Source organism: Symphalangus syndactylus, chromosome 20, assembly GCF_028878055.3.
Source record: "Symphalangus syndactylus isolate Jambi chromosome 20, NHGRI_mSymSyn1-v2.1_pri, whole genome shotgun sequence".
NCBI classification, from domain to species: domain Eukaryota; kingdom Metazoa; phylum Chordata; class Mammalia; order Primates; family Hylobatidae; genus Symphalangus; species Symphalangus syndactylus.
In genome coordinates, this window is record NC_072442.2 from 71,234,180 (window position 1) to 71,378,358 (window position 144,179).

Consider the following 144,179-nt stretch of genomic DNA (forward strand, 5'->3'; position numbering starts at 1 on the left):
AGTGGAAAAAGGAATATATTCAAATATAAACTACACAGAAGCATTCTGTGAAACTTCTTTCTGATCTGAGCATTCAGCTAACAGAGTTAAACCATACTTTTGATTGAGCAGTTTTGAAACACTCTCTCTGTAGAAAATGCAACTGGACATTCGTAGCGCTAAGTGGGTAATAGTGGAAAAAAGAATATGTTCAAATATAAACTACACAGAAGCATTGTATGAAACTTCTTTCTGTTCTGTGCATTCAACTAACAGAGTTGAACCTTACTTATAATTGAGCCTTTCTGAAAGACTCTTTCTGTAGAATCTGCAATTGGACATTCTGAGCGCTAAGAGGCCTATATTGGGAAAAATAATATCTTCAAATAAAAACTACACAGAAGCATTGTGTGAAACTTGTTTCTGATATGTTCATTAAGCTAACAGAGTTAAACCATACTTTTGATTGCGCAGTTCTGAACACTCTTTCTGTAGAAAATGCAAGTGGACATTCGGAGCGCTAAGAGGGTAATAGTGGAAAAAGGAATATATTCAAATATAAACTACACAGTAGCATTCTGTGAAAATTCTTTCTGTTCTGTGCATTCAACTAACAGAGTTGAACCTTACTTTTGATTAAGCCGTTCTGAAACACTCTTTCTGTAGAAACTGCAATTGGACATGCTAAGCGCTAAGAGGCCTACATTGGGAAAAGGAATATCTTCAAATAAAAACTACACAGATGTATTCTGTGAAACTTATTTCTGATCTGTAAATTCAGTTAACGGAGATAAAACATATTTTTGATTTAGCAGTTATGAAACTCTCTTTTTGTAGAAAATGCAAGTGGAGATTCGGAGCGCTAAGAGGGTAATAGTGGAAAAAGGAATGTCTTCAAATATAAACTACACAGAATCATTCGGTGAAAATTCTTTCTGATCTGTGCATTCAGCTAACAGAGTTAAACCATACTTTTGATTGAGCACATCTGAACACTCTTTCTGTAGAAAATGCAACTGGACATTTGGAGCGCTAAGAGCGTAGTAGTGGAAAAAGGAATATATTCAAATATAAACTACACAGAAGCATTCTGTGAAACTTCTTTCTGATCTGAGCATTCAGCTAACAGAGTTAAACCATACTTTTGATTGAGCAGTTTTGAAACACTCTGTCTGTAGAAAATGAAACTGGACATTCGTAGCGCTAAGTGGGTAATAGTGGAAAAAAGAATATGTTCAAATATAAACTACACAGAAGCATTGTATGAAACTTCTTTCTTTTCTGTGCATTCAAATAACAGAGTTGAACCTTACTTTTGATTGAGCCGTTCTGAAACACTCTTTCTGTAGAAACTGCAATTGGACATTCTGAGCGCTAGGAGGCCTATATTGGGAAAAAGAATGTCTACAAATAAAAACTACAGAGAAGAATTGTGTGAAACTTCTTTCTGTTCTGTTTGTTCAACTAAAAGAGTTGAACCTTAGTTTTGATTGAGCCGTTCTGAAACACTCTTTCTGTAGAAAATGCAAGTGGAGATTCGGAGCGCTAAGAGGGTAATAGTGGAAAAAGGAATGTCTCCAAATATAAACTACACAGAATCATTCTGTGAAACTTCTTTCTGATCTGTGCATTCAGCTAACAGAGTTAAATCATACTTTTGATTGAGCAGATCTGAACACTCTTTCTGTAGAAAATGCAACTGGACATTTGGAGCGCTAAGAGAGTACTAGTGGAAAAAGGAATATATTCAAATATAAACTAAACAGAAGCATTCTGTGAAACTTCTTTCTGATCTGAGCATTCAGCTAACAGAGTTAAACCATACTTTTGATTGAGCAGTTTTGAAACACTCTGTCTGTAGAAAATGCAACTGGACATTCGTAGCGCTAAGAGGGAAATAGTGGAAAAAAGAATATGTTCAAATATAAACTACACAGAAGCATTGTATGAAACATCTTTCTGTTCTGTGCATTCAACTAACAGAGTTGAACCTTACTTTTGATTGAGCCTTTCTGAAACACTCTTTCTGTAGAAACTGCAATTGGACATTCTGAGCGCTAAGAGGCCTCTATTGGGAAAAATAATATCTTCAAATAAAAACTACACAGAAGCATTGTGTGAAACGTGTTTCTGATATGTTCATTAAGCTAACAGAGTTAAACCATACTTTTGATTGCGCAGTTCTGAACACTCTTTCTGTAGAAAATGCAAGTGGACATTCGGAGCGCTAAGAGGGTAATAGTGGAAAAAGGAATATATTCAAATATAAACTACACAGTAGCATTCTGTGAAAATTCTTTCTGTTCTGTGCATTCAACTAACAGGGTTGAACCTTACTTTTGATTGAGCCGTTCTGAAACACTCTTTCTGTAGAAACTGCAATTGGACATGCTAAGCGCTAAGAGGCCTACATTGGGAAAAAGAATATCTTCAAATAAAAACTACACAGATGCATTCTGTGAAACTTATTTCTGATCTGTAAATTCAGTTAACAGAGATAAAACATATTTTTGATTGAGCAGCTATGAAACACTCTTTTTGTAGAAAATGCAAGTGGAGATTCGGAGCGCTAAGATGGTAATAGTGGAAAAAGGAATGTCTTCAGATATAAACTACACAGAATCATTCGGTGAAACTTCTTTCTGATCTGTGCATTCAGCTAACAGAGTTAAACCATACGTTTGATTGAGCAGATCTGAACACTCTTTGTGTAGAAAATGCAACTGGACATTTGGAGCGCTAAGAGCGTAGTAGTGGAAAAAGGAATATATTCAAATATAAACTACACAGAAGCATTCTGTGAAACTTCTTTCTGATCTGAGCATTCAGCTAACAGAGTTAAACCATACTTTTGATTGAGCAGTTTTGAAACACTCTGTCTGTAGAAAATGCAACTGGACATTCGTAGCGCTAAGTGGGTAATAGTGGAAAAAAGAATATGTTCAAATATAAACTACACAGAAGCATTGTATGAAACTTCTTTCTGTTCTGTGCATTCAACTAACAGAGTTGAACCTTACTTTTGATTGAGCCGTTCTGAAACACTCTTTCTGTAGAAACTGCAATTGGACATTCTGAGCGCTAAGAGGCCTATATTGGGAAAAAGAATGTCTACAAATAAAAACTACACAGAAGAATTGTGTGAAACTGCTTTCTGTTCTGTTTGTTCAACTAAAAGAGTTGAATCTTAGTTTTGATTGAGCCGTTCTGAAACACTCTTTCTGTAGAAAATGCAAGTGGAGATTCGGAGCGCTAAGAGGGTAATAGTGGAAAAAGGAATGTCTCCAAATATAAACTACACAGAATCATTCTGTGAAACTTCTTTCTGATCTGTGCATTCAGCTAACAGAGTTAAACCATACTTTTGATTGAGCAGATCTGAACACTCTTTCTGTAGAAAATGCAACTGGACATTTGGAGCGCTAAGAGAGTAGTAGTGGAAAAAGGAATATATTCAAATATAAACTACACAGAAGCATTCTGTGAAACTTCTTTCTGATCTGAGCATTCAGCTAACAGATTTAAACCATACTTTTGATTGAGCAGTTTTGAAACACTCTGTCTGTAGAAAATGCAACTGGACATTCGTAGCGCCAAGTGGGTAATAGTGGAAAAAAGAATATGTTCAAATGTAAACTACACAGAAGTATTGTATGAAATTTCTTTCTGTTCTGTGCATTCAACTAACAGAGTTGAACCTTAGTTTTGATTGAGCCTTTCTGAAACACTCTTTCTGTAGAAACTGCAATTGGACATTCTGAGCTCTAAGAGGACTATATTGTGAAAAATAATATGTTCAAATAAAAACTACACAGAAGCATTGTGTGAAACTTATTTCTGATATGTTCATTAAGCTAACAGAGTTAAACCATACTTTTGATTGCGCAGTTCTGAACACTCTTTCTGTAGAAAATGCAAGTGGACATTCGGAGCGCTAAGAGGTAATAGTGGAAAAAGGAATATATTCAAATATAAACTACACAGTAGCATTCTGTGAAAATTCTTTCTGTTCTGTGCATTCAACTAACAGAGTTGAACCTTACTTTTGATTGAGCCGTTCTGAAACATTCTTTCTGTAGAAACTACAATTGGACATGCTAAGCGCTAAGAGGCCTACATTGGGAAAAAAATACCTTCAAATAAAAACTACACAGATGCATTCTGTGAAACTTATTTCTGATCTGTAAATTCAGTTAACAGAGATAAAACATATTTTTGATTGAGCAGTTATGAAACACTCTTTCTGTAGAAAATGCAAGTGGAGATTCGGAGCGCTAAGAGGGTAATAGTGGAAAAAGGAATGTCTCCAAATATAAACTACACAGAATCACTCTGTGAAACTTCTTTCTGATCTGTGCATTCAGCTAACAGAGTTAAACCATACTTTTGATTGAGCAGATCTGAACACTCTTTCTGTAGAAAATGCAACTGGACATTTGGAGCGCTAAGAGAGTAGTAGTGGAAAAAGGAATATATTCAAATATAAACTACACAGAAGCATTCTGTGAAACTTCTTTCTGATCTGAGCATTCAGCTAACAGAATTAAACCATACTTTTGATTGAGCAGTTTTGAAACACTCTGTCTGTAGAAAATGCAACTGGACATTCGTAGCGCTAAGTGGGTAATAGTGGAAAAAAGAATATATTCAAATATAAACTACACAGAAGCATTGTATGAAACTTCTTTCTGTTCTGTGCATTCAACTAACAGGGTTGAACCTTACTTTTGATTGAGCCTTTCTGAAACACTCTTACTGTAGAAACTGCAATTGGACATTCTGAGCGCTAAGAGGCCTCTATTGGGAAAAATAATATCTTCAAATAAAAACTACACAGAAGAATTGTGTGAAACTTATTTCTGATATGTTCATTAAGCTAACAGAGTTAAACCATACTTTTGATTGCGTAGTTCTGAACACTCTTTCTGTAGAAAATGCAAGTGGACATTCGGAGCGCTAAGAGGGTAATAGTGGAAAAAGGAATATATTCAAATATAAACTACACAGTAGCATTCTGTGAAAATTCTTTCTGTTCTGTGCATTCAACTAACAGAGTTGAACCTTACTTTTAATTGAGCCGTTCTGAAACACTCTTTCTGTAGAAACTGCAATTGGACATGCTAAGCGCTAAGAGGCCTACATTGGGAAAAAGAATATCTTCAAATAAAAACTACACAGATGCATCCTGTGAAACTTATTTCTGATCTGTAAATTCAGTTAACAGAGATAAAACATATTTTTGATTGAGCAGTTATGAAACACTCTTTTTGTAGAAAATGCAAGTGGAGATTCGGAGCGCTAAGAGGGTAATAGTGGAAAAAGGAATGTCTTCAAATATAAACTACACAGAATCATTCGGTGAAACATCTTTCTGATCTGTGCATTCAGCTAACAGGGTTAAACCATACTTTTGATTGAGCAGATCTGAACACTCTTTCTTTAGAAAATGCAACTGGACATTTGGAGCGCTAAGAGCGTAGTAGTGGAAAAAGGAATATATTCAAATATAAACTACACAGAAGCATTCTGTGAAACTTCTTTCTGATCTGAGCATACAGCTAACAGAGTTAAACCATACTTTTGATTGAGCAGTTTTGAAACACTCTGTCTGTAGAAAATGCAACTGGACATTCGTAGCGCTAAGTGGGTAATAGTGGAATAAAGAATATGTTCAAATATAAACTACACAGAAGCATTGTATGAAACTTCTTTCTTTTCTGTGCATTCAAATAACAGAGTTGAACCTTACTTTTGATTGAGCCGTTCTGAAACACTCTTTCTGTAGAAACTGCAATTGGACATTCTGAGCGCTAGGAGGCCTATATTGGGAAAAAGAATGTCTACAAATAAAAACTACAGAGAAGAATTGTGTGAAACTTCTTTCTGTTCTGTTTGTTCAACTAAAAGAGTTGAACCTTAGTTTTGATTGAGCCGTTCTGAAACACTCTTTCTGTAGAAAATGCAAGTGGAGATTCGGAGCGCTAAGAGGGTAATAGTGGAAAAAGGAATGTCTCCAAATATAAACTACACAGAATCATTCTGTGAAACTTCTTTCTGATCTGTGCATTCAGCTAACAGAGTTAAATCATACTTTTGATTGAGCAGATCTGAACACTCTTTCTGTAGAAAATGCAACTGGACATTTGGAGCGCTAAGAGAGTACTAGTGGAAAAAGGAATATATTCAAATATAAACTAAACAGAAGCATTCTGTGAAACTTCTTTCTGATCTGAGCATTCAGCTAACAGAGTTAAACCATACTTTTGATTGAGCAGTTTTGAAACACTGTGTCTGTAGAAAATGCAACTGGACATTCGTAGCGCTAAGAGGGAAATAGTGGAAAAAAGAATATGTTCAAATATAAACTACACAGAAGCATTGTATGAAACATCTTTCTGTTCTGTGCATTCAACTAACAGAGTTGAACCTTACTTTTGATTGAGACTTTCTGAAACACTCTTTCTGTAGAAACTGCAATTGGACATTCTGAGCGCTAAGAGGCCTCTATTGGGAAAAATAATATCTTCAAATAAAAACTACACAGAAGCATTGTGTGAAACTTGTTTCTGATATGTTCATTAAGCTAACAGAGTTAAACCATACTTTTGATTGCGCAGTTCTGAACACTCTTTCTGTAGAAAATGCAAGTGGACATTCGGAGCGCTAAGAGGGTAATAGTGGAAAAAGGAATATATTCAAATATAAACTACACAGTAGCATTCTGTGAAAATTCTTTCTGTTCTGTGCATTCAACTAACAGAGTTGAACCTTACTTTTGATTGAGCCGTTCTGAAACACTCTTTCTGTAGAAACTGCAATTGGACATGCTAAGCGCTAAGAGGCCTACATTGGGAAAAAGAATATCTTCAAATAAAAACTACACAGATGCATTCTGTGAAACTTATTTCTGATCTGTAAATTCAGTTAACAGAGATAAAACATATTTTTGATTGAGCAGCTATGAAACACTCTTTTTGTAGAAAATGCAAGTGGAGATTCGGAGCGCTAAGAGGGTAATAGTGGAAAAAGGAATGTCTTCAAATATAAACTACACAGAATCATTCGGTGAAACTTCTTTCTGATCTGTGCATTCAGCTAACAGAGTTAAACCATACTTTCGATTGAGCAGATCTGAACACTCTTTGTGTAGAAAATGCAACTGGACATTTGGAGCGCTAAGAGCGTAGTAGTGGAAAAAGGAATATATTCAAATATAAACTACACAGAAGCATTCTGTGAAACTTCTTTCTGATCTGAGCATTCAGCTAACAGAGTTAAACCATACTTTTGATTGAGCAGTTTTGAAACACTCTGTCTGTAGAAAATGCAACTGGACATTCGTAGCGCTAAGTGGGTAATAGTGGAAAAAAGAATATATTCAAATATAAACTACACAGAAGCATTGTATGAAACATCTTTCTGTTCTGTGCATTCAACTAACAGAGTTGAACCTTACTTTTGATTGAGCCGTTCTGAAACACTCTTTCTGTAGAAACTGCAATTGGACATTCTGAGCGCTAAGAGGCCTATATTGGGAAAAAGAATGTCTACAAATAAAAACTACACAGAAGAATTGTGTGAAATTTCTTTCTGTTCTGTTTGTTCATTAAAAGAGTTGAACTTTAGTTTTGATTGAGCCGTTCTGAAACACTCTTTCTGTAGAAAATGCAAGTGGAGATTCGGAGCGCTAAGAGGGTAATAGTGGAAAAAGGAATGTCTCCAAATATAAACTACACAGAATCATTCTGTGAAACTTCTTTCTGATCTGTGCATTCAGCTAACAGAGTTAAACCATAGTTTTGATTGAGCAGATCTGAACACTCTTTCTGTAGAAAATGCAACTGGACATTTGGAGCGCTAAGAGAGTAGTAGTGGAAAAAGGAATATATTCAAATATAAACTACACAGAAGCATTCTGTGAAATTTCTTTCTGATCTGAGCATTCAGCTAACAGAGTTAAACCATAATTTTGATTGAGCAGTTTTGAAACACTCTGTCTGTAGAAAATGCAACTGGACATTCGTAGCGCTAAGTGGGTAATAGTGGAAAAAAGAATATGTTCAAATATAAACTACACAGAAGCATTGTATGAAACTTCTTTCGGTTCTGTGCATTCAACTAACAGAGTTGAACCTTACATTTGATTGAGCCGTTCTGAAACTCTCTTTCTGTAGAAACTGCAATTGGACATTCTGAGCGCTAAGAGGCCTATATTGGGAAAAAGAATGTCTACAAATAAAAACTACACAGAAGAATTGTGTGAAACTTCTTTCTGTTCTGTTTGTTCAACTAAAAGAGTTGAACCTTAGTTTTGATTGAGCCGTTCTGAAACACTCTTTCTGTAGGAAATGCAAGTGGAGATTCGGAGCGCTAAGAGGGTAATAGTGGAAAAAGGAATGTCTCCAAATATAAACTACACAGAATCATTCTGTGAAACTTCTTTCTGATCTGTGCATTCAGCTAACAGAGTTAAACCATACTTTTGATTGAGCAGATCTGAACACTCTTTCTGTAGAAAATGCAACTGGACATTTGGAGCGCTAAGAGAGTAGTAGTGGAAAAAGGAATATATTCAAATATAAACTACACAGAAGCATTCTGTGAAACTTCTTTCTGATCTGAGCATTCAGCTAAGAGAGTTAAACCATACTTTTGATTGAGCAGTTTTGAAACACTCTGTCTGTAGAAAATGCAACTGGACATTCGTAGCGCTAAGTGGGTAACAGTGGAAAAAAGAATATGTTCAAATATAAACTACACAGAAGCATTGTATGAAACTTCTTTCTGTTCTGTGCATTCAACTAACAGAGTTGAACCTTACATTTGATTGAGCCTTTCTGAAACACTCTTTCTGTAGAAACTGCAATTGGACATTCTGAGCGCTAAGAGGCCTCTATTGGGAAAAATAATATCTTCAAATAAAAACTACACAGAAGCATTGTGTGAAACTTATTTCTGATATGTTCATTAAGCTAACAGAGTTAAACCATACTTTTGATTGCGCAGTTCTGAACACTCTTTCTGTAGAAAATGCAAGTGGACATTCGGAGCGCTAAGAGGGTTATAGTGGAAAAAGGAATATATTCAAATATAAACTACACAGTAGCATTCTGTGAAAATTCTTTCTGTTCTGTGCATTCAACTAACAGAGTTGAGCCTTACTTTTAATTGAGCCGTTCTGAAACACTCTTTCTGTAGAAACTGCAATTGGACATGCTAAGCGCTAAGAGGCCTACATTGGGAAAAAGTATATCTTCAAATAAAAACTACACAGATGCATTCTGTGAAACTTATTTCTGATCTGTAAATTCAGTTAACAGAGATAAAACATATTTTTGATTGAGCAGTTATGAAACACTCTTTTTGTAGAAAATGCAAGTGGAGATTCGGAGCGCTAAGTGGGTAATAGTGGAAAAAGGAATGTCTTCAAATATAAACTACACAGAATCATTCGGTGAAACTTCTTTCTGATCTGTTCATTCAGCTAACAGAGTTAAACCATACTTTTGATTGAGCAGATCTGAACACTCTTTGTGTAGAAAATGCAACTGGACATTTGGAGCGCTGAGAGCGAAGTGGTGGAAAAAGGAATATATTCAAATATAAACTACACAGAAGCATTCTGTGAAACTTCTTTCTTATCTGAGCATTCAGCTAACAGAGTTAAACCATACTTTTGATTGAGCAGTTTTGAAACACTCTGTCTGTAGAAAATGCAACTGGACATTCGTAGTGCTAAGTGGGTAATAGTGGAAAAAAGAATATGTTCAAATATAAATTACACAGAAGCATTGTATGAAACTTCTTTCTGTTCTGTGCATTCAACTAACAGAGTTGAACCTTACTTTTGATTGAGCCGTTCTGAAACACTCTTTCTGTAGAAACTGCAATTGGACATTCTGAGCGCTAAGAGGCCTATATTGGGAAAAAGAATGTCTACAAATAAAAACTACACAGAAGAATTGTGTGAGACTTCTTTCTGTTCTGTTTGTTCATTAAAAGAGTTGAACTTTAGTTTTGATTGAGTCGTTCTGAAACACTCTTTCTGTAGAAAATGCAAGTGGAGATTCGGAGCGCTAAGAGGGTAATAGTGGAAAAAGGAATGTCTCCAAATATAAACTACACAGAATCATTCTGTGAAACTTCTTTCTGATCTGTGCATTCAGCTAACAGAGTTAAAACATACTTTTGATTGAGCACATCTGAACACTCTTTCTGTAGAAAATGCAACTGGACATTTGGAGCGCTAAGAGCGTAGTAGTGGAAAAAGGAATATATTCAAATATAAACTACACAGAAGCATTCTGTGAAACTTCTTTCTGATCTGAGCATTCAGCTAACAGATTTAAACCATACTTTTGATTGAGCATATTTGAAACACTCTGTCTGTAGAAAATGAAACTGGACATTCGTAGCGCTAAGTGGGTAATAGTGGAAAAAAGAATATGTTCAAATATAAACTACACAGAAGCATTGTATGAAACTTCTTTCTTTTCTGTGCTTTCAAATAACAGAGTTGAACCTTACTTTTGATTGAGCCGTTCTGAAACACTCTTTCTGTAGAAACTGCAATTGGACATTCTGAGCGCTAGGAGGCCTGTATTGGGAAAAAGAATGTCTACAAATAAAAACTACAGAGAAGAATTGTGTGAAACTTCTTTCTGTTCTGTTTGTTCAACTAAAAGAGTTGAACCTTAGTTTTGATTGAGCCGTTCTGAAACACTCTTTCTGTAGAAAATGCAAGTGGAGATTCGGAGCGCTAAGAGGGTAATAGTGGAAAAAGGAATGTCTCCAAATATAAACTACACAGAATCATTCTGTGAAACTTCTTTCTGATCTGTGCATTCAGCTAACAGAGTTAAACCATACTTTTGATTGAGCAGATCTGAACACTCTTTCTGTAGAAAATGCAACTGGACATATGGAGCGCTAAGAGAGTACTAGTGGAAAAAGGAATATATTCAAATATAAACTACACAGAAGCATTCTGTGAAACTTCTTTCTGATCTGAGCATTCAGCTAACAGAGTTAAACCATACTTTTGATTGAGCAGTTTTGAAACACTCTGTCTGTAGAAAATGCAACTGGACATTCGTAGCGCTAAGTGGGTAATAGTGGAAAAAAGAATATGTTCAAATATAAACTACACAGAAGCATTGTATGAAACTTCTTTCTGTTCTGTGCATTCAACTAACAGAGTTGAACCTTACTTTTGATTGAGCCGTTCTGAAACACTCTTTCTGTAGAAACTGCAATTGGACATTCTGAGAGCTAAGAGGCCTATATTGGGAAAAAGAATGTCTAAAAATAAAAACTACACAGAAGAATTGTGTGAAACTTCTTTCTGTTCTGTTTGTTCAACTAAAAGAGTTGAACCTTAGTTTTGATTGAGCCGTTCTGAAACACTCTTTATGGAGAAAAGGCAAGTGGAAATTCGGAGCGCTAAGAGGGTAATAGTGGAAAAAGGAATGTCTCCAAATATAAACTACACAGAATCATTCTGTGAAACTTCTTTCTGATCTGTGCATTCAGCTAACAGAGTTAAACCATACTTTTGATTGAGCAGATCTGAACACTCTTTCTGTAGAAAATGCAACTGGACATTTGGAGCGCTAAGAGAGTAGTAGTGGAAAAAGGAATATATTCAAATATAAACTACACAGAAGCATTCTGTGAAACTTCTTTCTGATCTGAGCATTCAGCTAACAGAGTTAAACCATACTTTTGATTGAGCAGTTTTGAAACACTCTCTCTGTAGAAAATGCAACTGGACATTCGTAGCGCTAAGTGGGTAATAGTGGAAAAAAGAATATGTTCAAATATAAACTACACAGAAGCATTGTATGAAACTTCTTTCTGTTCTGTGCATTCAACTAACAGAGTTGAACCTTACTTATAATTGAGCCTTTCTGAAAGACTCTTTCTGTAGAATCTGCAATTGGACATTCTGAGCGCTAAGAGGCCTATATTGGGAAAAATAATATCTTCAAATAAAAACTACACAGAAGCATTGTGTGAAACTTGTTTCTGATATGTTCATTAAGCTAACAGAGTTAAACCATACTTTTGATTGCGCAGTTCTGAACACTCTTTCTGTAGAAAATGCAAGTGGACATTCGGAGCGCTAAGAGGGTAATAGTGGAAAAAGGAATATATTCAAATATAAACTACACAGTAGCATTCTGTGAAAATTCTTTCTGTTCTGTGCATTCAACTAACAGAGTTGAACCTTACTTTTGATTAAGCCGTTCTGAAACACTCTTTCTGTAGAAACTGCAATTGGACATGCTAAGCGCTAAGAGGCCTACATTGGGAAAAGGAATATCTTCAAATAAAAACTACACAGATGTATTCTGTGAAACTTATTTCTGATCTGTAAATTCAGTTAACGGAGATAAAACATATTTTTGATTTAGCAGTTATGAAACTCTCTTTTTGTAGAAAATGCAAGTGGAGATTCGGAGCGCTAAGAGGGTAATAGTGGAAAAAGGAATGTCTTCAAATATAAACTACACAGAATCATTCGGTGAAAATTCTTTCTGATCTGTGCATTCAGCTAACAGAGTTAAACCATACTTTTGATTGAGCACATCTGAACACTCTTTCTGTAGAAAATGCAACTGGACATTTGGAGCGCTAAGAGCGTAGTAGTGGAAAAAGGAATATATTCAAATATAAACTACACAGAAGCATTCTGTGAAACTTCTTTCTGATCTGAGCATTCAGCTAACAGAGTTAAACCATACTTTTGATTGAGCAGTTTTGAAACACTCTGTCTGTAGAAAATGAAACTGGACATTCGTAGCGCTAAGTGGGTAATAGTGGAAAAAAGAATATGTTCAAATATAAACTACACAGAAGCATTGTATGAAACTTCTTTCTTTTCTGTGCATTCAAATAACAGAGTTGAACCTTACTTTTGATTGAGCCGTTCTGAAACACTCTTTCTGTAGAAACTGCAATTGGACATTCTGAGCGCTAGGAGGCCTATATTGGGAAAAAGAATGTCTACAAATAAAAACTACAGAGAAGAATTGTGTGAAACTTCTTTCTGTTCTGTTTGTTCAACTAAAAGAGTTGAACCTTAGTTTTGATTGAGCCGTTCTGAAACACTCTTTCTGTAGAAAATGCAAGTGGAGATTCGGAGCGCTAAGAGGGTAATAGTGGAAAAAGGAATGTCTCCAAATATAAACTACACAGAATCATTCTGTGAAACTTCTTTCTGATCTGTGCATTCAGCTAACAGAGTTAAATCATACTTTTGATTGAGCAGATCTGAACACTCTTTCTGTAGAAAATGCAACTGGACATTTGGAGCGCTAAGAGAGTACTAGTGGAAAAAGGAATATATTCAAATATAAACTAAACAGAAGCATTCTGTGAAACTTCTTTCTGATCTGAGCATTCAGCTAACAGAGTTAAACCATACTTTTGATTGAGCAGTTTTGAAACACTCTGTCTGTAGAAAATGCAACTGGACATTCGTAGCGCTAAGAGGGAAATAGTGGAAAAAAGAATATGTTCAAATATAAACTACACAGAAGCATTGTATGAAACATCTTTCTGTTCTGTGCATTCAACTAACAGAGTTGAACCTTACTTTTGATTGAGCCTTTCTGAAACACTCTTTCTGTAGAAACTGCAATTGGACATTCTGAGCGCTAAGAGGCCTCTATTGGGAAAAATAATATCTTCAAATAAAAACTACACAGAAGCATTGTGTGAAACTTGTTTCTGATATGTTCATTAAGCTAACAGAGTTAAACCATACTTTTGATTGCGCAGTTCTGAACACTCTTTCTGTAGAAAATGCAAGTGGACATTCGGAGCGCTAAGAGGGTAATAGTGGAAAAAGGAATATATTCAAATATAAACTACACAGTAGCATTCTGTGAAAATTCTTTCTGTTCTGTGCATTCAACTAACAGGGTTGAACCTTACTTTTGATTGAGCCGTTCTGAAACACTCTTTCTGTAGAAACTGCAATTGGACATGCTAAGCGCTAAGAGGCCTACATTGGGAAAAAGAATATCTTCAAATAAAAACTACACAGATGCATTCTGTGAAACTTATTTCTGATCTGTAAATTCAGTTAACAGAGATAAAACATATTTTTGATTGAGCAGCTATGAAACACTCTTTTTGTAGAAAATGCAAGTGGAGATTCGGAGCGCTAAGATGGTAATAGTGGAAAAAGGAATGTCTTCAGATATAAACTACACAGAATCATTCGGTGAAACTTCTTTCTGATCTGTGCATTCAGCTAACAGAGTTAAACCATACGTTTGATTGAGCAGATCTGAACACTCTTTGTGTAGAAAATGCAACTGGACATTTGGAGCGCTAAGAGCGTAGTAGTGGAAAAAGGAATATATTCAAATATAAACTACACAGAAGCATTCTGTGAAACTTCTTTCTGATCTGAGCATTCAGCTAACAGAGTTAAACCATACTTTTGATTGAGCAGTTTTGAAACACTCTGTCTGTAGAAAATGCAACTGGACATTCGTAGCGCTAAGTGGGTAATAGTGGAAAAAAGAATATGTTCAAATATAAACTACACAGAAGCATTGTATGAAACTTCTTTCTGTTCTGTGCATTCAACTAACAGAGTTGAACCTTACTTTTGATTGAGCCGTTCTGAAACACTCTTTCTGTAGAAACTGCAATTGGACATTCTGAGCGCTAAGAGGCCTATATTGGGAAAAAGAATGTCTACAAATAAAAACTACACAGAAGAATTGTGTGAAACTGCTTTCTGTTCTGTTTGTTCAACTAAAAGAGTTGAATCTTAGTTTTGATTGAGCCGTTCTGAAACAATCTTTCTGTAGAAAATGCAAGTGGAGATTCGGAGCGCTAAGAGGGTAATAGTGGAAAAAGGAATGTCTCCAAATATAAACTACACAGAATCATTCTGTGAAACTTCTTTCTGATCTGTGCATTCAGCTAACAGAGTTAAACCATACTTTTGATTGAGCAGATCTGAACACTCTTTCTGTAGAAAATGCAACTGGACATTTGGAGCGCTAAGAGAGTAGTAGTGGAAAAAGGAATATATTCAAATATAAACTACACAGAAGCATTCTGTGAAACTTCTTTCTGATCTGAGCATTCAGCTAACAGATTTAAACCATACTTTTGATTGAGCAGTTTTGAAACACTCTGTCTGTAGAAAATGCAACTGGACATTCGTAGCGCCAAGTGGGTAATAGTGGAAAAAAGAATATGTTCAAATGTAAACTACACAGAAGTATTGTATGAAATTTCTTTCTGTTCTGTGCATTCAACTAACAGAGTTGAACCTTAGTTTTGATTGAGCCTTTCTGAAACACTCTTTCTGTAGAAACTGCAATTGGACATTCTGAGCTCTAAGAGGACTATATTGTGAAAAAAAAAATGTTCAAATAAAAACTACACAGAAGCATTGTGTGAAACTTATTTCTGATATGTTCATTAAGCTAACAGAGTTAAACCATACTTTTGATTGCGCAGTTCTGAACACTCTTTCTGTAGAAAATGCAACTGGACATTTGGAGCGCTAAGAGCGTAGTAGTGGAAAAAGGAATATATTCAAATGTAAACTACACAGAAGCATTCTGTGAAACTTCTTTCTGATCTGAGCATTCAGCTAACAGAGTTAAACCATACTTTTGATTGAGCAGTTTTGAAACACTCTGTCTGTAGAAAATGCAACTGGACATTCGTAGCGCTAAGTGGGTAATAGTGGAAAAAAGAATATGTTCAAATATAAACTACACAGAAGCATTGTATGAAACATCTTTCTGTTCTGTGCATTCAACTAACAGAGTTGAACCTTACTTTTGATTGAGCCGTTCTGAAACACTCTTTCTGTAGAAACTGCAATTGGACATTCTGAGCGCTAAGAGGCCTATATTGGGAAAAAGAATGTCTACAAATAAAAACTACACAGAAGAATTGTGTGAAATTTCTTTCTGTTCTGTTTGTTCATTAAAAGAGTTGAACTTTAGTTTTGATTGAGCCGTTCTGAAACACTCTTTCTGTAGAAAATGCAAGTGGAGATTCGGAGCGCTAAGAGGGTAATAGTGGAAAAAGGAATGTCTCCAAATATAAACTACACAGAATCATTCTGTGAAACTTCTTTCTGATCTGTGCATTCAGCTAACAGAGTTAAACCATAGTTTTGATTGAGCAGATCTGAACACTCTTTCTGTAGAAAATGCAACTGGACATTTGGAGCGCTAAGAGAGTAGTAGTGGAAAAAGGAATATATTCAAATATAAACTACACAGAAGCATTCTGTGAAATTTCTTTCTGATCTGAGCATTCAGCTAACAGAGTTAAACCATAATTTTGATTGAGCAGTTTTGAAACACTCTGTCTGTAGAAAATGCAACTGGACATTCGTAGCGCTAAGTGGGTAATAGTGGAAAAAAGAATATGTTCAAATATAAACTACACAGAAGCATTGTATGAAACTTCTTTCGGTTCTGTGCATTCAACTAACAGAGTTGAACCTTACATTTGATTGAGCCGTTCTGAAACTCTCTTTCTGTAGAAACTGCAATTGGACATTCTGAGCGCTAAGAGGCCTATATTGGGAAAAAGAATGTCTACAAATAAAAACTACACAGAAGAATTGTGTGAAACTTCTTTCTGTTCTGTTTGTTCAACTAAAAGAGTTGAACCTTAGTTTTGATTGAGCCGTTCTGAAACACTCTTTCTGTAGGAAATGCAAGTGGAGATTCGGAGCGCTAAGAGGGTAATAGTGGAAAAAGGAATGTCTCCAAATATAAACTACACAGAATCATTCTGTGAAACTTCTTTCTGATCTGTGCATTCAGCTAACAGAGTTAAACCATACTTTTGATTGAGCAGATCTGAACACTCTTTCTGTAGAAAATGCAACTGGACATTTGGAGCGCTAAGAGAGTAGTAGTGGAAAAAGGAATATATTCAAATATAAACTACACAGAAGCATTCTGTGAAACTTCTTTCTGATCTGAGCATTCAGCTAAGAGAGTTAAACCATACTTTTGATTGAGCAGTTTTGAAACACTCTGTCTGTAGAAAATGCAACTGGACATTCGTAGCGCTAAGTGGGTAACAGTGGAAAAAAGAATATGTTCAAATATAAACTACACAGAAGCATTGTATGAAACTTCTTTCTGTTCTGTGCATTCAACTAACAGAGTTGAACCTTACATTTGATTGAGCCTTTCTGAAACACTCTTTCTGTAGAAACTGCAATTGGACATTCTGAGCGCTAAGAGGCCTATATTGGGAAAAATAATATCTTCAAATAAAAACTACACAGAAGCATTGTGTGAAACTTATTTCTGATATGTTCATTAAACTAACAGAGTTAAACCATACTTTTGATTGCGCAGTTCTGAACACTCTTTCTGTAGAAAATGCAAGTGGACATTCGGAGCGCTAAGAGGGTAATAGTGGAAAAAGGAATATATTCAAATATAAACTACACAGTAGCATTCTGTGAAAATTCTTTCTGTTCTGTGCATTCAACTAACAGAGTTGAACCTTACTTTTGATTGAGCCGTTCTGAAACATTCTTTCTGTAGAAACTGCAATTGGACATGCTAAGCGCTAAGAGGCCTACATTGGTTAAAAGAATATCTTCAAATAAAAACTACACAGATGCATTCTGTGAAACTTATTTCTGATCTGTAAATTCAGTTAACAGAGATAAAACATATTTTTGATTGAGCAGTTATGAAACACTCTTTTTGTAGAAAATGCAAGTGGAGATTCGGAGCGCCAAGAGGGTAATAGTGGAAAAAGGAATGTCTTCAAATATAAACTACACAGAATCATTCGGTGAAACTTCTTTCTGATCTGTGCATTCAGCTAACAGAGTTAAACCATACTTTTGATTGAGCAGATCTGAACACTCTTTCTGTAGAAAATGCAACTGGACATTTGGAGCGCTAAGAGCGTAGTACTGGAAAAAGGAATATATTCAAATATAAACTACACAGAAGCATTCTGTGAAACTTCTTTCTGATCTGAGCATTCAGCTAACAGAGTTAAACCATACATTTGATTGAGCAGTTTTGAAACACTCTGTCTGTAGAAAATGCAACTGGACATTCGTAGCGCTAAGTGGGTAATAGTGGAAAAAAGAATACGTTCAAATATAAACTACACAGAAGCATTGTATGAAACTTCTTTCTGTTCTGTGCATTCAACTAACAGAGTTGAACCTTACATTTGATTGAGCCGTTCTGAAACACTCTTTCTGTAGAAACTGCAATTGGACATTCTGAGCGCTAAGAGGCCTATATTGGGAAAAAGAATGTCTACAAATAAAAACTACACAGAAGAATTGTGTGAAACTTCTTTCTGTTCTGTTTGTTCAACTAAAAGAGTTGAACCTTAGTTTTGATTGAGCCGTTCTGAAACACTCTTTCTGTAGAAAATGCAAGTGGAGATTCGGAGCGCTAAGAGGGTAATAGTGGAAAAAGGAATGTCTCCAAATATAAACTACACAGAATCACTCTGTGAAACTTCTTTCTGATCTGTGCATTCAGCTAACAGAGTTCAACCATACTTTTGATTGAGCAGATCTGAACACTCTTTCTGTAGAAAATGCAACTGGACATTTGGAGCGCTAAGAGAGTAGTAGTGGAAAAAGGAATATATTCAAATATAAACTACACAGAAGCATTCTGTGAAACTTCTTTCTGATCTGAGCATTCAGCTAACTGAATTAAACCATACTTTTGATTGAGCAGTTTTGAAACACTCTGTCTGTAGAAAATGCAACTGGACATTCGTAGCGCTAAGTGGGTAATAGTGGAAAAAAGAATATGTTCAAATATAAACTACACAGAAGCATTGTATGAAACTTCTTTCTGTTCTGTGCATTCAACTAACAGAGTTGAACCTTACTTTTGATTGAGCCTTTCTGAAACACTCTTTCTGCAGAAACTGCAATTGGACATTCTGAGCGCTAAGAGGCCTCTATTGGGAAAAATAATATCTTCAAATAAAAACTACACAGAAGAATTGTGTGAAACTTATTTCTGATATGTTCATTAAGCTAACAGAGTTAAACCATACTTTTGATTGCGCAGTTCTGAACACTCTTTCTGTAGAAAATGCAAGTGGACATTCGGAGCGCTAAGAGGGTAATAGTGGAAAAAGGAATATATTCAAATATAAACTACACAGTAGCATTCTGTGAAAATTCTTTCTGTTCTGTGCATTCAACTAACAGATTTGAACCTTACTTTTAATTGAGCCGTTGTGAAACACTCTTTCTGTAGAAACTGCAATTGGACATGCTAAGCGCTAAGAGGCCTACATTGGGAAAAAGAATATCTTCAAATAAAAACTACACAGATGCATTCTGTGAAACATATTTCTGATCTGTAAATTCAGTTAACAGAGATAAAACATATTTTTGATTGAGCAGTTATGAAACACTCTTTTTGTAGAAAATGCAAGTGGAGATTCGGAGCGCTAAGGGGGTAATAGTGGAAAAAGGAATGTCTTCAAATACAAACTACACAGAATCATTCGGTGAAACTTCTTTCTGATCTGTGCATTCAGCTAACAGAGTTAAACCATACTTTTGATTGAGCAGATCTGAACACTCTTTGTGTAGAAAATGCAACTGGACATTTGGAGCGCTAAGAGCGTAGTAGTGGAAAAAGGAATATATTCAAATATAAACTACACAGAAGCATTCTGTGAAACTTCTTTCTGATCTGAGCATTCAGCTAACAGAGTTAAACCATACTTTTGATTGAGCAGTTTTGAAACACTCTGTCTGTAGAAAATGCAACTGGACATTCGTAGCGCTAAGTGGGTAATAGTGGAAAAAAGAATATGTTCAAATATAAACTACACAGAAGAATTGTATGAAACTTCTTTCTGTTCTGTGCATTCAACTAACAGAGTTGAACCTTACTTTTGATTGAGCCGTTCTGAAACATTCTTTCTGTAGAAACTGCAATTGGACATGCTAAGCGCTAAGAGGCCTACATTGGTTAAAAGAATATCTTCAAATAAAAACTACACAGATGCATTCTGTGAAACTTATTTCTGATCTGTAAATTCAGTTAACAGAGATAAAACATATTTTTGATTGAGCAGTTATGAAACACTCTTTTTGTAGAAAATGCAAGTGGAGATTCGGAGCGCCAAGAGGGTAATAGTGGAAAAAGGAATGTCTTCAAATATAAACTACACAGAATCATTCGGTGAAACTTCTTTCTGATCTGTGCATTCAGCTAACAGAGTTAAACCATACTTTTGATTGAGCAGATCTGAACACTCTTTCTGTAGAAAATGCAACTGGACATTTGGAGCGCTAAGAGCGTAGTACTGGAAAAAGGAATATATTCAAATATAAACTACACAGAAGCATTCTGTGAAACTTCTTTCTGATCTGAGCATTCAGCTAACAGAGTTAAACCATACATTTGATTGAGCAGTTTTGAAACACTCTGTCTGTAGAAAATGCAACTGGACATTCGTAGCGCTAAGTGGGTAATAGTGGAAAAAAGAATACGTTCAAATATAAACTACACAGAAGCATTGTATGAAACTTCTTTCTGTTCTGTGCATTCAACTAACAGAGTTGAACCTTACATTTGATTGAGCCGTTCTGAAACACTCTTTCTGTAGAAACTGCAATTGGACATTCTGAGCGCTAAGAGGCCTATATTGGGAAAAAGAATGTCTACAAATAAAAACTACACAGAAGAATTGTGTGAAACTTCTTTCTGTTCTGTTTGTTCAACTAAAAGAGTTGAACCTTAGTTTTGATTGAGCCGTTCTGAAACACTCTTTCTGTAGAAAATGCAAGTGGAGATTCGGAGCGCTAAGAGGGTAATAGTGGAAAAAGGAATGTCTCCAAATATAAACTACACAGAATCACTCTGTGAAACTTCTTTCTGATCTGTGCATTCAGCTAACAGAGTTCAACCATACTTTTGATTGAGCAGATCTGAACACTCTTTCTGTAGAAAATGCAACTGGACATTTGGAGCGCTAAGAGAGTAGTAGTGGAAAAAGGAATATATTCAAATATAAACTACACAGAAGCATTCTGTGAAACTTCTTTCTGATCTGAGCATTCAGCTAACTGAATTAAACCATACTTTTGATTGAGCAGTTTTGAAACACTCTGTCTGTAGAAAATGCAACTGGACATTCGTAGCGCTAAGTGGGTAATAGTGGAAAAAAGAATATGTTCAAATATAAACTACACAGAAGCATTGTATGAAACTTCTTTCTGTTCTGTGCATTCAACTAACAGAGTTGAACCTTACTTTTGATTGAGCCTTTCTGAAACACTCTTTCTGCAGAAACTGCAATTGGACATTCTGAGCGCTAAGAGGCCTCTATTGGGAAAAATAATATCTTCAAATAAAAACTACACAGAAGAATTGTGTGAAACTTATTTCTGATATGTTCATTAAGCTAACAGAGTTAAACCATACTTTTGATTGCGCAGTTCTGAACACTCTTTCTGTAGAAAATGCAAGTGGACATTCGGAGCGCTAAGAGGGTAATAGTGGAAAAAGGAATATATTCAAATATAAACTACACAGTAGCATTCTGTGAAAATTCTTTCTGTTCTGTGCATTCAACTAACAGATTTGAACCTTACTTTTAATTGAGCCGTTGTGAAACACTCTTTCTGTAGAAACTGCAATTGGACATGCTAAGCGCTAAGAGGCCTACATTGGGAAAAAGAATATCTTCAAATAAAAACTACACAGATGCATTCTGTGAAACATATTTCTGATCTGTAAATTCAGTTAACAGAGATAAAACATATTTTTGATTGAGCAGTTATGAAACACTCTTTTTGTAGAAAATGCAAGTGGAGATTCGGAGCGCTAAGGGGGTAATAGTGGAAAAAGGAATGTCTTCAAATACAAACTACACAGAATCATTCGGTGAAACTTCTTTCTGATCTGTGCATTCAGCTAACAGAGTTAAACCATACTTTTGATTGAGCAGATCTGAACACTCTTTGTGTAGAAAATGCAACTGGACATTTGGAGCGCTAAGAGCGTAGTAGTGGAAAAAGGAATATATTCAAATATAAACTACACAGAAGCATTCTGTGAAACTTCTTTCTGATCTGAGCATTCAGCTAACAGAGTTAAACCATACTTTTGATTGAGCAGTTTTGAAACACTCTGTCTGTAGAAAATGCAACTGGACATTCGTAGCGCTAAGTGGGTAATAGTGGAAAAAAGAATATGTTCAAATATAAACTACACAGAAGAATTGTATGAAACTTCTTTCTGTTCTGTGCATTCAACTAACAGAGTTGAACCTTACTTTTGATTGAGCCGTTCTGAAACACTCTTTCTGTAGAAACTGCAATTGGACATTCTGAGCGCTAAGAGGCCTATATTGGGAAAAAGAATGTCTACAAATAAAAACTACACAGAAGAATTGTGTGAAACTTCTTTCTGTTCTGTTTGTTCAACTAAAAGAGTTGAACTTTAGTTTTGATTGAGCCGTTCTGAAACACTCTTTCTGTAGAAAATGCAAGTGGAGATTCGGAGCGCTAAGAGGGTACTAGTGGAAAAAGGAATGTCTCCAAATATAAACTACACAGAATCATTCTGTGAAACTTCTTTCTGATCTGTGCATTCAGCTAACAGAGTTAAACCATACTTTTGATTGAGCAGATCTGAACACTCTTTCTGTAGAAAATGCAACTGGACATTTGGAGCGCTAAGAGCGTAGTAGTGGAAAAAGGAATATATTCAAATATAAACTACACAGAAGCATTCTGTGAAACTTCTTGCTGATCTGAGCATTCAGCTAACAGGGTTAAACCATACTTTTGATTGAGCAGTTTTGAAACACTCTGTCTGTAGAAAATGCAACTGGACATTCATAGCGCTAAGTGGGTAATAGTGGAAAAAAGAATATGTTCAAATATAAACTACACAGAAGCATTGTATGAAACTTCTCTCTGTTCTGTGCATTCAACTAACAGAGTTGAACCTTACTTTTGATTGAGCCGTTCTGAAACACTCTTTCTGTAGAAACTGCAATTGGACATTCTGAGCGCTAAGAGGCCTGTATTGGGAAAAAGAATGTCTACAAATAAAAACTACACAGAAGAATTGTGTGAAACTTCTTTCTGTTCTGTTGGTTCAACTAAAAGAGTTGAACCTTAGTTTTGATTGATCCGTTCTGAAACACTCTTTCTGTAGAAAATGCAAGTGGAGATTCGGAGCGCTAAGAGGGTAATAGTGGAAAAAGGAATGTCTCCAAATATAAACTACACAGAATCATTCTGTGAAACTTCTTTCTGATCTGTGCATTCAGCTAACAGAGTTAAACCATACTTTTGATTGAGCAGATCTGAACACGCTTTCTGTAGAAAATGCAACTGGACATCTGGAGCGCTAAGAGAGTAGTAGTGGAAAAAGGAATATATTCAAATATAAACTACACAGAAGCATTCTGTGAAACTTCTTTCTGATCTGAGCATTCAGCTAACAGAGTTAAACCATACTTTTGATTGAGCAGTTTTGAAACACTCTGTCTGTAGAAAATGCAACTGGACATTCGTAGCGCTAAGTGGGTAATAGTGGAAAAAAGAATATGTTCAAATATAAACTAAACAGAAGCATTGTATGAAAATTCTTTCTGTTCTGTGCATTCAACTAACAGAGTTGAACCTTACATTTGATTGAGCCTTTCTGAAACACTCTTTCTGTAGAAACTGCAATTGGACATTCTGAGCGCTAAGAGGCCTCTATTGGGAAAAATAATATCTTCAAATAAAAACTACACAGAAGCATTGTGTGAAACTAATTTCTGATATGTTCATTAAGCTAACAGAGTTAAACCATACTTTTGATTGCGCAGTTCTGAACACTCTTTCTGTAGAAAATGCAAGTGGACATTCGGAGCGCTAAGAGGGTAATAGTGGAAAAAGGAATATATTCAAATATAAACTACACAGTAGCATTCTGTGAAAATACTTTCTGTTCTGTGCATTCAACTAACAGGGTTGAACCTTACTTTTAATTGAGCCGTTGTGAAACACTCTTTCTGTAGAAACTGCAATTGGACATGCTAAGCGCTAAGAGGCCTACATTGGGAAAAAGAATATCTTCAAATAAAAACTACACAGATGCATTCTGTGAAACTTATTTCTGATCTGTAAATTCAGTTAACAGAGATAAAACATATTTTTGATTGAGCAGTTATGAAACACTCTTTTTGTAGAAAATGCAAGTGGAGATTCGGAGCGCTAAGTGGGTAATAGTGGAAAAAGGAATGTCTTCAAATATAAACTACACAGAATCATTCGGTGAAACTTCTTTCTGATCTGTGCATTCAGCTAACAGAGTTAAACCATACTTTTGATTGAGCAGATCTGAACACTCTTTGTGTAGAAAATGCAAAAGGACATTTGGAGCGCTAAGAGCGTAGTAGTGGAAAAAGGAATATATTCAAATATAAACTACACAGAAGCATTCTGTGAAACTTCTTTCTGATCTGAGCATTCAGCTAACAGAGTTAAACCATACTTTTGATTGAGCAGTTTTGAAACACTCTGTCTGAAGAAAATGCAACTGGACATTCGTAGCGCTAAGTGGGTAATAGTGGAAAAAAGAATATGTTCAAATATAAACTACACAGAAGCATTGTATGAAACTTCTTTCTGTTCTGTGCATTCAACTAACAGAGTTGAACCTTACTTTTGATTGAGCCGTTCTGAAACACTCTTTCTGTAGAAACTGCAATTGGACATTCTGAGCGCTAAGAGGCCTATATTGGGAAAAAGAATGTCTACAAATAAAAACTACACAGAAGAATTGTGTGAAACTTCTTTCTGTTCTGTTTGTTCAAATAAAAGATTTGAACTTTAGTTTTGATTGAGCCGTTCTGAAACACTCATTCTGTAGAAAATGCAAGTGGAGATTCAGAGCGCTAAGAAGGTAATAGTGGAAAAAGGAATGTCTCCAAATATAAACTACACAGAATCATTCTGTGAAACTTCTTTCTGATCTGTGCATTCAGCTAACAGAGTTAAACCATACTTTTGATTGAGCAGATCTGAACACTCTTTCTGTAGAAAATGCAACTGGACATTTAGAGCGCTAAGAGAGTAGTAGTGGAAAAAGGAATATATTCAAATATAAACTACAGAGAAGCATTCTGTGAAACTTCTTTCTGATCTGAGCATTCAGCTAACAGAGTTAAACCATACTTTTGATTGAGCAGTTTTGAAACACTCTGTCTGTAGAAAATGCAACTGGACATTCATAGCGCTAAGTGGGTAATAGTGGAAAAGAGAATATGTTCAAATATAAACTACACAGAAGCATTGTATGAAACTTCTTTCGGTTCTGTGCATTCAACTAACAGAGTTGAACCTTACTTTTGATTGAGACGTTCTGAAACTCTCTTTCTGTAGAAAGTGCAATTGCTCATTCTGAGTGCTAAGAGGCCTATATTGGGAAAAAGAATGTCTACAAATAAAAACTACACAGAAGAATTGTGTGAAACTTCTTTCTGTTCTGTTTGTTCAAATAAAAGAGTTGAACCTTAGTTTTGATTGAGCCGTTCTGAAACACTCTTTCTGTAGAAAATGCAAGTGGAGATTCGGAGCGCTAAGAGGGTAATAGTGGAAAAAGAAATGTCTCCAAATATAAACTACACAGAATCATCCTGTGAAACTTCTTTCTGATCTGTGCATTCAGCTAACAGAGTTAAACCATACTTTTGATTGAGCAGATCTGAACACTCTTTCTGTAGAAAATGCAACTGGACATTTGGAGCGCTAAGAGAGTAGTAGTGGAAAAAGGAATATATTCAAATATAAACTACACAGAAGCATTCTGTGAAACTTCTTTCTGATCTGAGCATGCAGCTAACAGAGTTAAACCATAATTTTGATTGAGCAGTTTTGAAACACTCTGTCTGTAGAAAATGCAACTGGACATTCGTAGGGCTAAGTGGGTAACAGTGGAAAAAAGAATATGTTCAAATATAAACTACACAGAAGCATTGTATGAAACTTCTTTCTGTTCTGTGCATTCAACTAACAGAGTTGAACCTTACTTTTGATTGAGCCTTTCTGAAACACTCTTTCTGTAGAAACTGCAATTGGACATTCTGAGCGCTAAGAGGACTCTATTGGGAAAAATAATATCTTCAAATAAAAACTACACAGAAGCATTGTGTGAAACTAATTTCTGATATGTTCATTAAGCTAACAGAGTTAAACCATACTTTTGATTGCGTAGTTCTGAACACTCTTTCTGTAGAAAATGCAAGGGGACATTCGGAGCGCTAAGAGGGTAATAGTGGAAAAAGGAATATATTCAAATATAAACTACACAGTAGCATTCTGTGAAAATTCTTTCTGTTCTGTGCATTCAACTAACAGAGTTGAACCTTACTTTTAATTGAGCCGTTCTGAAACACTCTTTCTGTAGAAACTGCAATTGGACATGCTAAGCGCTAAGAGGCCAACATTGGGAAAAAGAATATCTTCAAATAAAAACTACACAGATGCATTCTGTGAAACTTATTTCTGATCTGTAAATTCAGTTAACAGAGATAAAACATATTTTTGATTGAGCAGTTATGAAACACTCTTTTTGTAGAAAATGCAAGTGGAGATTCGGAGCTCTAAGAGGGTAATAGTGGAAAAATGAATGTCTTCAAATATAAACTACACAGAATCATTCGGTGAAACTTCTTTCTGATCTGTTCATTCAGCTAACAGAGTTAAACCATACTTTTGATTGAGCAGATCTGAACACTCTTTGTGTAGAAAATGCAACTGGACATTTGGAGCGCTAAGAGCGAAGTGGTGGAAAAAGGAATATATTCAAATATAAACTACACAGAAGCATTCTGTGAAACTTCTTTCTGATCTGAGCATTCAGCTAACAGAGTTAAACCATACTTTTGATTGAGCAGTTTTGAAACACTCTGTCTGTAGAAAAAGCAACTGGACATTCGTAGCGCTAAGTGGGTAATAGTGGAAAAAAGAATATGTTCAAATATAAACTACACAGAAGCATTGTATGAAACTTCTTTCTGTTCTGTGCATTCAACTAACAGAGTTGAACCTTACTTTTGATTGAGCCGTTCTGAAACACTCTTTCTGTAGAAACAGCAATTGGACATTCTGAGCGCTAAGAGGCCTATATTGGGAAAAAGAATGTCTACAAATAAAAACTACACAGAAGAATTTTGTGAAACTTCTTTCTGTTCTGTTTGTTCATTAAAAGAGTTGAACTTTAGTTTTGATTGAGCCGTTCTGAAACACTCTTTCTGTAGAAAATGCAAGTGGAGATTCGGAGCGCTAAGAGGGTAATAGTGGAAAAAGGAATGTCTCCAAATATAAACTACACAGAATCATTCTGTGAAACTTCTTTCTGATCTGTGCATTCAGCTAACAGAGTTAAACCATACTTTTGATTGAGCAGATCTGAACACTCTTTCTGTACAAAATGCAACTGGACATTTGGAGCGCTAAGAGAGTAGTAGTGGAAAAAGGAGTATATTCAAATATAAACTACACAGAAGCATTCTGTGAAACTTCTTTCTGATCTGAGCATTCAGGTAACAGAGTTAAACCATACTTTTGATTGAGCAGTTTTGAAACACGCTGTCTGTAGAAAATGCAACTGGACATTCGTAGCGCCAAGTGGGTAATAGTGGAAAAAAGAATATGTTCAAATGTAAACTACACAGAAGCATTGTATGAAATTTCTTTCTGTTCTGTGCATTCAACTAACAGAGTTGAACCTTAGTTTTGATTGAGCCTTTCTGAAACACTCTTTCTGTAGAAACTGCAATTGGACATTCTGAGCTCTAAGAGGACTATATTGTGAAAAATAATATGTTCAAATAAAAACTACACAGAAGCATTTTGTGAAACTTATTTCTGATATGTTCATTAAGCTAACAGAGTTAAACCATACTTTTGATTGCGCAGTTCTGAACACTCTTTCTGTAGAAAATGCAAGTGGACATTCGGAGCGCTAAGAGGTAATAGTGGAAAAAGGAATATATTCAAATATAAACTACACAGTAGCATTCTGTGAAAATTCTTTCTGTTCTGTGCATTCAACTAACAGAGTTGAACCTTACTTTTGATTGAGCCGTTCTGAAACATTCTTTCTGTAGAAACTACAATTGGACATGCTAAGCGCTAAGAGGCCTACATTGGGAAAAAAATATCTTCAAATAAAAACTACACAGATGCATTCTGTGAAACTTATTTCTGATCTGTAAATTCAGTTAACAGAGATAAAACATATTTTTGATTGAGCAGTTATGAAACACTCTTTTTGTAGAAAATGCAAGTGGAGATTCGGAGCGCTAAGAGGGTAATAGTGGAAAAAGGAATGTCTTCAAATATAAACTACACAGAATCATTCGGTGAAACTTCTTTCTGATCTGTGCATTCAGCTAACAGAGTTAAACCATACTTTTGATTGAGCAGATCTTAACACTCTTTCTGTAGAAAATGCAACTGGACATTTGGAGCGCTAAGAGCGTAGTACTGGAAAAAGGAATATATTCAAATATAAACTACACAGAAGCATTCTGTGAAACTTCTTTCTGATCTGAGCATTCAGCTAACAGAGTTAAACCATACTTTTGATTGAGCAGTTTTGAAACACTCTGTCTGTAGAAAATGCAACTGGACATTCGTAGCGCTAAGTGGGTAATAGTGGAAAAAAGAATATGTTCAAATATAAACTACACAGAAGCATTGTATGAAATTTCTTTCTGTTCTGTGCATTCAACTAACAGAGTTGAACCTTACTTTTGATTGAGCCGTTCTGAAACACTCTTTCTGTAGAAACTGCAATTGGACATTCTGAGCGCTAAGAGGCCTATATTGGGAAAAAGAATGTCTACAAATAAAAACTACACAGAAGAATTGTGTGAAACTTCTTTCTGTTCTGTTTGTTCAACTAAAAGAGTTGAACCTTAGTTTTGATTGAGCCGTTCTGAAACACTCTTTCTGTAGAAAATGCAAGTGGAGATTCGGAGCGCTAAGAGGGTAATAGTGGAAAAAGGAATGTCTCCAAATATAAACTACACAGAATCACTCTGTGAAACTTCTTTCTGATCTGTGCATTCAGCTAACAGAGTTAAACCATACTTTTGATTGAGCAGATCTGAACACTCTTTCTGTAGAAAATGCAACTGGACATTTGGAGCGCTAAGAGAGTAGTAGTGGAAAAAGGAATATATTCAAATATAAACTACACAGAAGCATTCTGTGAAACTTCTTTCTGATCTGAGCATTCAGCTAACAGAATTAAACCATACTTTTGATTGAGCAGTTTTGAAACACTCTGTCTGTAGAAAATGCAACTGGACATTCGTAGCGCTAAGTGGGTAATAGTGGAAAAAAGAATATGTTCAAATATAAACTACACAGAAGCATTGTATGAAACTTCTTTCTGTTCTGTGCATTCAACTAACAGGGTTGAACCTTACTTTTGATTGAGCCTTTCTGAAACACTCTTTCTGTAGAAACTGCAATTGGACATTCTGAGCGCTAAGAGGCCTCTATTGGGAAAAATAATATCTTCAAATAAAAACTACACAGAAGAATTGTGTGAAACTTATTTCTGATATGTTCATTAAGCTAACAGAGTTAAACCATACTTTTGATTGCGTAGTTCTGAACACTCTTTCTGTAGAAAATGCAAGTGGACATTCGGAGCGCTAAGAGGGTAATAGTGGAAAAAGGAATATATTCAAATATAAACTACACAGTAGCATTCTGTGAAAATTCTTTCTGTTCTGTGCATTCAACTAACAGAGTTGAACCTTACTTTTAATTGAGCCGTTCTGAAACACTCTTTCTGTAGAAACTGCAATTGGACATGCTAAGCGCTAAGAGGCCTACATTGGGAAAAAGAATATCTTCAAATAAAAACTACACAGATGCATCCTGTGAAACTTATTTCTGATCTGTAAATTCAGTTAACAGAGATAAAACATATTTTTGATTGAGCAGTTATGAAACACTCTTTTTGTAGAAAATGCAAGTGGAGATTCGGAGCGCTAAGAGGGTAATAGTGGAAAAAGGAATGTCTTCAAATATAAACTACACAGAATCATTCGGTGAAACTTCTTTCTGATATGTTCATTCAGCTAACAGAGTTAAACCACACTTTTGATTGAGCAGATCTGAACACTCTTTGTGTAGAAAATGCAACTGGACATTTGGAGCGCTAAGAGCGAAGTGGTGGAAAAAGGAATATATTCAAATATAAACTACACAGAAGCATTCTGTGAAACTTCTTTCTGATCTGAGCATTCAGCTAACAGAGTTAAACCATACTTTTGATTGAGCAGTTTTGAAACACTCTGTCTGTAGAAAAAGCAACTGGACATTCGTAGCGCTAAGTGGTAATAGTGGAAAAAAGAATATGTTCAAATATAAACTACACAGAAGCATTGTATGAAACTTCTTTCTGTTCTGTGCATTCAACTAACAGAGTTTAACCTTACTTTTGATTGAGCCGTTCTGAAACACTCTTTCTGTAGAAACTGCAATTGGACATTCTGAGCGCTAAGAGGCCTATATTGGGAAAAAGAATGTCTACAAATAAAAACTACACAGAAGAATTGTGTGAAACTTCTTTCTGTTCTGTTTGTTCATTAAAAGAGTTGAACTTTAGTTTTGATTGAGCCGTTCTGAAACACTCTTTCTGTAGAAAATGCAAGTGGAGATTCGGAGCGCTAAGAGGGTAATAGTGGAAAAAGGAATGTCTCCAAATATAAACTACACAGAATCATTCTGTGAAACTTCTTTCTGATCTGTGCATTCAGCTAACAGAGTTAAACCATACTTTTGATTGAGCAGATCTGAACACTCTTTCTGTAGAAAATGCAACTGGACATTTGGAGCGCTAAGAGAGTAGTAGTGGAAAAAGGAGTATATTCAAATATAAACTACACAGAAGCATTCTGTGAAACTTCTTTCTGATCTGAGCATTCAGCTAACAGAGTTAAACCATACTTTTGATTGAGCAGTTTTGAAACACGCTGTCTGTAGAAAATGCAACTGGACATTCGTAGCGCCAAGTGGGTAATAGTGGAAAAAAGAATATGTTCAAATGTAAACTACACAGAAGCATTGTATGAAATTTCTTTCTGTTCTGTGCATTCAACTAACAGAGTTGAACCTTAGTTTTGATTGAGCCTTTCTGAAACACTCTTTCTGTAGAAACTGCAATTGGACATTCTGAGCTCTAAGAGGACTATATTGGGAAAAATAATATCTTCAAATAAAAACTACACAGAAGCATTGTGTGAAACTTATTTCTGATATGTTCATTAAGCTAACAGAGTTAAACCATACTTTTGATTGCGCAGTTCTGTACACTCTTTCTGTAGAAAATGCAAGTGGACATTCGGAGCGCTAAGAGGGTAATAGTGGAAAAAGGAATATATTCAAATATAAACTACACAGTAGCATTCTGTGAAAATTCTTTCTGTTCTGTGCATTCAACTAACAGAGTTGAACCTTACTTTTGATTGAGCCGTTCTGAAACATTCTTTCTGTAGAAACTGCAATTGGACATGCTAAGCGCTAAGAGGCCAACATTGGGAAAAAGAATATCTTCAAATAAAAACTACACAGATGCATTCTGTGAAACTTATTTCTGATCTGTAAATTCAGTTAACAGAGATAAAACATATTTTTGATTGAGCAGTTATGAAACACTCTTTTTGTAGAAAATGCAAGTGGAGATTCGGAGCGCTAAGAGGGTAATAGTGGAAAAAGGAATGTCTTCAAATATAAACTACACAGAATCATTCGGTGAAACTTCTTTCTGATCTGTGCATTCAGCTAACAGAGTTAAAAAATACTTTTGATTGAGCAGATCTTAACACTCCTTCTGTAGAAAATGCAACTGGACATTCGTAGCGCTAAGTGGGTAATAGTGGAAAAAAGAATATGTTCAAATATAAACTACACAGAAGCATTGTATGAAATTTCTTTCTGTTCTGTGCATTCAACTAACAGAGTTGAACCTTACTTTTGATTGAGCCGTTCTGAAACACTCTTTCTGTAGAAACTGCAATTGGACATTCTGAGCCCTAAGAGGACTATATTGGGAAAAAGAATGTCTACAAATAAAAACTACACAGAAGAATTGTGTGAAACTTCTTTCTGTTCTGTTTGTTCAACTAAAAGAGTTGAACCTTAGTTTTGATTGAGCCGTTCTGAAACACTCTTTCTGTAGAAAATGCAAGTGGAGATTCGGAGCGCTAAGAGGGTAATAGTGGAAAAAGGAATGTCTCCAAATATAAACTACACAGAATCACTCTGTGAAACTTCTTTCTGATCTGTGCATTCAGCTAACAGAGTTAAACCATACTTTTGATTGAGCAGATCTGAACACTCTTTCTGTAGAAAATGCAACTGGACATTTGGAGCGCTAAGAGAGTAGTAGTGGAAAAAGGAATATATTCAAATATAAACTACACAGAAGCATTCTGTGAAACTTCTTTCTGATCTGAGCATTCAGCTAACAGAGTTAAACCATACTTTTGATTGAGCAGTTTTGAAACACTCTGTCTGTAGAAAATGCAACTGGACATTCGTAGCGCTAAGTGGGTAATAGTGGAAAAAAGAATATGTTCAAATATAAACTACACAGAAGCATTGTATGAAACTTCTTTCTGTTCTGTGCATTCAACTAACAGGGTTGAACCTTACTTTTCATTGAGCCTTTCTGAAACACTCTTTCTGTAGAAACTGCAATTGGACATTCTGAGCGCTAAGAGGCCTCTATTGGGAAAAATAATATCTTCAAATAAAAACTACACAGAAGAATTGTGTGAAACTTATTTCTGATATGTTCATTAAGCTAACAGAGTTAAACCATACTTTTGATTGCGCAGTTCTGAAAACTCTTTCTGTAGAAAATGCAAGTGGACATTCGGAGCGCTAAGAGGGTAATAGTGGAAAAAGGAATATATTCAAATATAAACTACACAGTAGCATTCTGTGAAAATTCTTTCTGTTCTGTGCATTCAACTAACAGAGTTGAACCTTACTTTTAATTGAGCCGTTGTGAAACACGCTTTCTGTAGAAACTGCAATTGGACATGCTAAGCGCTAAGAGGCCTACATTGGGAAAAAGAATATCTTCAAATAAAAACTACACAGATGCATTCTGTGAAACTTATTTCTGATCTGTAAATTCAGTTATCAGAGATAAAACATATTTTTGATTGAGCAGTTATGAAACAATCTTTTTGTAGAAAATGCAAGTGGAGATTCGGAGCGCTAAGAGGGTAATAGTGGAAAAAGGAATGTCTTCAAATATAAACTACACAGAATCATTCGGTGAAACATCTTTCTGATCTGTGCATTCAGCTAACAGGGTTAAACCATACTTTTGATTGAGCAGATCTGAACACTCTTTCTTTAGAAAATGCAACTGGACATTTGGAGCGCTAAGAGCGTAGTAGTGGAAAAAGGAATATATTCAAATATAAACTACACAGAAGCATTCTGTGAAACTTCTTTCTGATCTGAGCATACAGCTAACAGAGTTAAACCATACTTTTGATTGAGCAGTTTTGAAACACTCTGTCTGTAGAAAATGCAACTGGACATTCGTAGCGCTAAGTGGGTAATAGTGGAATAAAGAATATGTTCAAATATAAACTACACAGAAGCATTGTATGAAACTTCTTTCTTTTCTGTGCATTCAAATAACAGAGTTGAACCTTACTTTTGATTGAGCCGTTCTGAAACACTCTTTCTGTAGAAACTGCAATTGGACATTCTGAGCGCTAGGAGGCCTATATTGGGAAAAAGAATGTCTACAAATAAAAACTACAGAGAAGAATTGTGTGAAACTTCTTTCTGTTCTGTTTGTTCAACTAAAAGAGTTGAACCTTAGTTTTGATTGAGCCGTTCTGAAACACTCTTTCTGTAGAAAATGCAAGTGGATATTCGGAGCGCTAAGAGGGTAATAGTGGAAAAAGGAATGTCTCCAAATATAAACTACACAGAATCATTCTGTGAAACTTCTTTCTGATCTGTGCATTCAGCTAACAGAGTTAAACCATACATTTGATTGAGCAGATCTGAACACTCTTTCTGTAGAAAATGCAACTGGACATTTGGAGCACTAAGAGAGTACTAGTGGAAAAAGGAATATATTCAAATATAAACTACACAGAAGCATTCTGTGAAACTTCTTTCTGATCTGAGCATTCAGCTAACAGAGTTAAACCATACTTTTGATTGAGCAGTTTTGAAACCCTCTGTCTGTAGAAAATGCAACTGGACATTCGTAGCGCTAAGAGGGTAATAGTGGAAAAAAGAATATGTTCAAATATAAACTACACAGAAGCATTGTATGAAACTTTTTTCTGTTCTGTGCATTCAACTAACAGAGTTGAACCTTACTTTTGATTGAGCCTTTCTGAAACACTCTTTCTGTAGAAACTGCAATTGGACATTCTGAGCGGTAAGAGGCCTCTATTGGGAAAAATAATATCTTCAAATAAAAACTACACAGAAGCATTGTGTGAAACCTGTTTCTGATATGTTCATTAAGCTAACAGAGTTAAACCATACTTTTGATTGCGCAGTTCTGAACACTCTTTCTGTAGAAAATGCAAGTGGACATTCGGAGCGCTAAGAGGGTAATAGTGGAAAAAGGAATATATTCAAATATAAACTACACAGTAGCATTCTGTGAAAATTCTTTCTGTTCTGTGCATTCAACTAACAGAGTTGAACCTTACTTTTGATTGAGCCGTTCTGAAACACTCTTTCTGTAGAAACTGCAATTGGACATGCTAAGCGCTAAGAGGCCTACATTGGGAAAAGGAATATCTTCAAATAAAAACTACACAGATGCATTCTGTGAAACTTATTTCTGATCTGTAAATTCAGTTAACAGAGATAAAACATATTTTTGATTGAGCAGTTATGAAACTCTCTTTTTGTAGAAAATGCAAGTGGAGATTCGGAGCGCTAAGAGGGTAATAGTGGAAAAAGGAATGTCTTCAAATATAAACTACACAGAATCATTCGGTGAAACTTGTTTCTGATCTGTGCATTCAGCTAACAGAGTTAAACCATACTTTTGATTGAGCACATCTGAACACTCTTTCTGTAGAAAATGCAACTGGACATTTGGAGCGCTAAGAGCGTAGTAGTGGAAAAAGGAATATATTCAAATATAAACTACACAGAAGCATTCTGTGAAACTTCTTTCTGATCTGAGCATTCAGCTAACAGAGTTAAACCATACTTTTGATTGAGCAGTTTTGAAACACTCTGTCTGTAGAAAATGAGACTGGACATTCGTAGCGCTAAGTGGGTAATAGTGGAAAAAAGAATATGTTCAAATATAAACTACACAGAAGCATTGTATGAAACTCCTTTCTTTTCTTTGCATTCAAATAACAGAGTTGAACCTTACTTTTGATTGAGCCGTTCTGAAACACTCTTTCTGTAGAAAATGCAATTGGACATTCTGAGCGCTAGGAGGCCTATATTGGGAAAAAGAATGTCTACAAATAAAAACTACAGAGAAGAATTGTGTGAAACTTCTTTCTGTTCTGTTTGTTCAACTAAAAGAGTTGAACCTTAGTTTTGATTGAGCCGTTCTGAAACACTCTTTCTGTAGAAAATGCAAGTGGAGATTCGGAGCGCTAAGAGGGTAATAGTGGAAAAAGGAATGTCTCCAAATATAAACTACACAGAATCATTCTGTGAAACTTCTTTCTGATCTGTGCATTCAGCTAACAGAGTTAAACCATACTTTTGATTGAGCAGATCTGAACACTCTTTCTGTAGAAAATGCAACTGGACATATGGAGCGCTAAGAGAGTACTAGTGGTAAAAGTAATATATTCAAATATAAACTACAGAGAAGCATTCTGTGAAACTTCTTTCTGATCTGAGCATTCAGCTAACAGAGTTAAACCATACTTTTGATTGAGCAGTTTGAAACACTCTGTCTGTAGAAAATGCAACTGGACATTCGTAGCGCTAAGAGGGTAATAGTGGAAAAAAGAATATGTTCAAATATAAACTACACAGAAGCATTGTATGAAACTTCTTTCTGTTCTGTGCATTCAACTAACAGAGTTGAACCTTACTTTTGATTGAGCCTTTCTGAAACACTCTTTCTGTAGAAACTGCAATTGGACATTCTGAGCGCTAAGAGGCCTCTATTGAGAAAAATAATATCTTCAAATAAAAACTACACAGAAGCATTGTGTGAAATTTGTTTCTGATATGTTCATTAAGCTAACAGAGTTAAACCATACTTTTGATTGCGCAGTTCTGAACACTCTTTCTGTAGAAAATGCAAGTGGACATTCGGAGCGCTAAGAGGGTAATAGTGGAAAAAGGAATATATTCAAATATAAACTACACAGTAGCATTCTGTGAAAATTCTTTCTGTTCTGTGCATTCAACTAACAGAGTTGAACCTTACTTTTGATTGAGCCGTTCTGAAACACTCTTTCTGTAGAAACTGCAATTGGACATGCTAAGCGCTAAGAGGCCTACATAGGGAAAAGGAATATCTTCAAATAAAAACTACACAGACGCATTCTGTGAAACTTATTTCTGATCTGTAAATTCAGTTAACGGAGATAAAACATATTTTTAATTGAGCAGTTATGAAACTCTCTTTTTGTAGAAAATGCAAGTGGAGATTCGGAGCGCTAAGTGGGTAATAGTGGAAAAAGGAATGTCTTCAAATATAAACTACACAGAATCATTCGGTGAAACTTCTTTCTGATCTGTGCATTCAGCTAACAGAGTTAAACCATACTTTTGATTGAGCAGATCTGAACACTCTTTCTGTAGAAAATGCAACTGGACATTTGGAGCGCTAAGAGCGTAGTAGTGGAAAAAGGAATATATTCAAGTATAAACTACACAGAAGCATTCTGTGAAACTTCTTTCTGAACTGAGCATACAGCTAACAGAGTTAAACCATACTTTTGATTGAGCAGTTTTGAAACACTCTGTCTGTAGAAAATGCAACTGGACATTCGTAGCGCTAAGTGGGTAATAGTGGAAAAAGAATATGTTCAAATATAAACTACACAGAAGCATTGTATGAAACTTCTTTCTGTTCTGTGCATTCAACTAACAGAGTTGAACCTTACTTTTGATTGAGCCGTTCTGAAACACTCTTTCTGTAGAAACTGCAATTGGACATTCTGAGCGTTAAGAGGCCTATATTGGGAAAAAGAATGTCTACAAATAAAAACTACACAGAAGAATTGTGTGAAACTTCTTTCTGTTCTGTTTGTTCAACTAAATGAGTTGAACCTTAGTTTTGATTTAGCCGTTCTGAAACACTCTTTCTGTAGAAAATGCAAGTGGAGATTCGGAGCGCTAAGAGGGTAATAGTGGAAAAAGGAATGTCTCCAAATATAAACTACACAGAATCATTCTGTGAAACTTCTTTCTGATCTGTGCATTCAGCTAACAGAGTTAAACCATACTTTTGATTGAGCAGATCTGAACACTCTTTCTGTAGAAAATGCAACTGGACATTTGGAGCGCTAAGAGAGTAGTAGTGGAAAAAGGAATATATTCAAATATAAACTACACAGAAGCATTCTGTGAAACTTCTTTCTGATCTGAGCATTCAGCTAACAGAGTTAAACCATACTTTTGATTGAGCAGTTTTGAAACACTCTGTCTGTAGAAAATGCAACTGGACATTCGTAGCGCTAAGTGGGTAATAGTGGAAAAAAGAATATGTTCAAATATAAACTACACAGAAGCATTGTATGAAACTTCTTTCTGATCTGTGCATTCAGCTAACAGAGTTAAACCATAGTTTTGATTGAGCAGATCTGAACACTCTTTCTGTAGAAAATGCAACTGGACATTTGGAGCGCTAAGAGCGTAGTAGTGGAAAAAGGAATATATTCAAATATAAACTACACAGAAGCATTCTGTGAAACTTTTTTCTGATCTGAGCATTCAGCTAACAGATTTAAACCATACTTTTGATTGAGCATATTTGAAACACTCTGTCTGTAGAAAATGAAACTGGACATTCGTAGCGCTAAGTGGGTAATAGTGGAAAAAAGAATATGTTCAAATATAAACTACACAGAAGCATTGTATGAAACTTCTTTCTTTTCTGTGCATTCAAATAACAGAGTTGAACCTTACTTTTGATTGAGCCGTTCTGAAACACTCTTTCTGTAGAAACTGCAATTGGACATTCTGAGCGCTAGGAGGCCTATATTGGGAAAAAGAATGTCTACAAATAAAAACTACAGAGAAGAATTGTGTGAAACTGCTTTCTGTTCTGTTTGTTCAACTAAAAGAGTTGAACCTTAGTTTTGATTGAGCCGTTCTGAAACACTCTTTCTGTAGAAAATGCAAGTGGAGATTCGGAGCGCTAAGAGGGTAATAGTGGAAAAAGGAATGTCACCAAATATAAACTACACAGAATCATTCTGTGAAACTTCTTTCTGATCTGTGCATTCAGCTAACAGAGTTAAACCATACTTTTGATTGAGCAGATCTGAACACTCTTTCTGTAGAAAATGCAACTGGACATATGGAGCGCTAAGAGAGTACTAGTGGAAAAAGGAATATATTCAAATATAAACTACACAGAAGCATTCTGTGAAACTTCTTTCTGATCTGAGCATTCAGCTAACAGAGTTAAACCATACTTTTGATTGAGCAGTTTTGAAACACTCTGTCTGTAGAAAATGCAACTGGACATTCGTAGCGCTAAGTGGGTAATAGTGGAAAAAAGAATATGTTCAAATATAAACTACACAGAAGCATTGTATGAAACTTCTTTCTGTTCTGTGCATTCAACTAACAGATTTGAACCTTACTTTTGATTGAGCCGTTCTGAAACACTCTTTCTGTAGAAACTGCAATTGGACATTCTGAGAGCTAAGAGGCCTATATTGGGAAAAAGAATGTCTAAAAATAAAAACTACACAGAAGAATTGTGTGAAACTTCTTTCTGTTCTGTTTGTTCAACTAAAAGAGTTGAACCTTAGTTTTGATTGAGCCGTTCTGAAACACTCTTTCTGTAGAAAATGCAAGTGGAGATTCGGAGCGCTAAGAGGGTAATAGTGGAAAAAGGAATGTCTCCAAATATAAACTACACAGAATCATTCTGTGAAACTTCTTTCTGATCTGTGCATTCAGCTAACAGAGTTAAACCATACATTTGATTGAGCAGATCTGAACACTCTTTCTGTAGAAAATGCAACTGGACATTTGGAGCACTAAGAGAGTACTAGTGGAAAAAGGAATATATTCAAATATAAACTACACAGAAGCATTCTGTGAAACTTCTTTCTGATCTGAGCATTCAGCTAACAGAGTTAAACCATACTTTTGATTGAGCAGTTTTGAAACCCTCTGTCTGTAGGAAATGCAACTGGACATTCGTAGCGCTAAGAGGGTAATAGTGGAAAAAAGAATATGTTCAAATATAAACTACACAGAAGCATTGTATGAAACTTCTTTCTGTTCTGTGCATTCAACTAACAGAGTTGAACCTTACTTTTGATTGAGCCTTTCTGAAACACTCTTTCTGTAGAAACTGCAATTGGACATTCTGAGCGGTAAGAGGCCTCTATTGGGAAAAATAATATCTTCAAATAAAAACTACACAGAAGCATTGTGTGAAACCTGTTTCTGATATGTTCATTAAGCTAACAGAGTTAAACCATACTTTTGATTGCGCAGTTCTGAACACTCTTTCTGTAGAAAATGCAAGTGGACATTCGGAGCGCTAAGAGGGTAATAGTGGAAAAAGGAATATATTCAAATATAAACTACACAGTAGCATTCTGTGAAAATTCTTTCTGTTCTGTGCATTCAACTAACAGAGTTGAACCTTACTTTTGATTGAGCCGTTCTGAAACACTCTTTCTGTAGAAACTGCAATTGGACATGCTAAGCGCTAAGAGGCCTACATTGGGAAAAGGAATATCTTCAAATAAAAACTACACAGATGCATTCTGTGAAACTTATTTCTGATCTGTAAATTCAGTTAACAGAGATAAAACATATTTTTGATTGAGCAGTTATGAAACTCTCTTTTTGTAGAAAATGCAAGTGGAGATTCGGAGCGCTAAGAGGGTAATAGTGGAAAAAGGAATGTCTTCAATTATAAACTACACAGAATCATTCGGTGAAACTTGTTTCTGATCTGTGCATTCAGCTAACAGAGTTAAACCATACTTTTGATTGAGCACATCTGAACACTCTTTCTGTAGAAAATGCAACTGGACATTTGGAGCGCTAAGAGCGTAGTAGTGGAAAAAGGAATATATTCAAATATAAACTACACAGAAGCATTCTGTGAAACTTCTTTCTGATCTGAGCATTCAGCTAACAGAGTTAAACCATACTTTTGATTGAGCAGTTTTGAAACACTCTGTCTGTAGAAAATGAGACTGGACATTCGTAGCGCTAAGTGGGTAATAGTGGAAAAAAGAATATGTTCAAATATAAACTACACAGAAGCATTGTATGAAACTCCTTTCTTTTCTTTGCATTCAAATAACAGAGTTGAACCTTACTTTTGATTGAGCCGTTCTGAAACACTCTTTCTGTAGAAAATGCAATTGGACATTCTGAGCGCTAGGAGGCCTATATTGGGAAAAAGAATGTCTACAAATAAAAACTACAGAGAAGAATTGTGTGAAACTTCTTTCTGTTCTGTTTGTTCAACTAAAAGAGTTGAACCTTAGTTTTGATTGAGCCGTTCTGAAACACTCTTTCTGTAGAAAATGCAAGTGGAGATTCGGAGCGCTAAGAGGGTAATAGTGGAAAAAGGAATGTCTCCAAATATAAACTACACAGAATCATTCTGTGAAACTTCTTTCTGATCTGTGCATTCAGCTAACAGAGTTAAACCATACTTTTGATTGAGCAGATCTGAACACTCTTTCTGTAGAAAATGCAACTGGACATATGGAGCGCTAAGAGAGTACTAGTGGTAAAAGTAATATATTCAAATATAAACTACAGAGAAGCATTCTGTGAAACTTCTTTCTGATCTGAGCATTCAGCTAACAGAGTTAAACCATACTTTTGATTGAGCAGTTTTGAAACACTCTGTCTGTAGAAAATGCAACTGGACATTCGTAGCGCTAAGAGGGTAATAGTGGAAAAAAGAATATGTTCAAATATAAACTACACAGAAGCATTGTATGAAACTTCTTTCTGTTCTGTGCATTCAACTAACAGAGTTGAACCTTACTTTTGATTGAGCCTTTCTGAAACACTCTTTCTGTAGAAACTGCAATTGGACATTCTGAGCGCTAAGAGGCCTCTATTGAGAAAAATAATATCTTCAAATAAAAACTACACAGAAGCATTGTGTGAAACTTGTTTCTGATATGTTCATTAAGCTAACAGAGTTAAACCATACTTTTGATTGCGCAGTTCTGAACACTCTTTCTGTAGAAAATGCAAGTGGACATTCGGATTGCTAAGAGGGTAATAGTGGAAAAAGGAATATATTCAAATATAAACTACACAGTAGCATTCTGTGAAAATTCTTTCTGTTCTGTGCATTCAACTAACAGAGTTGAACCTTACTTTTGATTGAGCCGTTCTGAAACACTCTTTCTGTAGAAACTGCAATTGGACATGCTAAGCGCTAAGAGGCCTACATTGGGAAAAGGAATATCTTCAAATAAAAACTACACAGACGCATTCTGTGAAACTTATTTCTGATCTGTAAATTCAGTTAACGGAGATAAAACATATTTTTGATTGAGCAGTTATGAAACTCTCTTTTTGTAGAAAATGCAAGTGGAGATTCGGAGCGCTAAGAGGGTAATAGTGGAAAAAGGAATGTCTTCAAATATAAACTACACAGAATCATTCGGTGAAACTTCTTTCTGATCTGTGCATTCAGCTAACAGAGTTAAACCATACTTTTGATTGAGCAGATCTGAACACTCTTTCTGTAGAAAATGCAACTGGACATTTGGAGCGCTAAGAGCGTAGTAGTGGAAAAAGGAATATATTCAAATATAAACTACACAGAAGCATTCTGTGAAACTTCTTTCTGAACTGAGCATACAGCTAACAGAGTTAAACCATACTTTTGATTGAGCAGTTTTGAAACACTCTGTCTGTAGAAAATGCAACTGGACATTCGTAGCGCTAAGTGGGTAATAGTGGAAAAAGAATATGTTCAAATATAAACTACACAGAAGCATTGTATGAAACTTCTTTCTGTTCTGTGCATTCAACTAACAGAGTTGAACCTTACTTTTGATTGAGCCGTTCTGAAACACTCTTTCTGTAGAAACTGCAATTGGACATTCTGAGCGTTAAGAGGCCTATATTGGGAAAAAGAATGTCTACAAATAAAAACTACACAGAAGAATTGTGTGAAACTTCTTTCTGTTCTGTTTGTTCAACTAAATGAGTTGAACCTTAGTTTTGATTTAGCCGTTCTGAAACACTCTTTCTGTAGAAAATGCAAGTGGAGATTCGGAGCGCTAAGAGGGTAATAGTGGAAAAAGGAATGTCTCCAAATATAAACTACACAGAATCATTCTGTGAAACTTCTTTCTGATCTGTGCATTCAGCTAACAGAGTTAAACCATACTTTTGATTGAGCAGATCTGAACACTCTTTCTGTAGAAAATGCAACTGGACATTTGGAGCGCTAAGAGAGTAGTAGTGGAAAAAGGAATATATTCAAATATAAACTACACAGAAGCATTCTGTGAAACTTCTTTCTGATCTGAGCATTCAGCTAACAGAGTTAAACCATACTTTTGATTGAGCAGTTTTGAAACACTCTGTCTGTAGAAAATGCAACTGGACATTCGTAGCGCTAAGTGGGTAATAGTGGAAAAAAGAATATGTTCAAATATAAACTACACAGAAGCATTGTATGAAACTTCTTTCTGATCTGTGCATTCAGCTAACAGAGTTAAACCATAGTTTTGATTGAGCAGATCTGAACACTCTTTCTGTAGAAAATGCAACTGGACATTTGGAGCGCTAAGAGCGTAGTAGTGGAAAAAGGAATATATTCAAATATAAACTACACAGAAGCATTCTGTGAAACTTTTTTCTGATCTGAGCATTCAGCTAACAGATTTAAACCATACTTTTGATTGAGCATATTTGAAACACTCTGTCTGTAGAAAATGAAACTGGACATTCGTAGCGCTAAGTGGGTAATAGTGGAAAAAAGAATATGTTCAAATATAAACTACACAGAAGCATTGTATGAAACTTCTTTCTTTTCTGTGCATTCAAATAACAGAGTTGAACCTTACTTTTGATTGAGCCGTTCTGAAACACTCTTTCTGTAGAAACTGCAATTGGACATTCTGAGCGCTAGGAGGCCTATATTGGGAAAAAGAATGTCTACAAATAAAAACTACAGAGAAGAATTGTGTGAAACTTCTTTCTGTTCTGTTTGTTCAACTAAAAGAGTTGAACCTTAGTTTTGATTGAGCCGTTCTGAAACACTCTTTCTGTAGAAAATGCAAGTGGAGATTCGGAGCGCTAAGAGGGTAATAGTGGAAAAAGGAATGTCACCAAATATAAACTACACAGAATCATTCTGGGAAACTTCTTTCTGATCTGTGCATTCAGCTAACAGAGTTAAACCATACTTTTGATTGAGCAGATCTGAACACTCTTTCTGTAGAAAATGCAACTGGACATATGGAGCGCTAAGAGAGTACTAGTGGAAAAAGGAATATATTCAAATATAAACTACACAGAAGCATTCTGTGAAACTTCTTTCTGATCTGAGCATTCAGCTAACAGAGTTAAACCATACTTTTGATTGAGCAGTTTTGAAACACTCTGTCTGTAGAAAATGCAACTGGACATTCGTAGCGCTAAGTGGGTAATAGTGGAAAAAAGAATATGTTCAAATATAAACTACACAGAAGCATTGTATGAAACTTCTTTCTGTTCTGTGCATTCAACTAACAGAGTTGAACCTTACTTTTGATTGAGCCGTTCTGAAACACTCTTTCTGTAGAAACTGCAATTGGACATTCTGAGAGCTAAGAGGCCTATATTGGGAAAAAGAATGTCTAAAAATAAAAACTACACAGAAGAATTGTGTGAAACTTCTTTCTGTTCTGTTTGTTCAACTAAAAGAGTTGAACCTTAGTTTTGATTGAGCCGTTCTGAAACACTCTTTATGGAGAAAAGGCAAGTGGAGATTCGGAGCGCTAAGAGGGTAATAGTGGAAAAAGGAATGTCTCCAAATATAAACTACACAGAATCATTCTGTGAAACTTCTTTCTGATCTCTGCATTCAGCTAACAGAGTTAAACCATACTTTTGATTGAGCAGATCTGAACACTCTTTCTGTAGAAAATGCAACTGGACATTTGGAGCGCTAAGAGAGTAGTAGTGGAAAAAGGAATATATTCAAATATAAACTACACAGAAGCATTCTGTGAAACTTCTTTCTGATCTGAGCATTCAGCTAACAGAGTTAAACCATACTTTTGTTTGAGCAGTTTTGAAACACTCTCTCTGTAGAAAATGCAACTGGACATTCGTAGCGCTAAGTGGGTAATAGTGGAAAAAAGAATATGTTCAAATATAAACTACACAGAAGCATTGTATGAAACTTCTTTCTGTTCTGTGCATTCAACTAACAGAGTTGAACCTTACTTATAATTGAGCCTTTCTGAAAGACTCTTTCTGTAGAATCTGCAATTGGACATTCTGAGCGCTAAGAGGCCTATATTGGGAAAAATAATATCTTCAAATAAAAACTACACAGAAGCATTGTGTGAAACTTGTTTCTGATATGTTCATTAAGCTAACAGAGTTAAACCATAGTTTTGATTGCGCAGTTCTGAACACTCTTTCTGTAGAAAATGCAAGTGGACATTCGGAGCGCTAAGAGGGTAATAGTGGAAAAAGGAATATATTCAAATATAAACTACACAGTAGCATTCTGTGAAAATTCTTTCTGTTCTGTGCATTCAACTAACAGAGTTGAACCTTACTTTTGATTAAGCCGTTCTGAAACACTCTTTCTGTAGAAACTGCAATTGGACATGCTAAGCGCTAAGAGGCCTACATTGGGAAAAGGAATATCTTCAAATAAAAACTACACAGATGTATTCTGTGAAACTTATTTCTGATCTGTAAATTCAGTTAACGGAGATAAAACATATTTTTGATTTAGCAGTTATGAAACTCTCTTTTTGTAGAAAATGCAAGTGGAGATTCGGAGCGCTAAGAGGGTAATAGTGGAAAAAGGAATGTCTTCAAATATAAACTACACAGAATCATTCGGTGAAAATTCTTTCTGATCTGTGCATTCAGCTAACAGAGTTAAACCATACTTTTGATTGAGCACATCTGAACACTCTTTCTGTAGAAAATGCAACTGGACATTTGGAGCGCTAAGAGCGTAGTAGTGGAAAAAGGAATATATTCAAATATAAACTACACAGAAGCATTCTGTGAAACTTCTTTCTGATCTGAGCATTCAGCTAACAGAGTTAAACCATAATTTTGATAGAGCAGTTTTGAAACACTCTGTCTGTAGAAAATGAAACTGGACATTCGTAGCGCTAAGTGGGTAATAGTGGAAAAAAGAATATGTTCAAATATAAACTACACAGAAGCATTGTATGAAACTTCTTTCTTTTCTGTGCATTCAAATAACAGAGTTGAACCTTACTTTTGATTGAGCCGTTCTGAAACACTCTTTCTGTAGAAACTGCAATTGGACATTCTGAGCGCTAGGAGGCCTATATTGGGAAAAAGAATGTCTACAAATAAAAACTACAGAGAAGAATTGTGTGAAACTTCTTTCTGTTCTGTTTGTTCAACTAAAAGAGTTGAACCTTAGTTTTGATTGAGCCGTTCTGAAACACTCTTTCTGTAGAAAATGCAAGTGGAGATTCGGAGCGCTAAGAGGGTAATAGTGGAAAAAGGAATGTCTCCAAATATAAACTACACAGAATCATTCTGTGAAACTTCTTTCTGATCTGTGCATTCAGCTAACAGAGTTAAACCATACTTTTGATTGAGCAGATCTGAACACTCTTTCTGTAGAAAATGCAACTGGACATTTGGAGCGCTAAGAGCGTAGTAGTGGAAAAAGGAATATATTCAAATATAAACTACACAGAGGCATTCTGTGAAACTTCTTTCTGATCTGAGCATACAGCTAACAGAGTTAAACCATACTTTTGATTGAGCAGTTTTGAAACACTCTGTCTGTAGAAAATGCAACTGGACATTCGTAGCGCTAAGTGGGTAATAGTGGAAAAAGAATATGTTCAAATATAAACTACACAGAAGCATTGTATGAAACTTCTTTCTGTTCTGTGCATTCAACTAACAGAGTTGAACCTTACTTTTGATTGAGCCGTTCTGAAACACTCTTTCTGTAGAAACTGCAATTGGACATTCTGAGCGTTAAGAGGCCTATATTGGGAAAAAGAATGTCTACAAATAAAAACTACACAGAAGAATTGTGTGAAACTTCTTTCTGTTCTGTTTGTTCAACTAAATGAGTTGAACCTTAGTTTTGATTTAGCCGTTCTGAAACACTCTTTCTGTAGAAAATGCAAGTGGAGATTCGGAGCGCTAAGAGGGTAATAGTGGAAAAAGGAATGTCTCCAAATATAAACTACACAGAATCATTCTGTGAAACTTCTTTCTGATCTGTGCATTCAGCTAACAGAGTTAAACCATACTTTTGATTGAGCAGATCTGAACACTCTTTCTGTAGAAAATGCAACTGGACATTTGGAGCGCTAAGAGAGTAGTAGTGGAAAAAGGAATATATTCAAATATAAACTACACAGAAGCATTCTGTGAAACTTCTTTCTGATCTGAGCATTCAGCTAACAGAGTTAAACCATAATTTTGATTGAGCAGTTTTGAAACACTCTGTCTGTAGAAAATGCAACTGGACATTCGTAGCGCTAAGTGGGTAATAGTGGAAAAAAGAATATGTTCAAATATAAACTACACAGAAGCATTGTATGAAACTTCTTTCTGTTCTGTGCATTCAACTAACAGAGTTGAACCTTACTTTTGATTGAGCCTTTCTGAAACACTCTTTCTGTAGAAACTGCAATTGGATATTCTGAGCGCTAAGAGGCCTATATTGGGAAAAATAATACCTTCAAATAAAAACTACACAGAAGCATTGTGTGAAACTTATTTCTGATATGTTCATTAAGCTAACAGAGTTAAACCATACTTTTGATTGCGCAGTTCTGAACACTCTTTCTGTTGAAAATGCAAGTGGACATTCGGAGCGCTAAGAGGGTAATAGTGGAAAAAGGAATATATTCAAATATAAACTACACAGTAGAATTCTGTGAAAATTCTTTCTGTTCTGTGCATTCAACTAACAGAGTTGAACCTTACTTTTGATTGAGCCGGTCTGAAACACTCTTTCTGTAGAAACTGCAATTGGACATGCTAAGCGCTAAGAGGCCTACATTGGGAAAAAGAATATCTTCAAATAAAAACTACACAGATGCATTCTGTGAAACTTATTTCTGATCTGTAATTTCAGTTAACAGAGATAAAACATATTTTTGATTGAGCAGTTATGAAACACTCTTTTTGTAGAAAATGCAAGTGGAGATTCGGAGCGCTAAGTGGGTAATAGAGGAAAAAGTAATGTCTTCAAATATAAACTACACAGAATCATTCGGTGAAACTTCTTTCTGATCTGTGCATTCAGCTAAAAGAGTTAAACCATACTTTTGATTGAGCAGATCTGAACACTCTTTGTGTAGAAAATGCAACTGGACATTTGGAGCGCTAAGAGCGTAGTAGTGGAAAAAGGAATATATTCAAATATAAACTACACAGAAGCATTGTGTGAAACTTCTTTCTGATCTGAGCATACAGCTAACAGAGATAAACCATACTTTTGATTGAGCAGTTTTGAAACACTCTGTCTGTAGAAAATGCAACTGGACATTCGTAGCGCTAAGTGGGTAATAGTGGAAAAAACAATATGTTCAAATATAAACTACACAGAAGCATTGTATGAAACTTCTTTCTGTTCTGTGCATTCAACTAACAGAGTTGAACCTTACTTTTGATTGAGCCGTTCTGAAACACTCTTTCTGTAGAAACTGCAATTGGACATTCTGAGAGCTAAGAGGCCTATATTGGGAAAAAGAATGTCTAAAAATAAAAACTACACAGAAGAATTGTGTGAAACTTCTTTCTGTTCTGTTTGTTCAACTAAAAGAGTTGAACCTTAGTTTTGATTGAGCCGTTCTGAAACACTCTTTATGGAGAAAAGGCAAGTGGAGATTCGGAGCGCTAAGAGGGTAATAGTGGAAAAAGGAATGTCTCCAAATATAAACTACACAGAATCATTCTGTGAAACTTCTTTCTGATCTGTGCATTCAGCTAACAGAGTTAAACCATACTTTTGATTGAGCAGATCTGAACACTCTTTCTGTAGAAAATGCAACTGGACATTTGGAGCGCTAAGAGAGTAGTAGTGGAAAAAGGAATATATTCAAATATAAACTACACAGAAGCATTCTGTGAAACTTCTTTCTGATCTGAGCATTCAGCTAACAGAGTTAAACGATACTTTTGATTGAGCAGTTTTGAAACACTCTCTCTGTAGAAAATGCAACTGGACATTCGTAGCGCTAAGTGGGTAATAGTGGAAAAAAGAATATGTTCAAATATAAACTACACAGAAGCATTGTATGAAACTTCTTTCTGTTCTGTGCATTCAACTAACAGAGTTGAACCTTACTTATAATTGAGCCTTTCTGAAACACTCTTTCTGTAGAATCTGCAATTGGACATTCTGAGCTCTAAGAGGCCTATATTGGGAAAAATAATATCTTCAAATAAAAACTACACAGAAGCATTGTGTGAAACTTATTTCTGATATGTTCATTAAGCTAACAGAGTTAAACCATACTTTTGATTGCGCAGTTCTGAACACTCTTTCTGTAGAAAATGCAAGTGGACATTCGGAGCGCTAAGAGGGTAATAGTGGAAAAAGGAATATATTCAAATATAAACTACACAGTAGCATTCTGTGAAAATTCTTTCTGTTCTGTGCATTCAACTAACAGAGTTGAACCTTACTTTTGATTGAGCCGTTCTGAAACACTCTTTCTGTAGAAACTGCAATTGGACATGCTAAGCGCTAAGAGGCCTACATTTTGAAAAAGAATATCTTCAAATAAAAACTACACAGATGCATTCTGTGGAACTTATTTCTGATCTGTAAATTCATTTAATAGAGATAAAACATATTTTTGATTGAGCAGTTATGAAACACTCTTTTTGTAGAAAATGCAAGTGGAGATTCGGAGCGCTAAGTGGGTAATAGTGGAAAAAGGAATGTCTTCAAATATAAACTACACAGAATCATTCGGTGAAACTTCTTTCTGATCTGTGCATTCAGCTAACAGAGTTAAACCATAGTTTTGATTGAGCAGATCTGAACACTCTTTCTGTAGAAAATGCAACTGGACATTTGGAGCGCTAAGAGCGTAGTAGTGGAAAAAGGAATATATTCAAATATAAACTACACAGAAGCATTCTGTGAAACTTCTTTCTGATCTGAGCATTCAGCTAACAGATTTAAACCATACTTTTGATTGAGCAGTTTTGAAACACTCTGTCTGTAGAAAATGCAACTGGACATTCGTAGCGCTAAGTGGGTAGTAGTGGAAAAAAGAATATGTTGAAATATAAACGACACAGAAGCATTGTATGAAACTTCTTTCTGTTCTGTGCATTCAACTAACAGAGTTGAAACTTACTTTTGATTGAGCCGTTCTGAAACACTCTTTCTGTAGAAACTGCAATTGGACATTCTGAGCGCTAAGAGGCCTATATTGGGAAAAAGAATGTCTACAAATAAAAACTACACAGAAGAATTGTGTGAAACTTCTTTCTGTTCTGTTTGTTCAACTAAAAGAGTTGAACCTTAGTTTTGATTGAGCCATTCTGAAACACTCTTTCTGTAGAAAATGCAAGTGGAGATTCGGAGCGCTAAGAGGGTAATAGTGGAAAAAGGAATGTCTCCATATATAAACTACACAGAATCATTCTGTGAAACTTCTTTCTGATCTGTGCATTCAGCTAACAGAGTTAAACCATACTTTTGATTGAGCAGATCTGAACACTCTTTCTGTAGAAAATACAACTGGACATTTTGAGCGCTAAGAGAGTAGTAGTGGAAAAAGGAATATATTCAAATATAAACTACACAGAAGCATTCTGTGAAAATTCTTTCTGATCTGAGCATTCAGCTAACAGAGTTAAACCATACTTTTGATTGAGCAGTTTTGAAACACTCTGTCTGTAGAAACTGCAATTGGACATGCTAAGCGCTAAGAGGCCTACATTGGGAAAAGGAATATCTTCAAATAAAAACTACACAGATGCATTCTGTGAAACTTATTTCTGATCTGTAAATTCAGTTAACAGAGATAAAACATATTTTTGATTGAGCAGTTATGAAACTCTCTTTTTGTAGAAAATGCAAGTGGAGATTCGGAGCGCTAAGAGGGTAATAGTGGAAAAAGGAATGTCTTCAAATATAAACTACACAGAATCATTCGGTGAAACTTCTTTCTGATCTGTGCATTCAGCTAACAGAGTTAAACCATACTTTTGATTGAGCAGATCTGAACACTCTTTCTGTAGAAAATGCAACTGGACATTTGGAGCGCTAAGAGAGTAGTAGTGGAAAAAGGAATATATTCAAATATAAACTACACAGAAGCATTCTGTGAAACTTCTTTCTGATCTGAGCATTCAGCTAACAGAGTTAAACCATACTTTTGATTGAGCAGTTTTGAAACACTCTGTCTGTAGAAAATGCAACTGGACATTCGTAGCGCTAAGTGGGTAATAGTGGAAAAAAGAATATGTTCAAATATAAACTACACAGTAGAATTCTGTGAAAATTCTTTCTGTTCTGTGCATTCAACTAACAGAGTTGAACCTTACTTTTGATTGAGCCGTTCTGAAACACTCTTTCTGTAGAAACTGCAATTGGACATGCTAAGCGCTAAGAGGCCTACATTGGGAAAAAGAATATCTTCAAATAAAAACTACACAGATGCATTCTGTGAAACTTATTTCTGATCTGTAATTTCAGTTAACAGAGATAAAACACATTTTTGATTGAGCAGTTATGAAACACTCTTTTTGTAGAAAATGCAAGTGGAGATTCGGAGCGCTAAGAGGGTAATAGAGGAAAAAGTAATGTCTTCAAATATAAACTACACAGAATCATTCGGTGAAACTTCTTTCTGATCTGTGCATTCAGCTAAAAGAGTTAAACCATACTTTTGATTGAGCAGATCTGAACACTCTTTGTGTAGAAAATGCAACTGGACATTTGGAGCGCTAAGAGCGTAGTAGTGGAAAAAGGAATATATTCAAATATAAACTACACAGAAGCATTGTGTGAAACTTCTTTCTGATCTGAGCATACAGCTAACAGAGTTAAACCATACTTTTGATTGAGCAGTTTTGAAACACTCTGTCTGTAGAAAATGCAACTGGACATTCGTAGCGCTAAGTGGGTAATAGTGGAAAAAAGAATATGTTCAAATATAAACTACACAGAAGCATTGTATGAAACTTCTTTCTGTTCTGTGCATTCAACTAACAGAGTTGAACCTTACTTTTGATTGAGCCGTTCTGAAACACTCTTTCTGTAGAAACTGCAATTGGACATTCTGAGAGCTAAGAGGCCTATATTGGGAAAAAGAATGTCTAAAAATAAAAACTACACAGAAGAATTGTGTGAAACTTCTTTCTGTTCTGTTTGTTCAACTAAAAGAGTTGAACCTTAGTTTTGATTGAGCCGTTCTGAAACACTCTTTATGGAGAAAAGGCAAGTGGAGATTCGGAGCGCTAAGAGGGTAATAGTGGAAAAAGTAATGTCTCCAAATATAAACTACACAGAATCATTCTGTGAAACTTCTTTCTGATCTGTGCATTCAGCTAACAGAGTTAAACCATACTTTTGATTGAGCAGATCTGAACACTCTTTCTGTAGAAAATGCAACTGGACATTTGGAGCGCTAAGAGAGTAGTAGTGGAAAAAGGAATATATTCAAATATAAACTACACAGAAGCATTCTGTGAAACTTCTTTCTGATCTGAGCATTCAGCTAACAGAGTTAAACGATACTTTTGATTGAGCAGTTTTGAAACACTCTCTCTGTAGAAAATGCAACTGGACATTCGTAGCGCTAAGTGGGTAATAGTGGAAAAAAGAATATGTTCAAATATAAACTACACAGAAGCATTGTATGAAACTTCTTTCTGTTCTGTGCATTCAACTAACAGAGTTGAACCTTACTTATAATTGAGCCTTTCTGAAACACTCTTTCTGTAGAATCTGCAATTGGACATTCTGAGCTCTAAGAGGCCTATATTGGGAAAAATAATATCTTCAAATAAAAACTACACAGAAGCATTGTGTGAAACTTATTTCTGATATGTTCATTAAGCTAACAGAGTTAAACCATACTTTTGATTGCGCAGTTCTGAACACTCTTTCTGTAGAAAATGCAAGTGGACATTCGGAGCGCTAAGAGGGTAATAGTGGAAAAAGGAATATATTCAAATATAAACTACACAGTAGCATTCTGTGAAAATTCTTTCTGTTCTGTGCATTCAACTAACAGAGTTGAACCTTACTTTTGATTGAGCCGTTCTGAAACACTCTTTCTGTAGAAACTGCAATTGGACATGCTAAGCGCTAAGAGGCCTACATTTTGAAAAAGAATATCTTCAAATAAAAACTACACAGATGCATTCTGTGGAACTTATTTCTGATCTGTAAATTCATTTAATAGAGATAAAACATATTTTTGATTGAGCAGTTATGAAACACTCTTTTTGTAGAAAATGCAAGTGGAGATTCGGAGCGCTAAGTGGGTAATAGTGGAAAAAGGAATGTCTTCAAATATAAACTACACAGAATCATTCGGTGAAACTTCTTTCTGATCTGTGCATTCAGCTAACAGAGTTAAACCATAGTTTTGATTGAGCAGATCTGAACACTCTTTCTGTAGAAAATGCAACTGGACATTTGGAGCGCTAAGAGCGTAGTAGTGGAAAAAGGAATATATTCAAATATAAACTACACAGAAGCATTCTGTGAAACTTCTTTCTGATCTGAGCATTCAGCTAACAGATTTAAACCATACTTTTGATTGAGCAGTTTTGAAACACTCTGTCTGTAGAAAATGCAACTGGACATTCGTAGCGCTAAGTGGGTAGTAGTGGAAAAAAGAATATGTTCAAATATAAACTACACAGAAGCATTGTATGAAACTTCTTTCTGTTCTGTGCATTCAACTAACAGAGTTGAACCTTACTTTTGATTGAGCCGTTCTGAAACACTCTTTCTGTAGAAACTGCAATTGGACATTCTGAGCGCTAAGAGGCCTACATTGGGAAAAAGAATGTCTACAAATAAAAACTACACAGAAGAATTGTGTGAAACTTCTTTCTGTTCTGTTTGTTCAACTAAAAGAGTTGAACCTTAGTTTTGATTGAGCCGTTCTGAAACACTCTTTCTGTAGAAAATGCAAGTGGAGATTCGGAGCGCTAAGAGTGTAATAGTGGAAAAAGGAATGTCTCCATATATAAACTACACAGAATCATTCTGTGAAACTTCTTTCTGATCTGTGCATTCAGCTAACAGAGTTAAACCATACTTTTGATTGAGCAGATCTGAACACTCTTTCTGTAGAAAATGCAACTGGACATTTGGAGCGCTAAGAGAGTAGTAGTGGAAAAAGGAATATATTCAAATATAAACTACACAGAAGCATTCTGTGAAAATTCTTTCTGATCTGAGCATTCAGCTAACAGAGTTAAACCATACTTTTGATTGAGCAGTTTTGAAACACTCTGTCTGTAGAAAATACAACTGGACATTGGTAGCGCTAAGTGGGTAATAGTGGAAAAAAGAGTATGTTCAAATATAAACTACACAGAAGCATCGTATGAAACTTCTTTCTGTTCTGTGCATTCAACTAACAGAGTTGAACCTTACTTTTGATTAAGCCTTTCTGAAACACTCTTTCTGTAGAAACTGCAATTGGACATTCTGAGCGCTAAGAGGCCTCTATTGGGAAAAATAATATCTTCACATAAAAACTACACAGAAGCATTGTGTGAAACTTATTTCTGATATGTTCATTAAGCTAACAGAGTTAAACCATACTTTTGATTGCGCAGTTCTGAACACTCTTTCTGTAGAAAATGCAAGTGGACATTCGGAGCGCTAAGAGGGTAATAGTGGAAAAAGGAATATATTCAAATATAAACTACACAGTAGCATTCTGTGAAAATTCTTTCTGTTCTGTGCATTCAACTAACAGAGTTGAACCTTACTTTTGATTGAGCCGTTCTGAAACACTCTTTCTGTAGAAACTGCAATTGGACATGCTAAGCGCTAAGAGGCCTACATTGGGAAAAAGAATATCTTCAAATAAAAACTACACAGATGCATTCTGTGGAACTTATTTCTGATCTGTAAATTCATTTAACAGAGACAAACCATATTTTTGATTGAGCAGTTAAGAAACACTCTTTTTGTAGAAAATGCAAGTGGAGATTCGGAGCGCTAAGAGGGTAATAGTGGAAAAAGGAATGTCTTCAAATATAAACTACACAGAATCATTCGGTGAAACTTCTTTCTGATCTGTGCATTCAGCTAACAGAGTTAAACCATAGTTTTGATTGAGCAGATCTGAACACTCTTTCTGTAGAAAATGCAACTGGACATTTGGAGCGCTAAGAGCGTAGTAGTGGAAAAAGGAATATATTCAAATATAAACTACACAGAAGCATTCTGTGAAACTTCTTTCCGATCTGAGCATTCAGCTAACAGAGTTAAACCATACTTTTGATTGAGCAGTTTTGAAACACTCTGTCTGTAGAAAATGCAACTGGACATTCGTAGCGCTAAGTGGGTAATAGTGGAAAAAAGAATATATTCAAATATAAACTACACAGAAGCATTGTATGAAACTTCTTTCTGTTCTGTGCATTCAACTAACAGAGTTGAACCTTACTTTTGATTGAGCCTTTCTGAAACACTCTTTCTGTAGAAACTGCAATTGGATATTCTGAGCGCTAAGAGGCCTATATTGGGAAAAATAATATCTTCAAATAAAAACTACACAGAAGCATTGTGTGAAACTTATTTCTGATATGTTCATTAAGCTAACAGAGTTAAACCATACTTTTGATTGCGCAGTTCTGAACACTCTTTCTGTAGAAAATGCAAGTGGACATTCGGAGCGCTAAGAGGGTAATAGTGGAAAAAGGAATATATTCAAATATAAACTACACAGTAGAATTCTGTGAAAATACTTTCTGTTCTGTGCATTCAACTAACAGAGTTGAACCTTACTTTTGATTGAGCCGTTCTGAAACACTCTTTCTGTAGAAACTGCAATTGGACATGCTAAGCGCTAAGGGGCCTACATTGGGAAAAAGAATATCTTCAAATAAAAACTACACAGATGCATTCTGTGAAACTTATTTCTGATCTGTAATTTCAGTTAACAGAGATAAAACACATTTTTGATTGAGCAGTTATGAAACACTCTTTTTGTAGAAAATGCAAGAGGAGATTCGGAGCGCTAAGAGGGTAATAGAGGAAAAAGTAATGTCTTCAAATATAAACTACACAGAATCATTCGGTGAAACGTCTTTCTGATCTGTGCATTCAGCTAAAAGAGTTAAACCATACTTTTGATTGAGCAGATCTGAACACTCTTTGTGTAGAAAATGCAACTGGACATTTGGAGCGCTAAGAGCGTAGTAGTGGAAAAAGGAATATATTCAAATATAAACTACACAGAAGCATTGTGTGAAACTTCTTTCTGATCTGAGCATACAGCTAACAGAGTTAAACCATACTTTTGATTGAGCAGTTTTGAAACACTCTGTCTGTAGAAAATGCAACTGGACATTCGTAGCGCTAAGTGGGTAATAGTGGAAAAAAGAATATGTTCAAATATAAACTACACAGAAGCATTGTATGAAACTTCTTTCTGTTCTGTGCATTCAACTAACAGAGTTGAACCTTACTTTTGATTGAGCCGTTCTGAAACACTCTTAATGTAGAAACTGCAATTGGACATTCTGAGAGCTAAGAGGCCTATATTGGGAAAAAGAATGTCTAAAAATAAAAACTACACAGAAGAATTGTGTGAAACTTCTTTCTGTTCTGTTTGTTCAACTAAAAGAGTTGAACCTTAGTTTTGATTGAGCCGTTCTGAAACACTCTTTATGGAGAAAAGGCAAGTGGAGATTCGGAGCGCTAAGAGGGTAATAGTGGAAAAAGGAATGTCTCCAAATATAAACTACACAGAATCATTCTGTGAAACTTCTTTCTGATCTGTGCATTCAGCTAACAGAGTTAAACCATACTTTTGATTGAGCAGATCTGAACACTCTTTCTGTAGAAAATGCAACTGGACATTTGGAGCGCTAAGAGAGTAGTAGTGGAAAAAGGAATATATTCAAATATAAACTACACAGAAGCATTCTGTGAAACTTCTTTCTGATCTGAGCATTCAGCTAACAGAGTTAAACCATACTTTTGATTGAGCAGTTTTGAAACACTCTCTCTGTAGAAAATGCAACTGGACATTCGTAGCGCTAAGTGGTAATAGTGGAAAAAAGAATATGTTCAAATATAAACTACACAGAAGCATTGTATGAAACTTCTTTCTGTTCTGTGCATTCAACTAACAGAGTTGAACCTTACTTATAATTGAGCCTTTCTGAAAGACTCTTTCTGTAGAATCTGCAATTGGACATTCTGAGCGCTAAGAGGCCTATATTGGGAAAAATAATATCTTCAAATAAAAACTACACAGAAGCATTGTGTGAAACTTGTTTCTGATATGTTCATTAAGCTAACAGAGTTAAACCATAGTTTTGATTGCGCAGTTCTGAACACTCTTTCTGTAGAAAATGCAAGTGGACATTCGGAGCGCTAAGAGGGTAATAGTGGAAAAAGGAATATATTCAAATATAAACTACACAGTAGCATTCTGTGAAAATTCTTTCTGTTCTGTGCATTCAACTAACAGAGTTGAACCTTACTTTTGATTAAGCCGTTCTGAAACACTCTTTCTGTAGAAACTGCAATTGGACATGCTAAGCGCTAAGAGGCCTACATTGGGAAAAGGAATATCTTCAAATAAAAACTACACAGATGTATTCTGTGAAACTTATTTCTGATCTGTAAATTCAGTTAACGGAGATAAAACATATTTTTGATTTAGCAGTTATGAAACTCTCTTTTTGTAGAAAATGCAAGTGGAGATTCGGAGCGCTAAGAGGGTAATAGTGGAAAAAGGAATGTCTTCAAATATAAACTACACAGAATCATTCGGTGAAAATTCTTTCTGATCTGTGCATTCAGCTAACAGAGTTAAACCATACTTTTGATTGAGCACATCTGAACACTCTTTCTGTAGAAAATGCAACTGGACATTTGGAGCGCTAAGAGCGTAGTAGTGGAAAAAGGAATATATTCAAATATAAACTACACAGAAGCATTCTGTGAAACTTCTTTCTGATCTGAGCATTCAGCTAACAGAGTTAAACCATACTTTTGATTGAGCAGTTTTGAAACACTCTGTCTGTAGAAAATGAAACTGGACATTCGTAGCGCTAAGTGGGTAATAGTGGAAAAAAGAATATGTTCAAATATAAACTACACAGAAGCATTGTATGAAACTTCTTTCTTTTCTGTGCATTCAAATAACAGAGTTGAACCTTACTTTTGATTGAGCCGTTCTGAAACACTCTTTCTGTAGAAACTGCAATTGGACATTCTGAGCGCTAGGAGGCCTATATTGGGAAAAAGAATGTCTACAAATAAAAACTACAGAGAAGAATTGTGTGAAACTTCTTTCTGTTCTGTTTGTTCAACTAAAAGAGTTGAACCTTAGTTTTGATTGAGCCGTTCTGAAACACTCTTTCTGTAGAAAATGCAAGTGGAGATTCGGAGCGCTAAGAGGGTAATAGTGGAAAAAGGAATGTCTCCAAATATAAACTACACAGAATCATTCTGTGAAACTTCTTTCTGATCTGTGCATTCAGCTAACAGAGTTAAAACATACTTTTGATTGAGCAGATCTGAACACTCTTTCTGTAGAAAATGCAACTGGACATTTGGAGCGCTAAGAGAGTACTAGTGGAAAAAGGAATATATTCAAATATAAACTAAACAGAAGCATTCTGTGAAACTTCTTTCTGATCTGAGCATTCAGCTAACAGAGTTAAACCATACTTTTGATTGAGCAGTTTTGAAACACTCTGTCTGTAGAAAATGCAACTGGACATTCGTAGCGCTAAGAGGGAAATAGTGGAAAAAAGAATATGTTCAAATATAAACTACACAGAAGCATTGTATGAAACTTCTTTCTGTTCTGTGCATTCAACTAACAGAGTTGAACCTTACTTTTGATTGAGCCTTTCTGAAACACTCTTTCTGTAGAAACTGCAATTGGACATTCTGAGCGCTAAGAGGCCTCTACTGGGAAAAATAATATCTTCAAATAAAAACTACACAGAAGCATTGTGTGAAACTTGTTTCTGATATGTTCATTAAGCTAATAGAGTTAAACCATACTTTTGATTGCGCAGTTCTGAACACTCTTTCTGTAGAAAATGCAAGTGGACATTCGGAGCGCTAAGAGGGTAATAGTGGAAAAAGGAATATATTCAAATATAAACTACACAGTAGCATTCTGTGAAAATTCTTTCTGTTCTGTGCATTCAACTAACAGAGTTGAACCTTACTTTTGATTGAGCCGTTCTGAAACACTCTTTCTGTAGAAACTGCAATTGGACATGCTAAGCGCTAAGAGGCCTACATTGGGAAAAGGAATATCTTCAAATAAAAACTACACAGATGCATTCTGTGAAACTTATTTCTGATCTGTAAATTCAGTTAACAGAGATAAAACATATTTTTGATTGAGCAGTTATGAAACTCTCTTTTTGTAGAAAATGCAAGTGGAGATTCGGAGCGCTAAGAGGGTAATAGTGGAAAAAGGAATGTCTTCAAATATAAACTACACAGAATCATTCGGTGAAACTTCTTTCTGATCTGTGCATTCAGCTAACAGAGTTAAACCATACTTTTGATTGAGCAGATCTGAACACTCTTTCTGTAGAAAATGCAACTGGACATTTGGAGCACTAAGAGCGTAGTAGTGGAAAAAGGAATATATTCAAATATAAACTACACAGAGGCATTCTGTGAAACTTCTTTCTGATCTGAGCATACAGCTAACAGAGTTAAACCATACTTTTGATTGAGCAGTTTTGAAACACTCTGTCTGTAGAAAATGCAACTGGACATTCGTAGCGCTAAGTGGGTAATAGTGGAAAAAGAATATGTTCAAATATAAACTACACAGAAGCATTGTATGAAACTTCTTTCTGTTCTGTGCATTCAACTAACAGAGTTGAACCTTACTTTTGATTGAGCCGTTCTGAAACACTCTTTCTGTAGAAACTGCAATTGGACATTCTGAGCGTTAAGAGGCCTATATTGGGAAAAAGAATGTCTACAAATAAAAACTACACAGAAGAATTGTGTGAAACTTCTTTCGGTTCTGTTTGTTCAACTAAATGAGTTGAACCTTAGTTTTGATTTTGCCGTTCTGAAACACTCTTTCTGTAGAAAATGCAAGTGGAGATTCGGAGCGCTAAGAGGGTAATAGTGGAAAAAGGAATGTCTCCAAATATAAACTACACAGAATCATTCTGTGAAACTTCTTTCTGATCTGTGCATTCAGCTAACAGAGTTAAACCATACTTTTGATTGAGCAGATCTGAACACTCTTTCTGTAGAAAATGCAACTGGACATTTGGAGCGCTAAGAGAGTAGTAGTGGAAAAAGGAATATATTCAAATATAAACTACACAGAAGCATTCTGTGAAACTTCTTTCTGATCTGAGCATTCAGCTAACAGAGTTAAACCATAATTTTGATTGAGCAGTTTTGAAACACTCTGTCTGTAGAAAATGCAACTGGACATTCGTAGCGCTAAGTGGGTAATAGTGGAAAAAAGAATATGTTCAAATATAAACTACACAGAAGCATTGTATGAAACTTCTTTCTGTTCTGTGCATTCAACTAACAGAGTTGAACCTTACTTTTGATTGAGCCTTTCTGAAACACTCTTTCTGTAGAAACTGCAATTGGATATTCTGAGCGCTAAGAGGCCTATATTGGGAAAAATAATACCTTCAAATAAAAACTACACAGAAGCATTGTGTGAAACTTATTTCTGATATGTTCATTAAGCTAACAGAGTTAAACCATACTTTTGATTGCGCAGTTCTGAACACTCTTTCTGTTGAAAATGCAAGTGGACATTCGGAGCGCTAAGAGGGTAATAGTGGAAAAAGGAATATATTCAAATATAAACTACACAGTAGAATTCTGTGAAAATTCTTTCTGTTCTGTGCATTCAACTAACAGAGTTGAACCTTACTTTTGATTGAGCCGGTCTGAAACACTCTTTCTGTAGAAACTGCAATTGGACATGCTAAGCGCTAAGAGGCCTACATTGGGAAAAAGAATATCTTCAAATAAAAACTACACAGATGCATTCTGTGAAACTTATTTCTGATCTGTAATTTCAGTTAACACAGATAAAACATATTTTTGATTGAGCAGTTATGAAACACTCTTTTTGTAGAAAATGCAAGTGGAGATTCGGAGCGCTAAGTGGGTAATAGAGGAAAAAGTAATGTCTTCAAATATAAACTACACAGAATCATTCGGTGAAACTTCTTTCTGATCTGTGCATTCAGCTAAAAGAGTTAAACCATACTTTTGATTGAGCAGATCTGAACACTCTTTGTGTAGAAAATGCAACTGGACATTTGGAGCGCTAAGAGCGTAGTAGTGGAAAAAGGAATATATTCAAATATAAACTACACAGAAGCATTGTGTGAAACTTCTTTCTGATCTGAGCATACAGCTAACAGAGTTAAACCATACTTTTGATTGAGCAGTTTTGAAACACTCTGTCTGTAGAAAATGCAACTGGACATTCGTAGCGCTAAGTGGGTAATAGTGGAAAAAACAATATGTTCAAATATAAACTACACAGAAGCATTGTATGAAACTTCTTTCTGTTCTGTGCATTCAACTAACAGAGTTGAACCTTACTTTTGATTGAGCCGTTCTGAAACACTCTTTCTGTAGAAACTGCAATTGGACATTCTGAGAGCTAAGAGGCCTATATTGGGAAAAAGAATGTCTAAAAATAAAAACTACACAGAAGAATTGTGTGAAACTTCTTTCTGTTCTGTTTGTTCAACTAAAAGAGTTGAACCTTAGTTTTGATTGAGCCGTTCTGAAACACTCTTTATGGAGAAAAGGCAAGTGGAGATTCGGAGCGCTAAGAGGGTAATAGTGGAAAAAGGAATGTCTCCAAATATAAACTACACAGAATCATTCTGTGAAACTTCTTTCTGATCTGTGCATTCAGCTAACAGAGTTAAACCATACTTTTGATTGAGCAGATCTGAACACTCTTTCTGTAGAAAATGCAACTGGACATTTGGAGCGCTAAGAGAGTAGTAGTGGAAAAAGGAATATATTCAAATATAAACTACACAGAAGCATTCTGTGAAACTTCTTTCTGATCTGAGCATTCAGCTAACAGAGTTAAACGATACTTTTGATTGAGCAGTTTTGAAACACTCTCTCTGTAGAAAATGCAACTGGACATTCGTAGCGCTAAGTGGGTAATAGTGGAAAAAAGAATATGTTCAAATATAAACTACACAGAAGCATTGTATGAAACTTCTTTCTGTTCTGTGCATTCAACTAACAGAGTTGAACCTTACTTATAATTGAGCCTTTCTGAAACACTCTTTCTGTAGAATCTGCAATTGGACATTCTGAGCTCTAAGAGGCCTATATTGGGAAAAATAATATCTTCAAATAAAAACTACACAGAAGCATTGTGTGAAACTTATTTCTGATATGTTCATTAAGCTAACAGAGTTAAACCATACTTTTGATTGCGCAGTTCTGAACACTCTTTCTGTAGAAAATGCAAGTGGACATTCGGAGCGCTAAGAGGGTAATAGTGGAAAAAGGAATATATTCAAATATAAACTACACAGTAGCATTCTGTGAAAATTCTTTCTGTTCTGTGCATTCAACTAACAGAGTTGAACCTTACTTTTGATTGAGCCGTTCTGAAACACTCTTTCTGTAGAAACTGCAATTGGACATGCTAAGCGCTAAGAGGCCTACATTTTGAAAAAGAATATCTTCAAATAAAAACTACACAGATGCATTCTGTGGAACTTATTTCTGATCTGTAAATTCATTTAATAGAGATAAAACATATTTTTGATTGAGCAGTTATGAAACACTCTTTTTGTAGAAAATGCAAGTGGAGATTCGGAGCGCTAAGTGGGTAATAGTGGAAAAAGGAATGTCTTCAAATATAAACTACACAGAATCATTCGGTGAAACTTCTTTCTGATCTGTGCATTCAGCTAACAGAGTTAAACCATACTTTTGATTGAGCAGATCTGAACACTCTTTCTGTAGAAAATGCAACTGGACATTTTGAGCGCTAAGAGCGTAGTAGTGGAAAAAGGAATATATTCAAATATAAACTACACAGAAGCATTCTGTGAAACTTCTTTCTGATCTGAGCATTCAGCTAACAGATTTAAACCATACTTTTGATTGAGCAGTTTTGAAACACTCTGTCTGTAGAAAATGCAACTGGACATTCGTAGTGCTAAGTGGGTAGTAGTGGAAAAAAGAATATGTTCAAATATAAACGACACAGAAGCATTGTATGAAACTTCTTTCTGTTCTGTGCATTCAACTAACAGAGTTGAAACTTACTTTTGATTGAGCCGTTCTGAAACACTCTTTCTGTAGAAACTGCAATTGGACATTCTGAGCGCTAAGAGGCCTATATTGGGAAAAAGAATGTCTACAAATAAAAACTACACAGAAGAATTGTGTGAAACTTCTTTCTGTTCTGTTTGTTCAACTAAAAGAGTTGAACCTTAGTTTTGATTGAGCCATTCTGAAACACTCTTTCTGTAGAAAATGCAAGTGGAGATTCGGAGCGCTAAGAGGGTAATAGTGGAAAAAGGAATGTCTCCATATATAAACTACACAGAATCATTCTGTGAAACTTCTTTCTGATCTGTGCATTCAGCTAACAGAGTTAAACCATACTTTTGATTGAGCAGATCTGAACACTCTTTCTGTAGAAAATACAACTGGACATTTGGAGCGCTAAGAGAGTAGTAGTGGAAAAAGGAATATATTCAAATATAAACTACACAGAAGCATTCTGTGAAAATTCGTTCTGATCTGAGCATTCAGCTAACAGAGTTAAACCATACTTTTGATTGAGCAGTTTTGAAACACTCTGTCTGTAGAAACTGCAATTGGACATGCTAAGCGCTAAGAGGCCTACATTGGGAAAAGGAATATCTTCAAATAAAAACTACACAGATGCATTCTGTGAAACTTATTTCTGATCTGTAAATTCAGTTAACAGAGATAAAACATATTTTTGATTGAGCAGTTATGAAACTCTCTTTTTGTAGAAAATGCAAGTGGAGATTCGGAGCGCTAAGAGGGTAATAGTGGAAAAAGGAATGTCTTCAAATATAAACTACACAGAATCATTCGGTGAAACTTCTTTCTGATCTGTGCATTCAGCTAACAGAGTTAAACCATACTTTTGATTGAGCAGATCTGAACACTCTTTCTGTAGAAAATGCAACTGGACATTTGGAGCGCTAAGAGAGTAGTAGTGGAAAAAGGAATATATTCAAATATAAACTACACAGAAGCATTCTGTGAAACTTCTTTCTGATCTGAGCATTCAGCTAACAGAGTTAAACCATACTTTTGATTGAGCAGTTTTGAAACACTCTGTCTGTAGAAAATGCAACTGGACATTCGTAGCGCTAAGTGGGTAATAGTGGAAAAAAGAATATGTTCAAATATAAACTACAAAGTAGAATTCTGTGAAAATTCTTTCTGTTCTGTGCATTCAACTAACAGAGTTGAACCTTACTTTTGATTGAGCCGTTCTGAAACACTCTTTCTGTAGAAACTGCAATTGGACATGCTAAGCGCTAAGAGGCCTACATTGGGAAAAAGAATATCTTCAAATAAAAACTACACAGATGCATTCTGTGAAACTTATTTCTGATCTGTAATTTCAGTTAACAGAGATAAAACACATTTTTGATTGAGCAGTTATGAAACACTCTTTTTGTAGAAAATGCAAGTGGAGATTCGGAGCGCTAAGAGGGTAATAGAGGAAAAAGTAATGTCTTCAAATATAAACTACACAGAATCATTCGGTGAAACTTCTTTCTGATCTGTGCATTCAGCTAAAAGAGTTAAACCATACTTTTGATTGAGCAGATCTGAACACTCTTTGTGTAGAAAATGCAACTGGACATTTGGAGCGCTAAGAGCGTAGTAGTGGAAAAAGGAATATATTCAAATATAAACTACACAGAAGCATTGTGTGAAACTTCTTTCTGATCTGAGCATACAGCTAACAGAGTTAAACCATACTTTTGATTGAGCAGTTTTGAAACACTCTGTCTGTAGAAAATGCAACTGGACATTCGTAGCGCTAAGTGGGTAATAGTGGAAAAAAGAATATGTTCAAATATAAACTACACAGAAGCATTGTATGAAACTTCTTTCTGTTCTGTGCATTCAACTAACAGAGTTGAACCTTACTTTTGATTGAGCCGTTCTGAAACACTCTTTCTGTAGAAACTGCAATTGGACATTCTGAGAGCTAAGAGGCCTATATTGGGAAAAAGAATGTCTAAAAATAAAAACTACACAGAAGAATTGTGTGAAACTTCTTTCTGTTCTGTTTGTTCAACTAAAAGAGTTGAACCTTAGTTTTGATTGAGCCGTTCTGAAACACTCTTTATGGAGAAAAGGCAAGTGGAGATTCGGAGCGCTAAGAGGGTAATAGTGGAAAAAGTAATGTCTCCAAATATAAACTACACAGAATCATTCTGTGAAACTTCTTTCTGATCTGTGCATTCAGCTAACAGAGTTAAACCATACTTTTGATTGAGCAGATCTGAACACTCTTTCTGTAGAAAATGCAACTGGACATTTGGAGCGCTAAGAGAGTAGTAGTGGAAAAAGGAATATATTCAAATATAAACTACACAGAAGCATTCTGTGAAACTTCTTTCTGATCTGAGCATTCAGCTAACAGAGTTAAACGATACTTTTGATTGAGCAGTTTTGAAACACTCTCTCTGTAGAAAATGCAACTGGACATTCGTAGCGCTAAGTGGGTAATAGTGGAAAAAAGAATATGTTCAAATATAAACTACACAGAAGCATTGTATGAAACTTCTTTCTGTTCTGTGCATTCAACTAACAGAGTTGAACCTTACTTATAATTGAGCCTTTCTGAAACACTCTTTCTGTAGAATCTGCAATTGGACATTCTGAGATCTAAGAGGCCTATATTGGGAAAAATAATATCTTCAAATAAAAACTACACAGAAGCATTGTGTGAAACTTATTTCTGATATGTTCATTAAGCTAACAGAGTTAAACCATACTTTTGATTGCGCAGTTCTGAACACTCTTTCTGTAGAAAATGCAAGTGGACATTCGGAGCGCTAAGAGGGTAATAGTGGAAAAAGGAATATATTCAAATATAAACTACACAGTAGCATTCTGTGAAAATTCTTTCTGTTCTGTGCATTCAACTAACAGAGTTGAACCTTACTTTTGATTGAGCCGTTCTGAAACACTCTTTCTGTAGAAACTGCAATTGGACATGCTAAGCGCTAAGAGGCCTACATTTTGAAAAAGAATATCTTCAAATAAAAACTACACAGATGCATTCTGTGGAACTTATTTCTGATCTGTAAATTCATTTAATAGAGATAAAACATATTTTTGATTGAGCAGTTTTGAAACACTCTTTTTGTAGAAAATGCAAGTGGAGATTCGGAGCGCTAAGTGGGTAATAGTGGAAAAAGGAATGTCTTCAAATATAAACTACACAGAATCATTCGGTGAAACTTCTTTCTGATCTGTGCATTCAGCTAACAGAGTTAAACCATAGTTTTGATTGAGCAGATCTGAACACTCTTTCTGTAGAAAATGCAACTGGACATTTGGAGCGCTAAGAGCGTAGTAGTGGAAAAAGGAATATATTCAAATATAAACTACACAGAAGCATTCTGTGAAACTTCTTTCTGATCTGAGCATTCAGCTAACAGATTTAAACCATACTTTTGATTGAGCAGTTTTGAAACACTCTGTCTGTAGAAAATGCAACTGGACATTCGTAGCGCTAAGTGGGTAGTAGTGGAAAAAAAATATGTTCAAATATAAACTACACAGAAGCATTGTATGAAACTTCTTTCTGTTCTGTGCATTCAACTAACAGAGTTGAACCTTACTTTTGATTGAGCCGTTCTGAAACACTCTTTCTGTAGAAACTGCAATTGGACATTCTGAGCGCTAAGAGGCCTATATTGGGAAAAAGAATGTCTACAAATAAAAACTACACAGAAGAATTGTGTGAAACTTCTTTCTGTTCTGTTTGTTCAACTAAAAGAGTTGAACCTTAGTTTTGATTGAGCCGTTCTGAAACACTCTTTCTGTAGAAAATGCAAGTGGAGATTCGGAGCGCTAAGAGTGTAATAGTGGAAAAAGGAATGTCTCCATATATAAACTACACAGAATCATTCTGTGAAACTTCTTTCTGATCTGTGCATTCAGCTAACAGAGTTAAACCATACTTTTGATTGAGCAGATCTGAACACTCTTTCTGTAGAAAATGCAACTGGACATTTGGAGCGCTAAGAGAGTAGTAGTGGAAAAAGGAATATATTCAAATATAAACTACACAGAAGCATTCTGTGAAAATTCTTTCTGATCTGAGCATTCAGCTAACAGAGTTAAACCATACTTTTGATTGAGCAGTTTTGAAACACTCTGTCTGTAGAAAATACAACTGGACATTGGTAGCGCTAAGTGGGTAATAGTGGAAAAAAGAGTATGTTCAAATATAAACTACACAGAAGCATCGTATGAAACTTCTTTCTGTTCTGTGCATTCAACTAACAGAGTTGAACCTTACTTTTGATTAAGCCTTTCTGAAACACTCTTTCTGTAGAAACTGCAATTGGACATTCTGAGCGCTAAGAGGCCTCTATTGGGAAAAATAATATCTTCACATAAAAACTACACAGAAGCATTGTGTGAAACTTATTTCTGATATGTTCATTAAGCTAACAGAGTTAAACCATACTTTTGATTGCGCAGTTCTGAACACTCTTTCTGTAGAAAATGCAAGTGGACATTCGGAGCGCTAAGAGGGTAATAGTGGAAAAAGGAATATATTCAAATATAAACTACACAGTAGCATTCTGTGAAAATTCTTTCTGTTCTGTGCATTCAACTAACAGAGTTGAACCTTACTTTTGATTGAGCCGTTCTGAAACACTCTTTCTGTAGAAACTGCAATTGGACATGCTAAGCGCTAAGAGGCCTACATTGGGAAAAAGAATATCTTCAAATAAAAACTACACAGATGCATTCTGTGGAACTTATTTCTGATCTGTAAATTCATTTAACAGAGACAAACCATATTTTTGATTGAGCAGTTAAGAAACACTCTTTTTGTAGAAAATGCAAGTGGAGATTCGGAGCGCTAAGAGGGTAATAGTGGAAAAAGGAATGTCTTCAAATATAAACTACACAGAATCATTCGGTGAAACTTCTTTCTGATCTGTGCATTCAGCTAACAGAGTTAAACCATAGTTTTGATTGAGCAGATCTGAACACTCTTTCTGTAGAAAATGCAACTGGACATTTGGAGCGCTAAGAGCGTAGTAGTGGAAAAAGGAATATATTCAAATATAAACTACACAGAAGCATTCTGTGAAACTTCTTTCCGATCTGAGCATTCAGCTAACAGAGTTAAACCATACTTTTGATTGAGCAGTTTTGAAACACTCTGTCTGTAGAAAATGCAACTGGACATTCGTAGCGCTAAGTGGGTAATAGTGGAAAAAAGAATATGTTCAAATATAAACTACACAGAAGCATTGTATGAAACTTCTTTCTGTTCTGTGCATTCAACTAACAGAGTTGAACCTTACTTTTGATTGAGCCTTTCTGAAACACTCTTTCTGTAGAAACTGCAATTGGATATTCTGAGCGCTAAGAGGCCTATATTGGGAAAAATAATATCTTCAAATAAAAACTACACAGAAGCATTGTGTGAAACTTATTTCTGATATGTTCATTAAGCTAACAGAGTTAAACCATACTTTTGATTGCGCAGTTCTGAACACTCTTTCTGTAGAAAATGCAAGTGGACATTCGGAGCGCTAAGAGGGTAATAGTGGAAAAAGGAATATATTCAAATATAAACTACACAGTAGAATTCTGTGAAAATTCTTTCTGTTCTGTGCATTCAACTAACAGAGTTGAACCTTACTTTTGATTGAGCCGTTCTGAAACACTCTTAATGTAGAAACTGCAATTGGACATTCTGAGAGCTAAGAGGCCTATATTGGGAAAAAGAATGTCTAAAAATAAAAACTACACAGAAGAATTGTGTGAAACTTCTTTCTGTTCTGTTTGTTCAACTAAAAGAGTTGAACCTTAGTTTTGATTGAGCCGTTCTGAAACACTCTTTATGGAGAAAAGGCAAGTGGAGATTCGGAGCGCTAAGAGGGTAATAGTGGAAAAAGGAATGTCTCCAAATATAAACTACACAGAATCATTCTGTGAAACTTCTTTCTGATCTGTGCATTCAGCTAACAGAGTTAAACCATACTTTTGATTGAGCAGATCTGAACACTCTTTCTGTAGAAAATGCAACTGGACATTTGGAGCGCTAAGAGAGTAGTAGTGGAAAAAGGAATATATTCAAATATAAACTACACAGAAGCATTCTGTGAAACTTCTTTCTGATCTGAGCATTCAGCTAACAGAGTTAAACGATACTTTTGATTGAGCAGTTTTGAAACACTCTCTCTGTAGAAAATGCAACTGGACATTCGTAGCGCTAAGTGGGTAATAGTGGAAAAAAGAATATGTTCAAATATAAACTACACAGAAGCATTGTATGAAACTTCTTTCTGTTCTGTGCATTCAACTAACAGAGTTGAACCTTACTTATAATTGAGCCTTTCTGAAACACTCTTTCTGTAGAATCTGCAATTGGACATTCTGAGCTCTAAGAGGCCTATATTGGGAAAAATAATATCTTCAAATAAAAACTACACAGAAGCATTGTGTGAAACTTATTTCTGATATGTTCATTAAGCTAACAGAGTTAAACCATACTTTTGATTGCGCAGTTCTGAACACTCTTTCTGTAGAAAATGCAAGTGGACATTCGGAGCGCTAAGAGGGTAATAGTGGAAAAAGGAATATATTCAAATATAAACTACACAGTAGCATTCTGTGAAAATTCTTTCTGTTCTGTGCATTCAACTAACAGAGTTGAACCTTACTTTTGATTGAGCCGTTCTGAAACACTCTTTCTGTAGAAACTGCATTGGACATGCTAAGCACTAAGAGGCCTACATTTTGAAAAAGAATATCTTCAAATAAAAACTACACAGATGCATTCTGTGGAACTTATTTCTGATCTGTAAATTCATTTAACAGAGATAAACCATATTTTTGATTGAGCAGTTAAGAAACACTCTTTTTGTAGAAAATGCAAGTGGAGATTCGGAGCGCTAAGAGGGTAATAGTGGAAAAAGGAATGTCTTCAAATATAAACTACACAGAATCATTCGGTGAAACTTCTTTCTGATCTGTGCATTCAGCTAACAGAGTTAAACCATACTTTTGATTGAGCAGATCTGAACACTCTTTCTGTAGAAAATGCAACTGGACATTTGGAGCGCTAAGAGCGTAGTAGTGGAAAAAGGAATATATTCAAATATAAACTACACAGAAGCATTCTGTGAAACTTCTTTCTGATCTGAGCATTCAGCTAACAGAGTTAAACCATACTTTTGATTGAGCAGTTTTGAAACACTCTGTCTGTAGAAAATGCAACTGGACATTCGTAGCGCTAAGTGGGTAATAGTGGAAAAAAGAATATGTTCAAATATAAACTACACAGAAGCATTGTATGAAACTTCTTTCTGTTCTGTGCATTCAACTAACAGAGTTGAACCTTACTTTTGATTGAGCCTTTCTGAAACACTCTTTCTGTAGAAACTGCAATTGGATATTCTGAGCGCTAAGAGGCCTATATTGGGAAAAATAATATCTTCAAATAAAAACTACACAGAAGCATTGTGTGAAACTTATTTCTGATATGTTCATTAAGCTAACAGAGTTAAACCATACTTTTGATTGCGCAGTTCTGAACACTCTTTCTGTAGAAAATGCAAGTGGACATTCGGAGCGCTAAGAGGGTAATAGTGGAAAAAGGAATATATTCAAATATAAACTACACAGTAGAATTCTGTGAAAATTCTTTCTGTTCTGTGCATTCAACTAACAGAGTTGAACCTTACTTTTGATTGAGCCGTTCTGAAACACTCTTTCTGTAGAAACTGCAATTGGACATGCTAAGCGCTAAGAGGCCTACATTGGGAAAAAGAATATCTTCAAATAAAAACTACACAGATGCATTCTGTGAAACTTATTTCTGATCTGTAATTTCAGTTAACAGAGATAAAACATATTTTTGATTGAGCAGTTATGAAACACTCTTTTTGTAGAAAATGCAAGTGGAGATTCGGAGCGCTAAGAGGGTAATAAAGGAAAAAGTAATGTCTTCAAATATAAACTACACAGAATCATTCGGTGAAACTTCTTTCTGATCTGTGCATTCAGCTAAAAGAGTTAAACCATACTTTTGTTTGAGCAGATCTGAACACTCTTTGTGTAGAAAATGCAACTGGACATTTGGAGCGCTAAGAGCGTAGTAGTGGAAAAAGGAATATATTCAAATATAAACTACACAGAAGCATTGTGTGAAACTTCTTTCTGATCTGAGCATACAGCTAACAGAGTTAAACCATACTTTTGATTGAGCAGTTTTGAAACACTCTGTCTGTAGAAAATGCAACTGGACATTCGTAGCGCTAAGTGGGTAATAGTGGAAAAAAGAATATGTTCAAATATAAACTACACAGAAGCATTGTATGAAACTTCTTTCTGTTCTGTGCATTCAACTAACAGAGTTGAACCTTACTTTTGATAGAGCCGTTCTGAAACACTCTTTCTGTAGAAACTGCAATTGGACATTCTGAGAGCTAAGAGGCCTATATTGGGAAAAAGAATGTCTAAAAATAAAAACTACACAGAAGAATTGTGTGAAACTTCTTTCTGTTCTGTTTGTTCAACTAAAAGAGTTGAACCTTAGTTTTGATTGAGCCGTTCTGAAACACTCTTTATGGAGAAAAGGCAAGTGGAGATTCGGAGCGCTAAGAGGGTAATAGTGGAAAAAGGAATGTCTCCAAATATAAACTACACAGAATCATTCTGTGAAACTTCTTTCTGATCTGTGCATTCAGCTAACAGAGTTAAACCATACTTTTGATTGAGCAGTTCTGAACACTCTTTCTGTAGAAAATGCAACTGGACATTTGGAGCGCTAAGAGAGTAGTAGTGGAAAAAGGAATATATTCAAATATAAACTACACAGAAGCATTCTGTGAAACTTCTTTCTGATCTGAGCATTCAGCTAACAGAGTTAAACGATACTTTTGATTGAGCAGTTTTGAAACACTCTCTCTGTAGAAAATGCAACTGGACATTCGTAGCGCTAAGTGGGTAATAGTGGAAAAAAGAATATGTTCAAATATAAACTACACAGAAGCATTGTATGAAACTTCTTTCTGTTCTGTGCATTCAACTAACAGAGTTGAACCTTACTTATAATTGAGCCTTTCTGAAACACTCTTTCTGTAGAATCTGCAATTGGACATTCTGAGCTCTAAGAGGCCTATATTGGGAAAAATAATATCTTCAAATAAAAACTACACAGAAGCATTGTGTGAAACTTATTTCTGATATGTTCATTAAGCTAACAGAGTTAAACCATACTTTTGATTGCGCAGTTCTGAACACTCTTTCTGTAGAAAATGCAAGTGGACATTCGGAGCGCTAAGAGGGTAATAGTGGAAAAAGGAATATATTCAAATATAAACTACACAGTAGCATTCTGTGAAAATTCTTTCTGTTCTGTGCATTCAACTAACAGAGTTGAACCTTACTTTTGATTGAGCCGTTCTGAAACACTCTTTCTGTAGAAACTGCAATTGGACATGCTAAGCGCTAAGAGGCCTACATTTTGAAAAAGAATATCTTCAAATAAAAACTACACAGATGCATTCTGTGGAACTTATTTCTGATCTGTAAATTCATTTAATAGAGATAAAACATATTTTTGATTGAGCAGTTATGAAACACTCTTTTTGTAGAAAATGCAAGTGGAGATTCGGAGCGCTAAGTGGGTAATAGTGGAAAAAGGAATGTCTTCAAATATAAACTACACAGAATCATTCGGTGAAACTTCTTTCTGATCTGTGCATTCAGCTAACAGAGTTAAACCATAGTTTTGATTGAGCAGATCTGAACACTCTTTCTGTAGAAAATGCAACTGGACATTTGGAGCGCTAAGAGCGTAGTAGTGGAAAAAGGAATATATTCAAATATAAACTACACAGAAGCATTCTGTGAAACTTCTTTCTGATCTGAGCATTCAGCTAACAGATTTAAACCATACTTTTGATTGAGCAGTTTTGAAACACTCTGTCTGTAGAAAATGCAACTGGGCATTCGTAGCGCTACGTGGGTAGTAGTGGAAAAAAGAATATGTTCAAATATAAACTACACAGAAGCATCGTATGAAACTTCTTTCTGTTCTGTGCATTCAACTAACAGAGTTGAACCTTACTTTTGATTGAGCCGTTCTGAAACACTCTTTCTGTAGAAACTGCAATTGGACATTCTGAGCGCTAAGAGGCCTATATTGGGAAAAAGAATGTCTACAAATAAAAACTACACAGAAGAATTGTGTGAAACTTCTTTCTGTTCTGTTTGTTCAACTAAAAGAGTTGAACCTTAGTTTTGATTGAGCCGTTCTGAAACACTCTTTCTGTAGAAAATGCAAGTGGAGATTCGGAGCGCTAAGAGGGTAATAGTGGAAAAAGGAATGTCTCCATATATAAACTACACAGAATCATTCTGTGAAACTTCTTTCTGATCTGTGCATTCAGCTAACAGAGTTAAACCATACTTTTGATTGAGCAGATCTGAACACTCTTTCTGTAGTAAATGCAACTGGACATTTGGAGCGCTAAGAGAGTAGTAGTGGAAAAAGGAATATATTCAAATATAAACTACACAGAAGCATTCTGTGAAAATTCTTTCTGATCTGAGCATTCAGCTAACAGAGTTAAACCATACTTTTGATTGAGCAGTTTTGAAACACTCTGTCTGTAGAAAATACAACTGGACATTGGTAGCGCTAAGTGGGTAATAGTGGAAAAAAGAGCATGTTCAAATATAAACTACACAGAAGCATCGTATGAAACTTCTTTCTGTTCTGTGCATTCAACTAACAGAGTTGAACCTTACTTTTGATTGAGCCTTTCTGAAACACTCTTTCTGTAGAAACTGCAATTGGACATTCTGAGCGCTAAGAGGCCTCTATTGGGAAAAATAATATCTTCACATAAAAACTACACAGAAGCATTGTGTGAATCTTATTTCTGATATGTTCATTAAGCTAACAGAGTTAAACCATACTTTTGATTGCGCAGTTCTGAACACTCTTTCTGTAGAAAATGCAAGTGGACATTCGGAGCGCTAAGAGGGTAATAGTGGAAAAAGGAATATATTCAAATATAAACTACACAGTAGCATTCTGTGAAAATTCTTTCTGTTCTGTGCATTCAACTAACAGAGTTGAACCTTACTTTTGATTGAGCCGTTCTGAAACACTCTTTCTGTAGAAACTGCAATTGGACATGCTAAGCGCTAAGAGGCCTACATTGGGAAAAAGAATATCTTCAAATAAAAACTACACAGATGCATTCTGTGGAACTTATTTCTGATCTGTAAATTCATTTAACAGAGATAAACCATATTTTTGATTGAGCAGTTATGAAACACTCTTTTTGTAGAAAATGCAAGTGGAGATTCGGAGCGCTAAGAGGGTAATAGTGGAAAAAGGAATGTCTTCAAATATAAACTACACAGAATCATTCGGTGAAACTTCTTTCTGATCTGTGCATTCAGCTAACAGAGTTAAACCATAGTTTTGATTGAGCAGATCTGAACACTCTTTCTGTAGAAAATGCAACTGGACTTTTGGAGCGCTAAGAGCGTAGTAGTGGAAAAAGGAATATATTCAAATATAAACTACACAGAAGCATTCTGTGAAACTTCTTTCTGATCTGAGCATTCAGCTAACAGATTTAAACCATACTTTTGATTGAGCAGTTTTGAAACACTCTGTCTGTAGAAAATGCAACTGGATATTCGTAGCGCTAAGTGGGTAGTAGTGGAAAAAAGAATATGTTCAAATATAAACTACACAGAAGCATTGTATGAAACTTCTTTCTGTTCTGTGCATTGAACTAACAGAGTTGAACCTTACTTTTGATAGAGCCGTTCTGAAACACTCTTTCTGTAGAAACTGCAATTGGACATTCTGAGAGCTAAGAGGCCTATATTGGGAAAAAGAATGTCTAAAAATAAAAACTACACAGAAGAATTGTGTGAAACTTCTTTCTGTTCTGTTTGTTCAACTAAAAGAGTTGAACCTTAGTTTTGATTGAGCCGTTCTGAAACACTCTTTCTGTAGAAAATGCAAGTGGAGATTCGGAGCGCTAAGAGGGTAATAGTGGAAAAAGGAATGTCTCCAAATAGAAACTACACAGAATAATTCTGTGAAACATCTTTCTGATCTGTGCATTCAGCTAACAGGGTTAAACCATAGTTTTGATTGAGCAGATCTGAACACTCTTTCTGTAGAAAATGCAACTGGACATTTGGAGCGCTAAGAGAGTAGTAGTGGAAAAAGGAATATATTCAAATATAAACTACACAGAAGCATTCTGTGAAACTTATTTCTGATCTGAGCATTCAGCTAACAGAGTTAAACCATAATTTTGATTGAGCAGTTTTGAAACACTCTGTCTGTAGAAAATGCAACTGGACATTCTTAGCGCTAAGTGGGTAATAGTGGAAAAAAGAATATGTTCAAATATAAACTACACAGAAGCATTGTATGAAACTTCTTTCTGGTCTGTGCATTCAACTAACAGAGTTGAACCTTACTTTTGATTGAGCCTTTCTGAAACACTCTTTCTGTAGAAACTGCAATTGGACATTCTGAGCGCTAAGAGGCCTATATTGGGAAAAATAATATCTTCAAATAAAAACTACACAGAAGCATTGTGTGAAACTTATTTCTGATATGTTCATTAAGCTAACAGAGTTAAACCATACTTTTGATTGCGCAGTTCTGAACACTCTTTCTGTAGAAAATGCAAGTGGACATTCGGAGCGCTAAGAGGGTAATAGTGGAAAAAGGAATATATTCAAATATAAACTACACAGTAGAATTCTGTGAAAATTCTTTCTGTTCTGTGCATTCAACTAACAGAGTTGAACCTTACTTTTGATTGAGCCGTTCTGAAACACTCTTTCTGTAGAAACTGCAATTGGACATGCTAAGCGCTAAGAGGCCTACATTGGGAAAAAGAATATCTTCAAATAAAAACTACACAGATGCATTCTGTGAAACTTATTTCTGATCTGTAAATTCAGTTAACAGAGATAAAACATATTTTTGATTGAGCAGTTATGAAACACTCTTTTTGTAGAAAATGCAAGTGGAGATTCGGAGCGCTAAGAGGGTAATAGTGGAAAAAGGAATGTCTTCAAATATAAACTACACAGAATCATTCGGTGAAACTTCTTTCTGATCTGTGCATTCAGCTAACAGAGTTAAACCATACTTTTGATTGAGCAGATCTGAACACTCTTTCTGTTGAAAACGCAACTGGACATTTGGAGCGCTAGGAGCGTAGTAGTGGAAAAAGTAATATATTCAAATATAAACTACACAGAAGCATTCTGTGAAACTTCTTTCTGATCTGAGCATACAGCTAACAGAGTTAAACCATACTTTTGATTGAGCAGTTTTGAAACACTCTGTCTGTTGAAAATGCAACTGGACTTTCGTAGCGCTAAGTGGGTAATAGTGGAAAAAAGTATATGTTCAAATATAAACTACACAGAAGCATTGTACGAAAATTCTTTCTGTTCTGTGCATTCAACTAACAGAGTTGAACCTTACTTTTTATTGAGCCGTTCTGAAACACTCTTTCTGTAGAAACTGCAATTGGACATTCTGAGCGCTAAGAGGCATATATTGGGAAAAAGAATGTCTACAAATAAAAACTACACAGAAGAATTGTGTGAAACATCTTTCTGTTCTGTTTGTTCAACTAAAAGAGTTGAACCTTAGTTTTGATTGAGCTGTTCTGAAACACTCTTTCTGTAGAAAATGCAAGTGGAGATTCGGAGCGCTAAGAGGGTAATAGTGGAAAAAGGAATGTCTCCAAATATAAACTACACAGAATCATTCTGTGAAACTTCTTTCTGATCTGTGCATTCAGCTAACAGAGTTAAACCATACTTTTGATTGAGCAGATCTGAACACTCTTTCTGTAGAAAATGCAACTGGACATTTGGAGCGCTAAGAGAATAGTAGTGGAAAAAGGAATATATTCAAATATAAACTACACAGAAGCATTCTGTGAAACTTCTTTCTGATCTGAGCATTCAGCTAACAGAGTTAAACCATACTTTTGATTGAGCAGTTTTGAAACACTCTGTCTGTAGAAAATGCAACTGGACATTCGTAGCGCTAAGTGGGTAATAGTGGAAAAAAGAATATGTTCAAATATAAACTACACAGAAGCATTGTATGAAACTTCTTTCTGTTCTGTGCATTCAACTAACAGAGTTGAACCTTACTTTTGATTGAGCCTTTCTGAAACGCTCTTTCTGTAGAAACTGCAATTGGACATTCTGAGCGCTAAGAGGGCTATATTGGGAAAAATAATATCTTCAAATAAAAACTACACAGAAGCATTGTGTGAAACTTATTTCTGATATGTTCATTAAGCTAACAGAGTTAAACCATACTTTTGATTGCGCAGTTCTGAACACTCTTTCTGTAGAAAATGCAAGTGGACATTCGGAGCGCTAAGAGGGTAATAGTGGAAAAAGGAATATATTCAAATATAAACTACACAGTAGCATTCTGTGAAAATTCTTTCTGTTCTGTGCATTCAACTAACAGAGTTGAACCTTACTTTTGATTGAGCCGTTCTGAAACACTCTTTCTGTAGAAACTGCAATTGGACATGCTAAGCGCTAAGAGGCCTACATTGGGAAAAAAGAATATCTTCAAATAAAAACTACACAGATGCATTCTGTGAAACTTATTTCTGATCTGTAAATTCAGTTAACAGAGATAAAACATATTTTTGATTGAGCAGTTATGAAACACTCTTTTTGTAGAAAATGCAAGTGGAGATTCGGAGCACTAAGAGGGTAATAGTGGAAAAAGGAATGTCTTCAAATATAAACTACACAGAATCATTCGGTGAAACTTCTTTCTGATCTGTGCATTCAGCTAACAGAGTTAAACCATACCTTTGATTCAGCAGATGTGAACACTCTTTCTGTAGAAAATGCAACTGGACATTTGGAGCGCTTAGAGCATAGTAGTGGAAAAAGGAATATATTCAAACATAAACTACACAGAAGCATTCTGTGAAATTTCTTTCTGATCTGAGCATTCAGCTAACAGAGTTAAACCATACTTTTGATTGAGCAGTTTTGAAACACTCTGTCTGTAGAAAATGCAACTGGACATTCGTAGCGCTAAGAGGGTAATAGTGGAAAAGAGAATATGTTCAAATATAAACTACACAGAAGCATTGTATGAAACTTCTTTCTGTTTTGTGCATTCAACTAACAGAGTTGAACCTTACTTTTGATTGAGCCGTTCTGAAACACTCTTTCTGTAGAAACTGCAATTGGACATTCTGAGCGCTAAGAGGCCTATATTGGGAAAAAGAATGTCTACAAATAAAAACTACACAGAAGAATTGTGTGAAACTTCTTTCTGTTCTGTTTGTTCAACTAAAAGAGTTGAACCTTAGTTTTGATTGAGCCGTTCTGAAACACTCTTTCTGTAGAAAATGCAAGTGGAGATTCGGAGCGCTAAGAGGGTAATAGTGGAAAAAGGAATGTCTCCAAATATAAACTACACAGAATCATTCTGTGAAACTTCTTTCTGATCTGTGCATTCAGCTAACAGAGTTAAACCATACTTTTGATTGAGCAGATCTGAACACTCTTTCTGTAGAAAATGCAACTGGACATTTGGAGCGCTAAGAGAGTAGTAGTGGAAAAAGGAATATATTCAAATATAAACTACACAGAAGCATTCTGTGAAACTTCTTTCTGATCTGTGCATTCAGCTAACAGAGTTAAACCATACTTTTGATTGAGCAGATCTGAACACTCTTTCTGTTGAAAATGCAACTGGACATTTGGAGCGCTAAGAGCGTAGTAGTGGAAAAAGGAATATATTCAAATATAAACTACACAGAAGCATTCTGTGAAACTTCTTTCTGATCTGAGCATTCAGCTAACAGAGTTAAACCATACTTTTGATTGAGGAGTTTTGAAACACTCTGTCTGTAGAAAATGCAACTGGACATTCGTAGCGCTAAGTGGGTAATAGTGGAAAAAAGAATATGTTCAAATATAAACTACACAGAAGCATTGTATGAAACTTCTTTCTGTTCTGTGCATTCAACTAACAGAGTTGATCCTTACTTTTGATTGAGCCTTTCTGAAACACTCTTTCTGTAGAAACTGCAATTGGACATTCTGAGCGCTAAGAGGCCTCTATTGGGAAAAATAATATCTTCAAATAAAAACTACACAGAAGCATTGTGTGAAACTTATTTCTGATATGTTCATTAAGCTAACAGAGTTAAACCATACTTTTGATTGCGCAGTTCTGAACACTCTTTCTGTAGAAAATGCAAGTGGACATTCGGAGCGCTAAGAGGGTAATAGTGGAAAAAGGAATATATTCAAATATAAACTACACAGTAGCATTCTGTGAAAATACTTTCTGTTCTGTGCATTCAACTAACAGAGTTGAACCTTACTTTTGATTGAGCCGTTCTGAAACACTCTTTCTGTAGAAACTGCAATTGGACATGCTAAGCGCTAAGAGGCCTACATTGGGAAAAAGAATATCTTCAAATAAAAACTACACAGATGCATTCTGTGAAACTTATTTCTGATCTGTAAATTCAGTTAACAGAGATAAAACATATTTTTGATTGAGCAGTTATGAAACACTCTTTTTGTAGAAAATGCAAGTGGAGATTGGGAGCGCTAAGAGGGTAATAGTGGAAAAAGGAATGTCTTCAAATATAAACTACACAGAATCATTCGGTGAAACTTCTTTCTGATCTGTGCATTCAGCTAACAGAGTTAAACCATACTTTTGATTGAGCAGATCTGAACACTCTTTCTGTTGAAAATGCAACTGGACATTTGGAGCGCTAAGAGCGTAGTAGTGGAAAAAGGAATATATTCAAATATAAACTACACAGAAGCATTCTGTGAAACTTCTTTCTGATCTGAGCATTCAGCTAACAGAGTTAAACCATACTTTTGATTGAGCAGTTTTGAAACACTCTGTCTGTAGAAAATGCAACTGGACATTCGTAGCGCTAAGTGGGTAATAGTGGAAAAAAGAATATGTTCAAATATAAACTACACAGAAGCATTGTATGAAACTTCTTTCTGTTCTGTGCATTCAACTAACAGAGTTGAACCTTACTTTTGATTGAGCCGTTCTGAAACACTCTTTCGGTAGAAACTGCAATTGGACATTCTGAGCGCTAAGAGGCCTATATGGGAAAAAGAATGTCTACAAATAAAAACTACAAAGAAGAATTGTGTGAAACTTCTTTCTGTTCTGTTTGTTCAACTAAAAGAGTTGAACCTTAGTTTTGATTGAGCCATTCTGAAACACTCTTTCTGTAGAAAATGCAAGTGGAGATTCGGAGCGCTAAGAGGGTAATAGTGGAAAAAGGAATGTCTCCAAATATAAACAACACAGAATCATTCTGTGAAACTTCTTTCTGATCTGTGCATTCAGCTAACAGAGTTAAACCATACTTTTGATTGAGCAGTTTTGAAACACTCTGTCTGTAGAAAATGCAACTGGACATTCGTAGCGCTAAGTGGGTAATAGTGGAAAAAGAGTATGTTCAAATATAAACTACACAGAAGCATTGTATGAAACTTCTTTCTGTTCTGTGCATTCAACTAACAGAGTTGAACCTTACTTTTGATTGAGCCTTTCTGAAACACTCTTTCTATAGAAACTGCAATTGGACATTCTGAGCGCTAAGAGGCCTGTAATGGGAAAAATAATATCTTCAAATAAAAACTACACAGAAGCATTGTGTGAAACTTATTTCTGATATGTTCATTAAGCTAACAGAGTTAAACCATACTTTTGATTGCGCAGTTCTGAACACTCTTTCTGTAGAAAATGCAAGTGGACATTCGGAGCTCTAAGAGGGTAATAGTGGAAAAAGGAATATATTCAAATATAAACTACACAGTAGCATTCTGTGAAAATTCTTTCTGTTCTGTGCATTCAACTAACAGAGTTGAACCTTACTTTTGATTGAGCCGTTCTGAAACACTGTTTCTGTAGAAACTGCAATTGGACATGCTAAGCGCTAAGAGGCCTACATTGGGAAAAAGAATATCTTCAAATAAAAACTACACAGATGCATTCTGTGAAACATATTTCTGATCTGTAAATTCAGTTAACAGAGATAAAACATATTTTTCATTGAGCAGTTATGAAACACACTTTTTGTAGAAAATGCAAGTGGAGATTCGGAGCGCTAAGAGGGTAATAGTGGAAAAAGGAATGTCTTCAAATATAAACTACACAGAATCATTCGGTGAAACTTCTTTCTGATCTGTGCATTCAGCTAACAGAATTAAACCATACTTTTGATTGAGCAGATCTGAACACTCTTTCTGTAGAAAATGCAACTGGACATTTGGAGCGCTAAGAGCGTAGTAGTGGAAAAAGGAATATATTCAAATATAAACTACACAGAAGCCTTCTGTGAAACTTCTTTCTGATCTGAGCATTCAGCTAACAGAGTTAAACCATACTTTTGATTGAGCAGTTTTGAAACACTCTGTCTGTAGAAAATGCAACTGGACATTCGTAGCGCTAAGTGGGTAATAGTGGAAAAAAGAATATGTTCAAATATAAACTACACAGAAGCATTGTATGAAACTTCTTTCTGTTCTGTGCATTCAACTAACAGAGTTGAACCTTACTTTTGATTGAGCCGTTCTGAAACACTCTTTCTGTAGAAACTGCAATTGGACATTCTGAGCGCTAAGAGGCCTATATTGGGAAAAAGAATGTCTACAAATAAAAACTACACAGAAGAATTGTGTGAAACTTCTTTCTGTTCTGTTTGTTCAACTAAAAGAGTTGAAACTTAGTTTTGATTGAGCCGTTCTTAAACACTCTTTCTGTAGAAAATGCAAGTGGAGATTCGGAGTGCTAAGAGGGTAATAGTGGAAAAAGGAATGTCTCCAAATATAAACTACACAGAATCATTCTGTGAAACTTCTTTCTGATCTGTGCATTCAGCTAACAGAGTTAAACCATACTTTTGATTGAGCAGATCTGAACACACTTTCTGTAGAAAATGCAACTGGACATTTGGAGCGCTAAGAGAGTAGTAGTGGAAAAAGGAACATATTCAAATATAAACTACACAGAAGCATTCTGTGAAACTTCTTTCTGATCTGAGCATTCAGCTAACTGAGTTAAACCATACTTTTGATTGAGCAGTTTTGAAACACTCTGTCTGTAGAAAATGCAACTGGACATTCGTAGCGCTAAGTGGGTAATAGTGGAAAAAAGAGTATGTTCAGATATAAACTACACAGAAGCATTGTATGAAACTTCTTTCTGTTCTGTGCATTCAACTAACAGAGTTGAACCTTACTTTTGATTGAGCCTTTCTGAAACACTCTTTCTGTAGAAACTGCAATTGGACATTCTGAGCGCTAAGAGGCCTCTATTGGGAAAAATAATATCTTCAAATAAAAACTACACAGAAGCATTGTGTGAAACTTATTTCTGATATGTTCATTAAGCTAACAGAGTTAAACCATACTTTTGATTGCGCAGTTCTGAACACTCTTTCTGTAGAAAATGCAAGTGGACATTCGGAGCGCTAAGAGGGTAATAGTTGAAAAAGGAATATATTCAAATATAAACTACACAGTAGCATTCTGTGAAAATTCTTTCTGTTCTGTGCATTCAACTAACAGAGTTGAACCTTACTTTTGATTGAGCCGTTCTGAAACACTCTTTCTGTAGAAACTGCAATTGGACATGCTAAGCGCTAAGAGGCCTACATTGGGAAAAATAATGTCTTCAAATAAAAACTACACAGATGCATTCTGTGAAACTTATCTCTGATCTGTAAATTCAGTTAACAGAGATAAAACATATTTTTGATTGAGCAGTTATGAAACACTCTTTTTGTAGAAAATGCAAGTGGAGATTCGGAGCGCTAAGAGGGTAATAGTGGAAAAAGGAATGTCTTCAAATATAAACTACACAGAATCATTCCGTGAAACTTCTTTCTGATCTGTGCATTCAGCTAACAGAGTTAAACCATACTTTTGATTGAGCAGATCTGAACACTCTTTCTCTAGAAAATGCAACTGGACATTTGGAGCGCTAAGAGCGTAGTAGTGGAAAAAGGAATATATTCAAATATAAACTACACAGAAGCATTCTGTGAAACTTCTTTCTGATCTGAGCATTCAGCTAACAGAGTTAAACCATACTTTTGATTGAGCAGTTTTGAAACACTCTGTCTGTAGAAAATGCAACTGGACATTCGTAGCGCTAAGTGGGTAATAGTGGAAAAAAGAATATGTTCAAATATAAACTACACAGAAGCATTGTATGAAACTCCTTTCTGTTCTGTGCATTCAACTAACAGAGTTGAACCTTACTTTTGATTGAGCCGTTCTGAAACACTCTTTCTGTAGAAACTGCAATTGGACATTCTGAGCGCTAAGAGGCCTATATTGGGAAAAAGAATGTCAACAAATAAAAACTACACAGAAGAATTGTGTGAAACTTCTTTCTGTTCTGTTTGTTCAACTAAAAGATTTGAACCTTAGTTTTGATTGAGCCGTTCTTAAACACTCTTTCTGTAGAAAATGCAAGTGGATATTCGGAGCGCTAAGAGGGTAATAGTGGAAAAAGGAATGTCTCCAAATATAAACTACACAGAATCATTCTGTGAAACTTCTTTCTGATCTGTGCATTCAGCTAACAGAGTTAAACCATACTTTTGATTGACCAGTTTTGAAACACTCTGTCTGCAGAAAATGCAACTGGACATTCGTAGCGCTAAGTGGGTTATAGTGGAAAAAAGAGTATGTTCAAATATAAACTACACAGAATCATTGTATGAAACTTCTTTCTGTTCTGTGCATTCAACTAACAGAGTTGAACCTTACTTTTGATTGAGCCGTTCTGAAACACTCTTTCGGTAGAAACTGCAATTGGACATTCTGAGCGCTAAGAGGCCTATATGGGAAAAAGAATGTCTACAAATAAAAACTACAAAGAAGAATTGTGTGAAACTTCTTTCTGTTCTGTTTGTTCAACTAAAAGAGTTGAACCTTAGTTTTGATTGAGCCATTCTGAAACACTCTTTCTGTAGAAAATGCAAGTGGAGATTCGGAGCGCTAAGAGGGTAATAGTGGAAAAAGGAATGTCTCCAAATATAAACAACACAGAATCATTCTGTGAAACTTCTTTCTGATCTGTGCATTCAGCTAACAGAGTTAAACCATACTTTTGATTGAGCAGTTTTGAAACACTCTGTCTGTAGAAAATGCAACTGGACATTCGTAGCGCTAAGTGGGTAATAGTGGAAAAAGAGTATGTTCAAATATAAACTACACAGAAGCATTGTATGAAACTTCTTTCTGTTCTGTGCATTCAACTAACAGAGTTGAACCTTACTTTTGATTGAGCCTTTCTGAAACACTCTTTCTATAGAAACTGCAATTGGACATTCTGAGCGCTAAGAGGCCTGTAATGGGAAAAATAATATCTTCAAATAAAAACTACACAGAAGCATTGTGTGAAACTTATTTCTGATATGTTCATTAAGCTAACAGAGTTAAACCATACTTTTGATTGCGCAGTTCTGAACACTCTTTCTGTAGAAAATGCAAGTGGACATTCGGAGCTCTAAGAGGGTAATAGTGGAAAAAGGAATATATTCAAATATAAACTACACAGTAGCATTCTGTGAAAATTCTTTCTGTTCTGTGCATTCAACTAACAGAGTTGAACCTTACTTTTGATTGAGCCGTTCTGAAACACTGTTTCTGTAGAAACTGCAATTGGACATGCTAAGCGCTAAGAGGCCTACATTGGGAAAAAGAATATCTTCAAATAAAAACTACACAGATGCATTCTGTGAAACATATTTCTGATCTGTAAATTCAGTTAACAGAGATAAAACATATTTTTCATTGAGCAGTTATGAAACACACTTTTTGTAGAAAATGCAAGTGGAGATTCGGAGCGCTAAGAGGGTAATAGTGGAAAAAGGAATGTCTTCAAATATAAACTACACAGAATCATTCGGTGAAACTTCTTTCTGATCTGTGCATTCAGCTAACAGAATTAAACCATACTTTTGATTGAGCAGATCTGAACACTCTTTCTGTAGAAAATGCAACTGGACATTTGGAGCGCTAAGAGCGTAGTAGTGGAAAAAGGAATATATTCAAATATAAACTACACAGAAGCCTTCTGTGAAACTTCTTTCTGATCTGAGCATTCAGCTAACAGAGTTAAACCATACTTTTGATTGAGCAGTTTTGAAACACTCTGTCTGTAGAAAATGCAACTGGACATTCGTAGCGCTAAGTGGGTAATAGTGGAAAAAAGAATATGTTCAAATATAAACTACACAGAAGCATTGTATGAAACTTCTTTCTGTTCTGTGCATTCAACTAACAGAGTTGAACCTTACTTTTGATTGAGCCGTTCTGAAACACTCTTTCTGTAGAAACTGCAATTGGACATTCTGAGCGCTAAGAGGCCTATATTGGGAAAAAGAATGTCTACAAATAAAAACTACACAGAAGAATTGTGTGAAACTTCTTTCTGTTCTGTTTGTTCAACTAAAAGAGTTGAAACTTAGTTTTGATTGAGCCGTTCTTAAACACTCTTTCTGTAGAAAATGCAAGTGGAGATTCGGAGTGCTAAGAGGGTAATAGTGGAAAAAGGAATGTCTCCAAATATAAACTACACAGAATCATTCTGTGAAACTTCTTTCTGATCTGTGCATTCAGCTAACAGAGTTAAACCATACTTTTGATTGAGCAGATCTGAACACACTTTCTGTAGAAAATGCAACTGGACATTTGGAGCGCTAAGAGAGTAGTAGTGGAAAAAGGAACATATTCAAATATAAACTACACAGAAGCATTCTGTGAAACTTCTTTCTGATCTGAGCATTCAGCTAACTGAGTTAAACCATACTTTTGATTGAGCAGTTTTGAAACACTCTGTCTGTAGAAAATGCAACTGGACATTCGTAGCGCTAAGTGGGTAATAGTGGAAAAAAGAGTATGTTCAGATATAAACTACACAGAAGCATTGTATGAAACTTCTTTCTGTTCTGTGCATTCAACTAACAGAGTTGAACCTTACTTTTGATTGAGCCTTTCTGAAACACTCTTTCTGTAGAAACTGCAATTGGACATTCTGAGCGCTAAGAGGCCTCTATTGGGAAAAATAATATCTTCAAATAAAAACTACACAGAAGCATTGTGTGAAACTTATTTCTGATATGTTCATTAAGCTAACAGAGTTAAACCATACTTTTGATTGCGCAGTTCTGAACACTCTTTCTGTAGAAAATGCAAGTGGACATTCGGAGCGCTAAGAGGGTAATAGTTGAAAAAGGAATATATTCAAATATAAACTACACAGTAGCATTCTGTGAAAATTCTTTCTGTTCTGTGCATTCAACTAACAGAGTTGAACCTTACTTTTGATTGAGCCGTTCTGAAACACTCTTTCTGTAGAAACTGCAATTGGACATGCTAAGCGCTAAGAGGCCTACATTGGGAAAAATAATGTCTTCAAATAAAAACTACACAGATGCATTCTGTGAAACTTATCTCTGATCTGTAAATTCAGTTAACAGAGATAAAACATATTTTTGATTGAGCAGTTATGAAACACTCTTTTTGTAGAAAATGCAAGTGGAGATTCGGAGCGCTAAGAGGGTAATAGTGGAAAAAGGAATGTCTTCAAATATAAACTACACAGAATCATTCCGTGAAACTTCTTTCTGATCTGTGCATTCAGCTAACAGAGTTAAACCATACTTTTGATTGAGCAGATCTGAACACTCTTTCTCTAGAAAATGCAACTGGACATTTGGAGCGCTAAGAGCGTAGTAGTGGAAAAAGGAATATATTCAAATATAAACTACACAGAAGCATTCTGTGAAACTTCTTTCTGATCTGAGCATTCAGCTAACAGAGTTAAACCATACTTTTGATTGAGCAGTTTTGAAACACTCTGTCTGTAGAAAATGCAACTGGACATTCGTAGCGCTAAGTGGGTAATAGTGGAAAAAAGAATATGTTCAAATATAAACTACACAGAAGCATTGTATGAAACTCCTTTCTGTTCTGTGCATTCAACTAACAGAGTTGAACCTTACTTTTGATTGAGCCGTTCTGAAACACTCTTTCTGTAGAAACTGCAATTGGACATTCTGAGCGCTAAGAGGCCTATATTGGGAAAAAGAATGTCAACAAATAAAAACTACACAGAAGAATTGTGTGAAACTTCTTTCTGTTCTGTTTGTTCAACTAAAAGATTTGAACCTTAGTTTTGATTGAGCCGTTCTTAAACACTCTTTCTGTAGAAAATGCAAGTGGATATTCGGAGCGCTAAGAGGGTAATAGTGGAAAAAGGAATGTCTCCAAATATAAACTACACAGAATCATTCTGTGAAACTTCTTTCTGATCTGTGCATTCAGCTAACAGAGTTAAACCATACTTTTGATTGACCAGTTTTGAAACACTCTGTCTGCAGAAAATGCAACTGGACATTCGTAGCGCTAAGTGGGTTATAGTGGAAAAAAGAGTATGTTCAAATATAAACTACACAGAATCATTGTATGAAACTTCTTTCTGTTCTGTGCATTCAACTAACAGAGTTGAACCTTACTTTTGATTGAGCCTTTCTGAAACACTCTTTCTGTAGAAACTGCAATTGGACATTCTGAGCGGTAAGAGGCCTGTAATGGGAAAAAAAATATCTTCAAATAAAAACTACACAGAAGCATTGTGTGAAACTTATTTCTGATATGTTCATTAAGCTAACAGAGTTAAACCATACTTTTGATTGCGCAGTTCTGAACACTCTTTCTGTAGAAAATGCAAGTGGACATTCGGAGCGCTAAGAGGGTAATAGTGGAAAAAGGAATATATTCAAATATAAACTACACAGTAGCATTCTGTGAAAATTCTTTCTGTTCTGTGCATTCAACTAACAGAGTTGAACCTTCCTTTTGATTGAGCCGTTCTGAAACACTCTTTCTGTAGAAACTGCAATTGGACATGCTAAGCGCTAAGAGGCCTACATTGGGAAAAAGAATATCTTCAAATAAAAACTACACAGATGCATTCTGTGAAACTTATTTCTGATCTATAAATTCAGTTAACAGAGATAAAACATATTTTTGATTGAGCAGTTATGAAACACTCTTTTTGTAGAAAATGCAAGTGGAGATTCGGAGCGCTAAGAGGGTAATAGTGGAAAAAGGAATGTCTTCAAATATAAACTACACAGAATCATTCGGTGAAACTTCTTTCTGATCTGTGCATTCAGCTAACAGAGTTAAACCATACTTTTGATTGAGCAGATCTGAACACTCTTTCTGTAGAAAATGCAACTGGACATTTGGAGCGCTAAGAGCGTAGTAGTGGAAAAAGGAATATATTCAAATATAAACTACACAGAAGCATTCTGTGAAACTTCTTTCTGATCTGAGCATTCAGCTAACAGAGTTAAACCATACTTTTGATTGAGCAGTTTTGAAACACTCTGTCTGTAGAAAATGCAACTGGACATTCGTAGCGCTAAGTGGGTAATAGTGGAAAAAAGAATATGTTCAAATATAAACTACACAGAAGCATTGTATGAAACTTCTTTCTGTTCTGCGCATTCAACTAACAGAGTTGAACCTTACTTTTGATTGAGCCGTTCTGAAACACTCTTTCTGTAGAAACTGCAATTGGACATTCTGAGCGCTAAGAGGACTATATTGGGAAAAATAATGTCTACAAATAAAAACTACACAGAAGAATTGTGTGAAACTTCTTTCTGTTCTGTTTGTTCAACTAAAAGAGTTGAACCTTAGTTTTGATTGAGCCGTTCTGAAACACTCTTTCTGTAGAAAATGCAAGTGGAGATTCGGAGTGCTAAGAGGGTAATAGTGGAAAAAGGAATGTCTCCAAATATAAACTACACAGAATCATTCTGTGAAACTTCTTTCTGATCTGTGCATTCAGCTAACAGAGTTAAACCATACTTTTGATTGAGCAGATCTGAACACACTTTCTGTAGAAAATGCAACTGGACATTTGGAGCGCTAAGAGAGTAGTAGTGGAAAAAGGAATATATTCAAATATAAACTACACAGAAGCATTCTGTGAAACTTCTTTCTGATCTGAGCATTCAGCTAACTGAGTTAAACCATACTTTTTATTGAGCTGTTTTGAAACACTCTGTCTGTAGAAAATGCAACTGGACATTCGTAGCGCTAAGTGGGTAATAGTGGAAAAAAGAATATGTTCAAATATAAACTACACAGAAGCATTGTATGAAACTTCTTTCTGTTCTGTGCATTCAACTAACAGAGTTGAACCTTACTTTTGATTGAGCCGTTCTGAAACACTCTTTCGGTAGAAACTGCAATTGGACATTCTGAGCGCTAAGAGGCCTATATGGGAAAAAGAATGTCTACAAATAAAAACTACAAAGAAGAATTGTGTGAAACTTCTTTCTGTTCTGTTTGTTCAACTAAAAGAGTTGAACCTTAGTTTTGATTGAGCCATTCTGAAACACTCTTTCTGTAGAAAATGCAAGTGGAGATTCGGAGCGCTAAGAGGGTAATAGTGGAAAAAGGAATGTCTCCAAATATAAACTACACAGAATCATTCTGTGAAACTTCTTTCTGATCTGTGCATTCAGCTAACAGAGTTAAACCATACTTTTGATTGAGCAGTTTTGAAACACTCTGTCTGTAGAAAATGCAACTGGACATTCGTAGCGCTAAGTGGGTAATAGTGGAAAAAAGAGTATGTTCAAATATAAACTACACAGAAGCATTGTATGAAACTTCTTTCTGTTCTGTGCATTCAACTAACAGAGTTGAACCTTACTTTTGATTGAGCCTTTCTGAAACACTCTTTCTATAGAAACTGCAATTGGACATTCTGAGCGCTAAGAGGCCTGTAATGGGAAAAATAATATCTTCAAATAAAAACTACACAGAAGCATTGTGTGAAACTTATTTCTGATATGTTCATTAAGCTAACAGAGTTAAACCATACTTTTGATTGCGCAGTTCTGAACACTCTTTCTGTAGAAAATGCAAGTGGACATTCGGAGCTCTAAGAGGGTAATAGTGGAAAAAGGAATATATTCAAATATAAACTACACAGTAGCATTCTGTGAAAATTCTTTCTGTTCTGTGCATTCAACTAACAGAGTTGAACCTTACTTTTGATTGAGCCGTTCTGAAACACTGTTTCTGTAGAAACTGCAATTGGACATGCTAAGCGCTAAGAGGCCTACATTGGGAAAAAGAATATCTTCAAATAAAAACTACACAGATGCATTCTGTGAAACATATTTCTGATCTGTAAATTCAGTTAACAGAGATAAAACATATTTTTCATTGAGCAGTTATGAAACACACTTTTTGTAGAAAATGCAAGTGGAGATTCGGAGCGCTAAGAGGGTAATAGTGGAAAAAGGAATGTCTTCAAATATAAACTACACAGAATCATTCGGTGAAACTTCTTTCTGATCTGTGCATTCAGCTAACAGAATTAAACCATACTTTTGATTGAGCAGATCTGAACACTCTTTCTGTAGAAAATGCAACTGGACATTTGGAGCGCTAAGAGCGTAGTAGTGGAAAAAGGAATATATTCAAATATAAACTACACAGAAGCCTTCTGTGAAACTTCTTTCTGATCTGAGCATTCAGCTAACAGAGTTAAACCATACTTTTGATTGAGCAGTTTTGAAACACTCTGTCTGTAGAAAATGCAACTGGACATTCGTAGCGCTAAGTGGGTAATAGTGGAAAAAAGAATATGTTCAAATATAAACTACACAGAAGCATTGTATGAAACTTCTTTCTGTTCTGTGCATTCAACTAACAGAGTTGAACCTTACTTTTGATTGAGCCGTTCTGAAACACTCTTTCTGTAGAAACTGCAATTGGACATTCTGAGCGCTAAGAGGCCTATATTGGGAAAAAGAATGTCTACAAATAAAAACTACACAGAAGAATTGTGTGAAACTTCTTTCTGTTCTGTTTGTTCAACTAAAAGAGTTGAAACTTAGTTTTGATTGAGCCGTTCTTAAACACTCTTTCTGTAGAAAATGCAAGTGGAGATTCGGAGTGCTAAGAGGGTAATAGTGGAAAAAGGAATGTCTCCAAATATAAACTACACAGAATCATTCTGTGAAACTTCTTTCTGATCTGTGCATTCAGCTAACAGAGTTAAACCATACTTTTGATTGAGCAGATCTGAACACACTTTCTGTAGAAAATGCAACTGGACATTTGGAGCGCTAAGAGAGTAGTAGTGGAAAAAGGAACATATTCAAATATAAACTACACAGAAGCATTCTGTGAAACTTCTTTCTGATCTGAGCATTCAGCTAACTGAGTTAAACCATACTTTTGATTGAGCAGTTTTGAAACACTCTGTCTGTAGAAAATGCAACTGGACATTCGTAGCGCTAAGTGGGTAATAGTGGAAAAAAGAGTATGTTCAGATATAAACTACACAGAAGCATTGTATGAAACTTCTTTCTGTTCTGTGCATTCAACTAACAGAGTTGAACCTTACTTTTGATTGAGCCTTTCTGAAACACTCTTTCTGTAGAAACTGCAATAGGACATTCTGAGCGCTAAGAGGCCTCTATTGGGAAAAATAATATCTTCAAATAAAAACTACACAGAAGCATTGTGTGAAACTTATTTCTGATATGTTCATTAAGCTAACAGAGTTAAACCATACTTTTGATTGCGCAGTTCTGAACACTCTTTCTGTAGAAAATGCAAGTGGACATTCGGAGCGCTAAGAGGGTAATAGTTGAAAAAGGAATATATTCAAATATAAACTACACAGTAGCATTCTGTGAAAATTCTTTCTGTTCTGTGCATTCAACTAACAGAGTTGAACCTTACTTTTGATTGAGCCGTTCTGAAACACTCTTTCTGTAGAAACTGCAATTGGACATGCTAAGCGCTAAGAGGCCTACATTGGGAAAAATAATGTCTTCAAATAAAAACTACACAGATGCATTCTGTGAAACTTATCTCTGATCTGTAAATTCAGTTAACAGAGATAAAACATATTTTTGATTGAGCAGTTATGAAACACTCTTTTTGTAGAAAATGCAAGTGGAGATTCGGAGCGCTAAGAGGGTAATAGTGGAAAAAGGAATGTCTTCAAATATAAACTACACAGAATCATTCCGTGAAACTTCTTTCTGATCTGTGCATTCAGCTAACAGAGTTAAACCATACTTTTGATTGAGCAGATCTGAACACTCTTTCTCTAGAAAATGCAACTGGACATTTGGAGCGCTAAGAGCGTAGTAGTGGAAAAAGGAATATATTCAAATATAAACTACACAGAAGCATTCTGTGAAACTTCTTTCTGATCTGAGCATTCAGCTAACAGAGTTAAACCATACTTTTGATTGAGCAGTTTTGAAACACTCTGTCTGTAGAAAATGCAACTGGACATTCGTAGCGCTAAGTGGGTAATAGTGGAAAAAAGAATATGTTCAAATATAAACTACACAGAAGCATTGTATGAAACTTCTTTCTGTTCTGTGCATTCAACTAACAGAGTTGAACCTTACTTTTGATTGAGCCGTTCTGAAACACTCTTTCTGTAGAAACTGCAATTGGACATTCTGAGCGCTAAGAGGCCTATATTGGGAAAAAGAATGTCAACAAATAAAAACTACACAGAAGAATTGTGTGAAACTTCTTTCTGTTCTGTTTGTTCAACTAAAAGATTTGAACCTTAGTTTTGATTGAGCCGTTCTTAAACACTCTTTCTGTAGAAAATGCAAGTGGATATTCGGAGCGCTAAGAGGGTAATAGTGGAAAAAGGAATGTCTCCAAATATAAACTACACAGAATCATTCTGTGAAACTTCTTTCTGATCTGTGCATTCAGCTAACAGAGTTAAACCATACTTTTGATTGACCAGTTTTGAAACACTCTGTCTGCAGAAAATGCAACTGGACATTCGTAGCGCTAAGTGGGTTATAGTGGAAAAAAGAGTATGTTCAAATATAAACTACACAGAATCATTGTATGAAACTTCTTTCTGTTCTGTGCATTCAACTAACAGAGTTGAACCTTACTTTTGATTGAGCCTTTCTGAAACACTCTTTCTGTAGAAACTGCAATTGGACATTCTGAGCGGTAAGAGGCCTGTAATGGGAAAAAAAATATCTTCAAATAAAAACTACACAGAAGCATTGTGTGAAACTTATTTCTGATATGTTCATTAAGCTAACAGAGTTAAACCATACTTTTGATTGCGCAGTTCTGAACACTCTTTCTGTAGAAAATGCAAGTGGACATTCGGAGCGCTAAGAGGGTAATAGTGGAAAAAGGAATATATTCAAATATAAACTACACAGTAGCATTCTGTGAAAATTCTTTCTGTTCTGTGCATTCAACTAACAGAGTTGAACCTTCCTTTTGATTGAGCCGTTCTGAAACACTCTTTCTGTAGAAACTGCAATTGGACATGCTAAGCGCTAAGAGGCCTACATTGGGAAAAAGAATATCTTCAAATAAAAACTACACAGATGCATTCTGTGAAACTTATTTCTGATCTATAAATTCAGTTAACAGAGATAAAACATATTTTTGATTGAGCAGTTATGAAACACTCTTTTTGTAGAAAATGCAAGTGGAGATTCGGAGCGCTAAGAGGGTAATAGTGGAAAAAGGAATGTCTTCAAATATAAACTACACAGAATCATTCGGTGAAACTTCTTTCTGATCTGTGCATTCAGCTAACAGAGTTAAACCATACTTTTGATTGAGCAGATCTGAACACTCTTTCTGTAGAAAATGCAACTGGACATTTGGAGCGCTAAGAGCGTAGTAGTGGAAAAAGGAATATATTCAAATATAAACTACACAGAAGCATTCTGTGAAACTTCTTTCTGATCTGAGCATTCAGCTAACAGAGTTAAACCATACTTTTGATTGAGCAGTTTTGAAACACTCTGTCTGTAGAAAATGCAACTGGACATTCGTAGCGCTAAGTGGGTAATAGTGGAAAAAAGAATATGTTCAAATATAAACTACACAGAAGCATTGTATGAAACTTCTTTCTGTTCTGCGCATTCAACTAACAGAGTTGAACCTTACTTTTGATTGAGCCGTTCTGAAACACTCTTTCTGTAGAAACTGCAATTGGACATTCTGAGCGCTAAGAGGACTATATTGGGAAAAATAATGTCTACAAATAAAAACTACACAGAAGAATTGTGTGAAACTTCTTTCTGTTCTGTTTGTTCAACTAAAAGAGTTGAACCTTAGTTTTGATTGAGCCGTTCTGAAACACTCTTTCTGTAGAAAATGCAAGTGGAGATTCGGAGTGCTAAGAGGGTAATAGTGGAAAAAGGAATGTCTCCAAATATAAACTACACAGAATCATTCTGTGAAACTTCTTTCTGATCTGTGCATTCAGCTAACAGAGTTAAACCATACTTTTGATTGAGCAGATCTGAACACACTTTCTGTAGAAAATGCAACTGGACATTTGGAGCGCTAAGAGAGTAGTAGTGGAAAAAGGAATATATTCAAATATAAACTACACAGAAGCATTCTGTGAAACTTCTTTCTGATCTGAGCATTCAGCTAACTGAGTTAAACCATACTTTTTATTGAGCTGTTTTGAAACACTCTGTCTGTAGAAAATGCAACTGGACATTCGTAGCGCTAAGTGGGTAATAGTGGAAAAAAGAGTATGTTCAGATATAAACTACACAGAAGCATTGTATGAAACTTCTTTCTGTTCTGTGCATTCAACTAACAGAGTTGAACCTTACTTTTGATTGAGCCTTTCTGAAACACTCTTTCTGTAGAAACTGCAATTGGACATTCTGAGCGCTAAGAGGCCTCTATTGGGAAAAATAATATCTTCAAATAAAAACTACACAGAAGCATTTTGTGAAACTTATTTCTGATATGTTCATTAAGCTAACAGAGTTAAACCATACTTTTGATTGCGCAGTTCTGAACACTCTTTCTGTAGAAAATGCAAGTGGACATTCGGAGCGCTAAGAGGGTAATAGTGGAAAAAGGAATATATTCAAATATAAACTACACAGTAGCATTCTGTGAAAATTCTTTCTGTTCTGTGCATTCAACTAACAGAGTTGAACCTTACTTTTGATTGAGCCGTTCTGAAACACTCTTTCTGTAGAAACTGCAATTGGACATGCTAAGCGCTAAGAGGCCTACATTGGGAAAAAGAATATCTTCAAATAAAAACTACACAGATGCATTCTGTGAAACTTATCTCTGATCTGTAAATTCAGTTAACAGAGATAAAACATATTTTTGATTGAGCAGTTATGAAACACTCTTTTTGTAGAAAATGCAAGTGGAGATTCGGAGCGCTAAGAGGGTAATAGTGGAAAAAGGAATGTCTTCAAATATAAACTACACAGAATCATTCGGTGAAACTTCTTTCTGATCTGTGCATTCAGCTAACAGAGTTAAACCATACTTTTGATTGAGCAGATCTGAACACTCTTTCTCTAGAAAATGCAACTGGACATTTGGAGCGCTAAGAGCGTAGTAGTGGAAAAAGGAATATATTCAAATACAAACTACACAGAAGCATTCTGTGAAACTTCTTTCTGATCTGAGCATTCAGCTAACAGAGTTAAACCATACTTTTGATTGAGCAGTTTTGAAACACTCTGTCTGTAGAAAATGCAACTGGACATTCGTAGTGCTAAGTGGGTAATAGTGGAAAAAAGAATATGTTCAAATATAAACTACACAGAAGCATTGTATGAAACTTCTTTCTGTTCTGTGCATTCAACTAACAGAGTTGAACCTTACTTTTGATTGAGCCGTTCTGAAACACTCTTTCTGTAGAAACTGCAATTGGACATTCTGAGCGCTAAGAGGCCTATATTGGGAAAAAGAATGTCAACAAATAAAAACTACACAGAAGAATTGTGTGAAACTTCTTTCTGTTCTGTTTGTTCAACTAAAAGATTTGAACCTTAGTTTTGATTGAGCCGTTCTTAAACACTCTTTCTGTAGAAAATGCAAGTGGAGATTCGGAGCGCTAAGAGGGTAATAGTGGAAAAAGGAATGTCTCCAAATATAAACTACACAGAATCATTCTGTGAAACTTCTTTCTGATCTGTGCATTCAGCTAACAGAGTTAAACCATACTTTTGATTGACCAGTTTTGAAACACTCTGTCTGCAGAAAATGCAACTGGACATTCGTAGCGCTAAGTGGGTAATAGTGGAAAAAAGAGTATGTTCAAATATAAACTACACAGAATCATTGTATGAAACTTCTTTCTGTTCTGTGCATTCAACTAACAGAGTTGAACCTTACTATTGATTGAGCCTTTCTGAAACACTCTTTCTGTAGAAACTGCAATTGGACATTCTGAGCGGTAAGAGGCCTGTAATGGGAAAAATAATATCTTCAAATAAAAACTACACAGAAGCATTGTGTGAAACTTATTTCTGATATGTTCATTAAGCTAACAGAGTTAAACCATACTTTTGATTGCGCAGTTCTGAACACTCTTTCTGTAGAAAATGCAAGTGGACATTCGGAGCGCTAAGAGGGTAATAGTGGAAAAAGGAATATATTCAAATATAAACTACACAGTAGCATTCTGTGAAAATTCTTTCTGTTCTGTGCATTCAACTAACAGAGTTGAACCTTCCTTTTGATTGAGCCGTTCTGAAACACTCTTTCTGTAGAAACTGCAATTGGACATGCTAAGCGCTAAGAGGCCTACATTGGGAAAAAGAATATCTTCAAATAAAAACTACACAGATGCATTCTGTGAAACTTATTTCTGATCTATAAATTCAGTTAACAGAGATAAAACATATTTTTGATTGAGCAGTTATGAAACACTCTTTTTGTAGAAAATGCAAGTGGAGATTCGGAGCGCTAAGAGGGTAATAGTGGAAAAAGGAATGTCTTCAAATATAAACTACACAGAATCATTCGGTGAAACTTCTTTCTGATCTGTGCATTCAGCTAACAGAGTTAAACCATACTTTTGATTGAGCAGATCTGAACACTCTTTCTGTAGAAAATGCAACTGGACATTTGGAGCGCTAAGAGCGTAGTAGTGGAAAAAGGAATATATTCAAATATAAACTACACAGAAGCATTCTGTGAAACTTCTTTCTGATCTGAGCATTCAGCTAACAGAGTTAAACCATACTTTTGATTGAGCAGTTTTGAAACACTCTGTCTGTAGAAAATGCAACTGGACATTCGTAGCGCTAAGTGGGTAATAGTGGAAAAAAGAATATGTTCAAATATAAACTACACAGAAGCATTGTATGAAACTTCTTTCTGTTCTGCGCATTCAACTAACAGAGTTGAACCTTACTTTTGATTGAGCCGTTCTGAAACACTCTTTCTGTAGAAACTGCAATTGGACATTCTGAGCGCTAAGAGGACTATATTGGGAAAAAGAATGTCTACAAATAAAAACTACACAGAAGAATTGTGTGAAACTTCTTTCTGTTCTGTTTGTTCAACTAAAAGAGTTGAACCTTAGTTTTGATTGAGCCGTTCTGAAACACTCTTTCTGTAGAAAATGCAAGTGGAGATTCGGAGTGCTAAGAGGGTAATAGTGGAAAAAGGAATGTCTCCAAATATAAACTACACAGAATCATTCTGTGAAACTTCTTTCTGATCTGTGCATTCAGCTAACAGAGTTAAACCATACTTTTGATTGAGCAGATCTGAACACACTTTCTGTAGAAAATGCAACTGGACATTTGGAGCGCTAAGAGAGTAGTAGTGGAAAAAGGAATATATTCAAATATAAACTACACAGAAGCATTCTGTGAAACTTCTTTCTGATCTGAGCATTCAGCTAACAGAGTTAAACCATACTTTTGATTGAGCAGTTTGGAAACACTCTGTCTGTAGAAAATGCAACTGGACATTCGTAGCGCTAAGTGGGTAATAGTGGAAAAAAGAATATGTTCAAATATAAACTACACAGAAGCAGTGTATGAAACTTCTTTCTGTTCTGTGCATTCAACTAACAGAGTTGAACCTTACTTTTGATTGAGCCTTTCTGAAACACTCTTTCTGTAGAAAGTGCAATTGGACATTCTGAGCGCTAAGAGGCCTATATTGGGAAAAATAATATCTTCAAATAAAAACTACACAGAAGCATTGTGTGAAACTTATTTCTGATATGTTCATTAAGCTAACAGAGTTAAACCATACTTTTGATTGCGCAGTTCTGAACACTCGTTCTGTAGAAAATGCAAGTGGACATTCGGAGCGCTAAGAGGGTAATAGTGGAAAAAGGAATATATTCAAATATAAACTACACAGTAGCATTCTGTGAAAATTCTTTCTGTTCTGTGCATTCAACTAACAGAGTTGAACCTTACTTTTGATTGAGCCGTTCTGAAACACTCTTTCTGTAGAAACTGCAATTGGACATGCTAAGCGCAAAGTGGCCTACAATGGGAAAAAGAATATCTTCAAATAAAAACTACACAGATGCATTCTGTGAAACTTATTTCTGATCTGTAAATTCAGTTAACAGAGATAAAACATATTTTTGATTGAGCAGTTATGAAACACTCTTTTTGTAGAAAATGCAAGTGGAGATTCGGAGCGCTAAGAGGGTAATAGTGGAAAAAGGAATGTCTTCAAATATAAACAACACAGAATCATTCGGTGAAACTTCTTTCTGATCTGTGCATTCAGCTAACAGAGTTAAACCATACTTTTGATTGAGCAGATCTGAACATTCTTTCTGTAGAAAATGCAACTGGACATTTGGAGCGCTAAGAGAGTAGTAGTGGAAAAAGGAATATATTCAAATATAAACAACACAGAAGCATTCTGTGAAACTTCTTTCTGATCTGAGCATTCAGCTAAAAGAGTTAAACCATACTTTTGATTGAGCAGATTTGAAACACTCTGTCTGTAGAAAATGCAACTGGACATTCGTAGCGCTAAGTGGGTAATAGTGGAAAAAAGAATATGTTCAAATATAAACTACACAGAAGCATTGTATGAAACTTCTTTCTGTTCTGTGCATTCAACTAACAGAGTTGAACCTTACTTTTGATTGAGCCTTTCTGAAACACTCTTTCTGTAGAAACTGCAATTGGACATTCTGAGCGCTAAATGGCCTCTATTGGGAAAAATAAAATCTTCAAATAAAAACTACACAGAAGCATTGTGTGAAACTTATTTCTGATATGTTCACTAAGCTAACAGAGTTAAACCATACTTTTGATTGCGCAGTTCTGAAAACTCTTTCTGTAGAAAATGCAAGTGGACATTCGGAGCGCTAAGAGGGTAATAGTGGAAAAAGGAATATATTCAAATATAAACTACACAGTAGCATTCTGTGAAAATTCTTTCTGTTCTGTGCATTCAACTAACAGAGTTGAACCTTACTTTTGATTGAGCCGTTCTGAAACACTCTTTCTGTAGAAACTGCAATTGGACATGCTAAGCGCTAAGAGGCCTACATTGGGAAAAAGAATATCTTCAAATAAAAACTACACAGATGCATTCTGTGAAAATTATTTCTGATCTGTAAATTCAGTTAACAGAGATAAAACATATTTTTGATTGAGCAGTTATGAAACACTCTTTTTGTAGCAAATGCAAGTGGAGATTCAGAGCGCTAAGAGGGTAATATTGGAAAAAGGAATGTCTTCAAATATAAACTACACAGAATCATTCGGTGAAACTTCTTTCTGATCTGTGCATTCAGCTAACAGAGTTAAACCATACTTTTGATTGAGCAGATGTGAACACTCTTTCTGTAGAAAATGCAACTGGACATTTGGAGCGCTAAGAGCGTAGTAGTGGAAAAAGGAATATATTAAAATATAAACTACACAGAAGCCTTCTGTGAAACTTCTTTCTGATCTGAGCATTCAGCTAACAGAGTTAAACCATACTTTTAATTGAGCAGTTTTGAAACACTCTGTCTGTAGAAAATGCAACTGGACATTCGTAGCGCTAAGTGGGTAATAGTGGAAAAAAGAATATGTTCAAATATAAACTACACAGAAGCATTGTATGAAACTTCTTTCCGTTCTGTGCATTCAACTAACAGAGTTGAACCTTACTTTTGATTGAGCCGTTCTGAAACACTCTTTCTGTAGAAACTGCAATTGGACATTCTGAGCGCTAAGAGGCCTATATTGGGAAAAAGAATGTCTACAAATAAAAACTACACAGAAGAATTGTGTGAAACTTCTTTCTGTTCTGTTTGTTCAACTAAAAGAGTTGAACCTTAGTTTTGATTGAGCCGTTCTGAAACACTCTTTCTGTAGAAAATGCAAGTGGAGATTCGGAGCGCTAAGAGGGTAATAGTGGAAAAAGGAATGTCTCCAAATATAAACTACACAGAATCATTCTGTGAAACTTCTTTCTGATCTGTGCATTCAGCTAACAGAGTTAAACCATACTTTTGATTGAGCAGATCTGAACTCTCTTTCTGTAGAAAATGCAACTGGACATTTGGAGCGCTAAGAGAGTAGTAGTGGAAAAAGTAATATATTCAAATATAAACTACACAGAAGCATTCTGTGAAAATTCTTTCTGATCTGAGCATTCAGCTAACAGAGTTAAACCATACTTTTGATTGAGTAGTTTTGAAACACTCTGTCTGTAGAAAATGCAACTGGACATTCGTAGCGCTAAGTGGGTAATAGTGGAAAAAAGAATATGTTCAAATATAAACTACACAGAAGCATTGTATGAAACTTCTTTCTGTTCTGTGCATTCAACTAACAGAGTTGAACCTTACATTTGATTGAGCCTTTCTGAAACACTCTTTCTGTAGAAAGTGCAATTGGACATTCTGAGCGCTAAGAGGCCTATATTGGGAAAAATAATATCTTCAAATAAAAACTACACAGAAGCATTGTGTGAAACTTATTTCTGATATGTTCATTAAGCTAACAGAGTTAAACCATACTTTTGATTGCGCAGTTCTGAACACTCGTTCTGTAGAAAATGCAAGTGGACATTCGGAGCGCTAAGAGGGTAATAGTGGAAAAAGGAATATATTCAAATATAAACTACACAGTAGCATTCTGTGAAAATTCTTTCTGTTCTGTGCATTCAACTAACAGAGTTGAACCTTACTTTTGATTGAGCCGTTCTGAAACACTCTTTCTGTAGAAACTGCAATTGGACATGCTAAGCGCAAAGAGGCCTACAATGGGAAAAAGAATATCTTCAAATAAAAACTACACAGATGCATTCTGTGAAACTTATTTCTGATCTGTAAATTCAGTTAACAGAGATAAAACATATTTTTGATTGAGCAGTTATGAAACACTCTTTTTGTAGAAAATGCAAGTGGAGATTCGGAGCGCTAAGAGGGTAATAGTGGAAAAAGGAATGTCTTCAAATATAAACTACACAGAATCATTCGGTGAAACTTCTTTCTGATCTGTGCATTCAGCTAACAGAGTTAAACCATACTTTTGATTGAGCAGATCTGAACACTCTTTCTGTAGAAAATGCAACTGGACATTTGGAGCGCTAAGCGCGTAGTAGTGGAAAAAGGAATATATTCAAATATAAACTACACAGAAGCATTCTGTGAAACTTTTTTCTGATATGAGCATTCAGCTAACAGAGTTAAACCATACTTTTGATTGAGCAGTTTTGAAACACTCTGTCTGTAGAAAATGCAACTGGACATTCGTAGCGCTAAGTGGGTAATAGTGGAAAAAAGAATATGTTCAAATATAAACTACACAGAAGCATTGTATGAAACTTCTTTCTGTTCTGTGCATTCAACTAACAGAGTTGAACCTTACTTTTGATTGAGTCGTTCTGAAACACTCTTTCTGTAGAAATTGCAATTGGACATTCTGAGCGCTAAGAGGCCTATATTGGGAAAAAGAATGTCTACAAATAAAAACTACACAGAAGAATTGTGTGAAACTTCTTTCTGTTCTGTTTGTTCAACTAAAAGAGTTGAAACTTAGTTTTGATTGAGCCGTTCTGAAACACTCTTTCTGTAGAAAATGCAAGTGGAGTTTCGGAGCGCTAAGAGGGTAATAGTGGAAAAAGGAATGTCTCCAAATATAAACTACACAGAATCATTCTGTGAAACATATTTCTGATCTGTGCATTCAGCTAACAGAGTTAAACCATACTTTTGATTGAGCAGGTCTGAACTCTCTTTCTGTACAAAATGCAACTGGACATTTGGAGCGCTAAGAGTGTAGTAGTGGAAAAAGGAATATATTCAAATATAAACTACACAGAAGCATTCTGTGAAACTTCTTTCTGATCTGAGCATTCAGCTAACAGAGTTAAACCATACTTTTGATTGAGCAGTTTTGAAACACTCTGTCTGTAGAAAATGCAACTGGACATTCGTAGCGCTAAGTGGGTAATAGTGGAAAAAAGAATATGTTCAAATATAAACTACACAGAATCATTGTATGAAACTTCTTTCTGTTCTGTGCATTCAACTAACAGAGTTGAACCTTACTTTTGATTGAGCCTTTCTGAAACACTCTTTCTGTAGAAACTGCAATTGGACATTCTGAGCGCTAAGAGGCCTATATTGGGAAAAATAATATCTTCAAATAAAAACTACACAGAAACATTGTGTGAAACTTATTTCTGATATGTTCATTAAGCTAACAGAGTTAAACCATACATTTGATTGCGCAGTTCTGAACACTCTTTCTGTAGAAAATGCAAGTGGACATTCGGAGCGCTAAGAGGGTAATAGTGGAAAAAGGAATATATTCAAATATAAACTACACAGTAGCATTCTGTGAAAATTCTTTCTGTTCTGTGCATTCAACTAACAGAGTTGAACCTTACTTTTGATTGAGCCGTTCTGAAACACTCTTTCTGTAGAAACTGCAATTGGACATGCTAAGCGCTAAGAGGCCTACATTGGGAAAAAGAATATCTTCCAATAAAAACTACACAGATGCATTCTGTGAAACTTATTTCTGATCTGTAAATTCAGTTAACAGAGATAAAACATATTTTTGATTGAGCAGTTATGAAACACTCTTTTTGTAGAAAATGCAAGTGGAGATTCGGAGCGCTAAGAGGGTAATAGTGGAAAAAGGAATGTCTTCAAATATAAACTACACAGAATCATTCGGTGAAACTTCTTTCTGATCTGTGCATTCAGCTAACAGAGTTAAACCATACTTTTGATTGAGCAGATCTGAACACTCTTTCTGTAGAAAATGCAACTGGACATTTGGAGCGCTAAGAGCGTAGTAGTGGAAAAAGGAATATATTCAATATAAACTACACAGAAGCATTCTGTGAAACTTTTTTCTGATCTGAGCATTCAGCTAACAGAGTTAAACCATACTTTTGATTGAGCAGATTTGAAACACTCTGTCTGTATAAAATGCAACTGTACATTCGTAGCGCTAAGTGGGTAATAGTGGAAAAAAGAATATGTTCAAATATAAACTACACAGAAGCATTGTATGAAACTACTTTCTGTTCTGTGCATTCAACTAACAGAGTTGAACCTTACTTTTGATTGAGCCGTTCTGAAACACTCTTTCTGTAGAAACTGCAATTGGACATTCTGAGCGCTAAGAGGCCTATATTGGGAAAAAGAATGTCTACAAATAAAAACTACACAGAAGAATTGTGTGAAACTTCTTTCTGTTCTGTTTGTTCAACTAAAAGAGTTGAACCTTAGTTTTGATTGAGCCGTTCTGAAACACTCTTTCTGTAGAAAATGCAAGTGGAGATTCGGAGCGCTAAGAGGGTAATAGTGGAAAAAGGAACGTCTCCAAATATAAACTACACAGAATCATTCTGTGAAACTTCTTTCTGATCTGTGCATTCAGCTAACAGAGTTAAACCATACTTTTGATTGAGCAGATCTGAACTCTCTTTCTGTAGAAAATGCAACTGGACATTTGGAGCGCTAAGAGAGTAGTAGTGGAAAAAGGAATATATTCAAATATAAACTACACAGAAGCATTCTGTGAAAATTCTTTCTTATCTGAGCATTCAGCTAACAGAGTTAAACCATACTTTTGATTGAGCAGTTTTGAAACACTCTGTCTGTAGAAAATGCAACTGGACATTCGTAGCGCTAAGTGGGTAATAGTGGAAAAAAGAATATGTTCAAATATAAACTACACAGAAGCATTGTATGAAACTTCTTTCTGTTCTGTGCATTCAACTAACAGAGTTGAACCTTACTTTTGATTGAGCCTTTCTGAAACACTCTTTCTGTAGAAAGTGCAATTGGACATTCTGAGCGCTAAGAGGCCTATATTGGGAAAAATAATATCTTCAAATAAAAACTACACAGAAGCATTGTGTGAAACTTATTTCTGATATGTTCATTAAGCTAACAGAGTTAAACCATACTTTTGATTGCGCAGTTCTGAACACTCGTTCTGTAGAAAATGCAAGTGGACATTCGGAGCGCTAAGAGGGTAATAGTGGAAAAAGGAATATATTCAAATATAAACTACACAGTAGCATTCTGTGAAAATTCTTTCTGTTCTGTGCATTCAACTAACAGAGTTGAACCTTACTTTTGATTGAGCCGTTCTGAAACACTCTTTCTGTAGAAACTGCAATTGGACATGCTAAGCGCAAAGAGGCCTACAATGGGAAAAAGAATATCTTCAAATAAAAACTACACAGATGCATTCTGTGAAACTTATTTCTGATCTGTAAATTCAGTTAACAGAGATAAAACATATTTTTGATTGAGCAGTTATGAAACACTCTTTTTGTAGAAAATGCAAGTGGAGATTCGGAGCGCTAAGAGGATAATAGTGGAAAAAGGAATGTCTTCAAATATAAACTACACAGAATCATTCGGTGAAACTTCTTTCTGATCTGTGCATTCAGCTAACAGAGTTAAACCATACTTTTGATTGAGCAGATCTGAACACTCTTTCTGTAGAAAATGCAACTGGACATTTGGAGCGCTAAGCGCGTAGTAGTGGAAAAAGCAATATATTCAAATATAAACTACGCAGAAGCATTCTGTGAAACTTTTTTCTGATCTGAGCATTCAGCTAACAGAGTTAAACCATACTTTTGATTGAGCAGTTTTGAAACACTCTGTCTGTAGAAAATGCAACTGGACATTCGTAGCGCTAAGTGGGTAATAGTGGAAAAAAGAATATGTTCAAATATAAACTACACAGAAGCATTGTATGAAACTTCTTTCTGTTCTGTGCATTCAACTAACAGAGTTGAACCTTACTTTTGATTGAGTCGTTCTGAAACACTCTTTCTGTAGAAATTGCAATTGGAGATTCTGAGCGCTAAGAGGCCTATATTGGGAAAAAGAATGTCTACAAATAAAAACTACACAGAAGAATTGTGTGAAACTTCTTTCTGTTCTGTTTGTTCAACTAAAAGAGTTGAACCTTAGTTTTGATTGAGCCGTTCTGAAACACTCTTTCTGTAGAAAATGCAAGTGGAGTTTCGGAGCGCTAAGAGGGTAATAGTGGAAAAAGGAATGTCTCCAAATATAAACTACACAGAATCATTCTGTGAAACATCTTTCTGATCTGTGCATTCAGCTAACAGAGTTAAACCATACTTTTGATTGAGCAGATCTGAACTCTCTTTCTGTAGAAAATGCAACTGGACATTTGGAGCGCTAAGAGAGTAGTAGTGGAAAAAGGAATATATTCAAATATAAACTACACAGAAGCATTCTGTGAAACTTCTTTCTGATCTGAGCATTCAGCTAACAGAGTTAAACCATACTTTTGATTGAGCAGTTTTGAAACACTCTGTCTGTAGAAAATGCAACTGGACATTCGTAGCGCTAAGTGGGTAATAGTGGAAAAAAGAATATGTTCAAATATAAACTACACAGAAGCAGTGTATGAAACTTCTTTCTGTTCTGTGCATTCAACTAACAGAGTTGAACCTTACTTTTGATTGAGCCTTTCTGAAACACTCTTTCGCTAGAAACTGCAATTGGACATTCTGAGCGCTAAGAGGCCTATATTGGGAAAAATAATATCTTCAAATAAAAACTACACAGAAGCATTGTGTGAAACTTATTTCTGATATGTTCATTAAGCTAACAGAGTTAAACCATACTTTTGATTGCGCAGTTCTGAACACTCTTTCTGTAGAAAATGCAAGTGGACATTCGGAGCGCTAAGAGGGTAATAGTGGAAAAAGGAATATATTCAAATATAAACTACACAGTAGCATTCTGTGAAAATACTTTCTGTTCTGTGCATTCAACTAACAGAGTTGAACCTTACTTTTGATTGAGCCGTTCTGAAACACTCTTTCTGTAGAAACTGCAATTGGACATGCTAAGCGCTAAGAGGCCTACATTGGGAAAAAGAATATCTTCAAATAAAAACTACACAGATGCATTCTGTGAAACTTATTTCTGATCTGTAAATTCAGTTAACAGAGATAAAACATATTTTTGATTGAGCAGTTTTGAAACACTCTTTTTGTAGAAAATGCAAGTGGAGATTCGGAGCGCTAAGAGGGTAATAGTGGAAAAAGGAATGTCTTCAAATATAAACTACACAGAATCATTCGGTGAAACTTCTTTCTGATCTGTGCATTCAGCTAACAGAGTTAAACCATACTTTTGATTGAGCAGATCTGAACACTCTTTCTGTAGAAAATGCAACTGGACATTTGGAGCGCTAAGAGCGTAGTAGTGGAAAAAGGAATATATTCAATATAAACTACACAGAAGCATTCTGTGAAACTTTTTTCTGATCTGAGCATTCAGCTAACAGAGTTAAACCATACTTTTGATTGAGCAGTTTTGAAACACTCTGTCTGTAGAAAATGCAACTGTACATTCGTAGCGCTAAGTGGGTAATAGTGGAAAAAAGAATATGTTCAAATATAAACTACACAGAAGCATTGTATGAAACTACTTTCTGTTCTGTGCATTCGACTAACAGAGTTGAACCTTACTTTTGATTGAGCCGTTCTGAAACACTCTTTCTGTAGAAACTGCAATTGGACATTCTGAGCGCTAAGAGGCCTATATTGGGAAAAAGAATGTCTACAAATAAAAACTACACAGAAGAATTGTGTGAAACTTCTTTCTGTTCTGTTTGTTCAACTAAAAGAGTTGAACCTTAGTTTTGATTGAGCCGTTCTGAAACACTCTTTCTGTAGAAAATGCAAGTGGAGATTCGGAGCGCTAAGAGGGTAATAGTGGAAAAAGGAATGTCTCCAAATATAAACTACACAGAATCATTCTGTGAAACTTCTTTCTGATCTGTGCATTCAGCTAACAGAGTTAAAACATACTTTTGATTGAGCAGATCTGAACTCTCTTTCTGTAGAAAATGCAACTGGACATTTGGAGCGCTAAGAGAGTAGTAGTGGAAAAAGGAATATATTCAAATATAAACTACACAGAAGCATTCTGTGAAAATTCTTTCTTATCTGAGCATTCAGCTAACAGAGTTAAACCATACTTTTGATTGAGCAGTTTTGAAACACTCTGTCTGTAGAAAATGCAACTGGACATTCGTAGCGCTAAGTGGGTAATAGTGGAAAAAAGAATATGTTCAAATATAAACTACACAGAAGCATTGTATGAAACTTCTTTCTGTTCTGTGCATTCAACTAACAGAGTTGAACCTTACTTTTGATTGAGCCTTTCTGAAACACTCTTTCTGTAGAAAGTGCAATTGGACATTCTGAGCGCTAAGAGGCCTATATTGGGAAAAATAATATCTTCAAATAAAAACTACACAGAAGCATTGTGTGAAACTTATTTCTGATATGTTCATTAAGCTAACAGAGTTAAACCATACTTTTGATTGCGCAGTTCTGAACACTCGTTCTGTAGAAAATGCAAGTGGACATTCGGAGCGCTAAGAGGGTAATAGTGGAAAAAGGAATATATTCAAATATAAACTACACAGTAGCATTCTGTGAAAATTCTTTCTGTTCTGTGCATTCAACTAACAGAGTTGAACCTTACTTTTGATTGAGCCGTTCTGAAACACTCTTTCTGTAGAAACTGCAATTGGACATGCTAAGCGCAAAGAGGCCTACAATGGGAAAAAGAATATCTTCAAATAAAAACTACACAGATGCATTCTGTGAAACTTATTTCTGATCTGTAAATTCAGTTAACAGAGATAAAACATATTTTTGATTGAGCAGTTATGAAACACTCTTTTTGTAGAAAATGCAAGTGGAGATTCGGAGCGCTAAGAGGATAATAGTGGAAAAAGGAATGTCTTCAAATATAAACTACACAGAATCATTCGGTGAAACTTCTTTCTGATCTGTGCATTCAGCTAACAGAGTTAAACCATACTTTTGATTGAGCAGATCTGAACACTCTTTCTGTAGAAAATGCAACTGGACATTTGGAGCGCTAAGCGCGTAGTAGTGGAAAAAGGAATATATTCAAATATAAACTACGCAGAAGCATTCTGTGAAACTTTTTTCTGATCTGAGCATTCAGCTAACAGAGTTAAACCATACTTTTGATTGAGCAGTTTTGAAACACTCTGTCTGTAGAAAATGCAACTGGACATTCGTAGCGCTAAGTGGGTAATAGTGGAAAAAAGAATATGTTCAAATATAAACTACACAGAAGCATTGTATGAAACTTCTTTCTGTTCTGTGCATTCAACTAACAGAGTTGAACCTTACTTTTGATTGAGTCGTTCTGAAACACTCTTTCTGTAGAAATTGCAATTGGACATTCTGAGCGCTAAGAGGCCTATATTGGGAAAAAGAATGTCTACAAATAAAAACTACACAGAAGAATTGTGTGAAACTTCTTTCTGTTCTGTTTGTTCAACTAAAAGAGTTGAACCTTAGTTTTGATTGAGCCGTTCTGAAACACTCTTTCTGTAGAAAATGCAAGTGGAGTTTCGGAGCGCTAAGAGGGTAATAGTGGAAAAAGGAATGTCTCCAAATATAAACTACACAGAATCATTCTGTGAAACATCTTTCTGATCTGTGCATTCAGCTAACAGAGTTAAACCATACTTTTGATTGAGCAGATCTGAACTCTCTTTCTGTAGAAAATGCAACTGGACATTTGGAGCGCTAAGAGAGTAGTAGTGGAAAAAGGAATATATTCAAATATAAACTACACAGAAGCATTCTGTGAAACTTCTTTCTGATCTGAGCATTCAGCTAACAGAGTTAAACCATACTTTTGATTGAGCAGTTTTGAAACACTCTGTCTGTAGAAAATGCAACTGGACATTCTTAGCGCTAAGTGGGTAATAGTGGAAAAAAGAATATGTTCAAATATAAACTACACAGAAGCAGTGTATGAAACTTCTTTCTGTTCTGTGCATTCAACTAACAGAGTTGAACCTTACTTTTGATTGAGCCTTTCTGAAACACTCTTTCGCTAGAAACTGCAATTGGACATTCTGAGCGCTAAGAGGCCTATATTGGGAAAAATAATATCTTCAAATAAAAACTACACAGAAGCATTGTGTGAAACTTATTTCTGATATGTTCATTAAGCTAACAGAGTTAAACCATACTTTTGATTGCGCAGTTCTGAACACTCTTTCTGTAGAAAATGCAAGTGGACATTCGGAGCGCTAAGAGGGTAATAGTGGAAAAAGGAATATATTCAAATATAAACTACACAGTAGCATTCTGTGAAAATACTTTCTGTTCTGTGCATTCAACTAACAGAGTTGAACCTTAATTTTGATTGAGCCGTTCTGAAACACTCTTTCTGTAGAAACTGCAATTGGACATGCTAAGCGCTAACAGGCCTACATTGGGAAAAAGAATATCTTCAAATAAAAACTACACAGATGCATTCTGTGAAACTTATTTCTGATCTGTAAATTCAGTTAACAGAGATAAAACATATTTTTGATTGAGCAGTTTTGAAACACTCTTTTTGTAGAAAATGCAAGTGGAGATTCGGAGCGCTAAGAGGGTAATTGTGGAAAAAGGAATGTCTTCAAATATAAACTACACAGAATCATTCGGTGAAACTTCTTTCTGATCTGTGCATTCAGCTAACAGAGTTAAACCATACTTTTGATTGAGCAGATCTGAACACTCTTTCTGTAGAAAATGCAACTGGACATTTGGAGCGCTAAGAGCGTAGTAGTGGAAAAAGGAATATATTCAATATAAACTACACAGAAGCATTCTGTGAAACTTTTTTCTGATCTGAGCATTCAGCTAACAGAGTTAAACCATACTTTTGATTGAGCAGTTTTGAAACACTCTGTCTGTAGAAAATGCAACTGTACATTCGTAGCGCTAAGTGGGTAATAGTGGAAAAAAGAATATGTTCAAATATAAACTACCCAGAAGCATTGTATGAAACTACTTTCTGTTCTGTGCATTCAACTAACAGAGTTGAACCTTACTTTTGATTGAGCCGTTCTGAAACACTCTTTCTGTAGAAACTGCAATTGGACATTCTGAGCGCTAAGAGGCCTATATTGGGAAAAAGAATGTCTACAAATAAAAACTACACAGAAGAATTGTGTGAAACTTCTTTCTGTTCTGTTTGTTCAACTAAAAGAGTTGAACCTTAGTTTTGATTGAGCCGTTCTGAAACACTCTTTCTGTAGAAAATGCAAGTGGAGATTCGGAGCGCTAAGAGGGTAATAGTGGAAAAAGGAATGTCTCCAAATATAAACTACACAGAATCATTCTGTGAAACTTCTTTCTGATCTGTGCATTCAGCTAACAGAGTTAAACCATACTTTTGATTGAGCAGATCTGAACTCTCTTTCTGTAGAAAATGCAACTGGACCTTAGGAGCGCTAAGAGAGTAGTAGTGGAAAAAGGAATATATTCAAATATAAACTACACAGAAGCATTCTGTGAAAATTCTTTCTTATCTGAGCATTCAGCTAACAGAGTTAAACCATACTTTTGATTGAGCAGTTTTGAAACACTCTGTCTGTAGAAAATGCAACTGGACATTCGTAGCGCTAAGTGGGTAATAGTGGAAAAAAAAATATGTTCAAATATAAACTACACAGAAGCATTGTATGAAACTTCTTTCTGTTCTGTGCATTCAACTAACAGAGTTGAACCTTACTTTTGATTGAGCCTTTCTGAAACACTCTTTCTGTAGAAATTGCAATTGGACATTCTGAGCGCTAAGAGGCCTATATTGGGAAAAATAATATCTTCAAATAAAAACTACACAGAAGCATTGTGTGAAACTTATTTCTGATATGTTCATTAAGCTAACAGAGTTAAACCATACTTTTGATTGCGCAGTTCTGAACACTCGTTCTGTAGAAAATGCAAGTGGACATTCGGAGCGCTAAGAGGGTAATAGTGGAAAAAGGAATATATTCAAATATAAACTACACAGTAGCATTCTGTGAAAATTCTTTCTGTTCTGTGAATTCAACTAACAGAGTTGAACCTTACTTTTGATTGAGCCGTTCTGAAACACTCTTTCTGTAGAAACTGCAATTGGACATGCTAAGCGCAAAGAGGCCTACAATGGGAAAAAGAATATCTTCAAATAAAAACTACACAGATGCATTCTGTGAAACTTATTTCTGATCTGTAAATTCAGTTAACAGAGATAAAACATATTTTTGATTGAGCAGTTATGAAACACTCTTTTTGTAGAAAATGCAAGTGGAGATTCGGAGCGCTAAGAGGATAATAGTGGAAAAAGGAATGTCTTCAAATATAAACTACACAGAATCATTCGGTGAAACTTCTTTCTGATCTGTGCATTCAGCTAACAGAGTTAAACCATACTTTTGATTGAGCAGATCTGAACACTCTTTCTGTAGAAAATGCAACTGGACATTTGGAGCGCTAAGCGCGTAGTAGTGGAAAAAGGAATATATTCAAATATAAACTACGCAGAAGCATTCTGTGAAACTTTTTTCTGATCTGAGCATTCAGCTAACAGAGTTAAACCATACTTTTGATTGAGCAGTTTTGAAACACTCTGTCTGTAGAAAATGCAACTGGACATTCGTAGCGCTAAGTGGGTAATAGTGGAAAAAAGAATATGTTCAAATATAAACTACACAGAAGCATTGTATGAAACTTCTTTCTGTTCTGTGCATTCAACTAACAGAGTTGAACCTTACTTTTGATTGAGTCGTTCTGAAACACTCTTTCTGTAGAAATTGCAATTGGACATTCTGAGCGCTAAGAGGCCTATATTGGGAAAAAGAATGTCTACAAATAAAAACTACACAGAAGAATTGTGTGAAACTTCTTTCTGTTCTGTTTGTTCAACTAAAAGAGTTGAACCTTAGTTTTGATTGAGCCGTTCTGAAACACTCTTTCTGTAGAAAATGCAAGTGGAGTTTCGGAGCGCTAAGAGGGTAATAGTGGAAAAAGGAATGTCTCCAAATATAAACTACACAGAATCATTCTGTGAAACATCTTTCTGATCTGTGCATTCAGCTAACAGAGTTAAACCATACTTTTGATTGAGCAGATCTGAACTCTCTTTCTGTAGAAAATGCAACTGGACATTTGGAGCGCTAAGAGAGTAGTAGTGGAAAAAGGAATATATTCAAATATAAACTACACAGAAGCATTCTGTGAAACTTCTTTCTGATCTGAGCATTCAGCTAACAGAGTTAAACCATACTTTTGATTGAGCAGTTTTGAAACACTCTGTCTGTAGAAAATGCAACTGGACATTCGTAGCGCTAAGTGGGTAATAGTGGAAAAAAGAATATGTTCAAATATAAACTACACAGAAGCAGTGTATGAAACTTCTTTCTGTTCTGTGCATTCAACTAACAGAGTTGAACCTTACTTTTGATTGAGCCTTTCTGAAACACTCTTTCGCTAGAAACTGCAATTGGACATTCTGAGCGCTAAGAGGCCTATATTGGGAAAAATAATATCTTCAAATAAAAACTACACAGAAGCATTGTGTGAAACTTATTTCTGATATGTTCATTAAGCTAACAGAGTTAAACCATACTTTTGATTGCGCAGTTCTGAACACTCTTTCTGTAGAAAATGCAAGTGGACATTCGGAGCGCTAAGAGGGTAATAGTGGAAAAAGGAATATATTCAAATATAAACTACACAGTAGCATTCTGTGAAAATACTTTCTGTTCTGTGCATTCAACTAACAGAGTTGAACCTTAATTTTGATTGAGCCGTTCTGAAACACTCTTTCTGTAGAAACTGCAATTGGACATGCTAAGCGCTAACAGGCCTACATTGGGAAAAAGAATATCTTCAAATAAAAACTACACAGATGCATTCTGTGAAACTTATTTCTGATCTGTAAATTCAGTTAACAGAGATAAAACATATTTTTGATTGAGCAGTTTTGAAACACTCTTTTTGTAGAAAATGCAAGTGGAGATTCGGAGCGCTAAGAGGGTAATTGTGGAAAAAGGAATGTCTTCAAATATAAACTACACAGAATCATTCGGTGAAACTTCTTTCTGATCTGTGCATTCAGCTAACAGAGTTAAACCATACTTTTGATTGAGCAGATCTGAACACTCTTTCTGTAGAAAATGCAACTGGACATTTGGAGCGCTAAGAGCGTAGTAGTGGAAAAAGGAATATATTCAATATAAACTACACAGAAGCATTCTGTGAAACTTTTTTCTGATCTGAGCATTCAGCTAACAGAGTTAAACCATACTTTTGATTGAGCAGTTTTGAAACACTCTGTCTGTAGAAAATGCAACTGTACATTCGTAGCGCTAAGTGGGTAATAGTGGAAAAAAGAATATGTTCAAATATAAACTACCCAGAAGCATTGTATGAAACTACTTTCTGTTCTGTGCATTCAACTAACAGAGTTGAACCTTACTTTTGATTGAGCCGTTCTGAAACACTCTTTCTGTAGAAACTGCAATTGGACATTCTGAGCGCTAAGAGGCCTATATTGGGAAAAAGAATGTCTACAAATAAAAACTACACAGAAGAATTGTGTGAAACTTCTTTCTGTTCTGTTTGTTCAACTAAAAGAGTTGAACCTTAGTTTTGATTGAGCCGTTCTGAAACACTCTTTCTGTAGAAAATGCAAGTGGAGATTCGGAGCGCTAAGAGGGTAATAGTGGAAAAAGGAATGTCTCCAAATATAAACTACACAGAATCATTCTGTGAAACTTCTTTCTGATCTGTGCATTCAGCTAACAGAGTTAAACCATACTTTTGATTGAGCAGATCTGAACTCTCTTTCTGTAGAAAATGCAACTGGACCTTTGGAGCGCTAAGAGAGTAGTAGTGGAAAAAGGAATATATTCAAATATAAACTACACAGAAGCATTCTGTGAAAATTCTTTCTTATCTGAGCATTCAGCTAACAGAGTTAAACCATACTTTTGATTGAGCAGTTTTGAAACACTCTGTCTGTAGAAAATGCAACTGGACATTCGTAGCGCTAAGTGGGTAATAGTGGAAAAAAAAATATGTTCAAATATAAACTACACAGAAGCATTGTATGAAACTTCTTTCTGTTCTGTGCATTCAACTAACAGAGTTGAACCTTACTTTTGATTGAGCCTTTCTGAAACACTCTTTCTGTAGAAATTGCAATTGGACATTCTGAGCGCTAAGAGGCCTATATTGGGAAAAATAATATCTTCAAATAAAAACTACACAGAAGCATTGTGTGAAACTTATTTCTGATATGTTCATTAAGCTAACAGAGTTAAACCATACTTTTGATTGCGCAGTTCTGAACACTCGTTCTGTAGAAAATGCAAGTGGACATTCGGAGCGCTAAGAGGGTAATAGTGGAAAAAGGAATATATTCAAATATAAACTACACAGTAGCATTCTGTGAAAATTCTTTCTGTTCTGTGAATTCAACTAACAGAGTTGAACCTTACTTTTGATTGAGCCGTTCTGAAACACTCTTTCTGTAGAAACTGCAATTGGACATGCTAAGCGCAAAGAGGCCTACAATGGGAAAAAGAATATCTTCAAATAAAAACTACACAGATGCATTCTGTGAAACTTATTTCTGATCTGTAAATTCAGTTAACAGAGATAAAACATATTTTTGATTGAGCAGTTATGAAACACTCTTTTTGTAGAAAATGCAAGTGGAGATTCGGAGCGCTAAGAGGATAATAGTGGAAAAAGGAATGTCTTCAAATATAAACTACACAGAATCATTCGGTGAAACTTCTTTCTGATCTGTGCATTCAGCTAACAGAGTTAAACCATACTTTTGATTGAGCAGATCTGAACACTCTTTCTGTAGAAAATGCAACTGGACATTTGGAGCGCTAAGCGCGTAGTAGTGGAAAAAGGAATATATTCAAATATAAACTACACAGAAGCATTCTGTGAAACTTTTTTCTGATCTGAGCATTCAGCTAACAGAGTTAAACCATACTTTTGATTGAGCAGTTTTGAAACACTCTGTCTGTAGAAAATGCAACTGGACATTCGTAGCGCTAAGTGGGTAATAGTGGAAAAAAGAATATGTTCAAATATAAACTACACAGAAGCATTGTATGAAACTTCTTTCTGTTCTGTGCATTCAACTAACAGAGTTGAACCTTACTTTTGATTGAGTCGTTCTGAAACACTCTTTCTGTAGAAATTGCAATTGGACATTCTGAGCGCTAAGAGGCCTATATTGGGAAAAAGAATGTCTACAAATAAAAACTACACAGAAGAATTGTGTGAAACTTCTTTCTGTTCTGTTTGTTCAACTAAAAGAGTTGAACCTTAGTTTTGATTGAGCCGTTCTGAAACACTCTTTCTGTAGAAAATGCAAGTGGAGTTTCGGAGCGCTAAGAGGGTAATAGTGGAAAAAGGAATGTCTCCAAATATAAACTACACAGAATCATTCTGTGAAACATCTTTCTGATCAGTGCATTCAGCTAACAGAGTTAAACCATACTTTTGATTGAGCAGATCTGAACTCTCTTTCTGTAGAAAATGCAACTGGACATTTGGAGCGCTAAGAGAGTAGTAGTGGAAAAAGGAATATATTCAAATATAAACTACACAGAAGCATTCTGTGAAACTTCTTTCTGATCTGAGCATTCAGCTAACAGAGTTAAACCATACTTTTGATTGAGCAGTTTTGAAACACTCTGTCTGTAGAAAACGCAACTGGACATTCGTAGCGCTAAGTTGGTAATTGTGGAAAAAAGAATATGTTCAAATATAAACTACACAGAAGCATTGTATGAAACTTCTTTCTGTTCTGTGCATTCAACTAACAGAGTTGAACCTTACTTTTTATTGAGCCTTTCTGAAACACTCTTTCTGTAGAAACTGCAATTGGACATTCTGAGCGCTAAGAGGCCTATATTGGGAAAAAAAATATCTTCAAATAAAAACTACACAGAAACATTGTGTGAAACTTATTTCTGATATGTTCATTAAGCTAACAGAGTTAAACCATACTTTTGATTGCGCAGTTCTGAACACTCTTTCTGTAGAAAATGCAAGTGGACATTCGGAGCGCTAAGAGGGTAATAGTGGAAAAAGGAATATATTCAAATATAAACTACACAGTAGCATTCTGTGAAAATACTTTCTGTTCTGTGCATTCAACTAACAGAGTTGAACCTTACTTTTGATTGAGCCGTTCTGTAACACTCTTTCTGTAGAAACTGCAATTGGACATGCTAAGCGCTAAGAGGCCTACATTGGGAAAAAGAATATCTTCAAATAAAAACTACACAGATGCATTCTGTGAAACTTATTTCTGATCTGTAAATTCAGTTAACAGAGATAAAACATATTTTTGATTGAGCAGTTATGAAACACTCTTTTTGTATAAAATGCAAGTGGAGATTCGGAGCGCTAAGAGGGTAATAGTGGAAAAAGGAATGTCTTCAAATATAAACTACACAGAATCATTCGGTGAAACTTCTTTCTGATCTGTGCATTCAGCTAACAGAGTTAAACCATACTTTTGATTGAGCAGATCTGAACACTCTTTCTGTAGAAAATGCAACTGGACATTTGGAGCGCTAAGAGCGTAGTAGTGGAAAAAGGAATATATTCAAATATAAACTACACAGAAGCATTCTGTGAAACTTCTTTCTGATCTGAGCATTCAGCTAACAGAGTTAAACCATTCTTTTGATTGAGCAGTTTTGAAACACTCTGTCTGTAGGAAATGCAACTGGACATTCGTAGCGCTAAGTGGATAATAGTGGAAAAAAGAATATGTTCAAATATAAACTACACAGAAGCATTGTATGAAACTTCTTTCTGTTCTGTGCATTCAACTAACAGAGTTGAACCTTACTTTTGATTGAGCCGTTCTGAAACACTCTTTCTGTAGAAACTGCAATTGGACATTCTGAGCGCTAAGAGGCCTATATTGGGAAAAAGAATGTCTACAAATAAAGACTACACAGAAGAATTGTGTGAAACTTCTTTCTCTTCTGTTTGTTCAACTAAAAGAGTTGAACCTTAGTTTTGATTGAGCCGTTCTGAAACACTCTTTCTGTAGAAAATGCAATGGAGAATCGGAGCGCTAAGAGGGTAATAGTGGAAAAAGGAATATATTCAAATATAAACTACACAGTAGCATTCTGTGAAAATTCTTTCTGTTCTGTGCATTCAACTAACAGAGTTGAACCTTACTTTTGATTGAGCCGTTCTGAAACACTCTTTCTGTAGAAACTGCAATTGGACATGCTAAGCGCTAAGAGGCCTACATTTTGAAAAAGAATATCTTCAAATAAAAACTACACAGATGCATTCTGTGAAACTTATTTCTGATCTGTAAATTCAGCTAACAGAGATAAAACATATTTTTGATTGAGCAGTTATGAAACACTCTTTTTGTAGAAAATGCAAGTGGAGATTCGGAGCGCTAAGAGGGTAATAGTGGAAAAAGGAATGTCTTCAAATATAAACTACACAGAATCATTCGGTGAAACTTCTTTCTGATCTGTGCATTCAGCTAACAGAGTTAAAACATACTTTTGATTGAGCAGATCTGAACACTCTTTCTGTAGAAAATGCAACTGGACATTTGGAGCGCTAACAGCGTAGTAGTGAAAAAAGGAATATATTCAAATATAAACTACACAGAAGCATTCTGTGAAACTTCTTTCTGATCTGAGCATTCAGCTAACAGAGTTAAACCATACTTTTGATTGAGCAGTTTTGAAACACTCTGTCTGTAGAAAATGCAACTGGACATTCGTAGCGCTAAGTGGGTAATAGTGGAAAAAAGAATATGTTCAAATATAAACTACACAGAAGCATTGTATGAAACTTCTTTCTGTTCTGTGCATTCAACTAACAGAGTTGAACCTTACTTTTGATTGAGCCTTTCTGAAACACTCTTTCTGTAGAAACTGCAATTGGACATTCTGAGCGCTAAGAGGCCTATAATGGGAAAAAGAATGTCTACAAATAAAAACTACAAAGAAGAATTGTGTGAAACTTATTTCTGATATGTTCATTAAGCTAACAGAGTTAAACCATACTTTTGATTGTGCAGTTCTGAACACTCTTTCTGTAGAAAATGCAAGTGGACATTCGGAGCGCTAAGAGGGTAATAGTGGAAAAAGGAATATATACAAATATAAACTACACAGTAGCATTCTGTGAAAATTCTTACTGTTCTGTGCATTCAACTAACAGAGTTGAACCTTACTTTTGATTGAGCCGTTCTGAAACACTCTTTCTGTAGAAACTGCAATTGGACATGCTAAGCGCTAAGAGGCCTACATTGGGAAAAAGAATATCTTCAAATAAAAACTACACCGATGCATTCTGTGAAACTTACTTCTGATCTGTAAATTCAGTTAACAGAGATAAAACATATTTTTGATTGAGCAGTTATGAAACACTCTTTTTGTAGAAAATGCAAGTGGAGATTCGGAGCGCTAAGAGGGTAATAGTGGAAAAAGGAATGTCTTCAAATATAAACTACACAGAATCATTCGGTGAAACTTCTTTCTGATCTGTGCATTCAGCTAACAGAGTTAAACCATACTTTTGATTGAGCAGATCTGAACACTCTTTCTGTAGAAAATGCAACTGGACATTTGGAGCGCTAAGAGCGTAGTAGTGGAAAAAGGAATATATTCAAATATAAACTACACAGAAGCATTCTGTGAAACTTCTTTCTGATCTGAGCATTCAGCTAACAGAGTTAAACCATACTTTTGATTGAGCAGTTTTGAAACACTCTGTCTGTAGAAAATGCAACTGGACATTCGTAGTGCTAAGTGGGTAATAGTGGAAAAAAGAATATGTTCAAATATAAACTACACAGAAGCATTGTATGAAACTTCTTTCTGTTCTGTGCATTCAACTAACAGAGTTGAACCTTACTTTTGATTGAGCCGTTCTGAAACACTCTTTCTGTAGAAACTGCAATTGGACATTCTGAGCGCTGAGAGGCCTATATTGGGAAAAAGAATGTCTACAAATATAAACTACAAAGAAGAATTTTGTGAAACTTCTTTCTGTTCTGTTTGTTCAACTAAAAGAGTTGAACCTTAGTTTTGATTGAGCCGTTCTGAAACACTCTTTCTGTAGAAAATGCAAGTGGAGATTCGGAGCGCTAAGAGGGTAATAGTGGAAAAAGGAATGTCTCCAAATATAAACTACACAGAATCATTCTGTGAAACTTCTTTCTGATCTGTGCATTCAGCTAACAGAGTTAAACCATACTTTTGATTGAGCAGATCTGAACTCTCTTTCTGTAGAAAATGCAACTGGACCTTTGGAGCGCTAAGAGAGTAGTAGTGGAAAAAGGAATATATTCAAATATAAACTACACAGAAGCATTCTGTGAAAATTCTTTCTTATCTGAGCATTCAGCTAACAGAGTTAAACCATACTTTTGATTGAGCAGTTTTGAAACACTCTGTCTGTAGAAAATGCAACTGGACATTCGTAGCGCTAAGTGGGTAATAGTGGAAAAAAAAATATGTTCAAATATAAACTACACAGAAGCATTGTATGAAACTTCTTTCTGTTCTGTGCATTCAACTAACAGAGTTGAACCTTACTTTTGATTGAGCCTTTCTGAAACACTCTTTCTGTAGAAATTGCAATTGGACATTCTGAGCGCTAAGAGGCCTATATTGGGAAAAATAATATCTTCAAATAAAAACTACACAGAAGCATTGTGTGAAACTTATTTCTGATATGTTCATTAAGCTAACAGAGTTAAACCATACTTTTGATTGCGCAGTTCTGAACACTCGTTCTGTAGAAAATGCAAGTGGACATTCGGAGCGCTAAGAGGGTAATAGTGGAAAAAGGAATATATTCAAATATAAACTACACAGTAGCATTCTGTGAAAATTCTTTCTGTTCTGTGAATTCAACTAACAGAGTTGAACCTTACTTTTGATTGAGCCGTTCTGAAACACTCTTTCTGTAGAAACTGCAATTGGACATGCTAAGCGCAAAGAGGCCTACAATGGGAAAAAGAATATCTTCAAATAAAAACTACACAGATGCATTCTGTGAAACTTATTTCTGATCTGTAAATTCAGTTAACAGAGATAAAACATATTTTTGATTGAGCAGTTATGAAACACTCTTTTTGTAGAAAATGCAAGTGGAGATTCGGAGCGCTAAGAGGATAATAGTGGAAAAAGGAATGTCTTCAAATATAAACTACACAGAATCATTCGGTGAAACTTCTTTCTGATCTGTGCATTCAGCTAACAGAGTTAAACCATACTTTTGATTGAGCAGATCTGAACACTCTTTCTGTAGAAAATGCAACTGGACATTTGGAGCGCTAAGCGCGTAGTAGTGGAAAAAGGAATATATTCAAATATAAACTACACAGAAGCATTCTGTGAAACTTTTTTCTGATCTGAGCATTCAGCTAACAGAGTTAAACCATACTTTTGATTGAGCAGTTTTGAAACACTCTGTCTGTAGAAAATGCAACTGGACATTCGTAGCGCTAAGTGGGTAATAGTGGAAAAAAGAATATGTTCAAATATAAACTACACAGAAGCATTGTATGAAACTTCTTTCTGTTCTGTGCATTCAACTAACAGAGTTGAACCTTACTTTTGATTGAGTCGTTCTGAAACACTCTTTCTGTAGAAATTGCAATTGGACATTCTGAGCGCTAAGAGGCCTATATTGGGAAAAAGAATGTCTACAAATAAAAACTACACAGAAGAATTGTGTGAAACTTCTTTCTGTTCTGTTTGTTCAACTAAAAGAGTTGAACCTTAGTTTTGATTGAGCCGTTCTGAAACACTCTTTCTGTAGAAAATGCAAGTGGAGTTTCGGAGCGCTAAGAGGGTAATAGTGGAAAAAGGAATGTCTCCAAATATAAACTACACAGAATCATTCTGTGAAACATCTTTCTGATCTGTGCATTCAGCTAACAGAGTTAAACCATACTTTTGATTGAGCAGATCTGAACTCTCTTTCTGTAGAAAATGCAACTGGACATTTGGAGCGCTAAGAGAGTAGTAGTGGAAAAAGGAATATATTCAAATATAAACTACACAGAAGCATTCTGTGAAACTTCTTTCTGATCTGAGCATTCAGCTAACAGAGTTAAACCATACTTTTGATTGAGCAGTTTTGAAACACTCTGTCTGTAGAAAACGCAACTGGACATTCGTAGCGCTAAGTTGGTAATTGTGGAAAAAAGAATATGTTCAAATATAAACTACACAGAAGCATTGTATGAAACTTCTTTCTGTTCTGTGCATTCAACTAACAGAGTTGAACCTTACTTTTTATTGAGCCTTTCTGAAACACTCTTTCTGTAGAAACTGCAATTGGACATTCTGAGCGCTAAGAGGCCTATATTGGGAAAAAAAATATCTTCAAATAAAAACTACACAGAAACATTGTGTGAAACTTATTTCTGATATGTTCATTAAGCTAACAGAGTTAAACCATACTTTTGATTGCGCAGTTCTGAACACTCTTTCTGTAGAAAATGCAAGTGGACATTCGGAGCGCTAAGAGGGTAATAGTGGAAAAAGGAATATATTCAAATATAAACTACACAGTAGCATTCTGTGAAAATACTTTCTGTTCTGTGCATTCAACTAACAGAGTTGAACCTTACTTTTGATTGAGCCGTTCTGTAACACTCTTTCTGTAGAAACTGCAATTGGACATGCTAAGCGCTAAGAGGCCTACATTGGGAAAAAGAATATCTTCAAATAAAAACTACACAGATGCATTCTGTGAAACTTATTTCTGATCTGTAAATTCAGTTAACAGAGATAAAACATATTTTTGATTGAGCAGTTATGAAACACTCTTTTTGTATAAAATGCAAGTGGAGATTCGGAGCGCTAAGAGGGTAATAGTGGAAAAAGGAATGTCTTCAAATATAAACTACACAGAATCATTCGGTGAAACTTCTTTCTGATCTGTGCATTCAGCTAACAGAGTTAAACCATACTTTTGATTGAGCAGATCTGAACACTCTTTCTGTAGAAAATGCAACTGGACATTTGGAGCGCTAAGAGCGTAGTAGTGGAAAAAGGAATATATTCAAATATAAACTACACAGAAGCATTCTGTGAAACTTCTTTCTGATCTGAGCATTCAGCTAACAGAGTTAAACCATTCTTTTGATTGAGCAGTTTTGAAACACTCTGTCTGTAGGAAATGCAACTGGACATTCGTAGCGCTAAGTGGATAATAGTGGAAAAAAGAATATGTTCAAATATAAACTACACAGAAGCATTGTATGAAACTTCTTTCTGTTCTGTGCATTCAACTAACAGAGTTGAACCTTACTTTTGATTGAGCCGTTCTGAAACACTCTTTCTGTAGAAACTGCAATTGGACATTCTGAGCGCTAAGAGGCCTATATTGGGAAAAAGAATGTCTACAAATAAAGACTACACAGAAGAATTGTGTGAAACTTCTTTCTCTTCTGTTTGTTCAACTAAAAGAGTTGAACCTTAGTTTTGATTGAGCCGTTCTGAAACACTCTTTCTGTAGAAAATGCAATGGAGAATCGGAGCGCTAAGAGGGTAATAGTGGAAAAAGGAATATATTCAAATATAAACTACACAGTAGCATTCTGTGAAAATTCTTTCTGTTCTGTGCATTCAACTAACAGAGTTGAACCTTACTTTTGATTGAGCCGTTCTGAAACACTCTTTCTGTAGAAACTGCAATTGGACATGCTAAGCGCTAAGAGGCCTACATTTTGAAAAAGAATATCTTCAAATAAAAACTACACAGATGCATTCTGTGAAACTTATTTCTGATCTGTAAATTCAGCTAACAGAGATAAAACATATTTTTGATTGAGCAGTTATGAAACACTCTTTTTGTAGAAAATGCAAGTGGAGATTCGGAGCGCTAAGAGGGTAATAGTGGAAAAAGGAATGTCTTCAAATATAAACTACACAGAATCATTCGGTGAAACTTCTTTCTGATCTGTGCATTCAGCTAACAGAGTTAAAACATACTTTTGATTGAGCAGATCTGAACACTCTTTCTGTAGAAAATGCAACTGGACATTTGGAGCGCTAACAGCGTAGTAGTGAAAAAAGGAATATATTCAAATATAAACTACACAGAAGCATTCTGTGAAACTTCTTTCTGATCTGAGCATTCAGCTAACAGAGTTAAACCATACTTTTGATTGAGCAGTTTTGAAACACTCTGTCTGTAGAAAATGCAACTGGACATTCGTAGCGCTAAGTGGGTAATAGTGGAAAAAAGAATATGTTCAAATATAAACTACACAGAAGCATTGTATGAAACTTCTTTCTGTTCTGTGCATTCAACTAACAGAGTTGAACCTTACTTTTGATTGAGCCTTTCTGAAACACTCTTTCTGTAGAAACTGCAATTGGACATTCTGAGCGCTAAGAGGCCTATAATGGGAAAAAGAATGTCTACAAATAAAAACTACAAAGAAGAATTGTGTGAAACTTATTTCTGATATGTTCATTAAGCTAACAGAGTTAAACCATACTTTTGATTGTGCAGTTCTGAACACTCTTTCTGTAGAAAATGCAAGTGGACATTCGGAGCGCTAAGAGGGTAATAGTGGAAAAAGGAATATATACAAATATAAACTACACAGTAGCATTCTGTGAAAATTCTTACTGTTCTGTGCATTCAACTAACAGAGTTGAACCTTACTTTTGATTGAGCCGTTCTGAAACACTCTTTCTGTAGAAACTGCAATTGGACATGCTAAGCGCTAAGAGGCCTACATTGGGAAAAAGAATATCTTCAAATAAAAACTACACCGATGCATTCTGTGAAACTTACTTCTGATCTGTAAATTCAGTTAACAGAGATAAAACATATTTTTGATTGAGCAGTTATGAAACACTCTTTTTGTAGAAAATGCAAGTGGAGATTCGGAGCGCTAAGAGGGTAATAGTGGAAAAAGGAATGTCTTCAAATATAAACTACACAGAATCATTCGGTGAAACTTCTTTCTGATCTGTGCATTCAGCTAACAGAGTTAAACCATACTTTTGATTGAGCAGATCTGAACACTCTTTCTGTAGAAAATGCAACTGGACATTTGGAGCGCTAAGAGCGTAGTAGTGGAAAAAGGAATATATTCAAATATAAACTACACAGAAGCATTCTGTGAAACTTCTTTCTGATCTGAGCATTCAGCTAACAGAGTTAAACCATACTTTTGATTGAGCAGTTTTGAAACACTCTGTCTGTAGAAAATGCAACTGGACATTCGTAGTGCTAAGTGGGTAATAGTGGAAAAAAGAATATGTTCAAATATAAACTACACAGAAGCATTTTATGAAACTTCTTTCTGTTCTGTGCATTCAACTAACAGAGTTGAACCTTACTTTTGATTGAGCCGTTCTGAAACACTCTTTCTGTAGAAACTGCAATTGGACATTCTGAGCGCTGAGAGGCCTATATTGGGAAAAAGAATGTCTACAAATATAAACTACAAAGAAGAATTTTGTGAAACTTCTTTCTGTTCTGTTTGTTCAACTAAAAGAGTTGAAGCTTAGTTTTGATTGAGCCGTTCTGAAACACACTTTCTGTAGAAAATGCAAGTGGAGATTCGGAGCGCTAAGAGGGTAATAGTGGAAAAAGGAATGTCTCCAAATATAAACTACACAGAATCATTCTGTGAAACTTCTTTCTGATCTGTGCATTCAGCTAACAGAGTTAAACCATACTTTTGATTGAGCAGATCTGAACTCTCTTTCTGTAGAAAATGCAACTGGACATTTGGAGCTCTAAGAGAGTAGTAGTGGAAAAAGGAATATATTCAAATATAAACTACACAGAAGCATTCTGTGAAACTTCTTTCTGATCTGAGCATTCAGCTAACAGAGTTAAACCATACTTTTGATTGAGCAGTTTTGAAACACTCTGTCTGTAGAAAATGCAACTGGACATTCGTAGCGCTAAGTGGGTAATAGTGGAAAAAAGAATATGTTCAAATATAAACTACACAGAAGCAGTGTATGAAACTTCTTTCTGTTCTGTGCATTCAACTAACAGAGTTGAACCTTACTTTTGATTGAGCCGTTCTGAAACACTCTTTCTGTAGAAACTGCAATTGGACATGCTAAGCGCTAAGAGGCCTACATTGGGAAAAAGAATATCTTCAAATAAAAACTACACAGATGCATTCTGTGAAACTTATTTCTGATCTGTAAATTCAGTTAACAGAGATAAAACATATTTTTGATTGAGCAGTTATGAAACACTCTTTTTGTAGAAAATGCAAGTGGAGATTCGGAGCGCTAAGAGGGTAATAGTGGAAAAAGGAATGTCTTCAAATATAAACTACACAGAATCATTCGGTGAAACTTCTTTCTGATCTGTGCATTCAGCTAACAGAGTTAAACCATACTTTTGATTGAGCAGATCTGAACACTCTTTCTGTAGAAAATGCAACTGGACATTTGGAGCGCTAAGAGCGTGCTAGTGGAAAAAGGAATATATTCAAATATAAACTACACAGAAGCATTCTGTGAAACTTCTTGCTGATCTGAGCATTCAGCTAACAGAGTTAAACCATACTTTTGATTGAGCAGTTTTGAAACACTCTGTCTGTAGAAAATGCAACTGGACATTCGTAGCGCTAAGTGGGTAATAGTGGAAAAAAGAATATGTTCAAATATAAACTACACAGAAGCATTGTATGAAACTTCTTTCTGTTCTGTGCATTCAACTAACAGAGTTGAACCTTACTTTTGATTGAGCCGTTCTGAAACACTCTTTCTGTAGAAACTGCAATTGGACATTCTGAGCGCTAAGAGGCCTATATTGGGAAAAAGAATGTCTACAAATAAAAACTACACAGAAGAATTGTGTGAAACTTCTTTCTGTTCTGTTTGTTCAACTAAAAGAGTTGAAGCTTAGTTTTGATTGAGCCGTTCTGAAACACACTTTCTGTAGAAAATGCAAGTGGAGATTCGGAGCGCTAAGAGGGTAATAGTGGAAAAAGGAATGTCTCCAAATATAAACTACACAGAATCATTGTGTGAAACTTCTTTCTGATCTGTGCATTCAGCTAACAGAGTTAAACCATACTTTTGATTGAGCAGATCTGAACTCTCTTTCTGTAGAAAATGCAACTGGACATTTGGAGCGCTAAGAGAGTAGTAGTGGAAAATGGAATATATTCAAATATAAACTACACAGAAGCATTCTGTGAAACTTCTTTCTGATCTGAGCATTCAGCTAACAGAGTTAAACCATACTTTTGATTGAGCAGTTTTGAAACACTCTGTCTGTAGAAAATGCAACTGGACATTCGTAGCGCTAAGTGGGTAATAGTGGAAAAAAGAATATGTTCAAATATAAACTACACAGAAGCAGTGTATGAAACTTCTTTCTGTTCTGTGCATTCAACTAACAGAGTTGAACCTTACTTTTGATTGAGCCTTTCTGAAACACTCTTTCGCTAGAAACTGCAATTGGACATTCTGAGCGCTAAGAGGCCTATATTGGGAAAAATAATATCTTCAAATAAAAACTACACAGAAGCATTGTGTGAAACTTATTTCTGATATGTTCATTAAGCTAACAGAGTTAAACCATACTTTTGATTGCGCAGTTCTGAACACTCTTTCTGTAGAAAATGCAAGTGGACATTCGGAGCGCTAAGAGGGTAATAGTGGAAAAAGGAATATATTCAAATATAAACTACACAGTAGCATTCTGTGAAAATACTTTCTGTTCTGTGCATTCAACTAACAGAGTTGAACCTTACTTTTGATTGAGCCGTTCTGAAACACTCTTTCTATAGAAACTGCAATTGGACATGCTAAGCGCTAAGAAGCCTACATTGGGAAAAAGAATATCTTCAAATAAAAACTACACAGATGCATTCTGTGAAACTTATTTCTGATCTGTAAATTCAGTTAACAGAGATAAAACATATTTTTGATTGAGCAGTTATGAAACACTCTTTTTGTTGAAAATGCAAGTGGAGATTCGGAGCGCTAAGAGGGTAATAGTGGAAAAAGGAATGTCTTCAAATATAAACTACACAGAATCATTCGGTGAAACTTCTTTCTGATCTGTGCATTCAGCTAACAGAGTTAAACCATACTTTTGATTGAGCAGATCTGAACACTCTTTCTGTAGAAAATGCAACTGGACATTTGGAGCGCTAAGAGCGTAGTAGTGGAAAAAGGAATATATTCAAATATAAACTACACAGAAGCATTCTGTGAAACTTCTTTCTGATCTGAGCATTCAGCTAACAGAGTTAAACCATTCTTTTGATTGAGCAGTTTTGAAACACTCTGTCTGTAGAAAATGCAACTGGACATTCGTAGCGCTAAGTGGGTAATAGTGGAAAAAAGAATATGTTCAAATATAAACTACACAGAAGCATTGTATGAAACTTCTTTCTGTTCTGTGCATTCAACTAACAGAGTTGAACCTTACTTTTGATTGAGCCGTTCTGAAACACTCTTTCTGTAGAAACTGCAATTGGACATTCTGAGCGCTAAGAGGCCTATATTGGGAAAAAGAATGTCTACAAATAAAAACTACACAGAAGAATTGTGTGAAACTTCTTTCTCTTCTGTTTGTTCAACTAAAAGAGTTGAATCTTAGTTTTGATTGAGCCGTTCTGAAACACTCTTTCTGTAGAAAATGCAATGGAGAATCGGAGCGCTAAGAGGGTAATAGTGGAAAAAGGAATATATTCAAATATAAACTACACAGTAGCATTCTGTGAAAATTCTTTCTGTTCTGTGCATTCAACTAACAGAGTTGAACCTTACTTTTGATTGAGCCGTTCTGAAACACTCTTTCTGTAGAAACTGCAATTGGACATGCTAAGCGCTAAGAGGCCTACATTTTGAAAAAGAATATCTTCAAATAAAAACTACACAGATGCATTCTGTGAAACTTATTTCTGATCTGTAAATTCAGTTAACAGAGATAAAACATATTTTTGATTGAGCAGTTATGAAACACTCTTTTTGTAGAAAATGCAAGTGGAGATTCGGAGCGCTAAGATGGTAATAGTGGAAAAAGGAATGTCTTCAAATATAAACTACACAGAATCATTCGGTGAAATTTCTTTCTGATCTGTGCATTCAGCTAATAGAGTTAAACCATACTTTTGATTGAGCAGATCTGAACACTCTTTCTGTAGAAAATGCAACTGGACATTTGGAGCGCTAACAGCGTAGTAGTGGAAAAAGGAATATATTCAAATATAAACTACACAGAAGCATTCTGTGAAACTTCTTTCTGATCTGAGCATTCAGCTAACAGAGTTAAACCATACTTTTGATTGAGCAGTTTTGAAACACTCTGTCTGTAGAAAATGCAACTGGACATTCGTAGCGCTAAGTGGGTAATAGTGGAAAAAAGAATATGTTCAAATATAAACTACACAGAAGCATTGTATGAAACTTCTTTCTGTTCTGTGCATTCAACTAACAGAGTTGAACCTTACTTTTGATTGAGCCTTTCTGAAACACTCTTTCTGTAGAAACTGCAATTGTACATTCTGAGCGCTAAGAGGCCTATAATGATAAAAAGAATGTCTACAAATAAAAACTACACAGAAGCATTGTGTGAAACTTATTTCTGATATGTTCATTAAGCTAACAGAGTTAAACCATACTTTTGATTGCGCAGTTCTGAACACTCTTTCTGTAGAAAATGCAAGTGGACATTCGGAGCGCTAAGAGGGTAATAGTGGAAAAAGGAATATATACAAATATAAACTACACAGTAGCATTCTGTGAAAATTCTTTCTGTTCTGTGCATTCAACTAACAGAGTTGAACCTTACTTTTGATTGAGCCGTTCTGAAACACTCTTTCTGTAGAAACTGCAATTGGACATGCTAAGCGCTAAGAGGCCTACATTGGGAAAAAGAATATCTTCAAATAAAAACTACACAGATGCATTCTGTGAAACTTATTTCTGATCTGTAAATTCAGTTAACAGAGATAAAACATATTTTTGATTGAGCAGTTATGAAACACTCTTTTTGTAGAAAATGCAAGTGGAGATTCGGAGCGCTAAGATGGTAATAGTGGAAAAAGGAATGTCTTCAAATATAAACTACACAGAATCATTCGGTGAAACTTCTTTCTGATCTGTGCATTCAGCTAACAGAGTTAAACCATACTTTTGATTGAGCAGATCTGAACACTCTTTCTGTAGAAAATGCAACTGGACATTTGGAGCGCTAAGAGCGTAGTACTGGAAAAAGGAATATATTCAAATATAAACTACACAGAAGCATTCTGTGAAACTTCTTTCTGATCTGAGCATTCAGCTAACAGAGTTAAACCATACTTTTGATTGAGCAGTTTTGAAACACTCTGTCTGTAGAAAATGCAACTGGACATTCGTAGCGCTAATTGGGTAATAGTGGAAAAAAGAATATGTTCAAATATAAACTACACAGAAGCATTGTATGAAACTTCTTTCTGTTCTGTGCATTCAACTAACAGAGTTGAACCTTACTTTTGATTGAGCCGTTCTGAAACACTCTTTCTGTAGAAACTGCAATTGGACATTCTGAGCGCTAAGAGGCCTATATTGGGAAAATGAATGTCTACAAATAAAAACTACAAAGAAGAATTGTGTGAAACTTCTTTCTGTTCTGTTTGTTCAACTAAAAGAGTTGAAGCTTAGTTTTGATTGAGCCGTTCTGAAACACACTTTCTGTAGAAAATGCAAGTGGAGATTCGGAGCGCTAAGAGGGTAATAGTGGAAAAAGGAATGTCTCCAAATATAAACTACACAGAATCATTCTGTGAAACTTCTTTCTGATCTGTGCATTCAGCTAACAGAGTTAAACCATACTTTTGATTGAGCAGATCTGAACTCTCTTTCTGTAGAAAATGCAACTGGACATTTGGAGCGCTAAGAGAGTAGTAGTGGAAAAAGGAATATATTCAAATATAAACTACACAGAAGCATTCTGTGAAACTTCTTTCTGATCTGAGCATTCAGCTAACAGAGTTAAACCATACTTTTGATTGAGCAGTTTTGAAACACTCTGTCTGTAGAAAATGCAACTGGACATTCGTAGCGCTAAGTGGGTAATAGTGGAAAAAAGAATATGTTCAAATATAAACTACACAGAAGCAGTGTATGAAACTTCTTTCTGTTCTGTGCATTCAACTAACAGAGTTGAACCTTACTTTTGATTGAGCCTTTCTGAAACACTCTTTCGCTAGAAACTGCAATTGGACATTCTGAGCGCTAAGAGGCCTTTATTGGGAAAAATAATATCTTCAAATAAAAACTACACAGAAGCATTGTGTGAAACTTATTTCTGATATGTTCATTAAGCTAACAGAGTTAAACCATACTTTTGATTGCGCAGTTCTGAACACTCTTTCTGTAGAAAATGCAAGTGGACATTCGGAGCGCTAAGAGGGTAATAGTGGAAAAAGGAATATATTCAAATATAAACTACACAGTAGCATTCTGTGAAAATACTTTCTGTTCTGTGCATTCAACTAACAGAGTTGAACCTTACTTTTGATTGAGCCGTTCTGAAACACTCTTTCTGTAGAAACTGCAATTGGACATGCTAAGCGCTAAGAGGCCTACATTGGGAAAAAGAATATCTTCAAATAAAAACTACACAGATGCATTCTGTGAAACTTATTTCTGATCTGTAAATTCAGTTAACAGAGATAAAACATATTTTTGATTGAGCAGTTATGAAACACTCTTTTTGTAGAAAATGCAAGTGGAGATTCGGAGCGCTAAGAGGGTAATAGTGGAAAAAGGAATGTCTTCAAATATAAACTACACAGAATCATTCGGTGAAACTTCTTTCTGATCTGTGCATTCAGCTAACAGAGTTAAACCATACATTTGATTGAGCAGATCTGAACACTCTTTCTGTAGAAAATGCAACTGGACATTTGGAGCGCTAAGAGCGTAGTAGTGGAAAAAGGAATATATTCAAATATAAACTACACAGAAGCATTCTGTGAAACTTCTTTCTGATCTGAGCATTCAGCTAACAGAGTTAAACCATTCTTTTGATTGAGCAGTTTTGAAACACTCTGTCTGTAGAAAATGCAACTGGACATTCGTAGCGCTAAGTGGGTAATAGTGGAAAAAAGAATATGTTCAAATATAAACTACACAGAAGCATTGTATGAAACTCCTTTCTGTTCTGTGCATTCAACTAACAGAGTTGAACCTTACTTTTGATTGAGCCGTTCTGAAACACTCTTTCTGTAGAAACTGCAATTGGACATTCTGAGCGCTAAGAGGCCTATATTGGGAAAAAGAATGTCTACAAATAAAAACTACACAGAAGAATTGTGTGAAACTTCTTTCTGTTCTGTTTGTTCAACTAAAAGAGTTGAACCTTAGTTTTGATTGAGCCGTTCTGAAACACTCTTTCTGTAGAAAATGCAATGGAGATTCGGAGCGCTAAGAGGGTAATAGTGGAAAAAGGAATATATTCAAATATAAACTACACAGTAGCATTCTGTGAAAATTCTTTCTGTTCTGTGCATTCACCTAACAGAGTTGAACCTTACTTTTGATTGAGCCGTTCTGAAACACTCTTTCTGTAGAAACTGCAATTGGACATGCTAAGCGCTAAGAGGCCTACATTTTGAAAAAGAATATCTTCAAATAAAAACTACACAGATGCATTCTGTGAAACTTATTTCTGATCTGTAAATTCAGTTAACAGAGATAAAACATATTTTTGATTGAGCAGTTATGAAACACTCTTTTTGTAGAAAATGCAAGTGGAGATTCGGAGCGCTAAGAGGGTAATAGTGGAAAAAGGAATGTCTTCAAATATAAACTACACAGAATCATTCGGTGAAACTTCTTTCTGATCTGTGCATTCAGCTAACAAAGTTAAACCATACTTTTGATTGAGCAGATCTGAACACTCTTTCTGTAGAAAATGCAACTGGACATTTGGAGCGCTAAGAGCGTAGTAGTGGAAAAAGGAATATATTCAAATATAAACTACACAGAAGCATTCTGTGAAACTTCTTTCTGATCTGAGCATTCAGCTAACAGAGTTAAACCATACTTTTGATTGAGCAGTTTTGAAACACTCTGTCTGTAGAAAATGCAACTGGACATTCGTAGCGCTAAGTGGGTAATAGTGGAAAAAAGAATATGTTCAAATATAAACTACACAGAAGCATTGTATGAAACTCCTTTCTGTTCTGTGCATTCAACTAACAGAGTTGAACCTTACTTTTGATTGAGCCGTTCTGAAACACTCTTTCTGTAGAAACAGCAATTGGACATTCTGAGCGCTAAGAGGCCTATATTGGGAAAAAGAATGTCTACAAATAAAAACTACAAAGAAGAATTGTGTGAAACTTCTTTCTGTTCTGTTTGTTCAACTAAAAGAGTTGAAGCTTAGTTTTGATTGAGCCGTTCTGAAACACACTTTCTGTAGAAAATGCAAGTGGAGATTCGGAGCGCTAAGAGGGTAATAGTGGAAAAAGGAATGTCTCCAAATATAAACTACACAGAATCATTCTGTGAAACTTCTTTCTGATCTGTGCATTCAGCTAACAGAGTTAAACCATACTTTTGATTGAGCAGATCTGAACTCTCTTTCTGTAGAAAATGCAACTGGACATTTGGAGCGCTAAGAGAGTAGTAGTGGAAAAAGGAATATATTCAAATATAAACTACACAGAAGCATTCTGTGAAACTTCTTTCTGATCTGAGCATTCAGCTAACAGAGTTAAACCATACTTTTGATTGAGCAGTTTTGAAACACTCTGTCTGTAGAAAATGCAACTGGACATTCGTAGCGCTAAGTGGGTAATAGTGGAAAAAAGAATATGTTCAAATATAAACTACACAGAAGCAGTGTATGAAACTTCTTTCTGTTCTGTGCATTCAACTAACAGAGTTGAACCTTACTTTTGATTGAGCCTTTCTGAAACACTCTTTCGCTAGAAACTGCAATTGGACATTCTGAGCGCTAAGAGGCCTTTATTGGGAAAAATAATATCTTCAAATAAAAACTACACAGAAGCACTGTGTGAAACTTATTTCTGATATGTTCATTAAGCTAACAGAGTTAAACCATACTTTTGATTGCGCAGTTCTGAACACTCTTTCTGTAGAAAATGCAAGTGGACATTCGGAGCGCTAAGAGGGTAATAGTGGAAAAAGGAATATATTCAAATATAAACTACACAGTAGCATTCTGTGAAAATACTTTCTGTTCTGTGCATTCAACTAACAGAGTTGAACCTTACTTTTGATTGAGCCGTTCTGAAACACTCTTTCTGTAGAAAGTGCAATTGGACATGCTAAGCGCTAAGAGGCCTACATTGGGAAAAAGAATATCTTCAAATAAAAACTACACAGATGCATTCTGTGAAACTTATTTCTGATCTGTAAATTCAGTTAACAGAGATAAAACATATTTTTGATTGAGCAGTTATGAAACATTCTTTTTGTAGAAAATGCAAGTGGAGATTCGGAGCGCTAAGAGGGTAATAGTGGAAAAAGGAATGTCTTCAAATATAAACTACACAGAATCATTCGGTGAAACTTCTTTCTGATCTGTGCATTCAGCTAACAGAGTTAAACCATACATTTGATTGAGCAGATCTGAACACTCTTTCTGTAGAAAATGCAACTGGACATTTGGAGCGCTAAGAGCGTAGTAGTGGAAAAAGGAATATATTCAAATATAAACTACACAGAAGCATTCTGTGAAACTTCTTTCTGATCTGAGCATTCAGCTAACAGAGTTAAACCATTCTTTTGATTGAGCAGTTTTGAAACACTCTGTCTGTAGAAAATGCAACTGGACATTCGTAGCGCTAAGTGGGTAATAGTGGAAAAAAGAATATGTTCAAATATAAACTACACAGAAGCATTGTATGAAACTTCTTTCTGTTCTGTGCATTCAACTAACAGAGTTGAACCTTACTTTTGATTGAGCCGTTCTGAAACACTCTTTCTGTAGAAACTGCAATTGGACATTCTGAGCGCTAAGAGGCCTATATTGGGAAAAAGAATGTCTACAAATAAAAACTACACAGAAGAATTGTGTGAAACTTCTTTCTGTTCTGTTTGTTCAACTAAAAGAGTTGAACCTTAGTTTTGATTGAGCCGTTCTGAAACACTCTTTCTGTAGAAAATGCAATGGAGATTCGGAGCGCTAAGAGGGTAATAGTGGAAAAAGGAATATATTCAAATATAAACTACACAGTAGCATTCTGTGAAAATTCTTTCTGTTCTGTGCATTCACCTAACAGAGTTGAACCTTACTTTTGATTGAGCCGTTCTGAAACACTCTTTCTGTAGAAACTGCAATTGGACATGCTAAGCGCTAAGAGGCCTACATTTTGAAAAAGAATATCTTCAAATAAAAACTACACAGATGCATTCTGTGAAACTTATTTCTGATCTGTAAATACAGTTAACAGAGATAAAACATATTTTTGATTGAGCAGTTATGAAACACTCTTTTTGTAGAAAATGCAAGTGGAGATTCGGAGCGCTAAGAGGGTAATAGTGGAAAAAGGAATGTCTTCAAATATAAACTACAAAGAATCATTCGGTGAAACTTCTTTCTGATCTGTGCATTCAGCTAACAGAGTTAAAACATACTTTTGATTGAGCAGATCTGAACACTCTTTCTGTAGAAAATGCAACTGGACATTTGGAGCGCTAACAGCGTAGTAGTGGAAAAAGGAATATATTCAAATATAAACTACACAGAAGCATTCTGTGAAACTTCTTTCTGATCTGAGCATTCAGCTAACAGAGTTAAACCATACTTTTGATTGAGCAGTTTTGAAACACTCTGTCTGTAGAAAATGCAACTGGACATTCGTAGCGCTAAGTGGGTAATAGTGGAAAAAAGAATATGTTCAAATATAAACTACACAGAAGCATTGTATGAAACTTCTTTCTGTTCTGTGCATTCAACTAACAGAGTTGAACCTTACTTTTGATTGAGCCTTTCTGAAACACTCTTTCTGTAGAAACTGCAATTGGACATTCTGAGCGCTAAGAGGCCTATAATGGGAAAAAGAATGTCTACAAATAAAAACTACACAGAAGAATTGTGTGAAACTTATTTCTGATATGTTCATTAAGCTAACAGAGTTAAACCATACTTTTGATTGCGCAGTTCTGAACACTCTTTCTGTAGAAAATGCAAGTGGACATTCGGAGCGCTAAGAGGGTAATAGTGGAAAAAGGAATATATTCAAATATAAACTACACAGTAGCATTCTGTGAAAATTCTTTCTGTTCTGTGCATTCAACTAACAGAGTTGAACCTTACTTTTGATTGAGCCGTTCTGAAACACTCTTTCTGTAGAAACTGCAATTGGACATGCTAAGCGCTAAGAGGCCTACATTGGGAAAAAGAATATCTTCAAATAAAAACTACACAGATGCATTCTGTGAAACTTAATTCTGATCTGTAAATTCAGTTAACAGAGATAAAACATATTTTTGATTGAGCAGTTATGAAACACACTTTTTGTAGAAAATGCAAGTGGAGATTCGGAGCGCTAAGAGGGTAATAGTGGAAAAAGGAATGTCTTCAAATATAAACTACACAGAATCATTCGGTGAAACTTCTTTCTGATCTGTGCATTCAGCTAACAGAGTTAAACCATACTTTTGATTGAGCAGATCTGAACACTCTTTCTGTAGAAAATGCAACTGGACATTTGGAGCGCTAAGAGCGTAGTAGTGGAAAAAGGAATATATTCAAATATAAACTACACAGAAGCATTCTGTGAAACTTCTTTCAGATCTGAGCATTCAGCTAACAGAGTTACACCATACTTTTGATTGAGCAGTTTTGAAACACTCTATCTGTAGAAAATGCAACTGGACATTCGTAGCGCTAAGTGGGTAATAGTGGAAAAAAGAATATGTTCAAATATAAACTACACAGAAGCATTGTATGAAACTTCTTTCTGTTCTGTGCATTCAACTAACAGAGTTGAACCTTACTTTTGATTGAGCCGTTCTGAAACACTCTTTCTGTAGAAACAGCAATTGGACATTCTGAGCACTAAGAGGCCTATATTGGGAAAAAGAATATCTACAAATAAAAACTACACAGAAGAATTGTGTGAAACTTCTTTCTGTTCTGTTTGTTCAACTAAAAGAGTTGAACCTTAGTTTTGATTGAGCCGTTCTGAAACACTCTTTCTGTAGAAAATGCAAGTGGAGATTCGGAGCGCTAAGAGGGTAATAGTGGAAAAAGGAATGTCTCCAAATATAAACTACACAGAATCATTCTGTGAAACTTCTTTCTGATCTGTGCATTCAGCTAAGAGAGTTAAACCATATTTTGATTGAGCAGATCTGAACACTCTTTCTGTAGAAAATGCAACTGGACATTTGGAGCGCTAAGAGAGTAGTAGTGGAAAAAGGAATATATCCAAATATAAACTACACAGAAGCATTCTGTGAAACTTCTTTCTGATCTGAGCATTCAGCTAACAGAGTTAAACCATACTTTTGATTGAGCAGTTTTGAAACACTCTGTCTGGAGAAAATGCAACTGGACATTCGTAGCGCTAAGTGGGTAATTGTGGAAAAAAGAATATGTTCAAATATAAACTACACAGAAGCAGTGTATGAAACTTCTTTCTGTTCTGTGCATTCAACTAACAGAGTTGAACCTTACTTTTGATTGAGCCTTTCTGAAACACTCTTTCTGTAGAAACTGCAATTTGACATTCTGAGCGCTAAGAGGCCTATATTGGGAAAAATAATATCTTCAAATAAAAACTACACAGAAGAATTGTGTGAAACTTATTTCTGATATGTTCATTAAGCTAACAGAGTTAAACCATACTTTTGATTGCGCAGTTCTGAACACTCTTTCTGTAGAAAATGCAAGTGGACATTCGGAGCGCTAAGAGGGTAATAGTGGAAAAAGGAATATATTCAAATATAAACTACACAGTAGCATTCTGTGAAAATTCTTTCTGTTCTGTGCATTCAACTAACAGAGTTGAACCTTACTTTTGATTGAGCCGTTCTGAAACACTCTTTCTGTAGAAACTGCAATTGGACATGCTAAGCGCTAAGAGGCCTACATTGGGAAAAAGAATATCTTCAAATAAAAACTACACAGATGCATTCTGTGAAACTTATTTCTGATCTGTAAATTCAGTTAACAGAGATAAAACATATTTTTGATTGAGCAGTTATGAAACACACTTTTTGTAGAAAATGCAAGTGGATATTCGGAGCGCTAAGAGGGTAATAGTGGAAAAAGGAATGTCTTCAAATATAAACTACACAGAATCATTCGGTGAAACTTCTTTCTGATCTGTGCATTCAGCTAACAGAGTTAAACCATACTTTTGATTGAGCAGATCTGAACACTCTTTCTGTAGAAAATGCAACTGGACATTTGGAGCGCTAAGAGCGTAGTAGTGGAAAAAGGAATATATTCAAATATAAACTACACAGAAGCATTCTGTGAAACTTCTTTCAGATCTGAGCATTCAGCTAACAGAGTTAAACCATACTTTTGATTGAGCAGTTTTGAAACACTCTGTCTGTAGAAAATGCAACTGGACATTCGTAGCGCTAAGTGGGTAATAGTGGAAAAAAGAATATGTTCAAATATAAACTACACAGAAGCATTGTATGAAACTTCTTTCTGTTCTGTGCATTCAACTAACAGAGTTGAACCTTACTTTTGATTGAGCCGTTCTGAAACACTCTTTCTGTAGAAACTGCAATTGGACATTCTGAGCGCTAAGAGGCCTATATTGGGAAAAAGAATGTCTACAAATAAAAACTACACAGAAGAATTGTGTGAAACTTCTTTCTGTTCTGTTTGTTCAACTAAAAGAGTTGAACCTTAGTTTTGATTGAGCCGTTCTGAAACACTCTTTCTGTAGAAAATGCAAGTGGAGATTCGGAGCGCTAAGAGGGTAATAGTGGAAAAAAGAATATGTTCAAATATAAACTACACAGAAGCATTGTATGAAACTTCTTTCTGTTCTGTGCATTCAACTAACAGAGTTGAACCTTACTTTTGATTGAGCCGTTCTGAAACACTCTTTCTGTAGAAACTGCAATTGGACATTCTGAGCGCTAAGAGGCCTATATTGGGAAAAAGAATGTCTACAAATAAAAACTACACAGAAGAATTGTGTGAAACTTCTTTCTGTTCTGTTTGTTCAACTAAAAGAGTTGAACCTTAGTTTTGATTGAGCCGTTCTGAAACACTCTTTCTGTAGAAAATGCAAGTGGAGATTCGGAGCGCTAAGAGGGTAATTGTGGAAAAAGGAATGTCTCCAAATATAAACTACACAGAATCATTCTGTGAAACTTCTTTCTGATCTGTGCATTCAGCTAAGAGAGTTAAACCATATTTTGATTGAGCAGATCTGAACACTCTTTCTGTAGAAAATGCAACTGGACATTTGGAGCGCTAAGAGAGTAGTAGTGGAAAAAGGAATATATCCAAATATAAACCACACAGAAGCATTCTGTGAAACTTCTTTCTGATCTGAGCATTCAGCTAACAGAGTTAAACCATACTTTTGATTGAGCAGTTTTGAAACACTCTGTCTGTAGAAAATGCAACTGGACATTCGTAGCGCTAAGTGGGTAATTGTGGAAAAAAGAATATGTTCAAATATAAACTACACAGAAGCAGTGTATGAAACTTCTTTCTGTTCTGTGCATTCAACTAACAGAGTTGAACCTTACTTTTGATTGAGCCTTTCTGAAACACTCTTTCTGTAGAAACTGCAATTTGACATTCTGAGCGCTAAGAGGCCTCTATTGGGAAAAATAATATCTTCAAATAAAAACTACACAGAAGCATTGTGTGAAACTTATTTCTGATATGTTCATTAAGCTAACAGAGTTAAACCATACTTTTGATTGCGCAGTTCTGAACACTCTTTCTGTAGAAAATGCAAGTGGACATTCGGAGCGCTAAGAGGGTAATAGTGGAAAAAGGAATATATTCAAATATAAACTACACAGTAGCATTCTGTGAAAATTCTTTCTGTTCTGTGCATTCAACTAACAGAGTTGAACCTTACTTTTGATTGAGCCGTTCTGAAACACTCTTTCTGTAGAAACTGCAATTGGACATGCTAAGCGCTTAGAGGCCTACATTTTGAAAAAGAATATCTTCAAATAAAAACTACACAGATGCATTCTGTGAAACTTATTTCTGATCTGTAAATTCAGTTAACAGAGATAAAACATATTTTTGATTGAGCAGTTATGAAACACTCTTTTTGTAGAAAATGCAAGTGGAGATTCGCAGCGCTAAGAGGGTAATAGTGTAAAGAGGAATGTCTTCAAATATAAACTACACAGAATCATTCGGTGAAACTTCTTTCTGATCTGTGCATTCAGCTAACAGAGTTAAACCATACTTTTGATTGAGCAGATCTGAACACTCTTTCTGTAGAAAATGCAACTGGACATTTGGAGCGCTAAGAGCGTAGTAGTGGAAAAAGGAATATATTCAAATATAAACTACACAGAAGCATTCTGTGAAACTTCTTTCTGATCTGAGCATTCAGCTAACAGAGTTAAACCATACTTTTGATTGAGCAGATCTGAACTCTCTTTCTGTAGAAAATGCAACTGGACCTTTGGAGCGCTAAGAGAGTAGTAGTGGAAAAAGGAATATATTCAAATATAAACTACACAGAAGCATTGTATGAAACTTCTTTCTGTTCTGTGCATTCAACTAACAGAGTTGAACCTTACTTTTGATTGAGCCGTTCTGAAACACTCTTTCTGTAGAAACTGCAATTGGACATTCTGAGCGCTAAGAGGCCTATATTGGGAAAAAGAATGTCTACAAATAAAAACTACACAGAAGAATTGTGTGAAACTTCTTTCTCTTCTGTTTGTTCAACTAAAAGAGTTGAATCTTAGTTTTGATTGAGCCGTTCTGAAACACTCTTTCTGTAGAAAATGCAATGGAGAATCGGAGCGCTAAGAGGGTAATAGTGGAAAAAGGAATATATTCAAATATAAACTACACAGTAGCATTCTGTGAATATACTTTCTGTTCTGTGCATTCAACTAACAGAGTTGAACCTTACTTTTGATTGAGCCGTTCTGAAACACTCTTTCTGTAGAAACTGCAATTGGACATGCTAAGCGCTAAGAGGCCTACATTTTGAAAAAGAATATCTTCAAATAAAAACTACACAGATGCATTCTGTGAAACTTATTTCTGATCTGTAAATTCAGTTAACAGAGATAAAACATATTTTTGATTGAGCAGTTATGAAACACTCTTTTTGTAGAAAATGCAAGTGGAGATTCGGAGCGCTAAGATGGTAATAGTGGAAAAAGGAATGTCTTCAAATATAAACTACACAGAATCATTCGGTGAAACTTCTTTCTGATCTGTGCATTCAGCTAACAGAGTTAAACCATACTTTTGATTGAGCAGATCTGAACACTCTTTCTGTAGAAAATGCAACTGGACATTTGGAGCGCTAACAGCGTAGTAGTGGAAAAAGGAATATATTCAAATATAAACTACACAGAAGCATTCTGTGAAACTTCTTTCTGATCTGAGCATTCAGCTAACAGAGTTAAACCATACTTTTGATTGAGCAGTTTTGAAACACTCTGTCTGTAGAAAATGCAACTGGACATTCGTAGCGCTAAGTGGGTAATAGTGGAAAAAAGAATATGTTCAAATATAAACTACACAGAAGCATTGTATGAAACTTCTTTCTGTTCTGTGCATTCAACTAACAGAGTTGAACCTTACTTTTGATTGAGCCTTTCTGAAACACTCTTTCTGTAGAAACTGCAATTGTACATTCTGAGCGCTAAGAGGCCTATAATGATAAAAAGAATGTCTACAAATAAAAACTACACAGAAGCATTGTGTGAAACTTATTTCTGATATGTTCATTAAGCTAACAGAGTTAAACCATACTTTTGATTGCGCAGTTCTGAACACTCTTTCTGTAGAAAATGCAAGTGGACATTCGGAGCGCTAAGAGGGTAATAGTGGAAAAAGGAATATATACAAATATAAACTACACAGTAGCATTCTGTGAAAATTCTTTCTGTTCTGTGCATTCAACTAACAGAGTTGAACCTTACTTTTGATTGAGCCGTTCTGAAACACTCTTTCTGTAGAAACTGCAATTGGACATGCTAAGCGCTAAGAGGCCTACATTGGGAAAAAGAATATCTTCAAATAAAAACTACAAAGATGCATTCTGTGAAACTTATTTCTGATCTGTAAATTCAGTTAACAGAGATAAAACATATTTTTGATTGAGCAGTTATGAAACACTCTTTTTGTAGAAAATGCAAGTGGAGATTCGGAGCGCTAAGAGGGTAATAGTGGAAAAAGGAATGTCTTCAAATATAAACTACACAGAATCATTCGGTGAAACTTCTTTCTGATCTGTGCATTCAGCTAACAGAGTTAAACCATACTTTTGATTGAGCAGATCTGAACACTCTTTCTGTAGAAAATGCAACTGGACATTTGGAGCGCTAAGAGCGTAGTAGTGGAAAAAGGAATATATTCAAATATAAACTACACAGAAGCATTCTGTGAAACTTCTTTCTGATCTGAGCATTCAGCTAACAGAGTTAAACCATACTTTTGATTGAGCAGTTTTGAAACACTCTGTCTGTAGAAAATGCAACTGGACATTCGTAGCGCTAAGTGGGTAATAGTGGAAAAAAGAATATGTTCAAATATAAACTACACAGAAGCATTGTATGAAACTTCTTTCTGTTCTGTGCATTCAACTAACAGAGTTGAACCTTACTTTTGATTGAGCCGTTCTGAAACACTCTTTCTGTAGAAACTGCAATTGGACATTCTGAGCGCTAAGAGGCCTATATTGGGAAAAAGAATGTCTACAAATAAAAACTACAAAGAAGAATTGTGTGAAACTTCTTTCTGTTCTGTTTGTTCAACTAAAAGAGTTGAAGCTTAGTTTTGATTGAGCCGTTCTGAAACACACTTTCTGTAGAAAATGCAAGTGGAGATTCGGAGCGCTAAGAGGGTAATAGTGGAAAAATGAATGTCTCCAAATATAAACTACACAGAATCATTCTGTGAAACTTCTTTCTGATCTGTGCATTCAGCTAACAGAGTTAAACCATACTTTTGATTGAGCAGATCTGAACTCTCTTTCTGTAGAAAATGCAACTGGACATTTGGAGCGCTAAGAGAGTAGTAGTGGAAAAAGGAATATATTCAAATATAAACTACACAGAAGCATTCTGTGAAACTTCTTTCTGATCTGAGCATTCAGCTAACAGAGTTAAACCATACTTTTGATTGAGCAGTTTTGAAACACTCTGTCTGTAGAAAATGCAACTGGACATTCGTAGCGCTAAGTGGGTAATAGTGGAAAAAAGAATATGTTCAAATATAAACTACACAGAAGCAGTGTATGAAACTTCTTTCTGTTCTGTGCATTCAACTAACAGAGTTGAACCTTACTTTTGATTGAGCCTTTCTGAAACACTCTTTCGCTAGAAACTGCAATTGGACATTCTGAGCGCTAAGAGGCCTTTATTGGGAAAAATAATATCTTCAAATAAAAACTACACAGAAGCATTGTGTGAAACTTATTTCTGATATGTTCATTAAGCTAACAGAGTTAAACCATACTTTTGATTGCGCAGTTCTGAACACTCTTTCTGTAGAAAATGCAAGTGGACATTCGGAGCGCTAAGAGGGTAATAGTGGAAAAAGGAATATATTCAAATATAAACTACACAGTAGCATTCTGTGAAAATACTTTCTGTTCTGTGCATTCAACTAACAGAGTTGAACCTTACTTTTGATTGAGCCGTTCTGAAACACTCTTTCTGTAGAAACTGCAATTGGACATGCTAAGCGCTAAGAGGCCTACATTGGGAAAAAGAATATCTTCAAATAAAAACTACACAGATGCATTCTGTGAAACTTATTTCTGATCTGTAAATTCAGTTAACAGAGATAAAACATATTTTTGATTGAGCAGTTATGAAACACTCTTTTTGTAGAAAATGCAAGTGGAGATTCGGAGCGCTAAGAGGGTAATAGTGGAAAAAGGAATGTCTTCAAATATAAACTACACAGAATCATTCGGTGAAACTTCTTTCTGATCTGTGCATTCAGCTAACAGAGTTAAACCATACATTTGATTGAGCAGATCTGAACACTCTTTCTGTAGAAAATGCAACTGGACATTTGGGGCGCTAAGAGCGTAGTAGTGGAAAAAGGAATATATTCAAATATAAACTACACAGAAGCATTCTGTGAAACTTCTTTCTGATCTGAGCATTCAGCTAACAGAGTTAAACCATTCTTTTGATTGAGCAGTTTTGAAACACTCTGTCTGTAGAAAATGCAACTGGACATTCGTAGCGCTAAGTGGGTAATAGTGGAAAAAAGAATATGTTCAAATATAAACTACACAGAAGCATTGTATGAAACTTCTTTCTGTTCTGTGCATTCAACTAACAGAGTTGAACCTTACTTTTGATTGAGCCGTTCTGAAACACTCTTTCTGTAGAAACTGCAATTGGACATTCTGAGCGCTAAGAGGCCTATATTGGGAAAAAGAATGTCTACAAATAAAAACTACACAGAAGAATTGTGTGAAACTTCTTTCTGTTCTGTTTGTTCAACTAAAAGAGTTGAAACTTAGTTTTGATTGAGCCGTTCTGAAACACTCTTTCTGTAGAAAATGCAATGGAGATTCGGAGCGCTAAGAGGGTAATAGTGGAAAAAGGAATATATTCAAATATAAACTACACAGTAGCATTCTGTGAAAATTCTTTCTGTTCTGTGCATTCACCTAACAGAGTTGAACCTTACTTTTGATTGAGCCGTTCTGAAACACTCTTTCTGTAGAAACTGCAATTGGACATGCTAAGCGCTAAGAGGCCTACATTTTGAAAAAGAATATCTTCAAATAAAAAGTACACAGATGCATTCTGTGAAACTTATTTCTGAACTGTAAATTCAGTTAACAGAGATAAAACATATTTTTGATTGAGCAGTTATGAAACACTCTTTTTGTAG